Source organism: Jaculus jaculus, chromosome 2 (assembly GCF_020740685.1).
Source record: "Jaculus jaculus isolate mJacJac1 chromosome 2, mJacJac1.mat.Y.cur, whole genome shotgun sequence".
Taxonomy (NCBI): Eukaryota; Metazoa; Chordata; class Mammalia; order Rodentia; family Dipodidae; genus Jaculus; species Jaculus jaculus.
The window spans coordinates 10119858-10264036 of NC_059103.1; the positions used below are offsets into that span (position 1 = coordinate 10119858).

A 144179-nucleotide genomic window follows, 5' to 3' on the forward strand; every position below is an offset into this window, starting at 1 on the left:
GCAACCCCTAACAGTTCAAGCACAGCAGACATTGTGCTACCCTCTGTGAACTCCCAAATGACAGCTGTAATGGGGGAATCGACAAATTTTCCAACCAGCTTAGGTTCAGAGCACACAGTGGGACCATCAGACAGCTCCCAGACCACAGGCCTGGGGGAGGGATCAACAGTCATGTCAGGCAGCTTGGAGCCCACATACACTCATCTTGCACCTGACAGCTCTGAAGCCCCCATCCTGACTGAAGGATATACAGCACTCCCAAGCATGTCAAGTTCGATGCAGACATCAATGGCCACAGAAAGCCTCCCAAGTACCATCATGGAAAAAGAGCCAATAAGTAGTCCCAGAAGTACAAATTCAGCATACCCAGCAGAGCCTACACAGAGCTCCCAAACCACCATCGTGGCTGAGAGATCCACAGCAATGCTACTCAGCTCTGATTCCACATATACCTCTGTTCCATCAGAGCACCCTCAAACCACAACGCAGACTGAATCACTGAGAACATCCAGTAGCAATCCAAGTCCAGGACACACAATAGCACGTTCTGAGAGCCCTCAAACCACAGTCCTGGAAAAAGGATCTACAACCAACCCAAGAAACACGTTTTCAGCTATCACAACCATAAAATCTTATAGCTCCTGGCCCACACCCCTGGAGAAAGGATCTACAAATTTCCTAAGCAGCACTGGTCCAGGACATGCAGCACTGACATCTGAGAGCTTCCAAGCCACAGTCCAGACTGAAGGATCCACCACAACCCAAAACATCACTTCTGCAAAAAGCAGGAGTCCACCTGACAGCTACCAAACCACAGTCCTGAACGAGGGACCAACCACTGTTCTGAGCACCACATCTGGGGAAAGTACAACCAAGACACCCGACAGACACCAAACCACAGTCCTGAACGAGGGACCAACCACCGTTCTGAGCACCACATCTGGGGAAAGTACAACCAAGACACCTGACAGACACCAAACCACAGTCCTGAACGAGGGACCAACCACCGTTCTGAGCACCACATCTGGGGAAAGTACAACCAAGACACCTGACAGACACCAAACCACAGTCCTGAACGAGGGATCAACCACTGTTATGAGCACCACATCTGGGGAAAGTACAACCAAGACACCTGACAGACACCAAACCACAGTCCTGAACGAGGGACCAGCCACTGTTCTGAGCACCACATCTGGGGAAAGTACAACCAAGACACCTGACAGACACCAAACCACAGTCCTGAACGAGGGACCAACCACTGTTCTGAGCATCACATCTGGGGAAAGTACAACCAAGACACCTGACAGACACCAAACCACAGTCCTGAACGAGGGACCAACCACCGTTCTGAGCACCATATCTGGGGAAAGTACAACCAGGACACCTGACAGCTACCAAACCACAGTCCTGAACGAGGGACCAACCACTGTTCTGAGCACCACATCTGGGGAAAGTACAACCAGGACACCTGACAGACACCAAACCACAGTCCTGAACGAGGGACCAACCACTGTTCTGAGCACCACATCTGGGGAAAGTACAACCAAGACACCTGACAGCTACCAAACCACAGTCCTGATTGAAGAATCAACACCCACTCCAAACATCACTACAGCAGAAAGCACAATGAGTCAATCAGACAGATATGAAGCCACTTCATTGACTGTAGAATCCTACACCACCTTGAGCATCACTTCTACAGAAAGCACGAGTCTAGCTGACAGCTCCCAAACTACAGTGTTGATCAAGGGATCAACCAGTATTCCAAGCATCACATCATTAGGAAACATGAGTCAATCAGACAGCCACCAAACCACAGTCCTTACTGAGGGATCAACCACTATTCCAAGCATCACATCTGTGGAAAGTATAACCAACACATCTGACAGCCACAAAAAGACTGTCCTAACTGAGGGATCAACCCCCACTCCAAGCCTCACTTCTGCAGAAAGAACAGTGAGTCAGTCGGACAGCTCCAAGACCACAGTATTGACTGTAGCATCCACCACCATGCCAAGCATTACTTCTGCCAAGAGCCCAGTGAGTCCAGCTGACAGCTACCAAACAACAGTCCTGTCTGAGGGATCCACCTCTACTCCAAGCACCACTTCAGAACAAGGCACAATGAGTCAATCAAACAGCTACCAAGCCTCAATATTTACAGTAGGATCCACCACCACCTCAAGCATGACTTCTAAGGAAAGCAGGACCAGGCCTTCTGAAAGCTACCAAACTACACCACTGACTGAAGGATCCACCTTGAACTCAAGTAGCACTTCTGAAGAAAGCACTAGTCCATCTGACATAGTCCTGACTGAGGGACCAACCACTATTTCAAGCACCACATCTGTGGAAAGTACAACCAAGACATATGACAGTCACCAAACCATAGTTCTGCTTGAAGAATCAACACCTGCTCCAAGCATCACTACAGCAGGAAGCACAATGAGTCAACTGGACAGATATGAAACCACTAGATTGTCTGCAGAATCCTCCACCACCTTGAGCATCAATTCTACAGAAAGTGTGAGTCTAGCTGACAGCTTCCAAACCACAGTCTTGACTGAGGGATCAGCCAGCATTTCAAGGATCACTTCATCAGAAAGCACAAGTCAGCCTGACAGTCACCAAACCACAATATTGACTGTAGGGTCCACCACCACCTCCAGCATAACTACTGCAGAAAGCACAGTCAGTCCAGCTGACAGCTACCAAACCACAGGCCTGTCTGAGGGACCAACCATTATTCCAAGTATCACTTCTCCACAAATCACAACCAGAACATTTGACAGCTATCAAAGCACAGTTCTGACAAAAGGACACACCCTCAATCCAAGCATCACTTCATCAGAAAGCACGAATCAATCAGAAAGCGACCAAATCACAGTATTGACTGAAGGATCCACCAATGCTTCTAACACCACTTCAGTTGAAAGCACAACAAAGACATCTGAAGGCTACCATACTACTGTCCTGAATGAAGGATCCACCACTGTTCCAAGTATCACATCTCCACACAGCACAACCAAACCAGTTGTCAGCTACGAAACCACAGTTGTGACAGAAGGATCCACTCCCACTCCAAGCAGTGCTTTTGCAGAAAGTACGACCAAGCCATCTGACAGCCTCCAAACCACATTCCTGTCAGAAGGATCAACCTCTACTTCAAGCATCACTTCAGGAGAAGGCACAAGGGCCCAATCAAACAGCTACCAAACCTCAGTGTTTGCTGCAGGATCCACCACCACTTCTAACTCCACTTCACCAGAAGGCAAGACTCACCCATATGAAAACTATGATACCACAGTCATGAGTGAAGGATCCACCACTGCTCCAAGAATCACTTCTTCACAAAGCCCAATGAAACCATTTGAAAGCTACCAAACCTCACTTGTGACTAGAGGAAACAGCACGACCACAAGCATCATTTCATCAGAAAGCATGATGAGTCAAACAGACAGCCATCAAACCACAGAATTGACAGTAGGATCGAACACCACCCCAAGCATCTTTCCTGAAGAAAGAACCAGTTCACCTGACAACTACCAAAACACCATCCTGAGTGTAGGATTCACCACCACCTCAAACATAACTTCTGGAGAAAGCATGAGTCCATCCAACAGCTATCAAACTACAGTTCTGACTGAGGGACCAAACACCATTCCAAGCATCACATCTGTGGAAAGCACAACCAGGACACCTGACAGCCACAAAATGACTGTCCTGGCTGAAGGATCCACAATCACTCCAAGTATCACATCTGCAGAAAGCACAGTGAGTCAATCAGACATTCCACAGACCACAGTATTGACTGTAGAAAACACGTCCACATCAAGCATCACTTCCGCCAAAAGCACAATGAGTCCAGCGGACAGCTACTACACCACCGCTGTGTCTGAGGGATCAACCACTATTATAAGCACCAATTCAGCAGAAAGCATGATGATGACATCTGAAAGCTTTCATACTACAGTCCTGAGTGAAGGATCCACCACTGATCCAAGTATCACGTCGCCACAAAGCACAATGAATCCATTTGTCACCTATGAAACCACAGTTCTGACAGAAGGATCAAACTCTCCTCCAAGCACCACTTCAGCACAAGGCACAATGAGCCAATCCAACAGCTATGAGACCTCAGTGTTTTCTGTAGGGTCCACCACCACCGCAAGCATGACTTCTGAAGAAGGTTTGACCAGGCCTTCTGAAAGCTACCAAAGTACACCACGGAGGGAAGGCTCCACCACTGTTCCAAGCATCACTTATCCACCAAGCACAACCAAGCAGCTTGACAGCTACCAGACTAGACACCAGGCTGAAGGATCCAGCCACACTCCAAACGTGTCTTCTACAGAAAACATGACCAATCCACCTGAGAGCTACCAAACAACACCCCTGACAGAAGGATCCACCATGACCCCAGGTAGCACTTCCAAAGAAAGCCTGCATGTATCTGACAGCTTCCAAACTACAGTCCTGACTGAGGGATCAACCACTGTTTCAGGCATCACATATAAAAGCCAACACACGACCGTCCTGATTGAAGAATCAACACCCACTCCAAGCATCACTACTGCAGAAAGCACAAAGAGTCAATCGGACATGTATGAACCCACTGGTTTGACAGTAGAATCCTCCAGCACGTCAAGCATTGCTCCTGCAAAAAGCACAACTCCAACTGACATCTCCCAAACCACAGTTGTGACTGAGGGATCAACCAGTGCTCCAAGCACCACTTCTCTAGAAAGCACGAGTCAGCCAGACAGTCACCAAACCACAATATTGAAGGTAGGGTCCACCACCCTGAGCATCACCTCTACAGAAAGCACAGTGAGTCTGGCTGACAGCTACCAAACCACAGTCCTGTCTGAGGGATCAGCCATCATCCCGAGTACCACTTCTCCACCGATCACAAGCAAAGGGTTTGAGAGCTACCAAAGCACAGTTCTAACAGAAGGATACACAGCCACGCCAAGCACCACTTCTCCAGAAAGCACGAACAAACCATCTGACAGCTACCAAACCACAGTCCTGACTGAAGTATCAACCACCACCCCAACCACCACTTCCAAAGAAAGCACCAGTCACTCTGCAAGCAACCCAATGGCAGTCCTGACTGCAGGATCCACCACCAACTCCCGCACCACTTCCACAGAAACCACGAGTCCCTCCGACAGCTATCAAACTGTGCTCCTTACTGAGGGATCAACCCGTGTTCCAAGCATCACATCGGTGGAAAGTACAACCAACACATCCGACAGCCACCAAGCAACTCTCCTAACTGAGGGGTCAACCCACACTCCAAGCCTCACTTCAGCTGAAAGTACTTCTAGTCAATCAGACAGCTCCCAGACCACAGTGCTGACTGTAGCATACACCACTACATCAGACATCACTTCTGCCCAAAGTACAATGAGTCCAGGTGACAGCTCTCAAGCCACTGTCCTGCCTGAGGGATCAACCTCTACTCCAAGCACCACTTCAGCAGAAGGCATGACGAAGCCATATGAAATCTCCCACACAACAGCCCTGAATGGAGGATCCACTACTGTTCCAGGTGCTATGTCACCACAAAGCACAACCAAACCATTTGTCAGCTATGAAGCCACAGTTCTGACAGAAGGATCCACCCCCACTGTAAGCATCACTTCAGCAGGAAGCATGACTGAACCATCTGAAAGCCACCAAACACCACTACTGACAGAAGGACCTACCACTACCCCAAGCATCACTCCTGAAGAAAGCGCAACCAAGCTAACTGAAAAGCACCACACTACACTCCTGATGGAAGAGTCCACCCTGACCTCAAGCATCCCTTCCAAAGAAAGCAGCAGTCCACCAATTAGCTACCAACCTACAGTTCTGACTGAAGGATCAACCACTTTTCCAAGTATCACATCTGTGGAAAGTACAACCAAGACATATGACAGCCACAAAACCACTGTCCTGACTGAAGAATCAACACGCACTCCAAGCATCACTATAGCAGAAAGCACAATGAGTCAATCAGACAGATATGAAAATACCGGATTGACTGTAGAATCTGCCAACACCTTGAGTATCACTTCATTAGGATATATGAGTCAATCAGAGAGCCACCATTCCACAGTCCTTCCTGAGGCATCAACCAGTATTCCAGGCATCACTGTATCAGAAGGAACTTCTAGACCTTCAGACAGCTCTCAGACCTCAGTATTGGATGGAACACCTACCTCCTCATCAAGTATCACTTCTGCCAAAAACACAATGAGTCCAGCTGACAGCTACTACACCACCGCTGTGTCTGAGGGACCAACCACTATTCTAAGCACCAATTCAGCAGTAAGTCTGACCAAGCCATCTGAAAGCTACCACACTACAGCTTTGAATGAAAGATCCAACAGTGTTCCAAGTACCATGTCACCACAAAGCATAACCAAACCATTTATGAGCTCTGAAACCACAGTTCTCACAGAAGGACCCACCTCCACTCCAAGCATCACGTTAGCAGAAACTACGAAAAAGCCATCTGACAGCCTCCAAACCACAGTCCTGTCAGAAGGATCAGCCTCCACTCCAAGCACCACTTCAGCACAAGGCACAATGAGTCAATTCAACAGCTATGAAACCTCAGTGTTTGCTGTACAACCCACCACCACCTCAAGCATGACTTCTGAAGAAAGTAGGACCAGGCCCTCTGAAAGCTACCAAACTAAACCACTGACTGAAGGATCCACCACTGTTCCAAGCATCACTTCTCCACGGAGTACAACCAAGCAGCTTGACGTCTACCATACCACACTCCAAGGTGAAGTATCCAGCCCTCCTCCAAACCTGTCTTCTACAGAAAGCATGACCAAGCCACCTGAGAGATACCAAACATCACCCCTGACAGAAGGATCCACCAGGACCCCAGGTAGCACTTCCAAAGAAAGCCTGCATGTATCTGACAGCTTGCACACTACATTCCTGACTGAGGGATCAACCACTGTTTCAGGCATCACATCTGGGGAAAGTACAACGAAGACATATGAAAGCCAACACACGACCGTCCTGATTGAAGAATCAACACCCACTCCAAGCATCGCTGCAGCAGAAAGCACAAAGAGTCAATCGGACGTGTATGAACCCACTGGATTGACAGTAGAATCCTCCACCTCTTCAAGCTCCACTTCTCCAGAAAGCACAAACAAACCATCTGATAGGTACCAAACCACAGTCCTGACTGAAGTACCAACCACCACACCAACCACCGCTTCCAAAGAAAGCACCAGTCACTCTGCAAGCAACCCAACAACAGTCCTGACTGTAGTGTCCACTACCAACTCCTTCATCACTTCCATAGAAAGCATGAGTCCCTCCGACAGCTATCAACCTGTGCTCCTTACTGAGGGATCAACCCGTGTTCCAAGCATCACATCGGTGGAAAGTACAAACAACACATCTGACAGCCACCAAGCGACTTTCCTAAGTGAGGGATCAGCCCGCACTCCAAGCCTCACTTCAGCTGAAAGTACTTCTAGTCCATCAGACAGCTCCCAGACTACAGTTTTGACTGTAGTATCCACCACTATATCAGGCATCACTTCTGCCAAAAGCACAATGAGCCCAGGTGACAGCTCTCAAACCACAGTCCCGCCTGAGGGATCAACCTCTACTCCAAGCACCACTTCAGCAGAAGGCATGACAAAGCCATATGAAATCTCCCATACAACAGCCCTGAGTGAAGGATCCACTACTGTTCCAAGTATCACATCAGCACAAAGTACAACCAAACCATTTGTCAGCTATGAAACCACAGTTCTGACAGAACAACACACCTCCACTCCAAGCATCACTTCAGCAGAAAGCACGATCAAGCCATATGAAAGTCACCAAACACCTCTACTGACAGAAGGACCTACCACTACCCCAAGCCTCACTCCTGAAGAAAGAACAACCAAGCTATCTGAAAACTACTACACTACACTCCTGCCTGAAGGATCCACCCTGACCCCAAGCATCACTCCAGAAGAAAGCCAAAGTTCACCTCACAGCTATAAAACTACAGTCCTGATTGAGGGATCAACCACTCTTCCAAGTATCACATCTATGGAAATTACAACTAAGACATATGAAAGCCAGAAAACCACTGTCCTGATTGAAGAATCAACACCCACTCTAAGCATCACTACAGCAGAAAGCACAAGTCCATCAGACATATATGAAACCACTGGATTGACTGTACAATCATCCGCCACCTTGAGCATCACTTCCACAGAACACACAAGTCCAACTGATAGCTCTGAAACCACAGTCTTGACTGAAGGATCAACCGGTATACCAAGCATCACTTCATCAGAAAGCACAAGTCAGTCAGACATTCATCAAGCCACAGTATCGACTTTAGGGTCCACCACCCCGAGCATCACTTCTACAGAAAGCACAGTGAGTCTGGCTGACAGCTACCAAACCACTGTCCTGCCTGGGAGTTCAACTATCATTCTCAGTACCACTTCTCCACAAATCACAACCAAACCATTTTTCAGCTATGAAACTCTGACAGAAAAATCAACCTCCACTCCAATCATCACTTCATCAGAAAGCATGACCATGCCATCTGAAAGCCATCAAACACCACTACTGACAGAAGGACCTACCGTGACCAAGGAAAGCACTAGTCCAGCCAACAGCTACCAAACCACAGTCCTGACTGAAGGATCAACCACTGTTCTGACCATCACATCTGTGGAAAGTACAACCAAGACATCTGACAGACACCAAACCACTGTCCTGACTGAAGAAACAACACCCACTCCAAGCATCACTACAACAGAAAGCACAATGAGTCAATCAGACAGATACGAAACCACTGGATTGAATGTAGAACCCTCCACCACCTTGAGCATCAATTCTACTGAAACCACAATGAATGTAGCTCACAACTCCCAAACCATAGTCCTGACTGAGGGATTAACCACTATTCCAACTGTGGAAAGTACAACCAAGACAGCTGACAGCCTCCAAACGACTGCCTGGTCTGTAGGATCAATCCCTACTCCAAGCATCCCTTCTGCAGAAAGCACAATGAGTCGATCAGACAGATATGAAACCACTTCATTGACTGTAGAATTATCTACCACCTTGAGCATCAACTCTAAAGAAAGCACGAATGTAGCTGATAGCACCCAAACTACAGTGTTTACTGAGGGATCCACCAGCATTCCAAGCATCACTTCATCAGAAAACATGAGTCAATCAGACCACTCCCCGACCACAGTACTGACTGTGGCATCCACCACCACTCCAAGCATCACTTCTGCCAAAAGCACAATGATTCCAGCTGACAGTTCTCAAACTACAGTCCTGTTTGAGGGCACAACCATTATCCCAAGCACCACTTCAGCAGGAAGCTTTATGAACACATCTGAAAGATACCATACTACAGTCACATCTCCACAAAGCACAATGAATCCATTTTTCAGCTATGAAACCACAGTCCTGTCTGAAGGATCAGCCTCTGCTCCAAGAACCACTTCAGCACAAGGCACAATGAGTCAACAGAACAGCTATGAAACCTCAGCGTTTGCTGTAGGATCCCTCACCACTGCAAGCATGACTTCTGAAGAAAGTAGGACCAGGACTTCTGAAAGCTACCAAACTACACCACTGACTGCAGGATTCACCACTGTTCCAAGTGTCACTTCTCCACAGAGTACTACCAAGCAGTTTGACAGCTATGATACCACACTCCAGGGTGAAGAATCCAGCCCCACCCCAAACATGTCTTCTGCAGAAAGCACGACCCAGCCACCTGAGAGCCAACAAAGCACAGTCCTGGTTGAAGAATCAACACCCACTCCAAACATCACTACAGCAGAAAGCACAAGTCAATCGGACAGATACAAAACCACTGGATTGACTGTAGAATCTTCCACCACCCTAAGCATTGCTTCTGCAGAAAACACAAGCCCAACTGACAGCTCCAAAACCACAGTCCTGACTGAGGGATCAACCACTATTCTAAGCACCTCTTCTGTGAAAAGTACAACCAAGACATCTGATAGCCACCAAAAAACTGTCTTGACTGTAGCATCCACCACTACATCAGATGTCACTCCTGCCAAAAGCACAATGAGTCCAGATGATAGCTCTCAAACAACAGTCCTGTCTGAGGGATCCACCTCTACTCCAAGCACCACTGAAGCAGGAGGCTTGACCAAGCCATCGGAACACTCCCACGCTACAGACCTGAATGAAGGATCCACTACTGTTCCAAGTATCACATCAGCACAAAGCACAACCAGACCATTAGTCAGCTATGAAACCACAGTTCTGACAGAACAAGCCAACAACACTACAAGCATCACCTCATCAGAAAGCATGATCAAGCCATCTGAAAGCCACCAAACACCACTATTGACAGAACACACCACTACCCAAAGCCTCGCTCTTGAACAAAGCACAACCAAACCAACAGACAGCTACCAAGGCATGCTGCTGACTGAAGGGCTGACTACAACCAAAATCGACATTTCTGCAGGAAGCATGAGTTCACCCACCAGCTACCAAACCGCATTCCTCTCTGAGGGATCAACAATACCAAGCACCAGTACTAAACAAGTGACAACCAAACCATCAGACAGCTACCAAACCACAGTCCTGTCTGAGGGATCAACCACAATTCCAACCACCAGTTCTCTACAAAGCACAAAACAACCATCTCAGAGCTCCCAAACAACAGTCCTGTCTGAGGGGTCAACCACCATTCCAAGAACCAGTTCACTACAAACCACAACCAAACAATCTGACAGCTCCCAAAACACAGTGATATTGGAGGGATCAAACACCATTCCAAGCACCAGTTCTCTACAAGTCACAACCAAACCATCTGACAGCTCCGAAACCACAGACATATCTGAAGAATCAACCACCACTCCAAGCACCAGTTCTGTACAGATCACAACCAAACCATCTGATAGCTCCCAAACAAGAGTACTTACTGAGGGGTCAACTACCATACCAAGCACCAGTTCTCTACAAATCACAACCAAATCATCTGACAACTCCCAAACCACACTCCTGTCTGAGGGATCAACCACCATTCCAAACACCAGTTCTCTACAAAGCACAACCAAACAATCGGAAAGCTCCCAAATAACAGTTCTGTCTGAGGGATCAACCAACACTCCAAGCACCAGTTCTCTACAAAGCACAACCAAACCATCTGACAGCTCCCAAACAACAGTCCTGTCTGAGGGATCAACCACCATTCCAAGCACCAGTCCTCTACAAAGCACAACCAAACCATTTGACATTTCCAGAACCACAGTCCTGTCTGAGGGATCAACCACCACACGAAGCAACATTTCTCTACAAGTCACCACCAAACCATCTGAGAGATCCCAAACCACAGTCCTGTCTGAGGGATCAACAATCAGTACAAGCACCAGTTTTCTACAAACCACAACCAAGCCACCAGAAAGCTCCCAAACCACACTCCTGTCTGAGGGATCAACCTCCATTCCAAGCACCAGTTCTCTACAAACCGCAATCAAACCATCTGAAAGCTCCCAAACCACACTCCTGTCTGAGGGATCAACCACCATTCCAAGCACCAGTCCTCTACAAAGCACAACCAAACCATTTGACATTTCCAGAAGCACAGTCCTGTCTGAGGGATCAACCTCCATTCCAAGCACCAGTTCTTTACAAACTGCAACCAAACTATCTGAAAGCTCCCAAACCAAGGTCCTGTATGAGGGATCAACCACAACTCCAAGCACCAGTTCTCTACAAAACAAAACAAAACCATCTGACAGCTCCCAAACCACAATCCTGTCTGAGGGATCAACCACCACTCCAAGCACCAGTTCTCTACAAGTCACAACCAAACAATCTGACAGCTCTCATACCACAGTTCTGTCTGATGGATCAACTACCCCTCCAAGCACCAGTTCTCTACAAACTCCAATCAAACCATCTGAAAGCTCCCAAACCACGGTCCTGTCTCAGGGATCATCCACCATTCCAAGCACCAGTTCTCTACATGCTACAACCAAACCATCTGACAGCTCCCAAACTACAGTCCTGTCTGAGGGATCAACCTCCATTCCAAGCACCAGTTCTTTACAAACCGCAACCAAACCATCTGACAGCTCCCAAACCACACTCCTGTCTGAGGGATCACCCACCATTCCAGGCACCAGTTCTCTACAAATCACAACCAAATCATCTGACAACTCCCAAACCACAGTCCTGTCTGAGGGATCAACCACCATTCAAAGCACCAGTTCTCTACAAATCACAACCAAACCACCTGACAGCATCAAAACCACAGTCCTGTCTGAGGGATCAACCACCATTCCAAACACCAGTTCTCTACAAAGCACAACCAAACAATCGGAAAGCTCCCAAATAACAGTTCTGTCTGAGGGATCAACCACCACTGAAAGCACCAGTTCTTCTCATATCACAACCAAACCATCTGACAGCTCCCAAACCACAGTCCTGTCTGAGGGATCAACCAACACTCCAAGCACCAGTTCTCTACAAAGCACAACCAAACCATCTGACAGCTCCCAAACAACAGTAATGTCTGAGGGATCAACCACCATTCCAAGCACCAGTCCTCGACAAAGCACAACCAAACCATTTGACATTTCCAGAACCACAGTCCTGTCTGAGGGATCAACAACCACACGAAGCACCATTTCTCTAAAAGTCACCACCAAACCATCTGAGAGCTCCCAAACCACAGTCCTGTCTGAGGGATCAACAATCAGTACAAGCACCAGTTTTCTACAAACCACAACCAAGCCATCTGAAAGCTCCCAAACCACACTCCTGTCTGAGGGATCAACCACCATTCCAAGCACCAGTCCTCTACAAAGCCGAACCAAACCATATGACATTTCCAGGAGCACAGTCCTCTCTGAGGGATCAACCACCACTCCAAGCACCAGTTCTCTACAAGTCACAACCAAACCATATGACAGCTCTCATACCACAGTTCTGTCTGATGGATCAACCACCCCACCAAGCACCAGTTTTCCACAACTCACAACCAAACCATCTGAAAGCTACCAAACCACAGTCCTGTCTGAGGGATCAACCACCATTCCAAGCACCAGTTCTCTACAAACCGCAATCAAACCATCTGAAAGCTCCCAAACCACGGTCCTGTCTCAGGGATCATCCACCATTCCAAGCACCACTTCTCTACATGTCACAACCAAACCATCTGACAGCTCCCAAACCACAGTCCTGTCTGAGGGATCAACCTCCATTCCAAGCACCAGCTCTTTACAAACTGCAACCAAACTATCTGAAAGCTCCCAAACCAAGGTCCTGTATGAGGGATCAACCAAAACTCCAAGCACCAGTTCTCTACAAAACAAAACAAAACCATCTGACAGCTCCCAAACCACAGTCCTGTCTGAGGGATCAACCACCACTCCAAGCACCAACTCTATACAAGTCACATTGAAACCATCGGACAGCCCCCTTACCACAATCCTGTCTGAGGGATCAACCACCACTACAAGCACCAGTTCTATACAAGTCACAACCAAACAATCTGACAGCTCTCATACCACAGTTCTGTCTGATGGATCAACTACCCCTCCAAGCACCAGTTCTCCACAACTCACAACCAAACCATCTGAAAGCTACCAAACCACATTCCTGTATGAGGGATCAACCACAACTCCAAGCACCAGTTCTCTACAAACTCCAATCAAACCATCTAAAAGCTCCCAAACCACGGTCCTGTCTCAGGGATCATCCACCATTCCAAGCACCAGTTCTCTACATGTCACAACCAAACCATCTGACAGCTCCCAAACCACAGTCCTGTCTGAGGGATCAACCTCCATTCCAAGCACCAGTTCTTTACAAACCGCAACCAAACCATCTGAAAGCTCCCAAACCACACTCCTGTCTGAGGGATCAACCACCATTCCAAGCACCAGTTCTCTACAAATCACAACCAAATCATCTGACAACTCCCAAATCACAGTCCTGTCTGAGGGACCAACCACCATTCAAAGCACCAGTTCTCTACAAATCACAACCAAACCATCTGACAGCTCCCAAACCACAGTCCTGTCTGAGGGATCAACCACCACTGAAAGCACCAGTTCTTTTCATATCACAACCAAACCATCTGACAGCTCCCAAACCACAGTCCTGTCTGAGGGATCAACCACCACTGAAAGCACCAGTTCTTCTCATATCACAACCAAACCATCTGACAGCTCCCAAACCACAGTCCTGTCTGAGGGATCAACCACCATTCCAAGCACCAGTCCTCTACAAAGCACAACCAAACCATTTGACATTTCCAGAACCACAGTCCTGTCTGAGGGATCAACCACCACACGAAGCACCATTTCTCTACAAGTCACCACCAAACCATCTGAGAGCTCCCAAACCACAGTCCTGTCTGAGGGATCAACAATCAGTACAAGCACCAGTTTTCTACAAATCACAACCAAGCCACCAGAAAGCTCCCAAACCACACTCCTGTCTGAGGGATCAACCACCACTCCAAGCACCAGTTCTCTACAAACCGCAATCAAACCATCTGAAAGCTCACAAACCACGGTCCTGTCTCAGGGATCATCCACCATTCCAAGCACCAGTTCTCTACATGTCACAACCAAACCATCTGACAGCTCCCAAACCACAGTCCTGTCTGAGGGATCAACCTCCATTCCAAGCACCAGTTCTTTACAAACCGCAACCAAACCATCTGAAAGCTCCCAAACCACACTCCTGTCTGAGGGATCAACCACCATTCCAAGCAGCAGTTCTCTACAAATCACAACCAAATCATCTGACAACTCCCAAATCACAGTCCTGTCTGAGGGACCAACCACCATTCAAAGCACCAGTTCTCTACAAATCACAACCAAACCATCTGACAGCTTCAAAACCACAGTCCTGTCTGAGGGATCAACCACCACTGAAAGCACCAGTTCTTCTCATATCACAACCAAACCATCTGACAGCTCCCAAACCACAGTCCTGTCTGAGGGATCAACCACCACTGAAAGCACCAGTTCTTCTCATATCACAACCAAACCATCTGACAGCTCCCAAACCACAGTCCTGTCTGAGGGATCAACCAACACTCCAAGCACCAGTTCTTCTCATATCACAACCAAACCATCTGACAGCTCCCAAACCACAGTCCTGTCTGAGGGATCAACCACCATTCCAAGCACCAGTCCTCTACAAAGCACAACCAAACCATTTGACATTTCCAGAACCACAGTCCTGTCTGAGGGATCAACCACCACACGAAGCACCATTTCTCTACAAGTCACCACCAAACCATCTGAGAGATCCCAAACCACAGTCCTGTCTGAGGGATCAACAATCAGTACAAGCACCAGTTTTCTACAAATCACAACCAAGCCACCAGAAAGCTCCCAAACCACACTCCTGTCTGAGGGATCAACCACCACTCCAAGCACCAGTTCTCCACAAACCGCAATCAAACCATCTGAAAGCTCACAAACCACGGTCCTGTCTCAGGGATCATCCACCATTCCAAGCACCACTTCTCTACAAAGCATAACCAAACCATCTGACAGCTCCCAAACCACAGTCCGGTCTGAGGTATCAAACACCACTCCAAGCACCAGTTCTATACAAGTCACATTGAAACCATCGGACAGCCCCCTTACCACAATCCTGTCTGAGGGTTCAACCACCACTCCAAGCACCAGTTCTCCACATATCACAACCAAACCATCTGAAAGCTCTCAAACCACAGTCCTGTCTGAGAGATCAACCATCACTCCAATCAACAGTTCTCTACAAGTCACAACCCTACCACCAGACAGCTCCCCAACCACAGTCCTGTCTGCGGGATCAACCACCACTCCAAGCACCAGTTTTCTACAAGTCACAACCAAACCATCTGACAGCTCCCAAACCACAGTCCTGTCTGAGGGATCAAGCAACACTCAAAGCACCAGTTTTCTACATGTCACAACCAAAATGTCTGACAGCTCCCAAACAACAGTCCTGTCTGAGGGATCAACCACCATTCCAAGCACCAGTCCTCTACAAAGCACAACCAAACCATTTGAAATTTCCCAAACCACAGTCCTGTCTGAGGTATCAACCACCACTCGAAGCACCAGTTCTCAACAAGTCACCAACAAATCAGCTGACAGCTCCCAAACCACAGTCCTCTCTGAGGGATCAACAATCACTACAATCACCAGTTCTCTACAAACCACAACCAAGCCATCTGAAAGCTCCCAAATCACAGTCCGGACTGAGGGATCAACCACCACTCCAAGCACCAGTTCTCTACAAGTCACAACCAAACCATCTGACAGCTCTCATACCACAGTTCTGTCTTATGGATCCACAACCCCACCAAGCACCAGTTTTCCACAGCTCACAACCAAACCATCTGAAAGCTACCAAACCACAGTCCTGTCTAAGGGATCAACCACCATTCCAAGCACCAGTTCTCTACAAACTCCAATCAAACCATCTGAAAGCTCCCAAACCACGGTCCTGTCTCAGGGATCATCCACCATTCCAAGAACCAGTTCTCTATATGTCACAACCAAACCATCTGACAGCTCCCAAACCACAGTACAATCTGAGGAATCAACCTCCAATCCAAGCACCAGTTCTTTACAAACTGCAACCAAACCATCTGAAAGCTCCCAAACCACAGTCCTGTATGAGGGATCAACCACAACTCCAAGCACCAGTTCTCTACAAAACACAACCAAACCATCTGAAAGCTCCCAAATCACAGTCCAGACTGAGGGATCAACCACCACTCGAAGCACCAGTTCTCTACAAAGCACAACCAAACCATCTGACAGCTCCCAAACCACAGTCCAGTCTGAGGGATCAACCTCCATTCCAAGCACCAGTTCTTTACAAACTGCAACCAAACTATCTGAAAGCTCCCAAACCACAGTCCTGTATGAGGGATCAACCACAACTCCAAGCACCAGTTCTCTACAAAACACAACCAAACCATCTGACAGCTTCCAGACCACAGTCCTGTCTGAGGGATCAACCACCACTCCAAGCACCAGTTCTCCGCAACACACAACCAAACCATCTGACAGCAACCAAACCACAGTCCTGTCTGAGAGATCAACCACCACTCCAAGCACCAGTTCTCTACGAAGCACAACGAAACCATCTGACAGTTCCCAAACCACCGTCCTGTCTGAGGGATCAACCACCACTCCAAGCAACAGTTCTCTACCAACCACAACCAAACAACCTGACAGCTCCCAAACAACAGTCCTGTCTGAGGGGTCAACCACCATTCCAAGCTCCAGTTCTCTACAAACCACAACCAAACAATCTGACAGCTCCCAAACCACAGTCCTGTCTGAGGTATCAAACACCACTCCAAGCACCAGTTCTGTACAAGTCACAACCCTACCACCTGACAGCTTCCTAACGACAGTCCTGTCTGAGGGATCAACCACCACTCCAAGCACCAGTTCTCTACATAGCACAATGAAACCATCAGACAGCTCCCAAACCACAGTTGTGTCTGAGGGATCAACCACCACACCAAGCATCAGTTCTCTACAAGTCACAACCAAACAATCTGACAGCTTCCAAACCACAGTCCTGTCTGATGGATCAACCACCACTCCAAGCACCAGTTCTCCACAAATCACAACCAAACCATCTGAAAGCTACCAAACCACAGTCCTGTCTGAGGGATCATCCACCATTCCAAGCACCAGTTCTCTATATGTCACAACCAAACCATCTGACAGCTCCCAAACCACAGTCCTGTCTGAGGGATCAACCACCACTCCAAGCACCAGTTCTCTACAAACCACAACCAAACAATCTGACAGCTCCCAAACTACAGTTCTGTCTGAGGGGTCAACCACCATTCCAAACTCCAGTTCTCTACAAACCACAACCAAACCATCTGACAGCTCCCAAACCACAGTCCTGTCTGAGGGATCAACCACCATTCCAAAAACCAGTTCTCAACAAACCACAAAAAATCCTTCTGACAGCTCCAAATCCACAGTCCTGTCTGAGAGATTAACCACCACTCCAAGCAACAGTTCTCTACAAACCACAACCAAACAATCTGACAGCTCCCAAACAACAGTCCTGTCTGAGGGGTCAACCACCATTCCAAGCGCCAGTTCTCTACAAACCACAACCAAACAATCTGACAGCTCCCAAACCACAGTCCTGTCTGAAGTATCAACCACCACTCCAAGCACCAGTTCTCTACAAGTCACAACCAAACCATCTGACAGCTCCCAAACCACAGTCCTGTCTGAGGGATCAAGCAACACTCAAAGCACCAGTTTTCTACATGTCACAACCAAAATGTCTGACAGCTCCCAAACAACAGTCCTGTCTGAGGGATCAACCACCATTCAAAGCACCAGTTCTCTACAAATTACAACCAAACCACCTGACAGCTTCAGAACCACAGTCCTGTCTGAGGGATCAACCACCATTCCATACACCAGTTCTCTACAAAGCACAACCAAACAATCTGAAAGCTCTGAAATCACAGTTCTGTCTGAGGGATCAACCACCACTCAAAGCACCAGTTCTTCTCAAATCACAACCAAACCATCTGACAGCTCCCAAACCACAGTCCTGTCTGAGGGATCAACCAACACTCCAAGCACCAGTTCTCTACAAAGCACAACCAAACCTTCTGACAGCTCCCAAACCACAGTCCTGTCTGAGGGATCAACCACCATTCCAAGCACCAGTTCTCTACAAACCACAAAAAATCCATCTGACAGCTCCAAATCCACAGTCCTGTCTGAGGGATCAACCACCCCTCCAAGCACCAGTTCTCTACAAACCACAACCAAAACATCTGACAGCTCACAAACCACAGTCCTGTCTGAGGGATCAACCAACACTCCAAGCACCAGTTCTCTACCAACCACAACCAAACAATCTGACAGCTCCCAAACCACAGTCCTCTCTGAGGGATCACACACCACTCCAAGCTCCAGTTCTCTACGGAGCACAACGAAACCATCTGACAGTTCCCAAACCACAGTCCTGTCTGAGGGATCAACCACCACTCCAAGCAACAGTTCTCTACCAACCACAACCAAACAATCTGACAGCTCCCAAACCACAGTCCTGTCTGAGGTATCAACCACCACTCCAAGCACCAGTTCTCTACAAACCACAACCAAACCATCTGACAGCTCCCAAACCACAGTCCTGTCTGAGGGATCAACCACCATTCCAAGCACCAGTTCTCAACAAACCACAAAAAATCCATCTGACAGCTCCAAATCCACAGTCCTGTCTGAGGGATCAACCACCCCTCCAAGCACTAGTTCTCTACAAACCACAACCAAAACATCTGACAGCTCACAAACCACAGTCTTTTCTGAGGTATCAAACACCACTCCAAGCACCAGTTCTCTACAAGTCACAACCCAACCATCTGACAGCTCCCAAACCACAGTCCTCTCTGAGGGATCACACACCACTCCAAGCACCAGTTCTCAACAAACCACAAAAAAACCATCTGACAGCTCCCAATCCACAGTCCTGTCTGAGGGATCAACCACCACTCCAAGCACCAGTTCTCAACAAACCACAACCAAACCTTCTGACAGCTACCAAACCTCAGTCCTGTCTGAGGGATCAACCAACATTCCAAGCACCAGTTCTCTACAAACCACAACCAATCCATCTGACAGCTACAAAACCACAGTCCCGACTGAAGTATCAACCCCCACCGCAACCCCTACTTCCAAGGAAATCTCCAGTCACTCTGCAAGCCACCTAACGGCAGTCCTGACTGTAGGATCCACCACCAAATCCCACATCACTTCTCCGGAAAGCATGAGTCCCTCCCACACCTATCAAACTCTGCTCCTTACTGAGGGATCAACCTGTGTTCCAAGCATCACACCGGTGGAAAGTACAACCAACACATCTGACAGCCACCAAACGACTTTCCTAACTGAGCGATCAACCCCCACTCCAAGCCTCACTTCAGCTGAAAGTACTTCTAGTCAACCAGACAGCTCCCAGACCACAGTGCTGACTGTAGCATCCACCACTCTGCCAATCATCACTTCTGCAGAAATCACAATGAGTCCAGCGAACAGCTACCAAGCCACAGTCTTCTTCAAGGGATCAACCAGTATCCCAAGCACCACCTCAGCAGGAAGCGCAACGAGTCAATCATACAGCTCCCAGACCAGAGTATTGACTGTAGGATCCACCACCACTCCAGGCATCACTTCTGCCAAAAGCACAATGACCCCAGCTGACAGCCACCAAACCACAGTTGTGTCTGAGGGATCAAGCACTACTTCAAGAACCACTTCTGCTGGAAGCTTGATGAAGACATCTGAAAGGTACCATACTGCAGTCCTGAATGAAGGATCCACCACTGATCCAAGTATCCCTTCTACACAGAGCCCAACAAAAACATTTGAGAGCTACCAAACCACAGATCTGACTGGAGGATCCACCGCTACCCCAAGCACCACTTCTGCAGAAGGCACAACCAAGCCATCTGACAGCCACCAACCTACACTCCTGCCTGAAGGACACACCAGCAGCCAAAGCAGAACTTCTGAAGAAATCACTGGTCCATCTGACAGTCAACAAACCACATTTCTGACTGAAGGGTCCATCACCACCTCAAGCAAAACTTCTGGAGAAAGCACAGGTCCATCTGACAGCTATCAAACTCTAGTCCTGACTGAGGCATCAACCACTATTCCAAGTATCACATCCATGGAAAGCAAAACCAAGACATCTGACAGCCACCAAACGATTGTCCTGGCTGAAGGATCAACCCCCACTCCAAGCATCACTTCTGTAGAAAGCACAATGAGTCAGTCAGACAGCTCCCAGACCACAGGATTGACTGGAGCATCCACCACCACCTCCAGCATCACTTCTGCATTAAGTTCAACCCATCCATTGGACAGCCACCAGACCAGAGTACTGGCTGAAGGCTCCACTGCCCTTTCTAGTGCCACTTCAGCAGAAAGCGCAACAACGCCATCCAAGAGCTACCATGCTACAGTTCTGACTGAAACACCTTCCACTGTTCCAAGCATGACTTCTCTACGAAGCACAACCAAACCATTTGACCTCCACAATACCACAGTTCTGATGGAAGGATCCACCAGCACCCCAAGGCTCACTTCTGAAGAAAGAATCACCAAACCATCTGACAGCCACCAAACTACAGTCCTGACTGAGGGATCAGCCACTATTCCTGGAATAACTTCTGCAGAAAACACACCAAGTCCTTCTGACAGCCAACACACCTCAGCATTGAGTGAGAGAACTGTCTCCACCCCAAGGGTCACTTCCCTGGAGAGCACATCTAAGATAGCTGATAGTTATCAAACCATGGTCCCAACTGAACCCACAACCCCGAACACCAACATCCCATCTGCAGAAAGCGCAGTCAGTCCTTCCGATACTTTCATCACCACAGTCCCAGCGGATGGAGCCACCACCACTACTGCAAACATCACTCGGGACACAAGCACATTCATCCCTCCTGACAGCTTCCAAACCACCAGCCTGCCTGAAGGATCTACAGTCTCGCCCACCAGCTCAGGGTCAGCACCTACATCCATGCCTTCTGACAGCTCACCAGCCACAGAACTGCTCCACCAGTTCACCACAGACTCAAGGAACCCACTTGTGGAACCCACAAGTCCTGCTTCTTCCCAATCCAACACCCCAGTTCTGGCTGAGCTCTCTACCACCTTATCCATGAGCTCAGGTTCTCCATACACAGCTGTTTCACCCAGCAGCTCCCAAACTCCATACCTGATTGAACAATCTACATCCTTCCCCAGCAGCTCAAGTTCAGTCCACCACACATTGTTGACCAGCCTGGTTGGACAATCAACAACCCACCCAAGAAGTTCAAGTTCACTTTACGCATCATTACTCCCCACGGACACCCAAAGTACATTTGCTACCGGGGGAGGGACCGCCGTCACAGGTCAGCTAGGTATAGCAAGCACAACTATGTCTTCTGCTAGCTTCCAAACCACTCCCTGGACTGAAGTAGCTACAACCTTCCCAACAAGTGCCGGTTTAGAACACACAATAGTCCCATCTGGCAGCTCTTCTACCACTGCCCTGGCTGGAGAAGTACCAACCACCTTGCCAACCAGCTCTGGTTCCACATATTCAACTCCTCCATCTGTCACCTCTCAATCTACCGTGATGACACAAGAATCTACAGTCCTGCCAAGCACTCTGAGCTCAGCCCACACATCCGTGCCCCCTGAAAGCTCCCGTGCCACAGTCCTGGAGAAAGGCTCCACAAACAACCCTGGTAGCCGAAGTTTGGCATATACAACGGTAACCATGGACAGCTCCCAAACGGCAGTCCTAGTTGAGGGGTCAACAACGCGCCCAAGCAGTGCAGCTTCATCAAGCCCAGCCACGTCCCTTGAGCGCTCCCAAGGCCCTGTGGTACCTACAAGCTTGCCAAGCAGCCCTGGGGCAGCGCACAGTACATTGTTACCAGGCAACTCCCCAACCATGGTTCTCACCCAAGGTCTGACAAGCCAGCCTGGCTCAGTGCCCACCACAGCACCCTCAGACACCTCTGAATCTACAGTCCTGTCTCAGGGATCTAGAACCTTCCCAAGCAGCTCCATCTCACCCCACACAAGCATGACCACCGAAAGATACCAATCCACAGCGCTGGCTGGATTGTCCACACTCTTGCCCAGCAGCCGGGCTCCCGCATACACCACAACATCATCAGACAGCCCCACACCTTCAGCGTCGACGGGAGAATCCACACACTTCCCAAGCAATCCAAGTTCACCACCCACGACAGCGTCATCTCACAGCTCCCGAACCACGGTCACATCTCCTGCATCTCCCGCTTCTTCCAGAAGCCCAGGCTCGGCCCAGGCGACAGTGCCACAGGACAGTTTCGAAACCACAGCCCCTGACGCCTCCTCAACTTCTTCCACTCCCGGCTTCTCCTCCCCGCCGGTCTATGACTCATCTTTAGCCACTACAGAGTCATCTAGTTTTCCTTCTCTCTCCTCCACTTCACTTCTGTCTACCTCTTCTCTCCACTACCCAGCGTTCAGTAGCAGTTCTACGGTCCAGCCCCCGTCCCCAGACACGGGTACCACTTTCACACCGACTCAGTACATGTCTTTGCCACCAGCAAGTAAGTTCCGTGCATGTTACTCTGTTCTCCTCAGTCCAGTCTCATTCATTGGTTCTTAATTGTTTTTTTTTCCTGTGTGTTTCATATTCCATGTTTCTAGTTCTTTTCAATCATTGATGTATGTCATACACATTGAGAAGGGTTGTCCTTTTCAGTGGGGGATGTTGATACGGCATCTCATAATGTAGTTCAGGCTGACCTCAAATTTGTGATCTCTTGGTCTCAGCGTGCCCAGTGCTGGGTTGTAAGGGTGTGCTGTCATCCCTGGTGTGATGTTGGCCTCTTTTGATTCATGAGGCTCTTTTCCTTATTTGTTCTCTTGTGGTTCTTATTTCCTTATTCCTCATTTGCTTCCTGCTTTGGAGAAAGCTAACAGCTGGAAACAGGATGGGAGTGGAGAGTTCTCAGATAATGCGCCGTCACCGGGTCCTATCCCCTTGTCAAGTGCAATGCCTCACCACCAGTGTTCCCGTCTCTCAAACCTCCTTGATGACCTCAGTTTATTTTGTCCTTTCCCAGTGGATTGTCAGAACGGGGGAACATGGAATGGAAGACAGTGTGACTGTGCCTTGGGCTTCACCGGCCAGCTCTGCGATTCCCTGATATACTCCTTCCCCGTAGGTAATGACTCCTCTGAGAACCGCAGCCTTCCTCGCACGCCTTGGCACATGAAGTGACATGGTTGTGTTGGAAAGACTCACCATTCCCACTGCTTCACTGTGCAGGGAGAGGAGACAATGGGATCTTCTCTTGTCCAGCCCAACTCTCAGGGAGCCCACGGTCCTTCTGCCTCCACCTTCGAGGTCCCTTCCCCTCCCCTCCCTTCCCTGCCCCTTTCCTAAAGAAGTTCTTGTTCCAACCCTTCCTGAAGTCCAGCTCTTCCTGGGTCTCCGTTTTGGTGTCCAGCTTGGTTTCCAAAGACAAGGGGCAGCGGCTGGGGAGGTTGCCCAGTGGTTATAAGTGCTTGTTGCACAAACCCGACAGGCTGTGGCAATGAGCAGCAGAGTCAGGATAACCTCAAAGCCCATGGGCCAGCTAGTGTGGGGTTCACAGTAGCAAAACCAGAGACCCTGCCTCAAATGACATGAAAAGCAAGGAGCAACTCGCCAACATTGTCTTTGGATCTCCACATGCATGTTGTGGGATGTACCCTTACACATGTACACACACAACAGGAGTCAGGAGCTGGGGAGATGGCTCAGTCTGCAAACTGCTTGCCTTGCAAGCAGGAGGCCCCGAGTTTGATACCGAGAATCCATATTAAAAAATCAAGCATGGACTGGAAAGATGGCTCAGTGGTTAAGGTGCTTGCCTGAGAAGCCTAAGGACCCATGTTCAACTCTCTAGATCCCACATAAGCCATATGCACAAAGGTGAAGCCAGCGCAAGGTTTCACAAGCCCACTGGGTGGTGCAAGTGTCTGGAGTTTGATTTCAGTGGCTGAGGCCCTGGTGCGCCAACTCTCTCTGTCTGTCTCTCTAAAATAAAAAAAAAATTTTTTAAAAGTGAAGTATGGTGGGACACACTTGTAATTCAGGTACCAGTGAGGCACAGATCTCAGGAACTTACTGGCCAAGCAACCAGTCTAGCCTACACGGTGAGATATGGGCCAATGAGAGACTTTGTCACAAAAAAAGTGGAAGAGTCCCCCCCAAAAAGACTTCAGAGGTTTTCTACTGGCCTACACACACACACACACACACACACACACACACACACACACACACACTATCTACTGCCCTTCCCTCCAGGAGACCCACGGGCAGAGAACTTACTGAGCGCTCAGGACATTCCCGGGGGTTCCTATCTCACGCTCCCTGTTGCCCGTTCCCACAGATATCCCAGATGTTATCAACGCAACAGTGACTGTGATAGTCAAAGTGATTCACAGGAACTTCACGCAGGACCTGAATAACATGTCGTCCGAGGCGTATAAGAATTTCACCGCGCTCTTCCTGAGCCAGGTAACTGCAGGAGGTGCCCCGTCCAGGGACGGGGGCAGGCGCTCATCTGAGCTTCACAGCTCAACAGACCCTTCTGCCCCTCCCAGAGTCCCGAGCAGAAGCCCTCTCAGAGCTCACACCCTTACCTGCGTCTTGGCAGAGGGATCTTCCTGTCCCAAAGGCAGCCTGGCACTATCGTAAGACAGAGCATGCCTCAGCCCTGTGTGATACCTGTGGTTTCTTTCAGATGAACAAAGTTTACAAGGGTGACGACCTTCCTCAGTACAAAGATGTGATCATTAAGAAACTGCGGTGAGTCCGTGAGGGGACCCCATTCTGTCTCCCTGCTGTCTTGGTTTCTCTTGCCCGGAATGGTTAGAGGATCAACACCAGGCTGAGCCAGAGGAACTGCAGCCTGAGGGCCCTGAAATAACACATTCAATAACTCACTCACTTATTCATTCACAATGTTTATTCAGTTATTTGTTTGTTCATTCATTAAGCCGTGCTTTTGTCTTCATTCATTCTTTTTTTTTTTTTCCGAGGTAGGTGGCTCAGGCTGACCTGGAATTCACTATGTAGTCTCAGGGTGGCCTCGAACTCACAGTGATCCTCCTACCTCTGCCTCCCGAGTGCTGGGATTAAAGGCGTGCACCACCACACCCGGCTTCATTCATTCTTTATCATTCATTCACTCAACAAACTTTTCTTAGAAGCCAGCCCTAATGGGGTTGTTGGAATACACTTGTAATCCTAGCATTTGGGAAGCTGAGGCGGGAGGATGAGGAATGAAAAGCCAGTCTTTGTGTCTGGCTAATGTGGGATCTGGAGAGTCCAAAATCGGCCCTTAGGCTTCACAGGCAAGAGCCTTCACTGCTAAACCATCTCTCCAGCTCTTCTTCCAGTTGGTTGAGACAAGTTTATGTAGCCCAGGCTGGTCTTGAACTTGTGATTCTCCTGTCTTAGCACACGCTGCAGGGCCCCTATTATGTCTTCTCCATTTCTCCCCTTGCTGCTTGGGTCCTGCTTGCTGGGTGGGTGAGGAAGGTGGATGAAATGATGAAACAACTCTGCTTCCAGCAATGGCAGCATTGTGGTGGAGAGCGATGTTGTCCTGGAGACAAAATACACTCCGGAGTACAAGGCACTGTTTGATGACCTCAAGGCGATTGTGAAGGACAAGATCGTGTCTGAAACCCAGACTGATGGCAATGGTGATATTTCCCAGTGCCAAGGTAGGCTCACCCGAACCTCTGTGACCTTGGAGGGAGAGCAGGTCTGGGACTCTCCCTCCTCTTTCCTCTCCTTCCTATCTCTTGGATCACCAGAGCCTGCACCACAGGAATCCAGAAACCAGCCAGGCAGTGCGGGTGTGGTAGCTCACGCCTGCAATTCCAGCACTCAGGAAACTGACTGAGGATTGCCATGAGCTCAGAGCCAGCCTGGGTGGGCTACATAGTGAGTTCAAGGCCAATCTGAGCTATCACATGAGATATTGTCTCAAAAAGAAAACAGTGGGGCTGGAGAGATGGCTTAGCGGTTGAGGCACTTGCCTGCAAAGCCTAAGGACCCACCTTCCACTCTCCAGATCCCACATAAGCCAGATGCACAAAGGTAAGGCAAGTGCAAGGTCGCACATGCCCACTAGGTGTCGCAAATATCTGTGGTTTGCTTTCAGTGGCTGCGGCCCTGGTGTGCCAATTCTCTCTGTCTCTCTGTCTCTCTCTCTCTCTCTCTCTCTCTCTCTCTCTCTCTCTCTCTCTCTAAACAACAAAAAAGAAAGCAATGATTCAGAAACTCCCCTGTGTTCCCCCCACGCTATTCTGCTCCTGCCAGCCTTGCCCCCAGTCCCGGGCTGAAGTTGTTATTCTCCCCATGTCATCCCATCATGCTCCGTGTCAGCCTGCTCACAGGCATGGCGGCACATCTGCGGATCTAGCAGTGAATCACTATGGAAGGCTGGCATAAAAGAGGAAGAGGAGGAGTGGAGAGGAAGAAGAGGAGGATTGAGAGAGGGAGGAGGAGAGAAGGGGGAGGAGAGGGGGAAATGGGAGGAAAAGGAGAAGGGGGACGAAGGATAGAGGATAGTAGGAGGAAGGAGAAGAGAGGATGAGGGAGAGGAAGGAGGAGGCAGGAGAAGAGAAAGAAAAGGAGGAGGAAGAAGAGAAGGAGGATGAGGAGGAGAGTAGGAGGAAGGAGGAGGTGAAGGGGAGAAAGAGGAGGAGGAAGAGGAGGTGGGGGGAGGAGAAGAGTGGGCAAGAGGAGGGGTAAGAAAAGAAGGAGACATACGAGATAGAAGAGGAGGAGAGGAAAGGTGTGCGGCCTGGCCATACCCAGCAAGGCAGAAGGAAGCTCCCCCACCCCCTCACCCAGCCTCCTCTGTCCTTGGCAGACGCCATCCTGTGTTACAACGCTAACGTCACCACCGTGAACACTCCAAGGCTTAGCTTTGACCCCAAGGGTGAGTCGCTGTGTTGAGCCGTGGACCGAAGGGGGTGGAGCGCGGGGTGGTCATCGGGGCTCCAGGGTGGGCTCCCGCCAGGCTGACGCGCGCGCTGGCATCCCTCACTCTAGAGCAATGCGCCCAGAAGGCTGCCCCGGGCTTCGGCCAGCACTACTACCCCGACGAGCTGCAAGGGAGGCTGACCTGCGTGAACAGATGCACCCCGGGGACAAAGTCACAACTGCAGTGCAACCTGGGCCAATGCCAACTGCAGCGCACGGGCCCCCGCTGCGTGTGAGCGCCCCAGCCCTTAAGCCTCCCTCCTGCCCTCCTCCCAGGGGACGGTCCTGCCAGCCCCAGCGTCCGCCAGGGGGCTGGGATCGCAGGCCTGCACCACCATGCCTTGAAGGATGGCTTTCCTACCTGTGGGTCTTTCTCCAACCCCGTGGGTCTCTTCTGTCCCTGCGTGGTCCCCCGCGCCCGGCCCCTTGCGAGGTGGGCGAGTGTGACGTGGGTACATGACGAGTCCCTCCTGCAGCGGCCGTCCGTCTCGCGCATCCCTCTTTCCTCTAGCCCGCTCTCCCGTCGCCCTCCAGCCCCATGAGAGTGATGGGCTGACGCATCCCGGGTAACAGGCATTCTAGGGCCTGGCCAGCCCTTTCCTGAGAAACGTCAAGCCATCCGTCCCATGGGGCTTATCACTTTCTGTATTTCCTCTCCCCACCCTTCCTTTCATGGGTGCCCCTGGAAGCCTGGTAGCCAGGATTTAGTGCTTTGCTCACCCTCCTTCCTGCTTTCCTTCTCTCTCTCTCTCTCTTTTCCTCCTTCCTTCCTTCTCTCCTTCCTCCCTCCCTTCCTCACTTCTTCCTTTCCTTTCTCCCTCCTTTCCTTCCTTGTCCCTTCCTTCTTTCTTCCCTCCTTCCCTTTCTTTTCTTCCTTCTTTTCTCTCTTTCGTTTCTTTCCTTGCCCCTTCTTTTTTTTTTTTTTTTTGCTTGTTTATTTATTTGAGAGCGACAGACAGAGAGAAAGAGGGAGGGAGGGAGAGAGAAAGACAGAGAGAGAGAGCATGGGCACACCAGGGCCTCCAGCCACTGCAGACAAACTCCAGATGCATGTGCACCCTTGTGCATCTGGCTAACGGGGGTCCTGAGGAGTCGACCCTTAAACCGGGGTCCTTAGGCTTCACAGGCAAGCGCTTAACTGCAAAGCCATCTCTCCAGCCCCCTTCCTTCTTTAAAAAAAAATTTTTTTTTGTTTATTTATTTATTTAGTTTTCCAAGGTAGAATCTTACTTTGGCTCAGGCTGACCTGGAATTCACTATGTAGTCTCAGGGTGGCCTTGAACTAATGGTGATCCTCCTATCTCTGCCTCCCAAGTACTGGGATTAAATAAAGGATTACGCCTGGATATTTTTTATTTATTTATTTGACAGAGAAAGAGGGGGGGAGGGAGAGAATGAGCACACCAGGGCCTCCAGCCACTGCAGATGAACTCCAGATACGTGTGTCCCCTTGTGCATCTGGCTTATGTGGGTCCTGGGGAATCAAACCTGGGTCCTTTGGCTTTGCAGGCAAATGCCTTAACTGCTAAGCCATCCCTCCAGCTCTCTCCTTCTTTCTTCTCTCTCTTTCTTTCCTTCCTTCCTCTCTCCCTCCCTCCTTCCCCTTTCTTTCTTTCTTCCTTTTATGACATTTATTTTTAGAGACAGGGTCTCAAAGAATAGTGAGTTCTAGGCCCAGGCTGCCCCTCAGACTTGAAGCAATGGTCCCTGTCTTTACTCCCCAGAGCTCGATTACAGGCCTAAGCCACCTCCTAGCTTTATCAGTAATTCCCCTCATCCCATCTCAGCCATTAGCACGTCTTGCTGTGGCAGGAGGGTCACATTCCTAAGATCATAAACTAAACTACAGGACATAAAACACGATAAGAATCCCAGCCGGGTGCCAGCTGATGGGCAAACATGTGGTTGGGATGTGGCACCCAGCTCCCTGGATCCTGCTGAGCTCTGATCTTTCTTTTCTGAGTCTTCCCCACCTTATAGAGTCAGGGACCCAGGCTTCCTGGACACCCAGCATTGACATTCAGGAGAAGGGATATCTAGGCTCCTGGGCTTTAAGGCCTCAAAATTCCCTTCGGGAACTGGAAGGCCCAGAAGAGTGACCTGAGGCTCTGTGTCTCCCCAGATGCCCAAACACGGACACCCACTGGTACTGGGGCGAGGCCTGTGAGTGGAGAACCAGCAAGAGGCTGGCACACGGGCTGGTGGGCGCCATGCTCGCTGCGCTGCTGCTGTTCGTGGTCCTCCTAACTGTCTTTGTCGGCAGGTCGCAGAGAAAACGGCGCAGGTGAGCTTGTGGGGCCAGGGGCCCTGAGCACAGGCAGAGGGGACGGGATGCGGAGCAAGGACCTGGAGCAGCCCCGGCTGAATATCCCAAGGTGCTGTTTGTCACCTGCCTGGCTGTCAGAGGCCAGCCGAGGACTAACAGGATGGCCTGCCCCTCCCATCCCCTTCCGCATTGCCACAGAGGCCTTGTGATAGGAGGAGATAAGTCTGTTGGGCTGAGAAATAGAAACAGAAACTTAAGCACCAAAACTACAGGATGACATTACCTGCCTTTTTTTTTTTTTTAATTCCTTGGGCGGCCTCAGAGCAGCACCCCTACCACTAGAAAGCGGGGTCCTCCGGGGCTCCCCCTGCCTAGCTGTAGCTGGGCTTAGATACACCCAGCTTAAGACCTGGCTGGAAGTGGGCTGTTCAAGGGACTACTGCACTATAACAATGTCCCTATTTCATTATTTGTTTAGATTTTGTTTTAAATATTTTGTTAATTTTGGACAGAGAGAGAGAGAGAGAGAGAAGGAGAGAGAACAGATGCATCAGGGCCTCCACCCACTGCAAAGGAACTCCAGACTCATGTACCCCCTTGTGCACCTGGCTCACATGGGTCCTGGGGAATCGAATCTGGGTCCTTTGGCTTCCCTTACCCGCTAAGCCACCTCTCCAGTCCTTGTTTAGTTTTTGAGACACTGTGTTGGTGACCTTTCTCATTGCTGAGACACAATGACGGACAAAAGCAACCTAAGGAAGGGTTTATAGTTCAAAGTTACGGTCCATCAAGGTGGGGAAGGCAGGGCGGCGGCAGGAGCGTGAAACAGCTGGTCACGCTGCGTCCATGGTCAGGAAGCAGAGAGATGAACCCCTGTGCCCAGTTAGCTTTCTGTTTTGCATTCAGTCTGGGACCCCAGCCTGTGAAATGGTGTAGCCCACAGACAAGGCTGGTCTTCCCACCTCAATTAACCCAACCTAGAACATCCCCCACTGGCATACCCAGAGGCGAGTTTCCAGGTGATTCTAGGTCCTGTCGAGTTGACAATCTATATACACCACCACAGTGTTTCATGTAACCCTAGCTGGCCTTGAACTCACTAAACAGCTGAGGCTGGCCTTGAACTCCTGATCCTCGGGTCTCTACCTCCTGAGTGCTGGGATTATGGGCATGTGCCTATAATAGGTTTATGTGGTTCTGGGGCTGGAACCCAAGGCCTCATACATGCTAGGCAAGCACTCTATCCACTGAGCTACGTCCCCAGCCCCACAATGCCCCCAATCCACACCTGAACAACGAGGCCCATGAGGGTACTGACGGGCATCTGGGAAAACAGGCCACTGCCCTGAAAAGTGAAGTCTTCATTTCCCACTTCCACTACTTTGAAGGACAGGGCTGACAGTGTCCTGGGAAGAGCTCAGGGTCAGGGTGCGCTGGGGCCCCTTATAGACGCCCCCACTCTCTGGCTACTCACACCACTGCTGTTTGCAGGCAAAAGTACGATTTCTCTCAAGAATGGCCGAAAGAAAGCTTTCTTGGGACCTTCCAGAGCACTGGTGTCTGGGAAGGTAACTGTCCTTGGGACATGGGTGGGGAGCAGGGAGGTGCTCGCGGCTATGGGTGGCGGGGTCACAGGTATCTTTCCTGCCTTGCGTGGCCCTGGTGACAGTCCACCCTCCATCCGTCACTTCTTCCTGGTGCACACAGCACTGCTGACCTGTGGTCCCCCTTACCGACCCCCTCAATTTCCCACTGACCCTCTGTCCTTTCTTGGCTTCACCATCCCTCTCTCTTTCTTTCTCCCTCTCTTTCGCCTTTGTAAACACTGCACTGCTATCTGGAAGGCTCTGCTCCTTATCTCTGCAAGCTCCAGAACCCCAGTTTAGACCCCATCCCCTCCAGGGAGGCCCCCTCTTGCCCTTCAGTCTCCACTGGCTCCAGAGCTCAGGGACTCCTGGTGCTGTGTCTGCACCAGTTTACACCCATACTGGTATTTTTACAAAATTAAATTAAAATTTTTTTAATATTTTATTTTTATTTATTTATTTGACAGAGAAACGGGGGAGGAGAGAGAGAGAGAGAACTGGCACACCAGGGCCTCCAGCCACTGCGACTGAACTCCAGATGCGTGTGCCTCCTAGTGGGCATGTGCAATCTGGCTTATGTGGGATCTGGAGAGTCGAACAGGGGTCCTTAGGCTTCCCAGGCAAGCGCCGTAATCGCTAAGCCATCCCTCCAACCTTAGTCATCCCCCCCGCACCCCCCACAAATCTTTCCCCCAGCAGCATGGTGGCCTTTACCAGGCCCTGTCCTGAGAAAGCCCAGGCTTCCTGCTTTCCCAGTTCTGGCTTTTTGTTTATTTGTTTTGTTTGGTTGGTTTTTGGTTTTTCAATGGAAGGTCCCGCTGTAGTCCAGGCTGGCCTCGAGCTCACCAGGATCCTCCTACCTCTGCCTCCCTGAGTGCTGGGATTAAAGGTGTGCGCTACCACACCCGGCTGCTTGCCTGTTTTTAATGTGTGTGTGGGCGTGTGTGCGTGTAGGTGTGCGTAAGCATGTGTGTGTAGGTCAGAGGACAACCTTGAGGAGCTCACCAATTACACTACAGGGTGGCGGGCCGGCGGGCCAGCGAGTCCCGCTTGTCCTTCTGTCTCCGTCTCCCCTGTCCTGGGTTCACAAACACATGTGCGCCACCATGTCCGGCATTTTTACATGGGTTCTGGGGATTGAACTCAGGTCCTCATGCTTTCAAGACAAGCACTTTGCCAGTTGAGCTGTGTCCCCAGCTCTGTTTGCTTGCTTGTTTGGACCAGGGTATTATTATACAGCCCAGGCTAGCTGGGAGCTTGTGACCCTCTTGCCTCAGCTTCCCAAGTAGCTGGGATGACAAGCTTGTGTCACCGTGCCTGGCTTGGTTGCGTTTCAGAATCGGAATAAGGGTGGCTGAGGGGGTCAACGTGGCAGCTGGGGGCTAGGTAATAGGACAAGGAGGCTCAGGGGACAGGAGGTGAGCAGGAGCCAGGAGAGGCAGTTTGGAGGGAAGCCAGGTTGCTGGCAGGCTGGACAGGGAACCAAGAAGGGGGCCAGAGGGATGGCTTAGTGGTTAAGGCACTCGTCTGCAAAGTCAAAGGACACAGGTTCGATTCCTCAGGACCCATGTAAGCCACAAGGCGCACAAGGTGGTGCACACATCTGGAGTTTGTTTGCAGTGGCCAGAGGCCCTGGTGTGACATTTTTTCTGTCTCTGTCTCTCTCTGTGTCTCAAATAAATTAATTAAAATATTTTTTTTAGAAGTTAAGAAAAGGAATCTAGGAAGAGTCTCAGAGCGTTTGAGCCAGGCCCAGCAGGATGGTGGCCAACCTCTGCCTGAGTTGCATAGCCACAGGAGAAGCAGATGTTGGGGCATAAGGAGCTGCGGGCTTGTTGAGGTGCTGAGGGTGGATGAGTCTACAACCTAAGGGTGACATCAGGGGACAGAGTGGGGGAAGGTAAGAGTGGAAATTGAGTCAGGCGTGGTGGCACATGCCTTTAATTCCGGCGCTCAGGAGGCAGAGATAGGAGGATTGATGTGAGTCTGAGGCCAGCCTGAGACTACGTAGTGAATTCCAGGTCAGCCTGAGCTAGAGTGAGACCCTACCTTAAAACCCATCTCCCACCAAAAAAAAAAAAAAAAAAAAGAGTGGGCATTGAGGAGAGTGAGGGACAGGCCTTCTAGAACCATCTAGAAGTGCAGGCATTACAGGAAGTACTCTAAGAAGGCAGCTGAGAAATGGCTGAGACGGGCAGACAATACCAGGCCTGGGCCTGGAGTTCAGGAGTTCAGGAGGATGTGTGAGACTCAGGAAGTGAGCGGGGCACGCCAGGGACGGGATGGGGATGGAGGGCAGGTTCCCAGCACAGCTGGGCTCTGTCTGTTATGGTTACTGTTGCCGTGGGGCTGGGAGGGCAGGGGCCACCTGTGACTCAAGTGCCTATTACACGCTCCACCCCAAAGAGGTACCTCTCACTGTGGCAGTAACCCCAACCTCTCCGTGGCTGTGACCTTTGACTATCACATAGCTCTGGGAATTGCGCCTCTGCCTCCCCCTGTCACCAGGTGCCACCTCCCAGACACACGTCAGATCCACCCACATCCTGTCAAGAATTCTCTGCATTTTCATGAACCCCCTCCTTCACTTGTCCCCGTATAGCTCCCAGATTCCCGTGGGGCTGCTCACAACCCATCGCCTCTCCCCTACAGGCCAGAATCTGAAAGGGGGCAAATTTGGCCTTGAGAAAGGATACAGCCACTTCCGCCCCTCCCTGCAGAACGTGGACCCCAGCACTGAGGTGACTAGGCGAAGAGCTTCCCCTACATTTGGGGTTTCCACAGCCCCACACCTGCCATGTCCCCACCTTCATCCTCTGCCTTCATCTGTCTCTCCCACCCCGCCAGGTCCACTTTCAGAGGCCCAAGGTGGTGACAGCGGCTCCCTGAGAGGGACAGTGGCGTCCCCCTCACCTGCAGTCCAGATGGGGACAAGAAAGTAACCACAGAGGGTACCACAGGTGTCCGCGGCTGGTCAAGAGGCGGCGGGCGTCAGGCCCTGGAGCCCAGCACTCTTCCCTGAGGTCTACAGGGAACAGATTTGGCCTTTGCTTGCCTGCCAGGACCCATGAAAGAGAGGGCCCTGGCTGTGAGCTGGGCCCCGGCCCCTCCTCCCCCGTGACCCACCCTTCCAGGAACCTAGGCTCCTGGACACCCTGCCATCCTTACTTACTGACTCCCAGTGCTGGCCTACTCTAGAATTTTCCTGTCAATAAAAGAAACTCGTCAATGCACAGTGGTGTGAGAGGTTTTCTTCCTTCCTCTGAAAGGGACTGGCCAGCAGCTTGAGGGCAGGGAGAAGGTGTGGGGGAGGGAAGCAAGGGAGGCCAGATGGGCCCGAGAAAGACGTCCTTCCCGGAAAAGGTAAGCCTCCACCAGAGTTGAATTCCCTTTCCTGCCCCTTCTCATGAGTCCTTTGTCTGCTCCAGCTACAGGGGCAGGGCTGCGCGCACCTCTCCTGCACAGGCGCGGTAGGTGATCTTCTGATCTGAGTTGGGGAGGGAGGAAGGAGTAGAAAGAAAGAGGGAGAAAGGGTAGAAAGAGGTGATGGCAGGTGCTCACAGGGGGCCATATGCCTACCTCTGAACCTACAAATTCAAGAACTCTGAACTGGGGCTGGAGAGATGGCTTAGCAGTGGAGCCGCTGGCCTACAAAACCTAAGGACACAGGTTCGATTCCCCGGGACCCATGTCAACCAGATGCACAAGGTGGCGCATTCATCTGGAGTTTGTTTGCAACGGTTGGAGGTCCTGGTGCGCCCATTCTCTGTCTATCTGCCTCTTTTTTTTTTTCTCTCTTTTAAATAAATAAATATTAAAAAAAAAAAGAACTCTGAATTATCCCAAGGTTGGGCCCTAGGCCAAGTGTAGTCATAAGTTGTCTTGCTGCAGTACCTACAGCGCAGAGAGAGGGGCGTGAGGAGGGGGTGTCCCTCAGGCACTGGAGTCAACCCCGGGGTGTCCCCCTCTCCTGCTTAGGTCCCATCTTCTTGACCATCTCCTCCCTTCCACCTAGCTGCTGCGGGTCCCCGCGCTGCCTCTCTGTTGGGGTGAAACGTGTGGCGACACGGCACAGCCATGTGCAGTCTGCCCAGGGAAGACAACCCCTCCCTCTGCCCTTTGGCCCGGAGTGGCCCGCACCCCTCGTCGTAAGAGAAGCTCCCGGGTTGTCTCCAGTTCGCATTGGCCCCTCTGGTCCTCAATAGCTCCCGGGAGGGGGTGGGTGGGAGGGCAAAGGTCTCCTGGCCCTTTTTATTTCTGGGGATCCCTGGCTGCGCATTCATTTTGCCCGCGAAGGGGCCGCGGCGCTATGTCGGGGCGCACGACCCTGGCGCTCTGCGCGCTGGCGCTCCTCCTGCAGTCCCTGCCCCGCCGCGCGGCTGCCCGGGAGGGTGAGTGTCCCCTGCGCTGTCCTCCACGCCCCTCTCCCCGCGAGCCCGCATCCCTGACCTGCCGAGCTTCAGGGTAGAGCTGCCTCCTGGGAGGGGGGGGGGAGGTCCTTCCACCTGGAGCTCAGCATTCGTGCCCCCTGCCCCTTCCCCCTAGTAGACGGTGGGGAAAGAGCAAGTCTTCCGAGCCACCTCCAAGTTTATCTCTGCGACCTGTGACCACTTTGGGAAGTGAGCGTGAATAACACCTGTTGTTGACGCAGCTACAGCCAGGGTGAAACCAACTCTTCCAGACGGGAAGACGGGCAGGGGGTTAGACGTCCAACCCATGTTGCCAGTCCGCGTCTACCTGCTGGATTTCTGCATCGAATTCTCCCCTAGCTCCCAATTCCGCCCTAAGTCCCCTCCCCCCAGAATCTTTACTTGAGTGGGGGTGGTGGGAGGCAAGGGGACGGAAGTGCTAAAGCAGGGTTTTGCTAAGTAGCCCAGGCTGAACTTTTTTTTTTTAATTGTTTTCAAGGTAGGGTCTCATTCTAGTCCAGGCTGACCTGGAATTCACTATGTAGTCTCAGGGTGGCCTCGAACTAGCGGTGATCATCCTACCTCTGCCTCCCCAGTGCTGGGATGAAAGGCATGCGCCACCACACCGGGCTTGACCTGAAACTTTATATGTAGCCCAGGCTGCCCTTGGGTTCCCAATCATCCTACCTCAGCCTCCCGAAGTCTGAGATTATGGACATGTGCTACAGGGTCTGGCCCCTAGGGATTTCTTTATGTACTACAAGACATTTGCCTCTTGATTCTGAGGTGGGTTTCATTGAGTTGCCCAGGCTGCCTACTCTAACTTTTGTCCTGGTACGTCTGCACCCCACCCCTGCCCTGTTGCCCTGCATCCTGACGATGTCACAGACCTGTAGCCACGATATTTCAGCACTGCAGGTTCTAATCCTGTTACAAACCAGCTGTGTGTCATGAGGCTACTTCATACTCGCTGGCCTCAGTTTCTCCCCTGAGAAGACAAGGGTGGGGTTGCCTATGGTGAGGCAGGCCTGTCACATCAGTCACTCAGGAGGTTGAGGCAGGAAGATTGAGAATTTAAACCTGCCTTCCCAACTTAGTGAGATCCTACCTCAAAAAGTAAAAAGAGGACTGAGTATGTAGCTCAGTGGTGGAGCTCCAGCCTAGAATCCCCAGTGAGGGTCTGGGGTGTGGCTCAGTGGTAGAGCTCCTGCCTAGAATCCCCCAGTGAGGGTCTGGGGTGTGGCTCAGTGGTAGAGCTCCTGCCTAGATCCCCCAGTGAGGGGCTGGGGGCGTGACTCAGTGGTAGAACTTCTGCCTAGAATCCCCCAGTGAGGGGCTGGGGTGTGGCTCAGTGGTAGAGCCCCTGCCTAGAATCCCCCAGTGGGGGGCTGGGGGCGTGACTCAGTGGTAGAACTTCTGCCTAGAATCCCCCAGTGAGGGGCTGGGGTGTGGCTCAGTGGTAGAGCTCCTGCCTAGAATCCCCAGTGAGGGTCTGGGGTGTGGCTCAGTGGTAGAGCTCCTGCCTAGAATCCCCCAGTGAGGGGCTGGGGGCGTGGCTCAGTGGTGGAGCTCCTGCCTAGAATCCCCCAGTGAGGGGCTGGGGGCGTGGCTCAGTGGTAGAGCTCCTGCCTAGAATCCCCCAGTGAGGGGCTGGGGGCGTGGCTCAGTGGTAGAGCTCCTGCCTAGAATCCCCCAGTGAGGGGCTGGGGGCGTGGCTCAGTGGTGGAGCTCCTGCCTAGATCCCCCAGTGAGGGGCTGGGGGCGTGACTCAGTGGTAGAACTTCTGCCTAGAATCCCCCAGTGAGGGGCTGGGGTGTGGCTCAGTGGTAGAGCCCCTGCCTAGAATCCCCCAGTGGGGGGCTGGGGGCGTGACTCAGTGGTAGAACTTCTGCCTAGAATCCCCCAGTGAGGGGCTGGGGCAGTGGCTCAGTGGTAGAGCTCCTGCCTAGAATCCCCCAGGGAGGGGCTGGGGGGCATGGCTCAGTGGTAGAGCTCCTGCCTAGATCCCCCAGTTGGGGACTGGGGTGTGGCTCAGTGGTAGAGCCCCTGCCTAGAATCCCCCAGTGGGGGACTGGGGTGTGGCTCAGTGGTAGAGCCCCTGCCTAGAATCCCCCAGTGGGGGACTGGGGTGTGGCTCAGTGGTAGAGCTCCTGCCTAGATCCCCCAGTGAGGGGCTGGGGTGTGGCTCAGTGGTAGAGCTCCTGCCTAGAATCCCCCAGTGAGGGGCTGGTGGGGATGTGGCTCAGTGGTAGAGCCCTTGCTTGGGATGTGTGAGGCCTCAGGTTGAATTCCTAAAACAAATAATACACCCAAAAAGTTTGGGATCTCTTTGTACACGGTGGCGTACATTTCAGTCAAGAAATAACCCCAAGTTCCTTGGATATGGCTGGCCAGTGAGTTCCAGGGTTTCACCTGTCTCTGCCTCCCCAGCACCGGGATTGGGAACTCACACGTTGGGCTGCCACGTTGGGCTTTCTTCATGTGCATTCTCAGGGTGGACGCTCGGGTCTTCGCGCTCCTAAGGAAGGTGCTTTACTGACTGAGCAGCTGGAATCTCTGAGGATCCTCTTAACTGAACTGCTTTGGGCTCCGTGGCCCTGCGAGTGTCCACAAATAGAATCCTGAGGGGCTGACTGGGACAGTGGGTCCCGTTCAGACCCTCAGGAGCTCCCTCTGCCCTCCCCACGCTGGCCTGCCCTCAGGGAAGGAGTGGAGGGAAACCAGCCTCTTCAGATGTCACTTTGGGAAGGAAGGGGACTTGGGGCCAGAGTGCAGTTGTCTTGGGGCCCTGGGTGCCCTCGATCTCATTTTGTCTGGGCTGGTGGACGCTAGGCCACAGTCCCTGCCAGGTTTTCTTTAAGGAAGACCTAGAGTGGGACACAGGAAAGAGATGTTCGAGCTCTTACAGGGCTGGCAGAACTTCCTAGTCCCCACTCAGTCTTCCACTCCCCTCTGCCTTGCCGTTTTCCCTTTCCCTTTTTCCACGTCTCCTTTATCTAACTTTATCTTTTCTCGATGCTTCCTCTTGGTCTCTCCTCTATGCTGTAACCCGTTGATCTCTAGCCTCAGTCTGTCCCCCTGCAAAATGGGAGCTTTCAGACCTTCCGTTCCTGCTCTCCGGGATTCTAGAACTCTCCCCACTCCGAGCCTGGCATCAGCTGGTCTCTAGGGCCCTGGTCAGCTTTGAATAGCATCTGATGTGCCCATGACCCTTCTCCCGGGACACAGCACCACACCTGCCCAAGGCCACTGAACTTGGTGATGCCAGGTTAGGGTGTGGCCTGCAGAGAGAATTTAGTGACCTCTGGCCCAGCCTACCCTGGAAGGCTGCTTGTCATCTTTCCCTCTATCTGGATATATGGCAATCAATGAAACACAGTGTCCTTTTCACTGGTCCAGCCCTCTTTTGCCTTAGCAATTACCCCCTCACCCCCCACACCCAGCATGAAGGTAAGGTCTGGAGTCCAGTCACCTGTCCCCAACATGTGTCCCTCTTCCCTCTTCACCTTTTACCTGTCCCTGGCACTTCACCCGTCCCTTGATTGCTGTCACCACCCCTCTCCGGTCATCACGACAACTCACAATCCAGATGCCTAAGAGCAGCGGACGTTTATTATCTCACTTCTGCTTTGTTTTCGAGGTAGGGTCTCTCTCTAGTCCAGCCTGACCTGGACTTCACTATGGAGTCTCAGGGTGACCTCGAACTCACGGCGCTCCTCCTACCTCTGCCTCCTGAGTGCTGGGATTAAGGCGTGCGCCACCACCCCCGACTGTCTCAGTTTTGTCCAGAAAGCGTCAGCGGGGTCCCCTGATTCGGGTCTGTCGTCTTCCTATCTCCCAGCCTATGGTGAATGCCGGCAGTGTCTGGCATTCTTTGACGTGTGATGTTATCACCTCCGTCGCTGCCTTTCTTGTCCCGCAATGTCCTTCCTGTGTATGTGTTTGTATCTGTAGCCGCATTTTCCCCCATTTATGTGGATACTGGTGATGTTGGATCAGAGCCCCCGTTCATGGCTTCAGTTTAATGAGATAACATACAAAGGCTACATCTTCAAATAGGGTTGCCTGAGGTGCTGGGGACTAGGGCTTTAATTCAGATAACAGGGCAAAGAAAAAGGAGCTTGCTTCTCCCTTCCCCCTCTCTCCCCTTCCCTTTCTCAATTCTGTGTGTCCTTCTCTCTCCCTCCATCTCTCCTTTTTTTTTTTTTTCCTCAAAATAGTTTATTTATTTGTAAGAAGAGAGAGAAGACAGACAGACAGAGAGGATGAGCATGCCGGGCCTTCTAGCTAGCCACTACAAGTGAACTCCAGATGCATGTGTCTCTTTGTGCACCAGGCTTTACGTGGGTACTGGGGAATTGAACCCGGGTTGTCAGGCTTTGTAGGCAAGTGCCTTAACTGCTGAGCCATCTCTCCAGCCCCATCTCCTTCATATGGTACTGGGATTGAATGGAGGCCCTCATACAAGATAAGACACATAGTCTCTCACTGAATTACACTTCCAGCTCAGACCTTTTTTAAAAAAATTAAATTTTTTAAAATTTTGTTTGTGAGAAAGAGAGAACAAGTACACCAGGGCCTCCAGCCACTGCAAACGAACTCCAGACACACGCACCACCTGGTGCATCTCGCTTACGTGGGTTCTGGGGAATCGAGCCTGGGTCCTTTGGCTTTGCAGCAAGCGCCTTATCCACTAAGCCATCTCTCCAGCGCTCCTTTCTTGGTGTGTGTTTACACTGTGTGTGCATGCGTGTGCATGTTCCTGCGTGTGGTAGGAGTCTGTGTGCCACGGCCCGTGTGTGGAGGTTGGAGGACAACCGTATTTAGGTGTTGCTCCTGGCTCCTCACCTCGCTCGAGGCCTGGCCTCTCATTCATCATTCCATTTGCCAGGCTGGCTGCTCCCTGGGACTTCTGGGCAACTGTCCTGTCTCTGCCTCCCGTCTTGTTGTAGTCTTGCTGGGATTGCAGAAGCCTCCAGTTTGTATGTGGGGTCTGGGGATCCAAACTCAGATACTCATGCTGCTAGGGGGTCCAGTGTCGCACAAGTAAGGTCATCGACTCACGGAATATGAGGCAAAGTTTTATTGGGTAAAAAGAGAGAAAACGAAAAAGCTGGTGCGCCAGGTCTACATCCAGAGGTCAGGATCTCAGGATGCAGCCCTGAGCTGTTCAGAGTCAGCTTTTACTGGACATAACCACATGATGTTTATAGTAAAAACAGGATCAGGAGTTAAACCACAAAATCACATACTGTTAAACAATTGGGGGGGGGGCTATTACAAGACATCACAAGGTGACATAGATCACATAGGTGGAACTGAGGCAAGAAACATTCTATGCTATGTAATCACAAAGATATTTAGCAACAAAGAGATACAGGGAGCTCATGGTACATTGCACAGAGAGATCATGCCATTCCTTAGGTAAGAGTGAACACCTGAATTGCACGGAGGGAGCATCCCATTCCTTTCACATTCCACGTTCCAATGCTTGTGTGGCAAATACTTTATATCTACTGAGCCATCTCTCCAGCACCCCCCCCTTACTTTGTGTGTGAGAGACAGAGAGTGGAGGGGGACCACCTCAGGTGTCATCCCTCCGCCTTGTTTGAGGCAGGCAGGGTCTTTGGCAGTTCACTACTCAGTTTGCCAGGCCAGCTGATCCACAGACTTCTGGAGAGTGTTGTCTTGCGTTAGGAGGGGTTGGGGTTCCCGGCACTCACGACTCTGTTGTCCTGCTTGTACATGGGTCCTGAGGATCCAAACTTGGGTCATCGTGGTTATGCAGCAGGTGCTTTTACCGACTGGGCTAGATGCACCTGCCCTCAGGGGCTTGCTTGCTTGCTTGCTTGCTTGCTTTCTTTCTTCCTTTCTTTCTTTCTTTCTTTCTTTCTTTCTTTCTTTCTTTCTTTTTTTTTTTTTTAAAGATAAGGCATATGCCTGCATCTTTTTTTTTAAATTTTTATTTATTTATTTGAGAGCGACAGACACAGAGAGAAAGACAGATAGGGGGAGAGAGAGAATGGGCGCGCCAGGGCTTCCAGCCTCTGCAAACGAACTCCAGACGCGTGTGCCCCCTTGTGCATGTGGCTAACATGGGACCTGGGGAACCGAGCCTCGAACTGGCGTCCTTAGGCTTCACAGGCAAGCGCTTAACCACTAAGCCATCTCTCCAGCCCGCCCAGGGGCTTTCTTGATGCCCTGGGCCAAACAGTGATGGAAGCAAGCCAGTGGGAACGCACCGTGGGTAATGTCACCAACTCCCATCTCCTCTCCCCCCAGGGCCCTTCCATGGGCAGGCAGCTGCCTTGTCTATATTTGCCCCTCACATTCCAAACTCTACTCCCAAAAATCTGTTTCTTTTTAATTGGTCAAAATGCAGGGTCTATTTTTAAAAAAAATCATAAAAACAGAATCAAAGGCTGGAGAAATTGTTCAATACTTAAGGTTTTTGCCTGTAAAGCCAAATGGTCCAGATTGGATTCCCCAGTACCCACATAAAGCCAGATGCCCAAGATGGCACATGCATCTGAACTTAGTTTGCAGTGGCTGGAGGCCCTGGAGTGCCCATTCACTCTCTCCTTATAAATAAATAATATATTATTTAAAACAAAACAAAACAGAATCTAGCCTGGCATGGTGATTCATACCTTTAATCCCAATACTTGGGAGGCTGAGGTAGGAGTATTGCCATGAGTTTGAGGTGAGCATGCGATTACAGAGTTGAGTTCCAGGTCAGCCTGGGCTAGAGTGAGACCCTACCTCAAAAAAGAGGGGTTGCTAGAGAGATTTGGCTTAGCAGTTAAGTTGCTTGCCTGCAAAGCCTGAGAACCCAGGTTCAATTTCCCAGTACCCACATAGCCAGATACACAAGGTGGTGCATGTGTCTGGAGATTGTTTTCAATGGCTAAAGGCTCTGGTGAGTCCATTCTCCCTCTCTCTCTCTCAAATAAATAACTTTTTTATAGCCCACCAAAAATCAGAGTCAGCTGTCCTGTAACCTCAGCCTCGTGGAGCCTAAGAGGGGAGGATCATAAGTCAAAATCCAGCTTGGGCTACATAGTGGGACCTGGAAAGGCTGGGTGTGGCAGCGTCTGTAATCCCGTCCTTGGGGGAAGTGGAGATGGGGAATCCCTGGGATTCGTTGGCCAAATCAGTGAGCTCCAGGTTCAGTGAGAGACACTGACTCAAACAAAACAAGGTGGGAGCCGGGCGTGGTGGCACACACTTTAATGCCAGCACTCGGGAGGTAAAGGAAGGAGGATTGCTGTGAGTTCAAGGCCAGTTTGGGACCACAGAGTATGTTCCAGGTCATCTTAGGCTAGAATGAGACCCTACCTCAAGAACATCAATTAAAGAAATAGGGTGGAAAGGGCTGGGGAAATGGTTTGGCAGTTAACAGTGCTTGCCTGCAAAGCCTAAGGACCCAGATTCAATTCCCCGGTTCCCACATAAAGCCAGATGCACAGCAGTGAATGCATCTGGAGGTTCGTCTACAGTGGCTGGAGGCCCTGGCAGGCCCATTCTCTCTCTCTCTTTCTCCTATGCGTCTCTGCTTGCAAATAAATGAATAAAAATATTTTTAAAATAAAAAATAAGGTGGAGAGAGATTGAAGAAGACACATGACATTGACCTCTGCCTTCCACATTCACACATGTGCACATATATGCCTGCACATATATGGTGCCCAGACACATGAAAGCACGTGTACATACACACGTGTATGCAATACACATATACAGATATATGTGCCAACAGAAAGAAGGAACAACAACAAAAAACAACTAACATGAAAATCTCTAGAGAAGTGATCACACGGTGGAGACCAACACGGACAACTTGGTGTCCCTGGTGCCTTCAGTCCCCAATCTTTTTTATTTAATTTAATTTATTTATTTAAGAAAGAGGCAGAGAGAAAGAGAGAGAGAGAATGGGCACTCCTGGTCTCCAGCCACTGCAAACAAACTCCAGGTGCGTGCGCCCCCTTGTGCATCTGGCTTACGTGGGTCCTGGGGAATTGAACCAGGATCCTTTGGTTTTGCAGGCATTTGCCTTAACGGCTAAGCATCTCTCCAGCCCCACTCCCCAGTCTTATCTAAGACCCAATCCTTCCTCTCCTCTCAACCCCTTAACCTCTGCAGATCTAGAACGCCCTTGTGCAGCACCTCTTTCCACTCCTTGGGAGTCAGCGGGGTCAGAAGTGCTGGGAAGGGTGGAGGAAGACATTGACAATGAACCCTTGGACTCCCTGTGAATGCCAGGCAGAGGTGGGTTGGGCTGGTTCCAGGAACCTGTGCTGTGAGCCTGGACCTTTGCTCCATCTCTACTATAAAACAGCTGGTTCTGGGAGACACTGGGCCTTCTTAGTCACCAATCAATACTCTGCTTCCTTATCCTGACCTGCCCCCCAGTGTCCCCGAGCTGAGTGACTTCACTCAGTTCACAGTCCTGAGATGATGGGTCTGGGCCCTCTCACCTGGCACTAGGTGGTGTGTGCCCGTAATCCCAGCAATGGGGAAGTGGAGGCAGGAGGATGAGAGTATAAGGTCATCCTACCTACTGAGTTCCAGGTAAACAAACAAACGAAATGTACAGAGTTCAGATGCAACATGGATCTGCAGGGCCATCTCCCCAGGCTACGAAGGACTTCAGGACGAGTGTGGTGCGTGCACCTGCAAACCCAGCACTCAGGAGGCAGGAGGCTTGTAAATTCAAGGCCAGCCTGGGTGACAGAGTGAGGCTGTCTCTAAGCACAACAAAAGAAAACAGTTTCAATGCCAGGGCTGCCTTTTGTGAAACTAAGTTAGGAGCCCTTCTAAGTGCAAGGTCAGCTGTAAAGCTTCCAAGGGCCACTGCTGGCTACAATCATTGATCTATTGCTTTTTTATTTATTTTTTGTTCATTTTTATTTATTTATTTGAGAGTGACAGAGACAGAAAGAGGCAGATATATATATATATATATATATAAAATGTATGTATATATGTATATATGTATATATGTGGAGAGAGAGAGAGAGAATGGGCATACCAGGGCTTCCAGCCACTGCAGACGAACTCCAGACGCGTGCACCCCCTTGTGCATCTGGCTAACGTGGGTCCTGGAGAATCGAGCCTTGAACCGGGTCCTTAGGCTTCACAGGCAAGTGCTTAACTGTTAAGCCATCTCTCCAGCCCCTATTCCTTTTTTAAAGAAAATATTTATTTATTTATTTATTAGAGAGGCAGATAGAGAGAGAGAATGGGCACATCAGTGGCCTGCAGCCACTGAAAATGACCTCCAGACACATGTACCAACTTGTGCATCTGGCTTATGTGGGTGCTAGGGAATTGAACTTGGATCCTTAGGCTGCACAGGCAGGTGCCTTAATCATTAAGCCATCTTTCCATCAGTGATCTTTTTCTTTTTCTTTTTTTTAAAAAATTTTTGTTTCATTTTTATTTATTTATTTGAGTGTAACAGAGAGAGAGAGAGAGAGAGAGAGAATGGGCGTGCCAGGGCCTCCAGCCACTGCTAACGAACTCCAGATGCGTGCGCCCCCTGGCTAATGTGGGTCCTGGGGAATCAAGCCTTGAACCGGGGTCCTTAGGCTTCATAGGCAAGTGCTTAATGGCTAAGCCATCTTTCCATAAGTGATCTATTTCTTTATTTTATCTTTATTTTATTTTATTTTTGTCATTTTTATTGACAACTTCCGGACTTACAGATAATAAACTATGATAATTCCCTCCCCTCTCTCACTTTCCCCTTCACAAATCCACACCCCATCATATCCCCTCCCTCCCTCCATTAGTCTCTCTTTTATTTTGATGTCATCATCTTTTCCTTCTATTATGAGAGTCTTTTGAAGGTGCTGCTAGGCACTGTGAGGTCATGGATATTGAGGCCAGTTTCTGTCTGGACAGTTGCATTGTAAGGAGTGGTACCCTTCCTTTGGCTCTTACATTCTTTCTGTCACTTCTTATGCAATGGACCCCGAGCCTTGGAGGGTGTGATAGAGATGTTTCAGTGCTGGACACTCCTTCGTCACATCTTCTCAGCACTATGCTGCCTTTGGGGTCATCCCAGTGGTCACCACCATCTGAAAAGAGAAGTTTCTCTAACCAAAAGTGAGCAGCATTAATATATGAATATGAACATTAAGTGTAGTGCTTACAGGGCAGTTTGGTGAGCATAATTATGCATTTAGCCAGACAAGAGCAGGCTTTATACCCCTAATGCTCATGACCTCCCCCACCATAGGCTTTTGATTAGGTTTTAAGTATCAGGGATGTATTCCCTCCCATAGAGCAGGACTCTAGTCCAATCAGAGAACAGTTGGTTTCCCCCACAACAAACATGCCATTATTTCATGTTTTTGGTCATTTGGTTCTGGAAGGCCAAACTTGAGGCTTACAGTGTCCACACTTTTCACCGCTGATGACTTCTGTCTCCCATAGGGCTGCATGCAGCGCAGCTTTTTCCAGCTTTCTGTCAGCCACTCTACAAGGAGGAGGTTTTCAGCTCAGTTCTGCTTGATTTCTCAGTGAAGTTGCCACCCAGGCATGTGGAGTCTTCAGCAATAGGGTCTTACCATCTGTTTCTGGTGTGAAACCAAGAGCCTTGGCAATAGCCTGTAATGGTTTGGGGCATCAGGGGCCTCCCTGGCCAACAACTCACTGGAAAGTATCCTATCCCTGGCACTGAAAATTTTCTAGTAACAGTCTATGGCTTCTGGGTGTGCCATTATCCAAAAAACAAAAAAAGAAAAAAAAAAAGTCTGTTTTCATGTGGCTTATTCACAGTATCTTAAATTTTGATTAACCCTCCACCCACCCTTCTTTTACTCAATTTCTTCCCTAACCTCACTTACACTGTTTCATTCCCTATCAAATGTTCTTCTACTTACATAAATACAATACCACCCCCTTAAATCCTCCCCTGTCCTCCATCCCTTATAGCCCTTTCCTAGCTTATTGGTCTCTGCTACCAATTTTTTATTCCAATTCACACACAAGTCTACACATTTGTAGCTAGGATCCATGTGTGAGAGATAACATGCAGTGTTTGGCTTTCTGGGCGTGGGTTACCTCGCTTAGCATAATCCTTTCAGGATCCATCCATTTCCCTGAAAATTTCATAATTTCATTTTTCTTTACTGCTGAATAGAGCTTCATTGTGTAAATGTACTGATGAACCAGTCTGACTCCATCTTAGAGTTAGGAGTCATTTTTATTATTAAATCAAGATAAGTTTCATTTTTGCTTGCTATGAAATTTAAGTTTCTGTTAGGTCTAATTGTATCTTGATTGCCTGCCCGGAACGCCCCACCCCTGGGCCTTCCTGGACAATGCCTTACCTCATACTCTCCCAAGATGTCAGGTCAAGTAATTGTGAACTGCTATTTGCTTCTGTATTTTGCTTGCCAAGTTCCCTATTGGAAATCTCTCAACCTCACAGTTTGTGAATTACAAAAACCTACCTTCTCTTTTGTTCAGGGCTGCTCTCTTAAGCCCTGCCTTTGGGTGAGACAGCCAGCTGGCCAGCTTCTGGGTGCACAATACAGCTTGCTTCAATTTGACCAAATAGTTGAGTTGGTGGTCTCTTCTTTACATCATGGGTTTAACAGTACCACATCTTCATTATCCACTCATCAGTTGAGGGACATCTAGGCTGGTTCCATTTCTTAGCTACTGTGAATAGAGCAGCAACAAATATGGTTGAGAAAATATCTCTAAGGTAGTGAGAAGAGTCCTTAGGATATATGCATAGGAGTGCTATAGCTGGGTCATATGGTAGATCTATTTTTAGCTGTCTCAGGAACCTCCACATGGGTTTCCACAATGGCTGTGCCAGATTACATTCCCACCAACAGTGTTGAAGGGTTCTTTTTCTGCATCCTCACCAGCATTTGTCATTTGTTTTCTTCATGATAGCCATTTTGATAGGAGTGAGATGGAATCTCAAAGTAGTTTTAATTTGCATTTTCCTGATGGCTAAGGATGTAGAACATTTTTCTAGATGTTTATAGGCCATCCATATTTCTTCTTTTGAGAACTCTCTATTTAGTTCCATAGCTCATTGTTTAATTGGGTTGTTTGATTTCTTATTAGTTTTTTGAGTTATTTGTGTATCTTGGATATTAATCCTGTCAGGTGTATAACTGGCAAAGATTTTCTCCCATTCTGCAGGTTGCCTCTTTGCTCTCTTCACAGTGTCCTTTGCTGTACAAAAGCTTTGTAATTTCATAAGGTCCCAGTGGTTGGTTCATGGTTTTATTTCCTGAGCAACTGGGGTTATATTCACAAAGTCATTGCCTATGCCAATAATTTGAAGGGTTCCTCCTACTTTTTCCTATAGCAGTTTCAGAGTTTCAGGTCTGATATTAAGGTTCCTGATCCACTTGGACTTGATTCTTGTGCATGGAGAGAGATAAGGATCTATTTTCATCCTTCTACATATAGATACCCAGTTTTCCTGCCAGCATTTGTTAAAGAGGCTGTCTTTTCTCCAATGAGCATTTTTGGTGTTTTAAAATATATATTTTATTTATTTATTTATTTATTTGGGAGAGAGAGTACAGGCATACCAGAGCCTCCAGCCACTGCAAACAAACTCCAGATGCATGTGCCCCCTTGTGCATCTAGCTTATATGGGACCTGGGGAATTGAACTGGGGTCCTTTGGCTTCGCAGGCAAATGCCTTAACCACTAAACCATCTCCTCCAGCCCCATTTTTGACATTTTTGTCAAAAAACATATGGCTGGGGATGGGAAGATGGCTTAGCAATTAAGGCACTTGCCTGTAAAGCCAAAGGACCCATGTTCATTTCCCCAGGATCCATGTAAGCCAGATGCACAAGGGGGCACATGCATCTGGAGTTCATTTGCAGTGGCTGGGGGCCCTGGTGCACCCATTCTCTCTCTCTCTCTCCTTGTTTCTGTTATTCTTTCTCTCTCAAATAAATAAATCAAAATATAAATTAAAAAACCACAGATGACTGTAGCTGCCTGGAGTTACATCTGGGTCCTCTATTCTGTTCCATTGATCTACATGTCTGTCTTTGTGCCAGTACCATATGCTTTTGTTACTGTGGCTTTGTAATATAGCTTAAAATTGGGTATAGTGATACTTCCAGCCTTATTTTTGTTGCTCAAAATTGTTTTGGGTATTTGAGGCTTTTTGTATTTCCAAATGAGATTGGTTTTTCTATTTCTGTGAAGAATGCCACTGGAATTTTAATGGGGACTGCATTAAATGTATAGCTTGTTTTTGGTAAGATTGACATTTTCACAATATTGATTCTTCCAATCCAAGAACATGGAATGTTTTTCTATTTCTAGTGTCTTCTGTAATCTCTTGCTTGAGTGTTTAAAATTTTTCTTTTCTTTTTTTTGGTTTTGTTTTGTTTTTTCAATGTAGAGTCTCACTGTAACCCAGGCTGACCTGGAATTCACTATGTAGTCTCAGGATGGCCTTGAACTCATGGCAATCCTCCTACCTCCCAAGTGCTGGGATTAAAGGCATGTGCCACCACACCCGGCCTTGTTTTAAAATTTTCATTGTAGAGATCCTTCACATCCTAGGTTGGGTTTATTCCAAGGTACTTTATTTACTTATTTATTTTTGAGGAAATTGTGAACAGGAGATATTCCTTGATTTCATCCTCTACATGTTTGTTGTTAGTATATAGAAAAACTACTGATTTCTGTGTGTTTATTTGTATCCTGCTATGTTACTAAAAGTGTTTGTCAGCTCTAACAGTTTGCTGGTAGAGTCTTTAGAGTCCTTTATGTATTGAGTCATATCACCTGCAAATAATAATAATTTGATCTTTTCCATTCCAATTTGTATCCCTTTCATGAGTGTCTCTTGTCTTATTGCTATGGCTAAGACTTCTAGTACTATATTAAATAAAAGTGGGGACAGTGGACACCCTTGTCTTGTTCCTAAATTTAGTGGAAAATGTTTCCAGTTTTTCCCCATTTAGTATTATGTTGGCTATAGGCTTGTCATAAAAGCCTTTATTATGTTGAGATATGTTCCTTCTATTCCCAGTTTCTGTAGGACTTTTACCATGAAGGGATGTTGTATTTTGTCAAATACCTTTTCTGCATCTAATGAGATGATCATGTGATTTTTGTCCTTCAGTCCATTTATATAACGTGTTACTTTTATCAATTTTGTGTATGTTGAGCCATCCCTGCATCTCTGGGATAAAGCCTACTTAGTTGGGGTGAATGATCTTTCTGATATATTCTTGTATTCTGTTTGCCAATATTTTGTTGAGAACTTTTGCGTCTATGTCCATGAGGGAGATTGGTCTATAATTTTTGTTTTTTGCTCTGTCTTTGGTTTTGGTATCAGGGTAATGCTGGCTTCATAGAAGGAGTTTGGTAGAATTCTTTCCTTTTATAGTTTATGGAAAAGTTTGAGAAGCATTGGTGATCTTCCATGAAGGTCTGGTAAAATTCACCAGTGAATCCAGCTGGGCCTGGACTTTTTTTAATTGGGAGATATTTTATATATATATAACTTCTTGGATCACAATACTTGTTATAGGTCTGTTTAAATGGTTTATCTGACCTTGATTTAATTTTAGTAGGGTCATATAAGTCCAGGAAATCATCCATTCCTTTCAGATTTTCAAACTTAGAGGAGTATACATTTTTAAAATATGTCCTTATAATTTTCTGAATTTCTGTGGTATCTGCTATAATGGTACCTTTTTCATCTCTAATTTTATTAATTTATGTCTCTTCTCTCTTCTGGTCAGATTTGCTAAGAGTTTATCAATATTGTCTATCCTTTCAAAGAATGAACTCTTTATTCATTGATTCTTTGTATTATTTTTTTGGTTTCTATTTCATTAATTTCTGCCCTAATCTTTATTATTTCTCCCCATCTACTGATTCTTGGTTTGCCTTGTTCTTCTTTTTCCAAGGCCTTAAGATGAAGCATTAAGTTGTTTACTTGCAACTTTTCTAATTTCTTAACACGGACACTTAAAGCTATAATTTCCCTCTTAGGACTGCCTTCATTGTGTCCCACAGCTTCTTGTATCTGCATTGGCATATCTTTCCCAATTTTGAGGAAATTTTCTTCTATGATTTTGTTGAAAGCACCTACTATGCCTTTGGAATGAAATTCTTCTCCTTCAACTATACTCTGAATTAGTTTTTTTGTGTGTTTTATTTTGTTCAAGGTAGGGTTTCACTCTAGCCCTGGTTGACCTGGAATTCACTCAATATTCTCAGGTGGCTTCAAACTCACAGCACTCCTCCTTCCTCTGCCTCCTGAGTGCTATATAGCCTGAATTCTTATGTTTGATCTCTTCATAGTGTCCCGGATATCTTGAAATCCACATTCATACCCTCCTATTAGCTTTGTTGGACTGTATTAGATCTGCCATCTGGTCTTCTAGATTAGATATTCTGTCCTCTCTGTCATCCATTCTATTGAAAAGACTTTCTACAAAGTTTTTTATTTGACTTACTGTGTTTTCATTGCTAGTATTTCTGATAGGTTTTTCTTCAGTATTTCTATTTCCTTACTCATGTCTTGTATTGACTATCTTATTTCATTAAATTGGTTTCCTGTGTCTTCTTTGATTCCTTTGATTTCTTCTTTGATTTCTCTGGACATAGTTGTAATCATTCTTTTGAAATCTTTCTCAGGCATTTCATCTAAATCAGTCTCACTGGAGGTCATTTCTGATTATACTTTTTTGTGGATTTCCACAGCCTTGATTTTTTGTGTTTCTTGTATTATAATGTAGAGATTTTTGCATCTTGGATTAATTGATGCTTGGGCTTTCTAATTATCTGAAGTATTCTGAGATGTATAAATCTGACATTATATATCTTCCAGGTAGGAGCTTAGGGTGCCAGGTGTGGCTCTTAAGTGCTTCTCAGGGTAATAGCAAAAGTGACCCTAGGTGTTGGGTTTGCCTGCAATGTGAGTATCTAGTAGGCTGGGTGGAACAAAACACAGGCAAATTCTAAAATTCAACTGATATACACATTCAATCAAAACCAGCATGGAGCTGTAAGAGTGGGTATTAAAACAAACAGATCCTCTAACAATGTCAAAGTCCCTAAGGATGTGTGTTCCCCCCACCCCCAATCCTGTCAACTGGGAAACTAAGACTTCTAGTCTGTAAAGGGTTTCAAGTTCAGTTTGTGGTCAAGTGGGGATCCTGCCTCCATGAATGACAGAAAAGACAAAGGCACTATAAATCAGGAAGCAACAAATGACAACCCCAAAATATATCTTATTTAAGAATGGCAAATCTGACCATCCATCAGATTTAACACATAATCTACCCTGGTATGGAAGGGGCTATTAGCATATACAATGCAGGTCTATATGCCAGATTTTTTGTCAGAGAATGGTTGGTTTCCCCCATAACAGACATGCCACTGTTGCACCCATTGGCACATTTGGCCTGGCTGGACAGCCCTAAGGCTCACGGGGTCCACTGCTGTTTAACACTGTTGATGACTTCTCTCCCAAAAGGCTGCATGTGGCATAGCTCTTTCCAGCTTTCTGATAGCTAGTCAACAGGGAAGAGGTTTCTGGACATAATTTTTGGTTCCCCCTTTTCTCTTCTTGTCTTTTAGTTATCAATGTATTAGGCTATTTAAAGTGGCTCCAAAGCTAACTAATATATACATATATGTGTGGTTCTGGGGGATTGAACCCAGGGCCTTGCACATGCTAGGCAAGCATTCAATAGCTGAGCCACACGCCCAACCCTTCTCTGAGGATTCTAGGTAAGTAGCTTTACCTCTGAGCCATGTACCCAAGCTCCTCACAGACCAATTCTACACAAATGCTCTACCATTGAGCCACGCCCCCAGCCCCTCACTGGGGGAATCTAGGCAGGGGCTCTACTACTGAGCCACGCCCCCAGCCCCTCACTGGGGGATTCTAGGCAGGGGCTCTACTACTGAGCCATGCCCCCAGCCCCTCAGTGGGGGATTCTAGGCAGGGGCTCTACTACTGAGCCACGCCCCCAGCCCCTCACTGGGGGATTCTAGGCAGGGGCTCTACTACTGAGCCATGCCCCCAGCCCCTCAGTGGGGGATTCTAGGCAGGGGCTCTACTACTGAGCCATGCCCCCAGCCCCTCACTGGGGGATTCTAGGTGAATGCTCTATTGCTGAGCATCACCCTTCCCCCATTTTACTTTTATTTTCACACAGAGTTTGGTTAAGTTGCCCAGGTTGGCCTTGAACTCCCTCTGTAGCCCAAAGCAGAACATGAACTTGTGATACTCCTGCCTCAGTCTCTTAAATAGCTTGGATTTGAGGTGAATGTTACCCTTCCCATCTAATGTTTTCCATTACTGAAGCAAGGTTGTCCTGATGTTGTGTGATCTATAGGTTTCTCCAATTTGGCTAGCAGGTATAGCACCGTTCCCAGTCCTGTGTGATAGCAGCATCCAATGCCTTCCCATCTCTTCCAATGCTGTCTCTCTGGCCTCAAGCATTTTTCTCAGAAGCATGCACTAATTGGGACGATGAATACTTGATACTCAGGGAGAACGTGCTGTTGGTGTACAGGAATCTCTGTGCCCATCACTCTGCTCTAGTAATTCAACATCATGAGCTCTAGCTGCCTCTGTCAAATAAATAAAAATTTAAAAAAAAAAAAGAAAAATCACTATCAGCTGGTTATGGTGGCACATGCCTTTAATTTCCCACACTTGGGAGTCTGAGGTAGGAGGATTGCTGTGACTTTGAGAGTTTGAGGCCAGTTTGGGCTAAAGTGAGGTGGGAAGGGCTGGAAAGATGTATTAACAGTTAAGGTGCCTGCCTGTGACACCTAATGACCCAGGTTCAATTCCCCAAGTACCCACGTACAGCCAGATGCACAAGATGGCGCCTGCATTTTGGATTTGTTTGCAATGGCTGGAGGCCCTGGCATGCCAGTTCTCTACCTCTCTCTAACAAATAAGTAAAAGTAAAATATTTGGGGCTGGAGAGATGGCTTGGTGATTAAGGCACTTGCCTCTGAAGCCTAAGGACCTAGGTTTGACTCGACTCCCCAGAGCCCACATAAACCAGATGCACAAGGCGGTGTGTACATCTAGAGTTCATGTCCAGTGGCTTGAGGCCCTGGGGCACCCATTCTCTCTCTCCCTCTAATAAACAAATAAAAATAAAAATCTAAAAAATATTTTAGAAAAGAAAAAAGAGCTTCCTCTCTCTGTGTGTGGGTGTGTGTGAGTGTGCACGTGCGTGTGTGCGTGTACACGCACAAGCATATGGAGGCCAGAGGTCAACCTTAGGTGCCACCACCCACCTCCTTTGAGACAGAGTCTCTGATTGGCCAGGAGCTCACCGAGCAGGCTGTTCTGCTAGCCAGTGAGCCCCAAGTATCTCCTGTCTCTGACTCCTCAGCACTGGGGTTACAGGCAAACACCACACCTGACTTTCTTGCACATGGGTTCTGGGATTAAACTCAGGTCTTCATGCACTTTGCTGACTGAGCTATCTCCCCAGCCCACGTTTATGCGTTTTGTGTGAGAGGGTGAATTCAATCATATTACCCCATCATGGCTAGCAGAAGAAAGACAATGGCTTTTTATGAGGGCTTCATGTTTAAACTATTTTCTATACTTTGTTAATTAGATTCCTTTAAACATTTTCAGTGGAATTTATAAAATTAATATATTGTATTTTCTTCTTTTTTTTTTTTTCTTTGAGGCAGGGTCTCACTCTAGCCCGGCTGACCTGGCATTCACTATGTAGTCTCAGGGTGGCCTCCAACTCACAGCGATCCTCCTACCTCTGCCTCCCAAGTGCTGGGATTAAAGGTGTGGGCCACCATGCCTGGCAATATCTTGTATTTTCTATCTAAGGACTTCAATTGTCTGATTAATGAACAAAATATTAATACTTGATTGTTCAGGTATTCTAGCAGAGGCCTCTAATCTCAGCATTTAGGAGGCATATTCCAGGCCAGCCTGGGCTATACAGTAAGATTGCCTCAGAAAACAGAAAAAAAAAAAAAAAAAACCAAAAAACAAAAAAAAAAACAAGGCAGGAGAGATGGCTCCATGGTTAAAGGTGCTTGCTTGCAAAGCCTGATGGCCTGAGTTTGATTCCCCAGTACTCACATAAAGCCAGATGAACAAAGTGAGACAGGTACCTGGAGTTCATTTGAAGCTGCAGGAGGCCTTAGTATGCCATGTCATGCCATTCCTCCCCCCCCCCCCGTTTGCTTGTGAGTATAATTAAATAAAAAAAAAATTAGGGGGCTGGAGAGATGGCTCAGAGGTTAAAGATGCTTGCTTGGAAACCCAACAGCCCAGGTCTAATTCCCCAGTACTGACTTAAAGCCAGATGCACAAAGGCATCTGGAGTTCATTTGCAGGAGCAAGGGGCCCTGGCACACATTCCCTCATTCTCTGCTTGTAAATAAATAATAAATAAAATAATCTTTTAAAAAATTTAACACAAACAAAAATACAAACAAGCTACCAGGGCTGGGGCCATGACTCAGTGGGTAAAATGGTTGGTACATCAACACGAGGGCCCAACGGCTATGCAAAAGCCTCCCCAGTGGCGGGATTACCGGGGCACGCCATCACACCCAGCTTTTTTTTACTTTCCTCCCTGAGGTTGGGTCTTGCTCTAGCCCAGGCTGGCCTTGAACTCACTATGTAGTCTCAGGCTGGCCTTGAACTCATAGTGATTCTCCTACCTCTGCCTTCCAAGTACTGGGATTAAAGGTGTGCACTACCATGACCAGCCACCTTATTTTTTTGTGACAGAAGTTTTGCAAGAAAGGACTTGGCATAAAAAAGAAAGATGTCCAGGTGTGATGGCGCACACCTTTAATCCCAGCACTGGGGAGGCAGAGGTAGGAGGATCGCCGTGAGTTTGAGGCCACCCTGAGACTACATAGTGAATTCCAGGTCAGCCTGGGCTACAGTGAGACTCTAGCTTGAAACACCAAAAATAAATAAATATAGTTTTAAAGATTTTGTTTTTATGCATTTATTACAGTCAGAGGAGAGAGAGAGGGAGAGAATGGGTGTGCCAGGGACTCCAGCCACTGCAGACGAACTCCAGGCACATGTGCCACCATGTGCGTATGGTTTACGTGGGTCCTGGAGAAAATCAAACCTGGGTCCTTAGGCTTCATAGGCAAGCGCCTTAACTGCTAAGCCATCTCTCCAGTCCATAAATAATTTTTTACAAAAGGAAGATGGTGGCTATATTGGTAAGTTTACTTGTTAACTATGACCAGACACCTGACCAGAAGTGTCTTAAGGAAGGAAAGGACGGATTTCATCTCAAAGTTCCAGGAGTAGGGTCCATCATGTCAGGGAAGGCCAGGCATCAATCAGGAGCAGTAGGCTGGCTGGTCACCGGGCAGCTGTAATCAGGAAGCAGAGCACTCACAGGCAGCGGGGAAAGGCTGTAAGACCCCAAGGTCCGCACCCTATCACCAATTCCACGAGCAAGCCTCCACCTCCTAAGAGATCCGCTGTCTTCCCCAACAGCGCCGCCAGCTGGGGACTAAGTGTTCAAACACCCGAGCCTATGGGGAGGACCTTTTACATTCAAACCAAGACAGTGGCTCTGGGAGACCAACGGCTGTCACTCTTTTCAGAGCTCACGGAGAGTGGAGCCGTGTGGGATGGAGGAGGGTGTGACTCCCAACAGAACACCCAGGGGACCCAGTGCGTGAAGATGTTGAGGTCCAACTACACAGGTGAGGCGCTTGGGACGCTTTGGGAAGGAGTATCCTTGTGTAAATGCAGGGAATGGCCTGGCTAGGCTGGCAGAGGTACCAGCTGTTATACAGTCTGCCTGCTGGCACTGTGGCACCAAGAAGAGTTGTCAAGAACAGAGGAGCGGCGGCTGGACAAGTGGCTAGTAGCTAAGAATGCTTCCTGTGCGAGCAATGGGCCTGAGAGAGGGCTCCACTATGACCCCCAGAACCCACGCTAACAGCTGTGGTCTTATCCCCTAGGGGAGCAGAAACCCGGATATTGTGGGGGGGGGGGGTTGCACGCCTTTAATCCCAGCACTCGGGAGGCAGAGGTAGGAGGATCGCTGTGAGTTCAAGGTCACCCTGAGAATATAGAGTGAATTCCAGGTCAGCCTGTGCTACAGCAAGACCCTAACTTAAAAAACAAACAAAAAACAAAAAAAAAGAGAGAGAGAGAGAGAGAGAGAGAGAAAGAAAGAAATGATTTCAGCCGTGGTGGCGCAGGCCTTTAATCCCAGCACTTGGGAGGCAGAACTAGAAGGATCACTAAGAGTTCAAGGCCAGCCTGGAACTACATAGTAAATTCCAGGTCACCGAGGGCTACAGCGAGACCCTACCTTGAAAATGAATTCTCAGGGGAGATGATGGAGAAATTTACAATAAGCTGAATCCAGAAGTTCTACTAAGAGCCCAGGCCACATGTAGTAGCTCAAGGGTTCAATCCCAGCCGTAAGGAGTCAGAGGTAGGAGGACTGATATGAGGTTGAGGCCACCCTGAGACTACATATTGAATTAAAGGTCAGCCTAGGCTAGAGAGACACCCTACCTCAAAAAACAAAACAAAACAAAACAAATTTTAAAAAAAATAAATAAATAAGAGCCTAGCTCTAGGGAAAACCCCCATATAAGATGCAAGTAAATGGAAGTTAAATGTTTTTATAAATGTTTTTTTAAATATATGAATGATTGCAGGTGGGAAGAGACAAAGAAGAGATGCAACAAATCCAGACACAAGTGGGTGGAGTAGCATCAATTACTCAGATCTTACAGCCTCAAATAATCCTAACAGAAGCTCAAGCACAGGTATATCAAATGCTACTGTGAGCAACCCACACTCCAACATTCCTATGACCTTGACTGACCCCATCACTACTGGAAGCAACACTGAAGCAACCAATAGTGTGATGACCCCACAATCCATCACACCTATGTCCTCGAATAAATCCACCATTCCAGTGAGCTCCCCTGAAACCACCTTTCCTGTGACCTCCACTGAATCCACCACTCCTGTGAGCACCCCTGAAACCACCACTCCTGTGACCTCGACTGAATCCACCACTCCAGTGAGCACCCCTGAAACCACCACTCCTGTAACCTCCACTGAATCCTCCACTCCTGTGAGCACCCCTGAAACCACCACTCCTATGACCTCGACAGAATCCACCTCTCTTGTGAGCACCCCTGAAACCACCACTCCTGTGACCTCCCATGAATCCACCACTCCTGTGAGCACCCCTGAAACCACCACTCCTGTGACCTCCACTGAATCCAGCACTCCTGTGAGCACCCCTGAAACCACCACTCCTGTGACCTCGACTGAATCCACCACTCCTGTGAGCACCCGTGAAACCACCAATCCTGTGACCTCCACTGAATCCACCACTCCTGTGAGCACCCCTGAAAACAACACTCCTGTGACCTCCACCGAATCCACCACTCCTGTGAGCACCCCTGAAACCACTACTCCTGTGACCTCAACTGAAACCACCAGTCCTGTGAGCACCCCTGAAACCACCACTCCTGTGACCTCGACTGAATCCACCTCTCCTGTGAGCACCCCTGAAACCACCACTCCTGTGACCTCGACTGAATCCACCACTCCTGTGAGCACCCCTGAAACCACCACACCTGTGACCTCCACTCAATCCACCACTCCTGTGAGCACCCCTGAAACCACTACTCCTGTGACCTCAACTGAATCCACCAATCCTGTGAGCACCACTGAAACCACGACTCCTGTGACCTCCACTGAATTCACCACTCCTGTGAGTACCCCTGAAACCACCACTCCTGTGACCTCGACTGAATCCTCCACTCCTGTGAGCACCCCTGAAACCACCACTCCTGTGACTTCGACTGAATCCACCACTCCTGTGAGCACCCCTGAAACCACCACTCCTGTGACCTCGACTGAATCCAGCACTCCTGTGAGCACCCCTGAAACCACCACTCCTGTGACCACCCCTGAATCCACCACTCCTGTGAGCACCCCTGAAACCACCACTCCTGTGACCTCGACTGAATCCACCTCTCCTGTGAGCACCCCTGAAACCACCACTCCTGTGACCTCGACTGAATCCACCTCTCCTGTGAGCACCCCTGAAACCACCACTCCTGTGACCTCCACTGAATCCACCTCTCCTGTGAGCACCTCTGAAACAACCACTCCTGTGACCTCGACTGAATCCACCAATCCAGTGAGCACCCCTGAAACCACCACTCCTGTGACCTCGACTGAATCCACCTCTCTTGTGAGCACCCCTGAAACCACCACTCCTGTGACCTCGAATGAATCCACCACTCCTGTGAGCACCCCTGAAACCACCACTCCTGTGACCTCGACTGAATCCACCACTCCTGTGAGCACTCCTGAAACCACCACTTCTCTGATCTCGACTGAATCCTCCACTCCTGTGAGCACCCCTGAAACCACCACTCCTGTGACCTCGACGGAATCCACCACCCCTGTGAGCACCCCTGAAACCACCACTCCTGTGACCTTGACTGAATTCTCCACTCCTGTGAGCACCCCTGAAACCACCACTCCTGTGAGCACTCCTGAAACCACCACTCCTGTGACCTCGATGGAATCCACCACTCCTGTGAGCACCCCTAAAACCACCACTCCTGTGACCTCCACTGAATCCACCACTCCTGTGAGCACCCATGAAACCACCACTCCTGTGACCTCGACTGAATCCAGCACTCCTGTGAGCACCCCTGAAACCACCACTCCTGTGACCTCGACTGAATCCACCTCTCCTGTGAGCACCACTGAAACGACCACTCCTGTGAGAACCCCTGAAACCGCCACTCCTGTGACCTCGACTGAATCCACCACTCCTGTGAGCACCCCTGAAACCACCACTCCTGTGACCTCGACTGAATCCACCATTCCTGTGAGCACCCCTGAAACCACCACTCCTGTGACCTCGACTGAATCCACCTCTCCTGTGAGCACCCCTGAAACCACCACTCCTGTGACCTCCACTGAATCCACCACTCCTGTGAGCACCCCTGAGACCACCACTCCTGTGACCTCCACAGAATCCACCACTCCTGTGAGCACCCCTGAAACCACCACTCCTGTGACCTCGACTGAATCCACCTCTCCTGTGAGCACCCCTGAAACCACCACTCCTGTGACCTCCACTGAATCCACCACTCCTGTGAGCACCCCTGAGACCACCAGTCCTGTGACCGCCACTGAATCCACCTCTCCTGTGAGCACCCCTGAAACCACCACTCCTGTGACCTCGACTGAATCCACCACTCCTGTGAGCACCCCTGAAACCACCACTGCTGTGGCCTCCACTGAATTCACCACTCCTGAGAACACCCCTGAAACCACCACTCCTGTGACCTCGACTGAATCCACCATTCCTGTGAGCACCCATGAATCCACCACTCCTGTGACCTCGACTGAATCCACCACTCCTGTGAGCACCCCTGAAACCACCACTCCTGTGACCTCCACTGAATCCACCACTCCTGTGAGCACCCCTGAAACCATGACTCCTGTGACCTCCACTGAATCCACCACTCCTGTGAGCACCCCTGAAACCACCAATCCTGTGACCTCCACTGAATCCACCACTCCTGTGAGCACCCCTGAAACCACCACTCCTGTGACCTCGACTGAATCCACCACTCCTGTGAGCACCCCTGAAACCACCACTCCTGTGAGCACACCTGAAACCACCACTCCTGTGAGCACCCCTGAAACCACCACTCCTGTGAGCACCCCTGAAACCACCACTCCGGTGACCTCCACTGAATCCACTACCCCTGTGAACACCCCTGAACCCACCACTCCTGTGACCTCCACAGAATCCACCACTCCTGTGAGCACCCCTGAAACTACCACTTCTGTGACCTCCACTGAATCCACCACTCCTCTGAGCACCCCTGAAACCACCACTCCTGTGACCTCCACAGAATCCACCACTCCTGTGAGCACCCCTGAAACCACCACTCCTGTGACCTCGACTGAATCCACCTCTCTTGTGAGCACCCCTGAAACCACCACTCCTGTGACCTCGACTGAATCCACCACTCCTGTGAGCACCCCTGAAACCACCACTCCTGTGACCTCGACTAAATTCACCGCTCCTGTGAGCACTCCGGAAACCACCACTTCTCTGACCTCGACTGAATCCACCACTCCTGTGAGCACCCCTGAAACCACCACTCCTGTGACCTCGACGGAATCCACCACCCCTGTGAGCACACCTGAAACCACCACTCCTGTGACCTTGACTGAATCCTCCACTCCTGTGAGCACCCCTAAAACCACCACTCCTGTGACCTCGAATGAATCCACCACTCCTGTGAGCACTCCTGAAACCACCACTCCTGTGACCTCGGCGGAATCCACCACTCCTGTGAGCACCCCTAAAACCACCACTCCTGTGACCTCGAATGAATCCACCACTCCTGTGAGCACTCCTGAAACCACCACTCCTGTGACCTCGACTGAATCCACCTCTCCTGTGAGCACCCCTGAAACCACCACTCCTGTGACCTCGACTGAATCCACCTCTCCTGTGAGCACCCCTGAAACCACCACTCCTGTGACCTCCACTGAATCCACCACTCCTGTGAGCACCCCTGAGACCACCACTCCTGTGACCTCCACAAAATCCACCACTCCTGTGAGCACCCCTGAAACCATCACTCCTGTGACCTCGACTGAATCCACCTCTCCTGTGAGCTCCCCTGAAACCACCACTCCTGTGACCTCCACTGAATCCACCACTCCTGTGAGCACCCCTGAGACCACCACTCCTGTGACCTCCACAGAATCCACCACTCCTGTGAGCACCCCTGAAACCACCACTCCTGTGACCTCAACTGAATCCACCTCTCCTGTGAGCACCCCTGAAACCACCACTCCTGTGACCTCGACTGAATCCACCTCTCCTGTGAGCACCCCTGAAACCACCACTCCTGTGACCTCGACTGAATCCACCTCTCCTGTGAGCACCCCTGAAACCACCACTCCTGTGACCTCGACTGAATCCACCACTCCTGTGAGCACCGCCGAAACCACCACTCCTGTCACCTCCACAGAATCCACCACTCCTGTGAGCACCCCTGAAACCACCACTCCTGTGACCTCGACTGAATCCTCCACTCCTGTGAGCACCCCTGAAACCACCACTCCTGTGACCTCAACTGAATCCACCACTCCTGTGAGCACCCCTGAAACCACCACTCCTGTGACCTCGACGGAATCCACCTCTCCTGTGAGCACCCCTGAAACCACCACTCCTGTGAGCACCCCTGAAACCACCACTCCTGTGACCTCCACTGAATCCACCCCTCCTGTGAGCACCCCTGAAACCACCACTCCTGTGTACTCGACTGAATCCTCCACTTCTGTGAGCACCCCTGAAACCACCACTCCTGTGACATCGACTGAAACCACCAGTTCTGTGAGCACCCCTGAAACCACCACTCCTGTGAGCACCCCTGAAACCACCACTCCTGTGACCTCAACTGAATCCACCTCTCCTGTGAGCACCCCTGAAACCACCACTCCTGTGACCTCGACTGAATCCACCTCTCCTGTGAGCACCCCTGAAACCACCACTCCTGTGACCTCGACTGAATCCACCTCTCCTGTGAGCACCCCTGAAACCACCACTCCTGTGACCTCGACTGAATCCACCACTCCTGTGAGCACCGCCGAAACCACCACTCCTGTCACCTCCACAGAATCCACCACTCATGTGAGCACCCCTGAAACCACCACTCCTGTGACCTCGACTGAATCCTCCACTCCTGTGAGCACCCCTGAAACCACCACTCCTGTGACCTCAACTGAATCCACCACTCCTGTGAGCACCCCTGAAACCACCACTCCTGTGACCTCGACTGAATCCACCTCTCCTGTGAGCACCCCTGAAACCACCACTCCTGTGAGCACCCCTGAAACCACCACTCCTGTGACCTCCACTGAATCCACCCCTCCTGTGAACACCCCTGAAACCACCACTCCTGTGTACTCGACTGAATCCTCCACTTCTGTGAGCACCCCTGAAACCACCACTCCTGTGACATCGACTGAAACCACCAGTTCTGTGAGCACCCCTGAAACCACCACTCCTGTGACCTCGACTGAATCCACCACTCCTGTGAGCACCCCTGAAACCACCACTCCTGTGACCTCGACGGATTCCTCCACTCCTGTGAGCACCCCCGAAACCACCACTCCTGTGACCTCGACTGAATACACCACCCCTGTCAGCACCCTTGAAACCACCACTCCTGTGACCTCGACTGGATCCACCACTCCTGTTAGAACCCCTAAAACCACCACTCCTATGACCTCGACTGAATCCACCTCTCCTGTGAGCACCCCTGAAACCACCACTCCTGTGACCTCGACTGAATCCACCACTCCTGTGAGCACCCCTGAAACCTCCACTCCTGTGATCTTGACTGAATCCACCACTCCTGTGAGCACCTCTGAAACCACCACTCCTGTGACCTCGACTGAATCCACCACTCCTCTGAGCACCTCTGAAACCACCACTGCTGTAACCTCCACTGAATCCTCCACTCCTGTGAGCACCCCTGAAACCACCACTCCTGTGACCTCGACTGAATCCACCTCTCCTGTGAGCACCCCTGAAACCACCACTCCTGTGACCTCGACTGAATCCACCTCTCCTGTGAGCACCCCTGAAACCACCACTCCTGTGACCTCCACTGAATCCACCTCTCCTGTGAGCACCCCTGAAACCACCACTCCTGTGACCTCCACTGAATCCACCCCTCCTGTGAGCACCCCTGAAACCACCACTCCTGTGACCTCGACTGAAACCAACAGTCCTGTGAGCACCCCTGAAACCACCACTCCTGTGACCTCGACTGAATCCACCACTCCTGTGAGCAGCCCTGAAACCACCACTCCTGTGACCTCGACTGAATCCACCATTCCTGTGAGCACCCCTGAAACCACCACTCCTGTGACCTCGACTGAATCCACCATTCCTGTGAGCACCCCTGAAACCACCACTCCAGTGACCTTGACTGAATCCACCACTCCTGTGAGCACCCCTGAAACCACCAGTCCTGTGACCTCCACTGAAACCATCTCTCCTGTGAGCACCCCTGAAACCACCACTTCTGTGAGCACCCCTGAAACCACCACTCCTGTGGCCTCCACTGAATCCACCACTCATGTGAGCACCCCTGAAACCACCACTCCTGTGACCTCCCCTGAATCCTCCACTCCTGTGAGCACCCCTGAAACCACCACTCCTGTGACCTCTACTGAATCCAGCTCACCTGTGAGCACCCCTGAAACCACCACTCCTGTGACCTCCACTGAATCCACCACTCCTGTGAGCACCCCTGAAACCACCACTCCTGTGACCTCCCCTGAATCCTCCACTCCTGTGAGCACCCCTGAAACCACCACTCCTGTGACCTCGACGGAATCCAGCTCTCCTGTGAGCACCCCTGAAACCACCACTCCTGTGACCTCCACTGAATCCACCACTCCTGTGAGCACCCCTGAAACCACCACTCCTGTGACCTCCACTGAATCCACCACTCCTGTGAGCACCCCTGAAACCAGCACTCCTGTGACCTCGACTCAATCCACCACTCCTGTGAGCACCCCTGAAACCACCACTCCTGTGACCTCGACTGAATCCACCACTCCTGTGAGCACCCTTGAAACCACCACTCGTGTGACCTCGACTGAAACCACCAGTCCTGTGAGCACCCCTGAAACCACCACTCCTGTGACCTCGACTGAATCCTCCACTCCTGTGAGCACCCCTGAAACCACCACTCCTGTGACCTCGACTGAATCCACCACTTCTGTGAGCACCCCTGAAACCACCACTCCTGTGACCTCGACTGAATCCACCTCTCCTGTTAGCACCCCTGAAACCACCACTCCTGTGACCTCCACTGAATCCACCACTCCTGTGAGCACCCCTGAAACCACCACTCCTGTGATCTCGACTGAATCCACCACTCCTGTGAGCACCCCTGAAACCACCACTCCTGTGACCTCGACTGAATCCTCCACTCCTGTGAGCACCCCTGAAACCACCACTCCTGTCACCTCGACTGAATCCTCCACTCCTGTGAGCACCCCTGAAACCACCACTCCTGTGACCTCCACTGAATCCTCCACTCCTGTGAGCACCCCTGAAACCTCCACTCCTGTGACCTCCACTGAATCCACCTCTCCTGTGAGCACCCCTGAAACCACCACTCCTGTGACCTCGACTGAATCCACCACTCCTGTGATCACCCCTGAAACCACCACTCCTGTCAGCACCCCTGAAACCACCACTCCTGTGGCCTCCACTGAATCCACCAGTCCTGTGAGCACCCCTGAAACCACCACTCCTGTGACCTCCACTGAATCCACCACTCCTGTGAGCACCCCTGAAACCACCACTCCTGTGACCTCCTCTGAATCCTCCACTCCTGTGAGCACCCCTGAAACCACCACTCCTGTGACCTCGACGGAATCCAGCTCTCCTGTGAGCACCCCTGAAACCACCACTCCTGTGACCTCGACTGAATCCACCACTCCTGTGAGCACCCCTGAAACCACGACTCCTGTGTCCTCCACTGAATCCACCACTCCTGTGAGCACCCCTGAAACCACCACTCCTGTGAGCTCGACTGAATCCACCAGTCCTGTGAGCACCCCGGAAACCACCACTCCTGTGACCTCGACTGAATCCTCCACTCCTGTGAGCACCCCTGAAACCACCACTCCTGTGACTTCGACGGAATCCTCCACTCCTGTCAGCACCCCTGAAACCACCACTCCTGTGACCTCGACTGAATCCACCACTTCTGTGAGCACCCCTGAAACCACCACTCCTGTGACCTCGACTGAATCCACCACTCCTCTGAGTACCCCTGAAACCACCACTCCTGTAACCTCGACGGATTTCTCCACTCCTGTGAGCACCCCTGAAACCACCACTCCTGTGACCTCGACTGAATCCACCACTCCTGTGAGCCCCCCTGAAACTTCCACTCCTGTGACCTCGACTGAATCCACCACTCCTGTGAGCACCCCTGAAACCACCACTCCTGTGACCTCGACTGAATCCACCACTTCTGTGAGCACCCCTGAAACCACCACTCCTGTAACCTCGACGGATTCCTCCACTCCTGTGAGCACCCCTGGAACCACCACTCCTGTGACCTCGACTGAATCCACCAATCCAGTGAGCACCCCTGAAACCACCACTCCTGTGACCTCGACTGAATCCACCACTCCTGTGAGCACCCCTGAAACCACCACTCCTGTGACCTCGACTGAATCCACCTCTCCGGTGAGCACCCCTGAAACCACCACTCCTGTGAGCACCCTTGAAACCACCACTCCTGTGACCTCCACTGAATCCACCACTCCTGTGAGCACCCCTGAAACCACCACTCCTGTGACCTCGACTGAATTCACCACTCCTGTGAGCACCCCTGAAACCACGACTCCTGTGTCCTCCACTGAATCCACCACTACTGTGAGCACCCCTGAAACCACCACTCCTGTGACCTTGACTGAATCCACCACTTCTGTGAGCACACCTGAAACCACCACTCCTGTGAGCACCCCTGAAACCACCACTCCTGTAAGCACCCCTGAAACCACCACTCCTGTGACCTCCACTGAATCCACCACTCCTGTGAGCACCCCTGAAACCACCACTCCTGTGACCTCGACTGAATCCTGCACACCTGTGAGCACCCTTGAAACCACCACTCCAGTGACCTCGACGGAATCCACCACTCCTGTGAGCACCCCTGAAACCACCACTCCTGTGACCTCCACTGAATCCACCACTCCTGTGAGCACCCCTGAAACCACCACTCCTGTGACCTCCACTGAATCCTCCACTCCTGTGAGCACCCCTGAAACCACCACTCCTGTCATCTCGACTGAATCCTCCACTCCTGTGAGCACCCCTGAAACCACCACTCCTGTGACCTCGACTGAATCCTCCACTCCTGTGAGCACCCCTGAAACCACCACTCCTTTGACCTCCACTCAATCCACCACTCCTGTGAGCACCCCTGAAACCACCACTCCTGTGACCTCGACTGAATCCACCTCTCCTGTGAGCACCCCTGAATCCACCACTCCTGTGAGCACCCTTGAAACCACCACTCCTGTGACCTCCACTGAATCCACCACTCCTGTGAGCACCCCTGAAACCACCACTCCTGTGACCTCGACTGAATCCACCACTCCTGTGAGCACCCCTGAAACCACGACTCCTGTGTCCTCCACTGAATCCACCACTCCTGTGAGCACCCCTGAAATCACCACTCCTGTGACCTCGACTGAATCCACCACTCCTGTGAGCACCCCTGAAACCACCACTCCTGTAAGCACCCCTGAAACCACCACTCCTGTGACCTCCACTGAATCCACCACTCCTGTGAGCACCCCTGAAACCACCACTCCGGTGACCTCGACTGAATCCACCACACCTGTGAGCACCCCTGAAACCACCACTCCTGTGACCTTGACTGAATCCAGCACTCCTGTGAGCACCCTTGAAACCACCACTCCAGTGACCTCGACGGAATCCACCACTCCTGTGAGCACCCCTGAAACCACCACTCCTGTGACCTCCACTGAATCCACCACTCCTGTGAGCACCCCTGAAACCACCACTCCTGTGACCTCCACTGAATCCTCCACTTCTGTGAGCACCCCTGAAACCACCACTCCTGTCATCTCGACTGAATCCTCCACTCCTGTGAGCACCCCTGAAACCACCACTCCTGTGACCTCGACTGAATCCTCCACTCCTGTGAGCACCCCTGAAACCACCACTCCTGTGACCTCCACTCAATCCACCACTCCTGTGAGCACCCCTGAAACCACCACTCCTGTGACCTCCACTGAATCCAGCACACCTGTGAGCACCGCTGAAACCACCACTCCTGTGACCTCCACTGAATCCAGCACTCCTGTGAGCACCCCTGAAACCACCACTCCAGTGGACACGACGGAATCCACCACTCCTGTGAGCACCCCTGAAACCACCACTCCTGTGACCTCCACTGAATCCACCACTCCTGTGAGCACCCCTGAAACCACCACTCCTGTGACCTCCACTGAATCCTCCCCTCCTGTGAGCACCCCTGAAACCACCACTCCTGTGACCTCGACTGAATCCTCCACTCCTGTGAGCACCCCTGAGACCACCACTCCTGTGACCTCGACTGAATCCAGCACACCTGTGAGCACCCCTGATACCACCACTCCTGTGAGCACCCCTGAAACCACCACTCCTGTGACCTCGACTGAATCCAGCACACCTGTGAGCACCCCTGATACCACCACTCCTGTGAGCACCCCTGAAACCACCACTCCTGTGACCTCGACTGAATCCAGCACACCTGTGAGCACCCCTGAAACCATCACTCCAGTGACCTCGACTGAATCCTCCACTCCTGTGAGCACCCCTGAAACCACCACTCCTGTGACCTCGACTGAATCCAGCACTCCTGTGAGCACCCCTGAAACCACCACTCCAGTGACCTCGACGGAATCCACCACTCCTCTGAGCACCCCTGAAACCACCACTCCTGTGACCTCCACTGAATCCACCACTCCTGTGACCTCGACTGAATCCACCTCTCCTGTGAGCACCCCTGAAACCACCACTCCTGTGAGCACCCTTGAAACCACCACTCCTGTGACCTCCACTGAATCCACCACTCCTGTGAGCACCCCTGAAACCACCACTCCTGTGACCTCGACTGAATCCACCACTCCTGTGAGCACCCCTGAAACCACGACTCCTGTGTCCTCCACTGAATCCACCACTCCTGTGAGCACCCCTGAAACCACCACTCCTGTGACCTCGACTGAATCCACCACTCCTGTGAGCACACCTGAAACCACCACTCCTGTGAGCACCCCTGAAACCACCACTCCTGTAAGCACCCCTGAAACCACCACTCCTGTGACCTCGACTGAATCCAGCACTCCTGTGAGCACCCCTGAAACCACCACTCCAGTGACCTCGACTGAATCCAGCACTCCTGTGAGCACCCCTGAAACCACCACTCCTGTGACCTCGACTGAATCCAGCACACCTGTGAGCACCCCTGAAACCACCACTCCTGTGACCTCGACTGAATCCTCCACTCCTGTGAGCACCCCTGAAACCACCACTCCTGTGACCTCCACTCAATCCACCACTCCTGTGAGCACCCCTGAAACCACCACTCCTGTGACCTCGACTGAATCCAGCACACCTGTGAGCACCCCTGAAACCACCACTCCAGTGACCTCGACTGAATCCAGCACTCCTGTGAGCACCCCTGAAACCACCACTCCTGTGACCTCGACTGAATCCAGCACACCTGTGAGCACCCCTGAAACCACCACTCTTGTGACCTCGACTGAATCCTCCACTCCTGTGAGCACCCCTGAAACCACCACTCCTGTGACCTCGACTGAATCCACCACTCCTGTGAGCACCCCTGAAACCACCACTCCTGTGACCTCGACTGAATCCAGTACACCTGTGAGCACCCCTGAAACCACCACTCCTGTGACCTCGACTGAATCCAGTACACCTGTGAGCACCCCTGAAACCACCACTCCTGTGACCTCGACTGAATCCAGCACTCCTGTGAGCACCCCTGAAACCACCACTCCAGTGACCTCGACGGAATCCACCACTCCTCTGAGCACCCCTGAAACCACCACTCCTGTGACCTCGACTGAATCCACCACTCCTGTGAGCACCCCTGAAACCACGACTCCTGTGTCCTCCACTGAATCCACCACTCCTGTGAGCACCCCTGAAACCACCAGTCCTGTGACCTCCACTGAATCCACCTCTACTGTGAGCACCCCTGAAACCACCACTCCAGTGACCTCGACGGAATCCTCCACTCCTGTGAGCACCCCTGAAACCACCACTCCTGTGACCTCGACTGAATCCAGCACTCCTGTGAGCACCCCTGAAACCACCACTCCTGTGACCTCGACGGAATCCTCCACTCCTGTGAGCACCCCTGAGACCACCACTCCTGTGACCTCGACTGAATCCAGCACACCTGTGAGCACCCCTGAAACCACCACTCCTGTGACCTCGACTGAATCCAGCACACCTGTGAGCACCCCTGATACCACCACTCCTGTGAGCACCCCTGAAACCACCACTCCTGTGACCTCGACTGAATCCAGCACTCCTGTGAGCACCCCTGAAACCACCACTCCAGTGACCTCGACGGAATCCACCACTCCTCTGAGCACCCCTGAAACCACCACTCCTGTGACCTCCACTGAATCCACCACTCCTGTGACCTCGACTGAATCCACCTCTCCTGTGAGCACCCCTGAAACCACCACTCCTGTGAGCACCCTTGAAACCACCACTCCTGTGACCTCCACTGAATCCACCACTCCTGTGAGCACCCCTGAAACCACCACTCCTGTGACCTCGACTGAATCCACCACTCCTGTGAGCACCCCTGAAACCACGACTCCTGTGTCCTCCACTGAATCCACCACTCCTGTGAGCACCCCTGAAACCACCACTCCTGTGACCTCGACTGAATCCACCACTCCTGTGAGCACACCTGAAACCACCACTCCTGTGAGCACCCCTGAAACCACCACTCCTGTAAGCACCCCTGAAACCACCACTCCTGTGACCTCGACTGAATCCAGCTCACCTGTGAGCACCCCTGAAACCACCACTCCAGTGACCTCGACTGAATCCAGCACTCCTGTGAGCACCCCTGAAACCACCACTCCTGTGACCTCGACTGAATCCAGCACACCTGTGAGCACCCCTGAAACCACCACTCCTGTGACCTCGACTGAATCCTCCACTCCTGTGAGCACCCCTGAAACCACCACTCCTGTGACCTCCACTCAATCCACCACTCCTGTGAGCACCCCTGAAACCACCCCTCCTGTGACCTCGACTGAATCCAGCACACCTGTGAGCACCCCTGAAACCACCACTCCAGTGACCTCGACTGAATCCAGCACTCCTGTGAGCACCCCTGAAACCACAACTCCTGTGACCTCGACTGAATCCAGCACACCTGTGAGCACCCCTGAAACCACCACTCTTGTGACCTCGACTGAATCCTCCACTCCTGTGAGCACCCCTGAAACCACCACTCCTGTGACCTCGACTGAATCCACCACTCCTGTGAGCACCCCTGAAACCACCACTCCTGTGACCTCGACTGAATCCAGTACACCTGTGAGCACCCCTGAAACCACCACTCCTGTGACCTCGACTGAATCCAGTACACCTGTGAGCACCCCTGAAACCACCACTCCTGTGACCTCGACTGAATCCAGCACTCCTGTGAGCACCCCTGAAACCACCACTCCAGTGACCTCGACGGAATCCACCACTCCTCTGAGCACCCCTGAAACCACCACTCCTGTGACCTCGACTGAATCCACCACTCCTGTTAGCACCCCTGAAACCACGACTCCTGTGTCCTCCACTGAATCCACCACTCCTGTGAGCACCCCTGAAACCACCAGTCCTGTGACCTCCACTGAATCCACCTCTACTGTGAGCACCCCTGAAACCACCACTCCAGTGACCTCGACGGAATCCTCCACTCCTGTGAGCACACCTGAAACCACCACTCCTGTGAGCACCCCTGAAACCACCACTCCTGTGAGCACCCCTGAAACCACCACTCCTGTGACCTCGACGGAATCCACCACTCCTGTGAGCACCCCTGAAACCACCACTCCTGTGACCTCGACTGAATCCAGCACACCTGTGAGCACCCCTGAAACCACCACTCCTGTGACCTCGACTGAATCCACCACTCCTGTGAGCACCCCTGAAACAACCACTCCTGTGACCTCGACTGAATCCACCACTCCTGTGAGCACCCCTGAAACCACCACTCCTGTGACCTCGACTGAATCCAGCACACCTGTGAGCACCCCTGAAACCACCACTCCTGTGACCTCGACGGAATCCACCACTCCTGTGAGCACCCCTGAAACCACCACTCCAGTGACCTCGACGGAATCCACCACTCCTGTGAGCACCCCTGAAACCACCACTCCTGTGACCTCGACTGAATCCAGCACACCTGTGAGCACCCCTGAAACCACCACTCCTGTGACCTCGACTGAATCCTCCACTCCTGTGAGCACCCCTGAAACCACCACTCCTGTGACCTCCACTCAATCCACCACTCCTGTGAGCACCCCTGAAACCACCACTCCTGTGACCTCGACTGAATCCAGTACACCTGTGAGCACCCCTGAAACCACCACTCCTGTGACCTCCACTCAATCCACCACTCCTGTGAGCACCCCTGAAACCACCACTCCTGTGACCTCGACTGAATCCAGTACACCTGTGAGCACCCCTGAAACCACCACTCCTGTGACCTCGACTGAATCCAGCACTCCTGTGAGCACCCCTGAAACCACCACTCCTGTGACCTCCACTGAATCCACCTCTCCTGTGAGCACCCCTGAAACCACCACTCCTGTGACCTCGACTGAATCCACCTCTCCTGTGAGCACCCCTGAAACCACCACTCCTGTGACCTCGACTGAATCCACCACTCCTGTGAGCACCCCTGAAACCACCACTCCTGTGACCTCGACTGAATCCACCACTCCTGTGAGCACACCTGAAACCACCACTCCTGTGACCTCGACTGAATCCTCCACTCCTGTGAGCACCCCTGAAACCACCACTCCTGTAAGCACCCCTGAAACCACCACTCCTGTGACCTCGACTGAATCCAGCACTCCTGTGAGCTCCCCTGAAACCACCACTCCTGTGAGCACACCTGAAACCACCACTCCTGTGAGCACCCCTGAAACCACCACTCCTGTGAGCACCCCTGAAACCACCACTCCTGTAAGCACCCCTGAAACCACCACTCCTGTGACCTCGACTGAATCCACCACTCTTGTGAGCACACTTGAAACCACCACTCCTGTGAGCACCCCTGAAACCACCACTCCTGTAAGCACCCCTGAAACCACCACTCCTGTGACCTCGACTGAATCCTCCACTCCTGTGAGCACACCTGAAACCACCACTCCTGTGAGCACCTCTGAAACCACCACTCCTGTAAGCACCCCTGAAACCACCACTCCTGTGACCTCTACTGAATCCAGCACTCCTGTGAGCACCCCTGAAACCACCACTCCAGTGACCTCGACGGAATCCACCACTCATGTGAGCACCCCTGAAACCACCACTCCTGTGACCTCCACTGAATCCAGTACACCTGTGAGCACCCCTGAAACCACCACTCCTGTGACCTCGACTGAATCCAGCACTCCTGTGAGCACCCCTGAAACCACCACTCCTGTGACCTCCACTGAATCCACCTCTCCTGTGAGCACCCCTGAAACCACCACTCCTGTGACCTCGACTGAATCCACCTCTCCTGTGAGCACCCCTGAAACCACCACTCCTGTGACCTCGACTGAATCCACCACTCCTGTGAGCACCCCTGAAACCACCACTCCTGTGACCTCGACTGAATCCACCACTCCTGTGAGCACCCCTGAAACCACGACTCCTGTGATCTCGACTGAATCCTCCACTCCTGTGAGCACCCCTGAAACCACCACTCCTGTGACCTCGACTGAATCCTCCACTCCTGTGAGCACCCCTGAAACCACCACTCCTGTGAGCACCCCTGAAACCACCACTCCTGTGACCTCGACTGAATCCAGCACACCTGTGAGCACCCCTGAAACCACCACTCCTGTGACCTCGACTGAATCCTCCACTCCTGTGAGCACCCCTGAAACCACCACTCCTGTGAGCACCCCTGATACCACCACTCTTGTGACCTCCACTGAATCCACCTCTCCTGTGAGCACCCCTGAAACCACCACTCCTACCAGTACCTCTACAGCCTGGAGCACTCTTCTCACCACCACTCCCAGGTTCACCTCCACCGCAGCCACTACTGTCACCTCAACATCACTGAAGACCTCTTCAGCTCCCACAGTTCCAGCAACTACACCAAGTAATCAATTATTCTCTTCCCCTCTCTCACTCTCCATTTGTGTGTCTGTCTCCTGTCCTTCTCTGTGTCTTTGGCTGTCAGTTTTTATGTCTTTCTCCACTCCTGCTTTCTTTTATGTTTGAATTGAATCTTGAGCCTTTGCTTGGCAGACAAGTACTATGATTCAGCTAAGTCCTCAGATCTATTTATATGTATTTCACAAAAATGTATATAACTTGGTGTGGTGGTGCACACCTTTAATCCCAACACCCAGGAGACAGAGGTATGTCGATATCTGTGAGTTCGAGACCAACCTCAAACTACAGTCAATTCCTCGTCAGCCTCGATGAGAGTTAGACCTTACCTCAAAAACACCAAAGAAAGGCTGGGGGATGGCTTAGCGGTTAAGGTGTTTGTCTGCAAAACCAAAGGACCCAGGTTTGATTCCCCAGGACTCACGTTAGCCAGATGCACAAGGGGGCACACACATCTGGAGTTTGTTTGCAGTGTTTGGAGGCTTTGGCGCACCCATTCTCAATCTTTCTCTCTCTGTCTTTCCCTCTTTTCTTTCTCCCCCTCCCTGTTTCTCTGTCAAATAAGTAAATAATAAAAATCAATCAATAAATAAGAAATCTCCATAAGTTAAAAAAAAATCCAAAGAAATAAATTATATATTTGCAAGGAGAGAGCGAGGAGGAAGAAGAAGAATAAAAGAAAGGAAGTGAAGAAGTGAGGAACAAAGGAAGATGGGTAGAAGGAAAAGAAAGAAAAGGAAGAGAAAAACTGGTGTTTTGGGGCGCGCATGTCACGCTGTAGCATGCTATGCAAATATATGTTTGACCTTGGCCTGTCTTTTTCAGAGAAGTGCCTCAATGGAGGGGTGTGGACAGGAAATGCCTGTCAGTGCCCCACTGGCTTCACAGGAGAGCTGTGTGAGAAGGCCGTGATCCGCTGTCAGAATGGAGGCACCTGGGATGGGGTCAAATGTATATGCCCCAGCCTCTACTATGGGCCAAGGTGTGAGACCGTGGTTGAAAGCCTTGAGATCGGTGAGTGAAAAATGAAATAAAACAACAGGGGCTGGAGAGTGGTACTGCAGGTAAAAGCCCTTGTCACAGATGCATGCGTGTCTGAGCTCAGATCCCCACTACCACATAAAAGCCCTTGTCACAGATGCATGCGTGTCTGAGCTCAGACCCCCACTACCACATAAAAGCCCTTGTCACAGATGCATGGGTGTCTGAGCTCAGATCCCCACTACCACATAAAAGCCCTTGTCACAGATGCATGCGTGTCTGAGCTCAGATCCCCACTACCACATAAAAGCTCTTGTCACAGATGCATGCGTGTCTGAGCTCAGACCCCCACTACCACATAAAAGCCCTTGTCACAGATGCATGGGTGTCTGAGCTCAGATCCCCACTACCACATAAAAGCCCTTGTCACAGATGCATGCGTGTCTGAGCTCAGATCCCCACTACCACATAAAAGCTCTTGTCACAGATGCATGCGTGTCTGAGCTCAGACCGCCACTACCACATAAAAGCTTGAAGTCATGGCAAGACAGAGACAGGAGAGTGTCCTAGAAGCTCGTGGACCAGCTCTTCTGAGAGATCTTACCTCAAACGAGGTCAAAGGCAAGGGCCCCTGGGAGTTGTGCTCTGACCTCCACATGTGCACTGTGACTCATGCACCCAAATTCACACTCACATACCAAATTAAAAAAAAAACAAAAAGGAAAAACCCAGTGCACACCTTTAATCCCAGCACTTGGGAGACAGAGGTAGGAGTATCGCCATGAGTTTGAGGCCAACGTGGGACTACAAAGTGAATTCCAGGTCAGCCTGGGCTAGAGGGCAACCCTACCTTAGAAAAATAAATAAATAAATAAGAAAAGAGATAGACATTAGTGATCAGAAGTGAGGTACAATTCCCCACCCCGCTGCCCGCAAGAGCTAAGCAGGATCTTCCAGTAAGTTGAAGGGAGCTCTGCCCTAACTCGTGGATTGTGAAGAATGAACTGCTGTTGGGTCTGATTGACTGTCGATGGATTGTGGTGTGGCGTATCTGGAGGCTATTGAATGCAACTTACAATGCTTAATAAAAATCTTTATTAATTAATTAATTAATTTATTTTTGGTTTTTTTTTTTCCTTTTTTTTTTAATTTTTATTTATTTATTTGAGAGCGACAGGCACAGAGAGAAAGACAGATAGAGGGAGAGAGAGAGAATGGGCGCGCCAGGGCTTCCAGCCTCTGCAAACGAACTCCAGACGCGTGCGCCCCCTTGTGCATCTGGCTAACGTGGGACCTGGGGAACCGAGCCTCGAACCGGGGTCCTTAGGCTTCACAGGCAAGCGCTTAACCGCTAAGCCATCTCTCCAGCCCTATTTTTGGTTTTTTGAGGTAGGGTCTCACTCTGGCTCAGGCTGACCTGGAATTCACTATGGAGTCTCAGGGTGGCCTCGAACTCTCGGCGATCCTCCTACCTCTGCCTCCCGAGTGCTGGGATTAAAGGCGTGCGCCACCACGCCCGGCCTAAAAATCTTTATTCTTAAAAAGAAAAGAAAAGAGATAGGCAAGTGAAGTGAGAACTCCAAGTTCTCTCCCCCAGCACCAAGCCCGCAAGTCCTCACCGGGCTGGTAACCCTCCCCACGTCTTTTCTAGGCTAGATTTTGTTTTTACATAGTAATGCAGTTTAAAACATTTTAAAATGAATAATAGTAATTAAAAAAAAAACACACCTTTGGCTGGGGAGATAGCACAGTGTGCCCACATCCCAATGTACCTATAGCTGTGGGAGGCAGAATCAAGAAAACGCCAGAACGCACAGGCCCGCCAGTCTGGCCTTCCCAAAAGAGACCCTGTCTTGAACCAGATTGGAGAACCAACACACCAAGGTCGCCCTCTCACTTCCACAGGCACACCCTGCGGCACACTTTACCACAAAATGCACTTAAGTGGACTACAAGGCTAGGCGTGGTGGCCCACACCTGTAACCCTGAAAGGCCTAGGCAGGGGTTGGCAGATCAGGAGTTCGAGGTCAGTCTGTGCTGCATAGCAAACCCCTGTCTCCAAAGGTGGGGGGGGGAGTATAGATGGTCTCCAACTTCTCATGTTTGACTTAAAATTTTTTTCAGCTTTACCATGGGGCAAAAGTGCTGTGCATTCAGTGCAAAGCAGACTTTGAATTCTGGTGTGAGAGTGTTTTCCTGGGCTAGTGTTATGTGGAACTGTGCTTTCTCACAGTGAGCTGTAGAGCTCCCGTGCTCAGCAACATGATCATGGAATGTAGCCACTGGCCCATCGACTGCAGTGGACTGTGCTTCTGAACAAGGGTGGAGAAAATGCATCTTGTTATTTATTTTATTGATTCTAAGGATCAAACCCCGAGCCTCGTGCACACTAGGCAAGCCCTCTACTAAATACATCCCCCCCAAACCGCCCTGGCCAGATAAAACACACTTTTAGTGACTGAGGAAATGGCCCCATGGATGAAGCACTCACCACACAAAGACCCGAGTTCAGATCCCAAGTACTTATGTATTATTTATTTATTTATTGAGAGAGAGAGAGAGAGAGAGAGAGAGAGGATGAGTACACCAGGGCCTCCAGCCACTGCAAACAAACTGCAGACGCATGTACCACCTTGTGCATCTGCCTTATGTGAGTACTGGAGAATCGAACCTGGATCCTTAGGCTTTGCAGCCAAGCACCTTAACTGCTAAGCCATCTCTCCAGCCCCCAAGTACTTAGGCAAAAGCTGAGTGTGGTGGTGTGAATGAGCTTTAGGTTCTGTGTGCGAACCTGTCTCAAAGATAAGGTAGAATCAAAATAAAAGAGACACTGAGTGAGGGGGGAGGGGATGTGATGGAGAGCGGAGTTTCAAAGGGGGAAATGAGGGGGAGGGAGGGCATTACCATGGGATATGGCTTACAATCACCAAAGTTGTTAATAAAAACTAATAATTAAGCTTTTTAAGTATAAGGTAGAGAGCAAGTGGAGAAGACACCCAATGTTGGCCTCTGGTCTCCACACACATGTACACAGTCATGTGCGCCCATACACACACGAGTACACATACAGACACATGCATACCCCACACACATCACCAAATATATTTTAGATTGCGACATGTTCAGTGTATAATGGACTCAATCAGGAAGTAAAGCCATTTTAATCCCAGGGGCGCTTTCCTGTGATAAGAACAGAAAGCAATAGTGTGGAATTGCCTAAGAAAATTAAGGACCCATTGGACGCCATCTGTAAGCCTGAGAAACCCAGTAGGCTGTCTCCTTCCTGCGGAGGACACAGCATCCAGGGTGGGGCGGTTGCTGGGGGTGCAGATCTCCTTGCTAAGGGTCTCATGCACTGGGCGGTGCTTCTGTCTGTCCCCTTTAGAGCAGACAGTCTCCGCCTCTGTTGAAGTGAGTGTGACGGTCACCAGTGAGGAATACAGCAATGACCTACAGGACCGGGATTCCGAGAAATTCAAGAATTTCAGTAGAATATTCACAGAGCAGGTAGACCTGGGAAAGCCTGAGAGCGGGTGGTTCTCTCCCAGGGAGGAGTCTAGAGGGGTCAACAAAGCAGCTGGGGCTGGGCGTGGTGGCTTTTAATCCCAGCACTCAGGAGGCAGACGTAGGGTGATCGCCGAGTGTTCCAGGCCACCCTAAGACTACATAGTGAGTTAATGGTCAGCCTGGGCTACAGTGAGACCCTACCTCTAAATCCCCTCCCCCCCCAAAAAAAAGAAAGAAATAAAAAAGGAATGCAGCTGGGGCTCATTTGATATATTGGACTGTGGGTTTCTCAACTCCCCCACATTCTCAAGGTTTCCTGGGGGAAATGAAAGGATGAGGCATGCTGGGCGTGGTGGCGCACACCTTCAATCCCAGCACTCGGGAGGCAGAGGTAGGAGGGTCTCCATAAATTCGAGACCACCCTGAGACTCCATAGTGAATTACAGGTCAGCCTTGGCTTGAGTGAAACCCTACCTTGAAAACTTAAAAAAAAACAAAAAAAAAAAAAAAACAAGATGAGGCTGCAAGGTCTGCTTGGGGGTTTCTGGCCGCACAAGGTGAGGCTGGTCTCTGAGGAGGGGCTTTTCTGTTGGGTCTCAGTGTCACTAGGAGATGGGGACAGGGACTGGGGTGACACAATGGCCCCTTGCCTTTCAGATGAACAAGATTTACGCTGGTATCCCTGAATATGAGGGAGTTATCATCAGAAAGTTGAGGTAAGTATTTGGGGTTTGTCAGAAGAGAGCCTTTGTGTATGGGGGTGCTGGAGAGATGGCTTAGCGGTTAAGGCATTTGCCTGCAAAGCCAAAGGACCCCGGTTCAATTCCCCAGGACCCACATAAGCCAGATGCACAAGGGCATGCGTCTGGAGTTTGTTTGCAGTGGCTGGAGGCCCTGGTGCGCGCATTCTCTCCCTCCCTCTCTCTCACTCTGCCTCTTTCTCTCTCAAATATATATGTATGTGTATTAAGAGAGCATTTGGAGTGGGAGGAAGTCATAAGTAGGAAGGCTGTTATCACTGGGCTGCGTAGGGGAGCTATGCAGGAGCACCAAGGCTGGTGCGATGCAGTCTGAACTCCAGAAAGCTGTTATAAGCTCACAGTTACGGCGCCTGGATAATGGAGATTAAGGATGGTGTCTTTTTTTGCTGTATCCTCAAGTGGCGTTTTTTCCTGTGTGCGTATCTTAGCTGTCCCTCCGTCCAAATCTCTTCCTTTCCCTTCCTCCCTCCCTCCCTCGCCATCCTCCCTCCCGTCCTTGATCTGTATTCCAGGCTGGCCTCAAACATTCCCACTGAGAACCCTTCCCAGGTGTGCAGGTGGCAGTCTGCGTACACATGGGTGGTAAAGATGGGTGTACCAGAGAGGACCGTACATTGATGCTCATCCCTCTTCCTCCAGCCGTGGCAGCATAGTGGTGGATTATGAAGTCATCCTGAAGGCCAACTACACCCCAGGATATGAAGACACATTTCAAAATGTCAGTACCAAGTTGAAGGAAAAAATCGAGAATGCAACCCAACAGCAAATAGGCAACGTTGGCAACTGTTCAGGTAAATTACAATGGGAGAGGCGGTACCGGTGGGTTCAGGGGGGTCTCTCATCTCCCCCTTCCCACTGCATTTTGTCCTTGGGGTGAAGGAGGGGAGACTGTGAGAAACTGCGATCCAGATACCAGTCCTGGCACTTGTCAGTCATTCTGGCACCTTCCAAGACAGCCTTAGATGGATGGGAGCTGGCAAAAGCAGGTAGAGAGGTAGGGGAAGTCCTGCAGAGCTCCTGTACTGAGAGATTCAGGGCAGGCTGGCAAGCCAGAATTAACCTGAGCTATTACAGGATTTTCTTCTTTTTTATTTTTTAAATTTAATTTAATTATTTTTATTTTTATTTTTTTGTTTTTTTTATTTTATTTTATTTTTGGTTTTTCAAGGTAGGGTCTCACTCTGGTCCAGGCTGACCTGGAATTAACTCTGTAGTCTCAGGGTGGCCTTGAACTCACGGCGATCCTCCTACCTCTGCCTCCCGAGTGCTGGGATTAAAGGCGTGCGCCACCACGCCCGGCTTTTTATTTTTTTGTTTTTTTGCGGTAGGGTCCCGCTCTAGCTCAGGCTGACCTGGAATTCACTATGTAGTCTCAGGGTGGCCTCGAACTCACGGTGATCCTCCTACCTCTGCCTCCCGAGTGCTGGGATGAAAGGCGTGTACCACCATGCCTGGCTCCCCTCCCCCCTTTTTTGTTTCCTTTTAAAAAATACTATTTATTTATTTGCAAACACAAAGAGAAAGATAGAAAGGGAAGGCAGAAGAGAGAGAGAGAGAGAGAGAGAGAGAGAGAGTGGGTCACCAGGGCCTCTAGCCACTGCAAACAAACTGCAGATGCACAAATCACCTTGTGCATCGGGCTTACGTGGGTACTGGGAATCGAACCTGGGGTATCAGGCATTGCAAGCTAGCGCCTTAACCACTGAGCAATCTCCCCAGCCCTATTACAGGCTCTTGTGAAGGGAGTGATGGTGGCAGAGGGTGGGGGGACAGAATGCAAGGGGTCCCGTGACCTTTAGAAGGTGCAGAGGAGGGCTGACGAACCAGTCTCCTACTTCTGCATCCGTATTGCTTATTCTTCCGCCACTGTGAAGGATTTACCTTGGCTCACACACATCTGGGCACAGCGACATGGCTGCAGAGAGCCTTGCGCACCAGCTGCTGGTCATGCGGCATTGGTTGACCCACCACAGAAAGCTCAGGCAGTGGAGTTGCCTCAAACCCTCAAGACCCACCCCTGTATCCGCTCTCTGGGGCCCAAGTCCAAAGGGTTCCGCAACCTCCCAAAACAGCGCCACCAAGTGGAAACCACGTGTGCAGACATATGAGCCTGTCGGGGACATTTCAAAAAAAATTTTTTTTTTTAAATTTTAGGTTTTTCGTGGTAGGGTCTCTCTCTAGCCCAGGCTGACCTGGAATTCACTCTGCAGTCTCAGGGTGGCCTTGAACTCACGGCGATCCCTCTTGCCGAATGCTGGGATTAAAGGCGTGTGCCACCAGGACCAGCCTTCATTTCAATTTTTTTGGGGGGAGGGGTGGGGAGGAGAGAAAGAGAGAAGGGGCCCACCAGGGCCTCTAGCCACTGCAAACAAACTGCAGATGCACGAACCACCTTGTGTAGTGGGCTTATGTGGGTCTTGGGGAATCAAACCTGGTTCCTTTGACTTTGTAGGCAAGTGCCTTAACCGCTAAGCCATCTCTCCCGCCCTCATTTTTTTCTTTTTAATGCATAGTCTCACTTTAGCCCAGGCTGACCTGGAACTCACTCTGTAGCCCAGGGTGGCCTCATACTGCGATCCTCCTACCTCAGCCTTCTTGAGTGCTGGGATTACAGGCGTGCACCACCACGCCCAGCTGGACTTGGGTTTTCTGACCCTTAGGCTTGGAGTGAAGGCTGTACAATTTCCATTTCTTTTTCTTCCGTTCCTGGGGAATCAAGCCTGGTTCCTCGGGCTTTGTAAGGCACGTTCCTTCCCCACCGAGCCACCTCTCCAGCCCGGACCTCTCACACCTGCCTCAGCCGCCTGAAGACGCTAAGTGAGTTTTGTGTGTCTCCCTCACAGAGCTGTTGTGCTTCAACTCGACTGCCACCAAGGTGGAACCCATTTCAATCACCAGCTATGACCCTAACGGTAAGAGATGCCAAGCGGCTCTGGGGCGAGGCGGGGGGAGACGGAGGGACGGAGCACAGGGAGATCAGGCGGGGGCCTTAGCCTCGGGGTCACCGGAGCGGTCGTGTGTCCCCTCAGAGGAGTGCCGGAAGGCGGGAGGAGAGTACGCAGACTTCTTCACCGTGGAGTACAAGGACGGCAAATACAACTGTGTCTCACCTTGTAAGGCCGGCTTCAAGGCCTCCAAGAACTGCCACTACGGCACATGTGAGCTGAGGCAAAGTGGCCCCCGGTGCCTGTGAGTGTCTCCCTTTGCCCCCAGCCCGGCCCCTGTCCTTTAAGATGTCACCCAAATGATTACCTGGAGGACAAGGCCATGGTCTCTCAAAAGCATGGAGCCTTGAGGGAATGGGTTTGAAGGTGGAGGGACCTAAAAGCAAGGGTAGAGGATGGGCAGATGGAAAGACCAGCTTTGGGGGCCGCCCAGGGAAGTCTCAGGAATGAGCCAGCTATCCTAAGCCTTGGGTTACTATTGGAAGCAAACATCTAAGCCCAAAGCAGCAGGGCACGCCTTCAATCCTAGCACTGGAGAGGCAGAGGTAAGAGGGTTGCTGTGAGTTCGAGGCCAGCCTGGGACTACAGAGTGAGTTCCAGGTCAGTCTGGGCTAGAATGCGATCCTACCTCGAAAACCAAACAAACACATACCCCCTAAGGCCCACAGTTGGCATTGGGCTCATGGTAGGACCAAGCTAAGGTCCGGGGGTGGAGGGGGGTGCTTTCCCTTCTCCTTAGATACCTGTGCGCCCAGGGCTCAGCTGCCGGTTCTGTCCCCTCTGTCCCCTCTCAGCTGCCTGTCCACAGACACTCACTGGTACAGCGGGGAATCCTGTAACCGGGGCATCCAGAAGAGCCTGGTTTATGGGCTCGGGGGAGCCGGAATCGCCCTGCTGCTTGTAATCCTTGTTATCTTCCTGGTCCTCTCCATCCACTACCGGAGAGAGGTAGAAAGGTAAGTCGCTGGCTCTGTCTCCTCTTGCTTTCCTCCAATGCCTCCTTTTCCCCCAAATCCTTCCCTCCATCTCCACCCTCTCCACCCTTGAGGCGGGTTGCTGGAAACAGAGATCATAGCTCATCATCCTGTGTTCTTGTCACTGTTCTTTGACCTCAACGGGGTCTCCCCGGTGTTTCCTGTTAACAGGCAAAAGGCCAGAGTGTCTCACCTGTACAATTGGCATGAAGAGGAAGGCAGAGCAACCCCTGGAACCTTCCGCAACGTCGGCTTTGATGTTCGTGAAGGTACTGGCAATCCCTGCTGGGCTCAGAATGTCTCACGGGGATTTGGGGGTTGGGGTGGGAAACACGGGAGACCCACGAGAAAACGCTGGTGCTCAGAGCGGGAAAGGGAGCTGGGGAGGTGGCTTGGGGGTAAGAGCATTCGCTGACACACGTGAGGACACGATCCCCTACACGCATGTCAAAAGCCAACCACAGACACACATGCCTGGAAGCCCAGTGCTGAGGTGGGGTGTGAGAGTGGAGACGGTATGGGGGGATCACTGGGGCTCCCTGGTCAGCCAGCCTTACTGGAAAACAAAATCTCCAGGTTCAGTGAGAGACTCTGTGTCAGGGACGCAGAATGGAAGGACAGAGAAGGAGAAGGCCCGGTGTCTTCCCCTGACCTCTGCGTGTGTGCATACATTTGCACACACACACACGTGCACACGGCCACACATCCACACACGAAAAACATTCAGGGCACACCGGGCGTGGTGGCGCACGCCTTTAATCCCAGCACTCGGGAGGCAGAGGTAGGAGGATCGCCGTGAGTTCGAGGCCACCCTGAGACTACATAGTTAATTCCAGGTCAGCCTGAGCTAGAGTGAGACCCTACCTCGAAAAAACAAAACAAACAAACAAACAAAAAACATGCAAGGAAGTAAGTAGTCCCCATCTCCAAACCCTTGGGTATGGCATTCAGAACTTTCCTTCTACCTCTGGCTCCTGTGGCATCCTGAGAGGGCATAATGTGGGCATCACATCTGCGTCTGATTCCCCAGGACCCACATAAAGAGCTGGGCACAGCCACATACATTTGTAACCCCAGTCCTGTGTGGAGCAGAGACTGGAGAATTGCTGGGACTCATAAAAACCTCAGCTCCCCATTCAGAGAGACTCTGTCTCAAGAAATTGCCTGGTATGGTGGTACATGCCTTTAATCCCAGCACTCAGGAGGCAGAGGTAGGAGGATCGTAGAGAGTTCAAGGCCACCCTGAGCCTACAGAGTTAATTCCAGGTCAGCCAAAGTGAGACCCTACGTCAAAAAACAAAAAAAAGAAAAAAATTACGTGGATGAGCAATTGAGGAAGGATACCTGACATTCTCCTCTGACTTCATCCATGTGCACACAACGTGCGCGCGCGCGCACACACACACACACACACACACACACACACACACACACGTTGAGATTCTCTGTAAGTTCTCAAAAGCGTATTTAAATCAGACTAGATTACCCAGCCACAGAGTGAATAAATTAAATATCAAGAACAGAAATAGGTGAGATATGTCAGAAAAATGTAAGCAAAAAAAAAAAATCCTGTATCTTTGAGGAAAAGGCTTCTTAAATTTCTAAAGAACTTAGGACTCAAGTAAGAAAATCAAAATGGGGCCTGGCATGGTGGCGCACACCTTTAATCCCAGCACTCCGGAGGCAGAGGTAGGAGGATTGTCTTGAGGGGCAGACCATCCTGAGACTATACAGTGAATTCCAGATCAGCCTGGGCTAGAGTGAGCCTCTACCTGGAAAAAACACAAAAAAGAAAGAGAGAGAGAGAGAGAAGAAAAGAAAATCAAATTGGGCTGAGGAGATTGCTCAATTGTTAAGGGCACTTGCTTGTAAAGCCTACCAGCCCAGGCTCAATTCCCTAGGACCCATATAAAGCCAGAAAGCTTGGGGTTGGACTCATTTGGGCTCTCTGCTATTCCTTCCATGATTTTTGTTTTTCTGTTTTTGTTTTTTCAAGGTAGGGTTTCACTCTAGCCCAGTGTTGCCGTCAGGTTCACATAGCTGGTAGAAATCACCCAACCAAGAGCAGCTTGTGAGAAAAAGAGGTTTATTTGGGCTTACGGGCTCAAGGGGAAGCTCCACGATGGCAGAGGAAAACGATAGCATGAGCAGAGGGTGGACATCACCCCCTGGCCAACATCAGGTGGACACAGCAACAGGAGAGTGCGCCAAACACTGGCAAGGGGAAACTGGCTATAACACCCATAAGCCCGCCCCCAACAATACACTGCCTCCAGGAGGCGTTAATTCCCAAATCTCTATCAGCTGGGAACCTAGCATTCAGAACACCTAAGTTTATGAGGGACACCTGAATCAAACCACCACATTCTGCCCCTGGTCCCCATAAACTGATAACCATACATGACATAAAATGCAATGCATTCATCCAACTTTAAAAGTCCCCATAGTTTTTACCAAGTCCAATGATGTTCATACTTCCCCATAGTCCAAGATCTTCTAACTGAGCCATAATATCAAAAAGTCCCCCCCCCAAACTCATAATGGCACAGAAATAACATTCACGCTGCAAAAGATGGCATTGGACATAGCAAAGAAACATTCATCCAATACAAGATTTAAACAGGGCAAACATCAAACTCTGTAACTCCAAGTCCAACAACTAGCCAATGACAAATCTCCAAGTCCACTAATTCTAACCAGCAACAAGTCTCTGGAGTTTCAATTCCACCCCTCAGCTAGGCTACTCACAGTCCTGGAAAACTTCATCAGGGCCGGCAGCTTTCCTTGGCAGCCATCTCATGGTCCCGGCATCTCCACTGGGTCTTCACTGTAACCCACGGTTCATCCTCATGGCCCCATGGGGTCTCCATGCAGGCATCCAGCAAACCTGCTTCACACTCCCCATGGCCATTTCCAAATCACAAGACCATGTTGCAAACTCAATGACCTTCTCTATCCTTCATTTCTTATACTCCACTAACCAGGTAGGGTGCCAATTTATTAATCCAGGAGGGAATAAGGCAGACTTTGAAGAACAGGACACTCCTTGAGCACTCAGGCCCCTTCAAAAGAGTCTACATTCTTCCTGTTGCCCAGTGCAGGTCAGCTGACCCAATCTCAAAGGTTGTAATCTATCAATTGCAGCTAAATGGGCAAAAGTTCACCCAAAGATTTTTCTTTCTGTGCCATATCCCTCTGCTCATACCAGTTCATTTCTATGCAAAGCAATTCTGCACAAGTTCTCAGGACACAGGCAAAACAGAAAGCTTCTCACATAAACTGCTAGCCCAGTCCAGGTAAAGCTTTTTCTCACCCTCATAATCCAAACTCACAGTTCGTAGTTTTTACTGCATTCAGACCTTTCACAGAATAGTCCATCAAGCTGTACTTACAGCACTGCAAGGCATCTCTTAGGCCAAGGTTTCAAATCCTTTCACATTCCTCTTGAAAATCAGCTCCAAAAGGCCAAAGCCACATAGTCAGGTGTCTAGCAGCAACCCCACTCCTCAGTACCACTTTACTGTTGCAGTCAGGTTCACATTGCTGGTAGAAATCACCCAACCAAGAGCAGCTTCTGGGAAAAAGAGGTTTATTTTGGCTTACAGGCTTGAGGGGGAAGCTGCACGATGGCAGGGGAAAACGATGGCATGAGCAGAGGGTGGACATCACCCCCTGGCCAACATAAGGTGGACAGTAGCAACAGGAGTTGTGCCAAACACTGGCAAGGGGACACTGGCTATAATGCCCATAAGCCTGCCCCCAACAATACACTCCCTCCAGGAGGAATTAATTGCCAAATCTCCATCAGCTGGGAACCTAACATTCAGAAGACCTAAGTTTATGAAGGACACCTGACTCAAACCACCACACCCAGGCTATCCTGGAAATTAGCCTTGAAGTCACAGCAATCCTCCTACCTCTGCCTCGCAAGTGCTGGGATTAAAGACGTGCGCCACCACACCCGGCTACTTTCCATGGTTTTCACGGGAGTGGGATGGGCCTCCGCTGTACTGGTGAGGCTGGAGAGATTGACAAAGCTTCCCTTCCTCACCACCTGTTCTCTTTAGAACGAGAGGACTACGTCCACCTGGGTTCTGTGTACAGCAACTTCCAGCCCTCCCTGAGGCACATAGACCCTGAGAGAAAGGTAAGAAGGGCCCGGATGTGTTACTCACCTCCTGCTCCCCTCCGTCTTCCATCCTCCTCCTGCATGGTAGGACTTTTGGGCAAGCACAGCCACGTTAATGGGCTTTGGGTTCAGGCAGTGGTCACTGGACTGCGCTGGGGGAAATGGGCATACCTCAGGAGGACAAGAGTCAAAGGAGAGGGGGCAGGTGGAAACTTCCTTCTATGAACTCATAAGGGTCTGCTGCTTCTTTCTGCACTTTAAATATTTTATTATTTGTTTGTTTGTGAGAAAGAGGCAGAGAGAGAGAGAGAGAGAGAGAGAGAGAGAGAGAGAATGGGCACGCCCGGGCCTCCAGTCATTGCAAATGAACTCCAGATGGATGTGCCACCTTGTGCATCTGGCTTTATGAGGGTACTGGGGAATCGAACCTAGGTCCTTTGGCCTTACAAGCAAGCACCTTAACCGCTAAGCCATCTCTCCAGCCCCTGTTTCTACACTTTAGGTATGCCCTTGATACCCAACTTATTTAGTGACTTCAATTTTCTGTGTGTGTGTGTGTGTGTGTGTGTGTGTGCGCGCGCGCATGTGCATGCATACACCTGAACACGCATGTGCGGAGACCAGAGGTGGATGTTGGTGTCCACCTCCATTGCTCTTCCACTTGTCTCCCAGGCAGGGCCTCTCACTGAGCCTGGAGCTCACAGTACTTCAGCCAGACTGGCTGCCATGAGTCCCAGTGACCCTCCTGTCTCCCCCTACCCCACCCCACCCAGTAAGCACTGGGGTTATAGTCATGTGTAGCCATGCCTGGCTTTTTCTTTTGTAGGTGAGTGCTGGGGATCTAAACTCGGGTTTTCATGTTTGTATAAAAAGCTTTCTTTTTTTGTTTGTTTGGTTTTTGTTGTTGTTTTTCCAGGTAGGCTGACCTGGAATTCATTATGTAGTCTCCTACCTCTGCCTCCCGAGTACTGGGATTAAAGGTGTATGCCACCACACCCAGCTTGTATAGCAAGTTTTCTTACCCACTGAGTCATCTCCCCAGCACTAATTTTTTTTTTAATTGTTGTTTTTGTCTCAAGGTAGTGTCTTGTTCTAGCCCAGGATAACCTGGAATTCACTATGTAGTCTTAGGCTGTCCTCAAACTCACAGCGATCCTTCTACCTGAGCCTCCTGAGCGCTGGGATTAAAAGTGTGTACCCATACACTCAGCTCCTGGTGTATTTTGAAACAGAGTCTCACTATTTAACCCAGGCTGGCCTCAAGCTAGTGATCCTCCTGCTTCAGCCTCCCAAGTACTGGGGTTACAGTGCGCAATACCAAGTTCTTAAAATTGTTGACATCAGAGTTCCTTGCTGGGGTTGTAGCTCAGTTGGTAAAGGGCTTGGCTAGCCTGCATGAAGCCCTAGGTTTCATCCTCAACACAGCATAACCAGACATAGTGGTAGACACCTAAAACCCCAGCACTTGAGAGGTGAAGGCAGGAGGATCAGGAGTTCAAGGTCAGCCTATGTAGTTTGAGGCTAACCTGGGCTACACAAGATTCTGTCTTAAAAAAAAAAAAGAAGGGGGGTAGAGAGATGGCTTAGCAGTTAAGGTGCTTGTCAGCAAAGCCAAAAGACCTAGGTTCAATTCCCCAGTACCCACATAAAGCCAGATGCACAAGGTGATGCATGCGTCTGGAGTTTGTTTGCAGTGGCTGGACGCCTGGTGTGTCCATTGTTTCTCTCTCTCTATATCTACTTCTGTCTGTCTCACCTCAAATGAATAAATAAAATATTTTCAAAATAAAAAAACAAAAGAAGGGATTGAAGAGATGGATTAATGGTTAAAGGCCCTTTCTTGCAAAGCCTAATGGCCCGGGCTTGATTCCCCAGAACTCACGTAAAGCCAGATGCACAGTGATGCATGCATCTGGGGTTGGTTTGCAGTGGCTGGAGGCCCTGGTACCCCTGTTCTCTCTCTGCTTGTCTGTCTGTCTCTGCTTGTAAATAAATAAATAAATAAAAATTTTTTAAAAAGAAAGAAAGAGTCTTGTGGCAAATATGCCCTAGACAGGCTGACTACAAACCTATTTGGCTGGTAAGGGAGATATGATTGGACTCCAGCAAGTTCCAGCTGAAAGTCTCCCTAAGCCAGCACGGACCTTGACCTAACCCTCCCCCATTCTCTCTTTTCAGATCCAAATTCAGAGACCCCAAGTGGTCATGACAGCGTTGTAAATCTTGACACAGAGACAGACTCACATGGACTGTGGACTTAGGGGTGTTAGGAGAAGCCAGCTGGGCCAAGCTTGATGGAACATTTCCCTATGGAGAGCTCTCCCTAGAGACTTGCTGAGAAAGAAGACGCATGCTCCCCACGGAAGAAGAGACAGCATGCTGGGGGTGCGTGCAGAAACACGCTGGAAACTCCAATGGGCGTGTCATGATGTTAGGCGAGGTCCTGGGAGGCTTCCGTCAGAGGTGCTGCCAACCGACGGTCAGCACCGAGGACAGCACCCCGCTGGCCGCTTTGTGGCCATCGATGATCGCTTCCACACGAGACTGCATTTCACCGTCTGACAACAGTTGCACCCCATCTTCATGGAAAGTCTCCATTTTTAACCATACTATTTATCTTTGTAATGTTATGCTTATCTAAGGTTATTAAAGTTCTTATTTTTGTGGGTTCTGATTTGTTTTTCCTGAGGAAGTATGATCATAAATGTTTGTAAGTACTAAAAACAACCAGAGCAACTTTGTTACAATTTTCATGGGTTCCAGACATTTGTTTCTTCAGTCACTGCATCCTACAGCCTTCTGGGTCACATATGCCAAACCCTCACTCCTCTTCCCTCCAGCACTGAGGTCCTGAGGGGTCTGGGTGTCAAGACAATGAGAAGAAAATCTGTACCCCAAAAGGGTACCATCTCTGACCATCACCTGCTGGTCCCACTCAACACGAGGCAGGAAGAGAGCCAAGTTCCTTACTTGATCTTGCAAAGCTCGTGTTTGCGGCTGGAGAGATAGCTCCGTGGTTAAGGCGCTTGCCTGCAAAGCCTGATGACCCAAGTTTGATTCCTCAGTACCCATGTAAAGCCAGATGCACAGTGGTACATGCATCTGGAGTTCATTTGCAGTGGTTAGAGACCCTGGTGCTCTCTGTCTCTCTCACATGGTGGCACACTTTAATCCCAGCACTCGGGAGGCTGAGGTAGGAGGATCAATCACTGTCAGTTCAAGGCCAGCCTAAGACTAATTCCAGGTCAGCCTGGGTTAGAGCAAGACCCCACCTCCAAAAAAAAAAACAAAACAAAAAGAGACTTGCGTTTTCTTTTTATCTCTCTTTTTCTCTCTCTCTTGCACACATGCATGTGTGTGGTTATGCACATGTGTGTGCAGTTGCAAATCCAAGGGGAGTTGAGAGGAAGACATCAAATGTCCTCTCTTGATCTTCTGCCTTAGTTCCCTGATGTAGAGTCTCTCACTGAACCTGGAGCCCCCCATTTTTCAGTTAGGCTGGCTGACCAGTGAGCCCCAGTGGTCTTTCCAACCCCCCTTCACTTTGCTGGGGTTATAGGCATTTTTTTTTTTGTCTTTTGTTTGTTCCAGGCTGACCTAGAACTCATTCTAGTCCAGGATGGCCTCTTGAGCGCTTGTATTAAAGTTGTGTGTCACCCACCAGCTCTGCTCACACCTGGATATTTAAGCGGGTGCTGGGGATTGAACTCAGGTCTGAACACTTGCATAACAAGTGCTCCTACATGTGGAACCATCTCCCCGGGCTCATGTTTCTTTCCAAAGTTGAAAAAGACAGAAGCCTTAGGTTCTATTTCCATCTTTTTCTCATTAGCTCTGTGGGTTAAGTTTAGCGGGGAAAAAAAAAAAAATCATGCGACCATTTAGATTCAGACTGACTTTCCACTAGAACTAGTTTGTTTTTTTTAAAAAAATATTTTTTTACTTATTTGAGAGAGAGAATGGGCACACCAGGACCTACAGCCGCTGCAAATGAACTCCAGACGCATGCGCCCCCTTGTGTGCACGTGTGACATTGCATGCTTGCATAACCGTCTGGCTTTTGGGGGACCTGGAGAATTGAACATGAGTCCTTAGGCTTTGCAGGCAAGCTCCTTAACCACTAAGTCATCTCTCCAGCCCTAAAAAAAAAAAAAAAAAAAAAAAGGTTCTTTTTTTAAAATTTATTTGCAAGCAGAGAGAGAGAGAAGAGAAACAGAAAGAATGGGCATACCAGGGCCTTCAGCCTCTGCAAATGAACTCTGGATGCATGCACCACTTTGTGCATCTGGCTTTATGTGGGTCCCAGGGAACAGAACTTGGGGCGTTAGACTTTCTTGGAAAACGCCTTAGCCACTAAGCCAACTCTCCAGTCCACTAGGTAGTTTTTTAAATCCCCTTTGTTGACATCCTTCTTAACATTTTGGGGATGATTTATTTTGCTTCTGGACACGCGGAATGTAGGATGAATTTGTTCTAGAAGGAAGGCCTTCCTCTTCCAGCCATTTGGCTTAGGAGACAATCTAAGACAGAGCCTGGACTCTGCTGCCCTCTGGTGGGCATTCTGAGCATATGCAGGTACCGGTCAGCTTGTCAATTTATTCCCATGAAAAATCTACTGTAGTTTACACGTGGCTCAGTCTCCTACTTACCACCCCAATCCTCAGTCCATACAACTGGGTTGAATCCAGATGTTTTCATTTTAAGACCTGCTTCATATGGGCCTGGCCCTCCATCCGAGGCCATGTGAGGGGGACGTGCTATTCTTGTTCTTTTCTTTCTTTTTGGACAGGGTCTCATGCAACTCAGTCTGGTCTCAAACTCACTATGTAGCCAAGGATGCCCTTGAACTCCCGACCCTCCTGCTTCCACCTTCCAAATGCTGGGGTTACAGGTGTGAACAACCACACTTAATTTATTTATGCACTGCTGGGAATGGAACCCAAGATCTCCTGCATGCTAGGCAAGTACTCCACCAACTTAGCCACATCTTCAGCCCAGGAGGGAGACGTTTAACAGGGCTGGAGATACGGCTCCGCAGTTAAGGTGCTTTTCCACAAAGCCTAACTACCCAGGTTCTATTCCCTAGTACCCACCTGAAGACAGATGCACAAAGTGGTACATACATCTGGAGTTTGTCTGCACTGGCTGGAGGTGTGTCAGTCACACGTCCCTTTATTCACTGCAACATCCTCCTGTTTTCTCCCTTCTGCAAGCAGAGAGAGAGAGAGAGAGAGAGAGAGAGAGAATGAGTATGCCACAGCCTCCAGCCACTGCAGATGAACTCTAGATGTATGTGCCGCTTTGTGCACCTGGCTTTATGTGGGAACTGAGGAATCGAACCTGGGCCGTTCGGCTTTGTAGTCAAGCACCTTAACTGCTGAGCCATCTCCCGCAGTCCCCTTCACCACCTTATTTTTATAAGACATGGAGACATGGTCTCTCACTGTACCTAGACTTCACTGATTTGGCTAGGCTAGCTAGCCACCAAGCCCACGAGATCCTCCTGTCTCTACCTCCCCAGTGCAGTGTTTGTGCAGAAAGTACTTTGTCTGCCAAGCTAGTTCCCACCCCCACCACCCAACACACACACCTTTTCTTCCAGACCTGGGGATGGAGCCCGGGGTCTCGTGCATGCCAGACAAGGGCTCTGCTAACTGAAGTCCCCAGCGCCCCTCTCTGGAGTTCCTTCTCCCCACTCCTCCAGCATCCACAGAAGCACAGAGGGCTGGGCCAGGGCTTAGACAAAAGGAAGACACCATCACTTTGCAGACACAGGAAAAGTAAAAAATAAAATTTTTTTTAAAAAAATGGTGGGGGCTGGAGAGATGACTTAGTGGTTTACTCACTTGCTTGAGAAGCCTAAGGACCCATATTCAACCAACCAGGTCCCACGTAAGCCAGACGCACAAGGTGACGCAAGTGCACAAGGTCGTACGTGCACGCAAGGTGGTGCAGGCATCTGCAGTTCAGTTACGGTGGCTGAAGGCCCTGGTGCACAAAGTCTCCCTCTCTCTCTCTCTCTCTCTCTCTCTCTCTCTCTCTCTCTCTCTCTCTCTGTGTGTGTGTGTGTGTGTCTCACACACTCTTGCTCTCTTGCATTGCATTAAAAAAAAGTCTGCTGGGCTTGCCTCAAAAAAAAAAAAAAGAAAAGAAAGAAAAAAGAGAGGGCTGGAGAGATACCTGTGAAGCCTAAGGACCCTGGTTCGAGGCTCGATTCCCCGGAACCCACGAAAGCCAGATGCACAGGGGGCACATGCATCTGCAGTTCATTTGCAGTGGTTGGAGGCCCTGGCATGCCCATTCTGTATCCGCCTCTTTCTGTCTGTCTGTCTGTTGCTCTCAAATAAATAAATAAAAATAAATAAAACAAAAGAAAAAGAAAAAAGAGAGATGGTGGGAAGCAGACACACCAAGGTACAAAGAGGAGAGTCTAATAGGGACTTAAAAGGCACAGAGAGCTGGGCGTGGTGGTGCATGCCTTTAATCCCAGCACGCGGGAGGAAGAGGTAGGAGGATCGCCATGAGTTCGAAGCCAGCCTGAGAGACTACACAGTGAATTCCAGGTCAGCCTAAGTTAGATTGAAACCCTACCTTGAAAAACAAAAACAAAAACAAAAGAAATTAAGAAATTTAGTCAACCTGAACATCTAAACTCCCAACATCAGAGTTTACATGAGGTAGGAGGATCACCATGAGTTCAAAGCCAGACTGCGCTACAGAGTGAGTTTTGGATCAACTGGGCTAGAGTAAGATCTTACCCCAAAACAAAACAAAACCAAAAAAGAAAGAAATAAAGAAATAGAGGATGTTAGGAGCTTACTTGTGAACGCCTGCCCCTTACAATGCTCTTGTTGCCCAGATCCGAGGGTCGATTCTTAGCCACCCCCTTGGGCTCAGCCCGTTGCATGCAGGGCTCTGCAGGCCTTCTCCACGGCCTGCCCTTCACCTCCTTCCCCCTCTCATCCCCAGCCCACCGCTCTTCTCCCATGATGCCACTGGCCTATGGAAGCAGGGATGCCCCCACTCTCTTGCTAAAGCAAATTTCACACCCTCAAGGTTTTCAAGGTCCCTGGAATTGGGTGAACATCTTTCCCTCCACCCTGCCACATGGACAGCCAAACGCCCTCAGCATCTCCCCTGTCACCTTCCCACATCCTCTGCTTGAGACCCCAACTCAGTTCTGCCTCCTCCAGGAAGCCCTCTGAGATGCGACCCTTCCCAAATCACTCTCACCTATGGCTCCTTCCATTCGCCACGCCCCTTCCACAGTTGAGGATGGAATTTTTCCTCCCTTCTGTGGCCCACAACACCTCACACAGATCCTTGTGGATGGCAGACACAGAGATTTGGGCTTGTTAAAGCTTTAATTGAATCAAAACATCTCCGCACAGTTCTCTGCTTCCCTCTCAGGGCCAGACCTCCCCCTGGCCTGGAAGGGATCAAGCCGAAAGGAACAACAGTCAAACAGAGCTTGTTTCCCCATCCCAGGGGACCTGGGATTTGAGAACCCTGCTTCTCTTTCTTTGGGTCTTTTTGGGTCACACTCCATTACCAAAGACCCTGGGGGTGGAGGGGGGAGGGGGGAGCATGGGAGAAGTAGAAAATGAAGCTGCCAGGCCTAGGATTGTTTCCTGATGCGCAAAGGACAACTAATGCCACTTGTGTACCCGGCGCGCGTGCAGACGCAGGGGATTATCTTCGAATTCATCAGGTCTCTGACAACCATTTCTAATGCAGTGTTTCAGGCACGGGGGCGCTGGGGCGGGGTGGGGGGGAGACATGACCAATAGCGTTTTGTTGCTGATGGTGGTGTGGCTTTATGGATGGCATTTAAATGACGCCCCTCATGCCGGGAGGGTCTGATTCGTCCACGAGGATGCTGGAGCGGCTGGGGGAGGGGTGGCGTTGGCAACTCCGGAAGCCGAGCTGTCTGACAAGAGGCTCACAGGGGAGCCGAGCCTCGGAGGAAATTTACTGCATCAGCCCCGGAGCCAAGGAAAAGTGGAATTGAACTTGGGCGATAATCAGTCTGATTAGCTCGCTGCCTCCTGGAGGGAGCCAAGGGGTGGGAGGCCGAGCCAGGGAGGGGGGGGGGGGTGCGGGGAGGCCAGGCCAGCCAGGGTGGAGGAGGTGGACGTCCCAGAGCTGGGGTTCGCTGAGGTCAAGAGCGATCAGAGGGCTGGGGATGATGGTGCACCCCAGTAACCTCAGCGCTAAGGCAGGAGGATGGCTGCAAGTTTGAGGCTAGCCTTGGCTACATAGCGAGTTGCAAGCTAGCCAGGGCTACAGAGAAACAGCCTTCTTTCAAACTCCATCTCCCTCCCTCCCAACCCCCCACTTAAAAACAAAAACAAAAACCAGCAACTGGGGCTGTTTGTATGGATTGGGGAAATCAGAGAAAATAAGTCCAAAAAACAGGGAGTGAGACTGGGTTCAGAGAAGTGACCAAACTACTCAGCAGTCCGAGCACACACAGGCAAAGGCACAAAGGGCAGGGAAGCCGGGTGCCAGGACACCAACTGCGGGCAGAGCTGCGGCGCCTGCAGCACGGGCCTCCAAGTGCCCACTTTCCAGGCACATGGGGGCCTGATGAAAGGCCTGGAGGCCAAGGAGCACTCTGTCATCCTTGCTACTTGGGAGGCCCAGGCAAGAGGACCAAAAGTTCCAGGCCTTCCTGGGCTACAGAGGGAGTTCAAGGTTATCCTTGGCCACTTAGTGAGATCTTTTCTCTAAAAAAAAAACAAACAAACCTAAACCGGTAGTGGTGGTGCACGCCTTTAATCCCAGCATTTAGGAGGTACAGGTAGGAGGATCGCAGTGAGTTCGAGGCCACCCTGAGACTCCGTAGTGAATTCCAGGTCAGCCTGGGCTAGAGTGAAACCCTACCTTGAAAAACTAAACAAACAAAAAAAGAAAGAGCCGGGTGTGGTGGCGCACACCTTTAATCCCAGCACTCGGGAGGCAGAGGTAGGAGGATCGCTGTGAGTTCAAGGCCACCCTGAGACTACAGAGTTAATTCCAAATCAGCCTGGACCAGAGTGAGACCCTACCTCGAAAAACAAAAACAAAAAAAAGAAAGAAAAAATATACCTATATCTTACTTTATACTTTAAAAATATTTTTCTCTCTTTCTTTTCTTTCTTTCTTTTTTTTTTGGGGGGGGGGTTTCAAGGTAGGGTTTCACCCTAGCTCAGGCTGACCTGGAATTCATTATGTAGTCTCAGGGTGGCCTCCAACTCACTGCAATCCTCCTACCTCTGGCTCCCGAGTGCTGGGACTAAAGGCGTGCGCCACCACGCTTGACTTATATTTTTATTTCTTTGAGAGAGAGAATGGGCACACCAGGGCCTCTGGCTACTGCAAATGAACTCCAGATTCATGGACCAGTTTGTGCATCTGGCTTACATGAGCACTAGGGAATCAAACCTGGGTCCTTAGGCTTCGAGGCAAGCGCCTCAACCACTAAGCCATCTCTCCAGCCCTATATATATATATATATATATATATATATATATATTTTTTTTTTTTTTTACATGTATTCTAATACTCTCTGTTGTAGTTACCTTCTCATTGCTAGGACAGTGCCCAACCAAAAGCAGCTGATGGGAGGAAAATTTGTTTCTAATAGTTTTTTTAAAAAATATATTATTTATTCATTTGAGAGCGACAGACAGAGAGAGTAAGAGAAAGAATGGGCACGCCAGGCCCTGCAGCCATTGCAAATGAACTCCAGATGCATGAGCCCCTGCCCCCTTGTGCATCTGGCTAACATGGGTCCTGGGGAATCGAGCCTTGAACCAGGGTCCTTAGGCTTCACAGGCAAGTGCTTAACCACTAAGCCATCTCTCCACCCTCTAGTAGTTTTTTTAAAAAATGTTTCGCCAGTAAGTTAAAAAGGAGACCTAAAGGGAAGAGAAAGGAAGGGAGGAGGATACTTAATAGGTTGATATTGTATATATGTAAGTACACTGATTGTAATGGGGAGGTAATATGATGGAGAATGGAATTTCAAAGGGGAAAGTGTGGGGGTGGGGAGGGAGGGAATTACCATGGGATATTTTTTTATAATCATGGAAAATGTTAATAAAAATTTAAAAATTAAGAAAAAAAAACGTTTTATTGAAGCCGGGCGTGGTAATCCCAACACTTGGGAGGCAGAGGTAAGAGGATCACCGAGAGTTTGAGGCCACCCTGAGACTATATAGTGAATTCCAGGTCAGCCTGGACTAGAGCAAGACCCTACCTCAAAGAAACAAATAATTGATTTATTTATTTGAGAGAGGGGTGATGCAGATAGAGAATGTGTACACCAGGGTCTCCAGCCACTGCAAACGAACTCCAGATGCATATACCACCTTGTGCATCTGGCTTATGCGGTACCGGGGGAATTGAACTTGGGTCCTTAGGCTTTGCAGGCAAGCATCTTAACTGCCAACCCATCTCTCCAGCCCTGTAATAGTTTTATTTATTTATTTGCAAGGGGAGAGAGAGATGAAGGGAAAGAAAGAAGGAAAGAAAGAAAGAGAATGAGAGTGAGCATTTCAGGGCCTCTTGCTGTTACAAAGAAACTCCAGACACAAGCTCCACTTTGTGCATCTGGCTTTACACGGGCACTGGGGAATAGAACCCAGGCCGTTAGGCTTTGCAAGCAAGTGCCTTAACCACTGAGCCATCTCTCCGGCCCAGAAATTTTTACTTTGTCTTTCAGCCTCAAGGAGAAGCTCCATGATGGCAGGGGAAGGCTGACATGAGCAGAGGCTGGACATCGCCTCTGCCACAGCAGGTGGAAAACAACAGCAGGAGAGTGAGCTGAACTCTGGCAAGGGGGGAGCTGGCTATAACACCCCTAAACTAGGATATGTTCATTACTAACATAACTGTATTAATTACTTTGTTTCCTTTTTATTCATTCTGGGACACCCCCCCCCCCAGTACATGGGATAACGTCACCCACATTCAGAGTAGGTCTTCCCACCAAGGAGAACCCTCTGGAAACTCCTTCATGTGTCTCCTAGGTGATTCTAAATCCTGTCACTTGACAACCCAAATGAGTTACCACCAGAGCCATTAACACGATCATTCATGACTGCAATGTGAGGCTGGCTTTTGGCTTGTAACCTGAGACCCTTGTGGGAACAGCAGTTGGAGGAGGAAGTGGAATCTTTGGGGAAGACTTCCAGCATAAAGGGAGCTAGAGGGTGGAGCTGTGGGTCTGGCAGCCTAGAAAGACCTCTGATGACCTGCAGAAGCAACCCACGGGCTGACAGCTCACTTTTGGCTTAAACATTGTCCCTATCTCAACCCAGCTCCCTTGGGTTGTTGAATATGGAGGGGTCAAAGGGGGGGGGGTTCTTGCATGACTTGCTTGTTTGTTTGTTTGTTTTGAGGCAGGGTCTCACTCTCTAGCCCTGGTTGGCTCAAGCTCACTAATGTAATCCAGGATGGTCTCAAACTCACAGGCATCCTCCTGCCTCAGCCTCTTTAATGCTGGGATTAGAAGCATGAGCCTTTCAAAGCCTTGTCTTGGAATCTTTATTTTTTTTTAAGTTATTATTTATTTACTTGACAGAGAAAGAGGGAGAGAGAGAATGGGCCCACCAGGACCTCCAGCCACTGCAAACAACTCCAGACACCTGCGCCCCTTGTGCATCTGGCTAACGTGGGCCCTGGGGAATCGAACCAGGGGCCTTTGGCTTTGCAGGCAAACGCCTTAGCCGCTAAGCCGTCCCTCCAGCCCATAGGAATCTTTAAAAAAGTATTTTTATTTGTTTAATAGAGCGAGTGAGCGAGCGAGAGAGAATATGGGCACATCAGAGTCTCTTGCCATTGCACACAAACTCCAGATGCATGGGCCACTTTGTGCAGCTGGCTTTACGTGGGTACTGGAGAATAGAACCCGGATCAGCCCAGGCCTGCAGGGTTTTGCAAGCAGGCGCCTTTAACCGTGAACCATCTTCCCAAGCCCCGCACTCTTTTAAGAGCCATCTGGGGTGGAGGCACGGCGCTGGAGAGAGTGGCCGCGCAGGGGCCTCCACGATTGTGGAGAGTGACATCCCATCAGGAAGGACCCAATCGGCTAAGGAGGAAAAGACAGGAAGGCAACAGTTACCGCGGCAACGTCATGGTTTGCTGGAGGAAAGGCTGCCATTCACGGAGAAGAGGCAGAGATGGGGACCCTTTGAGGTTTAGAAAGGAGGCGGGGTGGTTTTTATGGAGGATGGGGTACGGGTCATTCCTCAGAGTGGGGGGTCAGCTTTGGCAGGGAGTACGGCGCCCTCTAGTGGGCGACGGTGGCAAAGACAGCTCTGAAGCTGATGGGATTCTAGGCGGGCAGATGTGTCTGTCGTGGAATTGGGCAGTTGGCAGACAGAGAGAAGTCAAGGGGTAGAGGAGAGCTGTCAGAGGACAGCTTCGTCCCGGGGGAGATGAATTTTGGTGTCGTTGTTCCTTTGCTTTGGGGGTGTGTGCGTGTTCACGTGGGCGTGCACTTGTGGGCATGTGTGTATGGAGGCCAGAGGACAATCCCCATTGCTATTCTCACAAGCGCTGATACCCCTCAGTCGATCGGGGTGTCTCGTTGACCTAGAGCTCACCAAGCAGGTTAGCTGATGGGCCAGGGAGCCCCAGAGATCTTCCTGTCTCCGCCTCCCCAGCACTGGGATTGCAAGTGTGTGCCCTCTGGTCGGGGCTTTTTTACGTGGGTTCTGAGGACTGAATCCAAAATCTTCATGTTTACAAGGGAAGTACTTTCCAACTGAGCTATCTCCACAAAGCTGCTTTTTTTTTTTTTTTTTTCCTGGTTACTTATTTGAGGGGGTTAAGGAGAGAGAATCAGGCAGGGAGAGAGAGAGAGAGAATGGGTGCACCAGGGCCTCCAGCCGCTACAAACTCCAGACACATGTGCCCCCTTGTACATCTGGCTTATGTGGGTTCTTGGGAGTCAAACATGGGTCCTTGAAAGTGCCTTAACTGCTAAGCCATCTCTCCAGCCCTGTATTTGTGTGTGTGTGTGTGTGTGTGTGTGTGTGTGTGTTTCGAGGCAAGCCCAACAGAGTGGCCCTTTTCTTCTTCTTTTTTTTAATGCGAGAGAGAGAGATTGAGAGTTGATATGCCAGGGCCTCAGCCACTACACTAGAACTCCACATGTGTGCACCCACCCCTTTGTGCACACGTGCGGCCTTGCACACTTGTGTCACTTTGTGCATCTGGCTTATGTGGGACCTGGAGAGTTGAACCAGGGTCCTTAGGCTTCGCAGACAAGCGCCTTATCCACTAAGCCATCTCTCTGGCCCCCTTTTTGGTTTTGAGACAGGCTATCTCTATGCAGTCCAGGCTCGTCTTGCACTGGACATGCTCCTGCCTCGGTCTTGTCCGTGCTGGGATTACAAACTTGCGCCCCTGTGCCCAGCTTCCATCACACTTTTGTTAGCTTCACTTCCTATTATATGGAGTGGGCGTGTGTGTATGCACATGGGTGTGTGGCACGTGTGCAAAGGTCAGACGACTGTCTCTGGGCATCAGTCGTCTCCTTCCACCTTGTTTGAGACAGGGTAGATCTTGGTTTTGCCCCTGGGAAGGCCAGACTAGCTGAGCACCAAGCTTCAGATTCTCCCGGCTCTGCCTCCCATAGTCATAGGCACGCTGGGATCATAGGTGCGTGTGCCACTGTGCATCTGGCTTTATGTGGGTGCTGGGGATCCAAATTCTGGTCCACAGGCTAGCAGAGCAAGTATTGTTAACCACTGAGCCATCTCTCCACCTCCAATTGCACGTGTGTGTGTGTGTGTGTGTAGTGTAGTGTATGCACATGTATGTCTGGATGTGCCCTGAGACATGGTGAGGCCAAAGGAGAATGGTGGGTGTGTTCCTTCCTCTATCATTCATCCAGATTTCCTTGAGACAATCTCTTTCAGAGCTCTGGTTTTCAGCTGGGCACGGTGGCTCACACCTTTAATCCCAGCACTTGGGGGTGGGTGAGGGAAGAGGATCACTGTGAATTCAAGGCCAGCCTGGGCTCGAGTGTGACCCTGCTTCAAAAAAATGGGGTGCTAGAAAGGTGCCTTAGTGGTTAAAACACTTATCTACAAAACCTAACGACCTGAGATTGATTCCCCAGGACTCATGTAAGCCAGATGCACAGGGGCACATGCATCTGGAGTTTGTTTGCAGTGACTGAGGGTCCTGGTGCACCCCTTCTCTCTCCTTCCCTCCCCCAACTCTCTCTTCTTTTTATCTAGTTTCTCTCTCTGCTTATAAATGAATTTTAAAATTAAGAAAAAGAATCTGCAGGGCTGGAGAGATGGCTTAGAGGTTAAAGCACTCACTTGTGAAGAAACCTAAATACCCAGGTTCGATTCCCCAGTACCCACGTAAGCCAGATGCACAAGGTGGCGCACGCATCTGAAGTTCATTTGCTTGCCGTGGCTGGAGGTCCTGGTGCGCCCATTCTCTCTATCTGCCTCCCTTTCTTTCTCACCCACTCACACACAAATAAACAAACAACTAACTAAATAAAATTTTTTTAAGAGCTGCAAGAGTCACAAAGCTGCCGTGATTTTCTGGTACCCACTTCCCACAGGACTGGGTTTACAGTCATGCATGGCCACATCCAGCCGTTTCACACTCCGGCAGCCCAAGGCCCTCTTGCTCGCAGTAAGGGCAACTACCTGCCAGGCCATCTCCCCAGGCCCGGTTGTGACATTCAATGACCAGTGTGAGGTCATTTCATTCTGAACTATTCTTTCAACACAATCCAGAACGCAATGTTTTTAATTTTTTTAACAAAAAGTCTTGTTTGGTGTGTATATGTGTGCGTGGTGTGATCACGTGTGAGTGCAAGTACGCGCAGGCGTGCGTGTACACGTGTGCATATGGAGGCCATAGACTGACGCTGCGTGTCTTTGATCACTGCCCACCTTATGTACTGAGGGTCTCTCGCTTGAACTCGGAGCTTGCCGACTGGCCTAGTCTAGCGAGCCCGTTTGCCCCCGGGGATTCCACATCTCTGCCTCTGGTACGCTGGCAACCCAGGTGGGTGGCCATGCCCGCCTGGCATTCACGTGGACACTGGGGAGCTCAGCTCTGGTCTGTATGTTTGATCGGCAAGCACTTTATCCACTGAGCCATCTCCCCAGCCTCGGTAATGCCTGTTTTTATTTTATTATTATTTATTTATTTGAGAGAGTGAGAGAAAGAGGTAGAGAATGGGCACGCCGGGGCCTCTAGCCACTGCAAATGAACACCAGCTGCATGCGCCATGTGCATCTGGCTTACATGGGTACTGGGGAGTTGAACCAGGGTCTGTAGACTTCACAGGCAAGTGCCTTAACCACTAAGCCATCTCTCCAGCCCTGTAATAGTTGTTTTTAAATGTGTGTTTGGAATGCAATATTCCTAAGCACCCTCTTAGGTCTGCATGTGCCAGCCAGGGAAGTCAAAAAAAGTAAAGGAGTTGGGTGTGGTGGGTGGTGCACACTTTAATCCCAGCACTCGACAGGCAGGGGTAGGAGAATTGCCATGAGTTTGAGGCCACCCTGAGACTACATAGTGAATTCTAGGTCAGCTTGGGCTGGAGTGAGATCCTGCCTTGTGGGAAAAAAAAAAAAAAAAAAGTGCCAAGCATGGTAGTACATGCTTTAATTCCAGCACTTGGGAAGCTAAGGTAGGAGGATCTCTGTGAGTTCGACACCAGCCTGAGACTGATAGTAAATTCCAGGCTGGCTTGGGCTAGATAGAGCGAGACCCTACCTTAAAAAATAAAAACAAAAACGGGGGTCTGGAGAGATGGCTTAGTGGTTGAGATGCTTGCCTGTGAAGCCTAAGGACACAGGTTCATTTCTCCAGGTCCCACGTAAACCAGATGCACATGATGGCACATGCATCTGGAATTAATTTGCAGTGGCTAGAGGCCCTGGCATGACCCCCGCCCAAAAAAAAAAAAAAAAAAAAAAAACAGGCTGAAGAGATTGCCTAGCATTTAAGGCTCTTGCCTGCGATGCCTAAGGACCCATGTTCTACTCGCCAGATCCCACGTAAGCCAGACACACAAAGGTGAGGCAAGTGCAAGGTCACACATGACCACTAAGTGGTACAAGTGTCTTGATTTCAATTTTAGTGGCTGAGGCCCTAGTGTGCCAATTCTCCCTCCCGTTCTCTCTCTCTCTCTCTCTCTCTCTCTAAAAAATAAAAAAAAAAAAAGAAGGAAGGAAAGAAAGAAGGAAGGAAGGGGAAAGGAAGGAAGGAAAATAAAACTGAAGGATGTTAGCTCAGTTCTATATGTGCTCTTCAGTCCACATGCAGGTGACCTGGCAGAGGATGGGAACCTTAGGGACACCAGGTAATTGATCATAAGCCAATTATTAAGTAACATCTGAGCTATATAGACACAGGAATGATATCAAAGCCAGACCAAAAATGAAAAAAAAGAAAAAAAACTGGGGCTGGGGAGATGGGTTCAGTGGGTAAGGTGTCTTCTGGGCAGGTAGGAGGACCTGAGTTTGAATCCCCAGCACCCGCCCAAGAATCCAGCTATGGTGACATATATATAACCCTAGGGCAGAAGTTGTAGACAAGAGCATCCCTCAGGCTCCCTGGCCAGTTAGTATAGCTGAATCTGAGAGCTGTTTTCAGTGAGAAGCCTTTTGTCTCAGTAAGTCAGGTAGGGCTGGAGAGATGGCGCAGAGGTTAAGAGCACTTCCTGTGCAAGCATGAGGGCCTGAGGAGACAGAGTTCAAGCCCCAGGACCTGCATCAACAACGGGTTGTGGCCACGCATACATCTAACCCCAGTGTGGAGGGGCAAGACTAGAGAATCACTGAGGCTCAGGGGAAAAAAAAAAAACAGTAAGAGACTCTGGCTCAAGTAAAAAGCTATGATGTTTCTGGGTATGGTGGCGCATGCCTTTAATCCCAGCACTCGGGAGGCAGGGGTAGGAGGATCGCCGTGAGTTCAAGGCCACCCAGAGACTACACAGTGAATTCCAGGTCAGCCTGGGCTAGAGCGAGACCCTACCTCGAAAAAACAGAAAACAAAAACAAAAAATAAAAAAACAGCCAAGAGCCGGAGAGTTGGCTCAATGGTTAAAGGCACTTGCCTGCAAAGCCCAATGGCCTGGGTTTGATTCCTCAGTATCCACGTAAAAGCCAGATGCACTAAGAGGTGCATGCATCTGGAGTTCGTATGCAGAGGCAGGAAGCCCTGATGTGCCCATTCATTCATTCATTCATATTCTCTCTGCCAAATAAATTAATTAATTTAATTTTTAATAAAAGACCAAAGTCGGGTGTGGTGGCACATGCCTTTAATCCCAGCATTCAGGAGGCAGAAGTAGGAGGATTGCCATTAGTTCAAAGCCACCTTGAGCCTGAGACTACCTAGTGAATTCCAGGTCAGCCTGGGCTAGAGTGACACCCTACCTCAAAAAAAAAAAAAAAAAAAAAAAAAAAAGAAAAGAAAAGAAAAGAAAAGAAAAAACAAAACAAACAAACAAACAAAAAGCAGGGCCAGATGTGGCACAAGCTTTTAATTCCAGCACCTGGGAGGCAGACATAGGAGGACCGCCATGAGTTTGAGGCCACCCTGAGACTACATAGTGAATTCCAGGTGTCAGCTTGTGCTAGAGCAAGACGCTCAAAGAAACCAAAATAAATAAATAAAATAACAGCTGGGGGCTGGAGAGATGGCTTAGCAGTTAAGCGCTTGCCTGTGAAGCCTAAGGACCCCGGTTCAAGGCTCGGTTCCCCAGGTCCCACGTTAGCCAGATGCACAAGGGGGCGCACGCGTCTGGAGTTCATTTGCAGAGGCTGGAAGCCCTGGCGCGCCCATTCTCTCTATATATATCTGTCTTTCTCTCTGTGTCTGTCGCTCTCAAATAAATAAATAAATAAAATTTTAAAAAAATAAAAATAAAAATAACAGCTGGACATAGTGGCACACGTCTGTAATCCCAGCACTCAGAAGGCTGAGACAGGGAGACTGAGTTTGAGGCCAGGAATAGGCTACATCATGAGACTCTGCCTCAAGAAAGAAAAATAAAACAATAGAATCAATTCAATAAGTTTATCATATGACATGCACAGAACTAGGACATTGTGTCCCACTACCAGAGGAAAAAAATAGTATTAGAGACTGGAACGTGGAATGTGAAAGGAATGGGATGATTCCTCTGTGCAATTCAGGTGTTCACTGTTACCTAAGGAATGGCATGATCCCTCTGTGGAATGTACCATGAGCTCCCTATATCTTGTTGTTTCTAAATATCTTTGTGATTACATAGCATAGAACGTTTCTTGCTTCAGTTCCCCCTATGTGACCTAGGCAACTGTTGCAGTCAGGTTCACATTGCTGGTAAAAATCACCCAACCAAGAGCAGCTTCTGGGAAAACAAGGTTTATTTTGGCTTACAGACTCGAGGGGAAACTCCACGATGGCAGGGGGAAATGATGGCATGAACGGAGGGTGGACATCACCCCATGGCCTACATAAGGTGGACAATAGCAACAGGAGAGTGTGCCAAACACTGACAAGGGGACACTGGCTATAACACCTATAAGTCCACCCCTAACAATACACTCCCTCCAGGAAGGGTTAATTCCCAAATCTCCATCAACTGGGAACCTACCATTCAGAACACCTACGTTTATGGGAAACACCTGAATCAGACCACCACAGTAAGCTTGTGACTTCTTGTGATCGCACCCCCTTGCCTAACAGTATGTAACTTTGAGGTGTCACTCCTGCCCTGTTTTTTTTTTTTTTGTTTGTTTGTTTGTTTGTTTGGTTTTTCGGGGTAGGGTCTCACTCTGGCTCAGGCTGACCTGGAATTCACTACGTAGTCTCAGGCTGGCCTCGAACTCACGGCGATCCTCCTACCTCTGCCTCCCGAGTGCTGGGATTAAAGGCGTGCACCACCACGCCCGGCTCTATTTTTACTATAAACATCATGTGGTTATTTCCAATAAAAGCTGACACTCCAAACAGTTCGGGGCTGCATCCTGAGATCCTGACCTCTGGGATGCAGGCCTGATGCACCGGCTTTCTACTTTTTCTTTCTTTTTTACCCAATAAAGCTTTGCCTCACATTCCATGAGTCCACAGTCATGCTTGTGTGACACCAGCCCCCATAACAGAAACCAACCCATGGGCTGGGGAGAATGCTCAGTGGTTAAAGGCACTTGCTTGCAAAGCTTGCCATCCCAGGTTCAATCTTAATTTCCCAGTACCCATGTAAATCCAAATGCACAAAATAGCACATGCATCTGGAGATTGCAGTGGCAGGAAGCCCTGGCACACCCGTATTCACCATCCCAACCCTGGCAAATAAGCAAATAAATAAAATTAAAGGGGCTGCAGAGATGGCTTAGTGGTTAAGCACTTGCCTGTGAAGTCTAAGGACCCCAGTTTAAGGCTCAATTCCCCGGGACCCACATAAGCCAGATGCATAAGGTGGCACATGTATCTGGAGTTCATTTGCAGTGGCTGGAGGCCCTGGCATGACCATTCTCTCTCTCTCTCTCTCTCTCTCTCTCTCTATCTGTCCCTCTTTCTCTCTTTGTCTTTCACTCTCAAATAAATGAATAAAAATAAATAAATTAAATTAAGATATTTTAATTTAAAATATTTAATAAAAAATCAGAAGGGAGCAATAGCAAATTAGAGATGACAGAAGAAAGAATCAATGAAATTAAAGACCAATGAAAATTATCCAGCCAGAAGTGGTGGTGCACACTTTTAATCCCAGCACTTGGGAGGCTGAGGTAGGAAGATTGCTGTGAGTTCAAGGCCACCCTGGGACTACTGAGTGAATTCCAGGACAGCATGGGCTAGAAGGAGACCCTACCTTGTTAAAAAAAAAGAAAGAAAGAAAGAAAGAAAGAAAGAAAGAAAGAAAGAAAGAAAGAAGGAAGGAAGGAAGGAAGGAAGGAAGGAAGGAAGGAAGGAAGGAAGGAAAGAAAGAAAAAGAAAAAGAAAAAGGAAAATGGAAGGAGTCTGGTGTAACAGTGCAAGCCTGTAATTTCAGAGAATTTGCGGGGGGGGGGGGGAGGTGGAGATAAGAGGCTCAGTAAGGAGTTCAAGGTCAGCCTTGACTAAAAGCCTGACACCTTAGTGGAAAGGAAGGAAGGGGAAGGAGGGAAAGAGAAGGGGAGAGGAAAAAAGGGAAGGGATAGGAAGGAAAGGGAGGAGAGAAGAGAAGAGGGGAGGGAGGAGAGGATGGTGCTGGAGAGGATGAGGAAGAAGGAAGGAAGGGGGAGGGGAGGGGAAGGAATGAGGAATTAAAAATGAAAAGAGTCCAGACACCCACAGGACAAAGTCAAGAACAACTCGGGAGCAAAGGGGAATCCCAGAGGAGCAGGTGAGGGAGGAAACAGCTAATGCAGACCTGCCATGAAAGAGCCTGGGAGGCGTGTGCCAAGGAAAGCCCGCTTTGGAATGGCAGCGTTATCAGCGAGGTTCCATCTCATGGGCGACATCAATGAAACAGACCCACGGTACTGTTGGAACCAAAGGGCAAAGAGGCAGTGATGTGCTCCTGGAGTATAAAGTGCTTGCTACAAAGAGATCCTGGCGCCTTATCCAGAACTCTGTCATGTCCACAGTCCAAGAATACTTTCTCCGTGAGAAAACTGCAGTGGGCGTCTACCTCGTTCTGATGTAAAGAAATGGGTGCATGGGGCTCAGTGGTTAAGTTGCTTGTCTGCAGTCCTAATGATCCGAGTTTGATTCCCCCGTACCTATATAAAGCCAGAAGCACAAAGACTGCACATGCATCTGGATTTGTTTACAGTGGCTAGAGGCTGTGGCATTCCCCATTTTCTCTCTCTCTCACTCTCTCTCAAATCATGCGTGTGTGTGTACATATATGTCGAGGTAGGGTGTCACTAGCCCAGGCTGACCTGGAATTCACTATGGAGTCCTAGGCTGGCCTTGAACTCAAAGTGATCCTCCTACCTCTGTCTCCCAAGTGCTGAGATTAAAGGTGTGCGGCACCACACCTGGCTCCAAATAAAATACTTAAGAAAGAAAGAGGGCTGGAGAGATGGCTTAGTGGTTAAAGCGCTTGCCTGTGAAACCTAAGGACACAGGTTTGATTCCCCAGTACCCATGTAAAACTAGATGCACATAGTGAGGCATCCGTTTGCAGTGGCTAGAGGGCCCTAGCACTCTTGGTCTCAAATAAATACACTGCTTTTCTTTTTGAATGGGAGCATAAGCACAAGTCCCTTAGTCTTAAGTATTTTATTTGGAGCCAGGTGTGGTGAGAGAGGGAGAGAGAGAGGCAGGTAGAAAAAAACAGAGAGACATGCCAGGACCTTCAGCCACTGCAAACAAACTCCAGACTCATGAGCCACCTTGTGCATCTGGCTTACATGGGTCCTGGGGAATCGAATCTGGGTCCTTGGGCTTTGCAGGCAAGCACTTCGCCCACTATGGCTTGCTTCTCATTTATTTCTTTTTCTGGTGTGTGTGGTATGTACAGTGTGTGTGCATGAATGTTTACGCATGTATGTGTGCACAGATGTATGCGCCTATGTGGATTCATGTGGAATCCCGAGGAAGACAGCAGGTGTCTTCCTCTCTCACTTTTCCATCTTTTTTTTTTCCCTCAGACAGAGTCGCTCACGGAATCTGGGGCTCCCTGATTTTCAGTTAGACTGGCTGACCAGGGAGCCCTAACAGTCCTCCTGTCTCTGCCTCTGCTCAGTGCTGGGGTTTTAGGCATGTGCAGCTGTGCCTAGCTTTCTGTGTGGGTTCTGGGGATTGAACTCAGGTCCTCATACTTTCGCAACAAACACCTTACCCACCGAGCCAGCTCCGAAGCCCCTTGTTTTTAAATGAAATGTTAAATAATGGGCTGGGGAGCTGGCTCCATGGGTAAAAAGTTCTTGCTTGCAAAGCCTGCTGGCCTGCGTTCAATTCCCCAGGACCCACATAAAGCCAGATGCACAAAGTGACACACGCATCTGGAGTTTGTTTGCAGCAGCAAAAGGTCTTGGTGTGCACATGTTCTGTCTGTCTGCCTCCCTTTCTCTCACACACAAGTAAATAAATAAACAAATTCTTTAAGGGGCTGGAGAGATGGCTCAGAGGTTAAGGTGCTTGCCTGTGAAGCCTAAGGACCCAGGTTCAACTCCCCAGAACCCATGTAAGCCAGATGCACAAAGTGACACGTGTGCACAAGTTGTGTAGGCATACAAGGTGTATAAATATATATATATATATAATATATATATATATATATTTATACACACACACACATACACATTCTTTCAAATGTTCCATGTTATGTTTTGTTTTGTTATGTTTTCATCATCATCAAGTGGAACTAGAGTAGGGAAAATGAAAATGCATCCTTCTCCATGAGATACATGTTTTCACATGTGTATGGCATGTGTACATGTGTCTTCATGTGTGGGCACACATGTACATGTGGAGATCAGAGGTCAACATCAAGCTATCCAGCAAGTCATGGGGACGCCCTGTCTCTGCCTCCCCAGTGCTGAGAGCAAGCCACCGTGTCTGGTAGTTTACATGGGTGCTGGGGACTGACCTCAGGTCCCCATGCTCGTGTGGCCAGCCCTTCACCCACTGAGGAACAATGACAAAGTTGGACATGGTGACGCACGCCTGTCATCCCAACACTTGGGAGTTGGGGGTGGCAAAAACCAGGAGCTCAGAGCCAGCCTCCTCTACACAGTGAGTTTTGGGCCAGCCTTGGCTACTTGAGACCCTGTCTCAACAACAACAAAGAGTTACTCTCCGGTAACAGCAAAACTAAATTAGAGATCTATAACAGAAAGAAACATGCAGGGTCACCAAACAGTTGGAAACTCAACAATATACTTCTATATAACCAGTGGGGGCTGGAGAGACAGCTCGGTGGTTAAGGGATGTGTCTGCAAAGCCTAACAAGCGGGTTCAGTTCCCCAGTACCCACCTAAAGCCAGATGCACAACATGGCACATGCATCTGGAATTTGTTTGCAGCAGCTACAGCTAGGGGTCCTGGTGTGTCCATTCTCTCTCTCTCTCTCTGTCTCTCTGTTTCTCTCTCCCTCTCTATCTGCTTACAAATAAAGAAATAAAAATACTAAGTAACCCATGGAGCAAAGAAAAAAACCCACAATGTCAATAGAAAATAACCTGAAATTAATAAAAATACAAATATGATCATGATTGACGGTCCACAGTCAGTGATGTGTTGGAGCCAAATTTTACTGGCTCATGTGCCAGCTGACTGAGTCTCTTCCCAACTTCCTTCCTTCATTGATGGTAGGATTATTTTTTTTTTTAAGGGTATTATTTTTTCTTAATTTTTATTAGCATTTTCCGTGATTATAAAAAAAATCCCATGTTAATTCCCTTCCTCCCCTCCCACACTTTCTCCTTTGAAATTCCATTCTCCATCATATTACCTCCCCCTAACAATCATTATACTTACATATATACAATATCAACCTATTAAGTATCCTCCTCCCTTCCTTTCTCTTCCCTTTATGTCTCCTTTTTAACTTACTGGCCTCTGCTACTAAGTATTTTCCTTCTCACGCAGAAGCCCAATCATCTGTAGCTAGGATCCACATATGAGAGAGAACATGTGGTGCTTGGCTTTCTGGGCCTGGGTTACCTCACTTAGTATAATCCTTTCCAGGTCCATCCATTTTTCTGCAAATTTCATAACTTCGTTTTTCTTTATGATGGTAGGATTATTTAAACCACAGAAATTGTTAATTGACACTGGGCGTGGTGGCTCATGCCTTTAATCCCAGCATTTAGGGAAGCAGAGGTAGGAGGATCGCTATGAGTTCGAGGCTATCCTGAGACTACATACTGAATTCCAGGTCAGCCTGAGCTAGAGTGAGACCCTACCTCGAAAAAAAGAAAAGAAAAGAAAAGAAAGAGATTGGTAAATGAAGGCAGGCATGGTGGAGCACGCTTGTAAATCCAGCACTAAGGAGGCAGAGGCAAGAGGATCAGGAGCTCAGGCACTCAGCTTCTGCTACACAGGAAGATTTTAAAGGTCTAGTCTGAGCTAGATGGGACTCTGTCTCCAAAAAAAAAAAAAAAAATTGAGGGGGGAAGGGGAGAGATGGCTCAGTGGGTAACACACTTGCTCCATAAGCACAAGGGCCTGAGTTCGAATCTCCAGGACCCACAGATGCTGCTGGGTGTGAAGATGTGCGCATTTAATCCCAGCTGAGGAGGTGGAGACAAGAAGATCCCTGGGGTCTACTGACTAGTTAGCCTAACAGAATCAATGAGTTCCAGTTTCAGTGAGACCTTGTCTCAGAAAAATAAGGTGGAAGTCGGGCGTGGTGGTGCAGGCCTTTAATCCCAGCACTCGGGAGGCAGAGGTAGGAGGATCGCCGTGAGTTCGAGGCCACCCTGAGAATACAGAGTGAATTCCAGGTCAGTATGGGCTAGAGTGAGACCCTACCTGGCAAAACAAAAATTGATGTGTCTCTCACTGTACATGGGCTTTCTTGTGAGATTCCTGATAGAGTGACAGCTAGAAAAAGTGAAAGGTCATATTCCAAGGTCACACTCACTCCCTGCTATTTTAACATTCTCACTGGACCCAGCTCTAAATAAAAGGGGTACTGTCTCTATGTAGGCAAACTTCCTAGGAAGTGTGATTTGTAATGGAAATCTGTGCCTTTTTGTGTTCCTGAGTGTGTGTGTGTGTGTGTGTGTGTGTGTGTGGTGTGCATGTCTGTTCATGTGTGGGAGGGGTGCATATTATGTGTGAAGGACAGAGGTCGATGTTGGGGTTCCTCCTCAGTTTCTCTCTACCTTACTGTTCTACACAGGGTCTAGCACGGAACCCAGAGCGCACCAAATCGAGCTAGACAAGCTAGCCCGCCGCTCCCAGGGCCCCTCCCATCTCCACCTCCCCATGGCTGGGATCCCAGGCACACCTGGTATTTTACATGGGTGCTGGGGATCTGAACTCACATCCTCCTCATGCCTGGGTGGCAGGTACTTTACCCACTGGGCCATCTCCCCAGCCCCTGAGCCCTTGATGTTCAGCTGCCAGAGACTTCAACTCCGTGGGGAGGACTTTCCATGCCGTATCCCCATAACTTCCCCTTTCCAGCCTGCCTCACTTCCTCACACCTTCACAAGATTAAAATTCAAACTCCAAAGGTTTTTTTTTTGTTTTTTAAACACCTGTAATCCCAGCACTCAGGGAAATGAGGCAGGAGGATCACCTGGGCTACATAGTCTCTTTTGAGACCCTATCTAAGAAAGAAAGAAAGAAAGAAAGAAAGAAAGAAAGAAAGAAAGAAAGAAAGAAAGAAAGAAAGAAAGAAAGAAAGAAAGAAAGAAAACAGGGCTGAAGAGATGGCTTAGTAGTTAAGGCGCTTTCCTGCAAAGCCCAAGGCCCCAGGTTCAGTTCCCCCAGGGCCTACTTAAGCCAGATGTGCAAGGGGGCACACGCATCTGGAGTTTGTTTGCAGTGGCTGGAGGCCCTGGTGCACCCATTATCTTTCTCTCTGTCTGTCTTCCTCTCTCTCTCTCTGCTTGCCTCTCACTCAAATAAATAAATACCTTTAAAAAAGAGAGAAAGAAGACAAGAAATAAAATTAAATATGTCCCAACACTCAGCAGAACTAGGCAGAAGGCCAGACTGGGCCGCACAGTGGGGACCCTATCTCAACAAAGAAGAAAATGAGAAATAAAATTAAAGTTCAAAGTACAGTCTCGACCCACGTGTGTTGCCTTTACACCATCATAAAGTGGGTTGCGACGTCGAATTAAGTATATTTTGGTGGATTATATGTCTGTGTCATCCAACAATATGAGCAGTAGTTCCTCCCTCTATAACCTCACCTGCGGTGGCTCACAACGCCCCCTTGGCACAAATCTTTCTCTCTTTCCTTCCTTGGTCCCACACGCTTGGTGGTCCTGATTCTCCGAACACCCTTCCCCATGCCCCGCACGCCCCCCCCCCCCAATCCCGAGCTCCATCACCTCGGAGAAAGCCTCCTCCAGGAAGCCCGTGCCAAGCCCTCCAAAAGTAAGCTCTTCAGCTGGTGCCCGCAACTCCCGCAGCTGGCAAAGACTTACAGGCTGTGATGGGGAGGGCTCTGCAGGGCTGGCGGGAGGGACTTAAGTTGTCCCACTTGCTGAATCACCATCGCCCAACAAACCTCCTGACCCCTAAGTACAGCCAGCCCTTTCGGGGGGGGGGGGGGGTGGTCAGGGTCTTGTTGGTGGACCACACTCCTCCGCCAAGCCGGCTAGCTGGGCAGCGTGAGGCTGGACCCTGGCGGACTGACTGACCCCCGGCTGTGGACTCCTGCCCCTCACCCCACCGCACCCCCGGGGAGCTTCCCGCTGGAAGGGGGCCAAGGCCTGCTGGGCTCGGGGGGTGGGGAGGGGGGGACGGGACTGGGAGGGAAGTTCCAGGCTGGGGTGGGGAGGAAGGCGGGGCCTGAGCCTGGGCAAGTCGGTGTCCCGGGCAGGGGACGGAAGTTGCACCGTAAATCCAGCCGCTTTCAGTTTTGCTTCTCTTTTAGGTGCCCAGCAGGAGCCGCGGCGGCGTCCGGAGCCGGGGAAGCCCCTGCGCGGCCGAGGGTCCAAGGTCAGCTCTGCCTGGGTGAGGGAGTGCTGGGGTGCGGTTGGGGGGTGAAGAGCAGCGAAAGGGCCGGAGGGGACCGGCTGGGGGGAGGGGAGAGAGACTGCCTGGGAGAGGAAGAGGAAGGGAGGGGAGAGAGGGAGAGAGAGATCTGGAAGGCCTTAGGGGACTGGTCAGGGGACAGCCTCTGCTCTCCAAGTCTCCCATCAGGTGTGTTCAGATGTTCTTCCTGAGAAAAGAACCCCATATTCTGAACTCCCCTTCCCAGACCCAGGAAAGAGGAAATTCTACCAACTTCTTTTTCTTTTCTTTCTTCCTCCTCCCTTCTTTTTCTTTCTTTTCTTTTTCTAGGATACTGGATCTCATTCTGTAGCTGAGGCAGGCCTAGAAATTCCCTGCCTAGCCAGGCTGGTCTGGAACTCACTATGTCGCTTAGGCTGGGCTCGAACTTGCAGCAATCCTCCTGCCTCAGCCTCCTGAATACTAGGATTCCACCAACTCTCTTTATCAGGGATTTCTCTGCCACTGTGCTGGGGCTTACAACTCCTACCCTTCAGAAGTTTCTGGAATGCCTTCAGCAGGAAAGGCTAAAGTTAGAGAGGATTCCAGGAGCTGAGGCAGAGGCCACCTGACCCCCGGTTCCTGCTGAAGGAAGCAGACAAGTGCTTTTTGAGCCTCTCCCTGCCCCAGAATCCGTTATCAGGAAAAGGTGGGGCAGGAAATGGGGGCCCCCACCCTCTCAGGATGCTTCCCCTAGGTCTGAAAGACAACTTTGAGAACCGAGGTATCCCTGTCCACCTGACCTTCTGTGTGTCCTCACTGGATACTCACCCCAGCATCGACCCCAGAACGAAGAGTGTGCATGCCTGTTATCTATCCCAGTTCTCAGGAGGTTGAGGCACCTAGGGTCTCAAGCTCCACTCCAGCGTAGACCCCATTGTGAAGCCCTGGTATAAGCCCGGGTGAGGGGGCTAGGGCTGGAGAGAGGGTTCAGCGGCTAAGGCACTTGCCAGATGCATAAAGTGCCGCATTCATCTGGAGCCCATTTGCAGCTGCTAATGACTCTGGAGTGCCCATTCCTTCTCTCTCTCTCTGTCTCTCCCTCCTTCCTTGCAAATAAATAAAATACATGTTTTTTAAGCCAGGCGTGGTGACACACACTGTTAATCCCAGCACTTGGGAGGCAGAGGTAGGAGGATCGCCGTGAGTTCAAGGCCACCCTGAGACTACATAGTGAATTCCAGGTCAGCCTGGGCTAGAGGAAGACCCTACTTTGAAAAACAAAATATAGGGCTGGAGAAATGGCCTAGCGGTTAAGGCACTTGCCTGTGAAGCCTAAGGACCCAAGTTTGATTCTCCAGGTCCCACGTAAGCCAGATGGACATGGTGGTGCATGCAACTAGAGTTTGTTTGCAATGGCTAGAGGCCCTAGCGACCCATTCTCACTCTCTCTCTCTCCCCCTCCCACCCCTTTCTGTCTTTACTATATATATATATATATCAGGTGAGGAGCTGGCAGGGTGGTGCACACCTTTAGTCCCAGCACACAGCAAGCTGAGGCAGGAGGATCACCATGAGTTGAGGCCACCCTGGTCAGAAACAGAAAACAAAACAAAAACCAGATATGGGCCAGCCTGGGGTGCAGAGTAAGTTCCAAGTCAGCTTGGACTAGAGTGAGACTGACTGAAAAAAAATGAGGTGGGGGGCTGTTGAGATGGTTCAGTGGTTAAGGCATTTGTCTGCAAAGGCTAACAACTGGGGTTCAGTTCCCCAGTATCCACGTAAAGCTGGATGCACAAAGTGGCGCATGCATCCGGAGTTCATTTGCAGTTGCACTGTGCCCTGGCACGCCCATTTTCTATCTCTCTCTCTCTCTGTCTCTCTGTCCTTACAAATAAATGAATAAAATTATTTTAAAAAAAGGGGGGGGGGGCAGAGGGCTGGGGAAATGGCACAGTGGTTAAAGACACTTACAAGCAAAGCCTGCTGGCCCAGGGTTCAATTTCCCAGTACCCATGTACAGTTAGATGCACAACATACCACATGCTTTTGGAGTTTGTAGAGGCAAGAGGTCCTAGCATACTCATTCTGTCTCTCTCCCAAATAAGTAAATAAAAAGTACATATATACATACATATATATATATATATATATATATATATATATATATACACACACATACATACATACACACACATACATACATACATACATACATACATACATATCAGGGCTGGGGAGTTAGCTCAGCAGTTAAAGGCACTTGTTTGCAAAGCCTGCCAGCCTGGGCTTAATTCCCCAGTGCCCACTTGAAGCCAGACACACAAAGTGTTGCAGGCATCTGGAGCTGGTTTGCAGTAGCAAGAGGTAGCATGCCCATACTTTCTTCCTTTCTTTCTCCCACTCTCTGCTGGCAAATAAATAACAAAAACTTTTAAGTCACATAAATAAACAAATACAGCATCAGTAGCAGCACATATCTGTAATTTCAGTACTGGGGAGGCTGAGGTAGAGTGACTGTGAGTTCAAGGCCAGGCTGGGCTACAGAGTGAGTTCCAGTTCAGCCTGGGATAGAATGAGACTCTGCCTCAAAAACACAGGGAGACCAAAAATAAAAAATAATAATAATATAATTTTAAAAAGCCAAGCTTGGTGGCACATGCCTTTAATCCCAACACTTGGGAGGCAGAGGTAAGAGGATCACTGTGAGTCTGAGGCCACCCTGAAACTACATAGTGAATTCCAGGTCAGCCTGGGCTAGAATAAGACCCTACATCAAAAATAAATAAATAAATAAATAAAAATTTAAAACTGGGAAAAAAGGGGGGGGGGCTGGAGAGATGGCTTAGCAGTTAAGGTACCTGCCTGCGATGTCAAAGGACCCAGGTTCAATCTCCCCAGGATCCACATAAGCCAGATACACAAGGTTGTTCGTGTGTCTGGAGTTTGTGTGCAGTGGCTGAAGTCCCTGGTGTGCCCATTCTCTGTATCTTCTCTCCCTCCCTCCTTCTCTCTCTCTCTCTCAAATAATTAAAATACAAATTTAAAATACTGGAGAAAAAAAAGACCTTTGAGGGCTGATGATGAAACTTAGTTGGTAGCATGCATTCTTAACATTTTTATTTATTTCTTATGAAAGAGAGAGAATTGGCACACCAGGGCCTCCAGCCATTATAATCAAACTCTAGACGCATGCATCACCTTGTGCGCATGTGCAGCCTTCATGCGTCACCTTGTGCATCTGGTTTATGTGGGATCTGGGTAGTCGAACATGGGTCCTTAGGCTTCACAGGCAAGAGCCTTAACCGCTGAGCCATCTCTCTAGCCCCACCGTAATTATTTGTTGTTGTTGTTTTTGTGAGGTAGGGTCCCAGGAGGCCAGGCTGACCTGGAAATTCACTATATAATCTTAGGGTGGTTTTGAACTCATGGTGATCCACCTACCTCTGCCTCCCGAGTGCTGGGATTAAAGGCGTGCACCACCACGCCTGGTTTGATGTACTTTCTTTTGTGTGTGTGTGTTTATTTTTATTTATTTATTTGAGAGTGACACAGAGAGAGGCAGAGACAGAGAGAGAGAGAAAAAATGGGCACGCCGGGGCTTCCAGCCACTGCAAATGAACTCCAGATGCGTGCGTCCCCTTGTGCATTTGGCTAACATGGGTCCTGGGGAATCGAGCCTCGAACCGGGGTCCTTAGACTTCACAGGCAAGTGCTTAACCACTAAGCCATCTCTCCAGCCCTGATGTACTTTCTTAACATGCACAAAACCCTTGGGTTCCCTTCAGTCCTCAGCACCACACAAAAGCAGTAGCATGGCCATGCGTGGTGGCACATACACGCCCTTAATCCCAGCACTCGGGAGGCAGAAGTAGGAGGATCGCTGTGAGTTCGAGGCCACCCTGAGACTCCATAGTGAATTCCAGGTCAGTTTGAGCCAGAGTGAGACCCTACTACCTCGGAAAACCAAAACAAACAAACAAACAGAAGACTCTAGTGTCTTACTCACCAGAATTCCTGCGGAGGGCCTGTTCCCTAATCTGGTGCTCACTGCATTGCTCCACCTCTAAGGCCCGGGGCTTCTCTGGTCTTTGTCACCTGCAGCTTCCACACGTTTACGTTTGCCCAATGTCCTTAAAGAACAGAGGAAGACTGCCGGAAGACCGCGGTCCCTAGCTGGAGAGCTGGTAGCCAGCGCTTTTAGGAAGCTTCGGGAAACTGCAAGCTTCCAGCCTTTCAGGTGAGTGTCTGGATCACCGGAAAGAGTGAGGAGTCGGGCCGCGGGGAGAGCTGGCACCTCCGACCTCTGACCCTGCCCCTCCCCTCGCAGCATGGTTTCCCAGGGCACCTCGCCATCCTTGCTGGAGACCTTGAGCAGTGACTTCCTAGCCTGTAAAATCTGCCTGGAACAGCTGCGCGCGCCCAAGACGCTGCCGTGCCTGCACACCTACTGCCAGGACTGCCTGTCCCAGCTGGCCGACCGTGGCCAGGTGCGCTGTCCGGAGTGCCGGGAGGTCGTCCCCATACCGCCAGGGGGTGTCACCGCCTTCAAGACCAACTTCTTTGTCAACGGGCTCCTGGACCTCGTGAAGGCCCGGGGCTGTGGAGAGCTGCGTGCGGGAAAGCCGGCCTGCACCCTGTGTCCCCTGGTGGGTGGCAACAGCGGCTCCGGGGGACCTGCCACGGCCCGCTGCCTGGATTGCGCTGATGACCTGTGCCAGGCCTGTGCCGACGGGCATCGCTGCTCACGCCAGACCCACGCCCACCGAGTGGTCGACTTGGCGGGTTACAGAGCCGGCTGGTACGACAAAGAGGCTCGGGAGCGCCAGGCGGCCCAGTGCCCCCAGCACCCGGGCGAAGCTCTCCGCTTCCTCTGCCAAGCCTGCTCCCAGCTCCTCTGCAGAGAGTGTCGCCTGGGTCCCCACCTGGACCACCCCTGCCTGCCCTTGGCCGAAGCAGTGCGTGCCCGGAAGCCGGGCCTCGAGGAGCTGTTGGCGGGTGTGGACAGCCGCCTGGTGGAATTTGAGGCCACCCGGATGATGGAGAAGGAAGCGCTGGTCCAGCTGCGAGAGCAGGCGGCGAAGGTGGGGTCGCAGGTGGAGGAGGCAGCCGAGGGCCTGGCCAGGACCCTCCTGGCCCAGAAGCAGGAGGTGCTGGGCCAGCTGCGGGCCCATGTGGAAGCCGTGGAGGAAGCGACCCGGGAGAGGCTGGCCAAGATCGAGAGCCAGGAGCAGGTGGCCAAGGCCGCAGCCGCCTTCGCCCGGCGGGTGCTCAGCCTGGGTCTCGAGGCCGAGATCCTGTCGCTGGAGGGAGCCATCACCAAGAGGCTCCAACAGCTACAAGGCTGCCCCTGGACCCCCGCCTTGGCCCCCTGCTTGCTCCCCCAGCTGGAGCTCCAGCCTGCCCTCCTAGACAAGGACTGCCGCCTGCTGTGGCTCTCCTTTGAGGAGCCGCAGTCCCAGGATGACGGCGGGACCCTTGAAGCCGGGGTCCAAGGAAGAGACGAAGCCCAAAGCCGTAGTGGAGAGGATAGCGCCGAGACGGAGAGGCTGAACGGAGTCCGGCCCCCGTGTAAGGACGGGGCCTCAATGTCCAAAGAAAACAAAACCCAGATGCCCCAAGAAGCTGAAGCCCATACCCCAAAAGGGAGCAGAGCCCAGACACCCCAAGAAGATGGAGACCCTCCGATGGAAAGGGGAAGCAGGTCTAACAAGAAGAAAAAGTTCAAAGGTAGGAGCAAGTCCATTTCTCGTGAGCCTAGTCCCATCCTGAGGCCAAATCTAGAAGGTTCTGGCCTCCTCCCCAGGCCTGTCTTCTCCTGGAGCTTTCCCATCCGGATGCCTGGGGAGAGGTGGTCTCCCCGGATCACTGGGCTCTGTCCTTTCGGCCCCAGGGAGATCCTGGTAGCAGACGAGCAGAACAGGGCCCTGAAACGCTTCTCCCTCAATGGCGACTACAAGGGTACCGTGCCAGTGCCCGAAGGCTGCGCCCCATGCAGCGTGGCCGCTCTGCAAGATGCGGTGGCCTTCTCAGCAAACGCCCGGCTGTATCTGATAAATCCCAAAGGCGAAGTGCAGTGGCGCCGGGCCCTGAGCCTCACCCAGTCCAGCCACGCTGTGGCTGCGATGCCAAGCGGAGACCGGGTGGCCGTCAGCGTGGCGGGCCACGTGGAGGTGTACAAGAAGGAAGGCAGCCTAGCCACCAGGTTCATCCCCGGAGGCAAGGCCAGCCGGGGCCAGCGGGCGATAGTGTTCCTGACCACCAGCCCCCAGGGCAATTTTGTGGGGTCAGATTGGCAGCAAAACAGCTTGGTCATCTGTGACGGGTTGGGCCAGGTGATTGGGGAGTACAAGGGGTCAGGTTTGCACGGCTGCCAGCCAGGCTCTGTGTCGGTGGATAAGATGGGCTACATCTTCCTGACCCTTCGAGAGGTCAACAAGGTGGTGATCCTGGACCCCAGTGGGTCACTCCTTGGTGACTTTCTCACAGCCTACCATGGTCTGGAAAAGCCCCGGGTGACCACCATGGTGGATGGCAGGTACCTGGTGGTGTCTCTCAGCAACGGGACCATTCATGTTTTTCGGGTCCGTTCTCCTGACACTTAGAGGGGTCAGCGGGCAAGGGTTGGGGGAAGGGGGAGGGCAGGAGGGGAGCAAAGCCATGAGGGGACGAGGTGGCCAAGTGCTGACCCCACTTCTAATATTTCGGGACAGGGACCAAGGATGGTGGTGTCAACCATAACTCTCAGCAGCAGGTTGCGCCATGCTAGAAGCCACCCAGCCTCTTGCTTTTTTTCTGTGCGTGATTCCCTCAGGTGCGGCTGCTGCTCTGTAGTTTAGGTGTCAGAATTAGAAGGGTGCCTTTAATTAACATTCCTCAAAACCATTCCTTGGGGGCGGGGTAGAGAGTGACCAGGGAAATGGTTCAGTGGGTAAGAAGGCTTGCAGCCTGTGCAAGCATGAGAACCTAGGTTTGGTGCCCAGATACCACGTAAAAAGCTGGGCATGGCCACACATGCCAGTATCCCCGGCCCCGAGCAGGGGACAAAGATAAAGTGAATCACTGAGGACTTGCTGGTCAGCCATTCTAACCGACAGACAGCAAGCTCCAGGGTCAGTGAGAGACTCTGTCTCAGAGAGATGTGGCAGAAGGAAGATAGAGGACGGCAGACGTCCTCTGCACATGCACATGCACACACACATCTACATGTATGTGTGTACACTGCATACACACACATACAACACACACAAACATTCCTGGGTTGGGGGGGTATGGCTCAACTAAAGTGCTTTTCTAGAATTCCCCCAGTGGCTCGGTGGTAGAGCACTTATCTAGAATCCCCCAGTGAGGGGCTGGGGATATGGCTCAGTGGTAGAGCTCCTGCCTAGAATCCTCCAGTGAGGGGCTGGGGCGTGGCTCAGTGGTAGAGCTCCTGCCTAGAATCCCCCAGTGAGGGGCTGGGGGCGTGGCTCAGTGGTAGAGCTCCTGCCTAGAATCCCCCATTGAGGGGCTAGGGTGTGGCTCAGTGGCAGAGCTCCTGCCTAGAATCTCCCATTGAGGGGCTGGGGTGTGGCTCAGTGGTAAAACACCTGCCTAGAATCCCCTAGTGAGGGGCTGAGGGTGTGGCTCAGTGGTAGAGCTATGCTTATAATGCATCTTTGAGAGCCACTTTTAGTCCCAGCACTTGGGAGGCAGAGATAGGAGCATGGCCGTGAATTGGAGGTGACCCTGAGGACTACATAGTGAATACCAGGTCAGCCTGGGCTAAAGTGAGACCCAACCTTGAAAACCCAAAAGAAAGAAGGAAGGAGGAAGGGAAGGGAGGGGAGAGAGAAAGAAAGAGAGGCAAAGAAAAAGAAAGAACGAACCAGTGAGGGCCTGGGGTATGACTTAGAAGTGTAACATGGGTATGGTCCTGAGTCCACTTCCCAATATCTCCTCCCCTCACCTAAATTCCTGACAGAGTCACAGAGACAAAGTCCTGAGGAAGTGGGCACATGCTGTCCTCTAAGCCAAGGAAAACTGGGGGTGGACTGGACGTGGGTGCTTAGGGTAGAAGGGAGCTGGGAACTGGCCACTCTTACCACTGGAGAATGTGGGGTCACCAGATGCTAAGATCTCACGGTGGCAATGATACTGACATGTTCTGGCAGTCACCATCTGGAGGGGAGGGATAGACTCCCTCAGAGAAGTAGGGGATGGGTTCCCCAGGCCCCCCCCCCCCGTGCAGAGCAGACACCACAGGTGTGGAATTAAAGCCAGGCGTTGCGCCACACGTGAAGCCCTTGCACTCTGGAGGCTGAGGCAGGAGAAGCACAAGTTTGAGCCTAGCCTGGGTTATGTAGCGAGACCCTGTCTCAAAATTAATAATATTAATAAGTAAACAAGTAGATCCAGGGTCCGAGAAGCCAAGTTCTCCTATCAGAGAAGGGAAATTATGTTGCCTCCATCTCCTAGGCAACCTGAAGTAACATCTATGTAAGATACAAAAATCTCCACTTCTTCCGGTATGTTTCGTGTAGATTTCCTGGAGTTGTTTCACACTTCATGTCTTCAGTTGCTGGTCTTTGGTTGAACTAAGGTGAAGGAACCCGTCTTTCTGTGATTCACTGTGACAGGGGCAAAATGACTGAACCCAGGAGACCGGTGTAAGCATAGGGTGCCAAGCCAGCGGGAGAACTTGAGAAGCCAGCAGAGGGCCTCAGCTGGAGGGAGATAGAAAAGGAGAGGAGATAGCCCACCTAGGTAGTGCGCTAGACTGGAGGCAGCGGGGCGCTGCAGCTGTTGTGGAGGAAAACATGAGTTCTGTTCCTGCCAAGGGGCGGGCATCTTTTGGTTTCTCTCTTGGGGCTCCTGGCCTTCGCTGCAAGTGCCCCACCATCCTTTGGAAGGGTACTAATAGCTTTTGGAAGCCGAGGCTGTGGGGTGTGGAGCCAGGGGCTGTCTAGAGATGATGTGGAAGAGAATCTTAATGTAGGGATGGGTCACAGAGGACCAAGTGTCCGTGGGCACCAGAGGGATTTGGGATGCCTCCAGAGGGAAGGTATAGGGTCTAGGGAAAAGGAAACCTTTTTCTAGGGAAGTTGTTTCTTGTTTATGGGGCCAATAGGGGCAATCACCAATGTCCAAGTGGACAACTTCTATTATATAAAAATTAACATAGCCGGATGTTAATCCAGCTCTTGGGAGGTGGGGGCAGATCACGAGTTCAAGGTCAGCCTGGGCTATGTAGTAAGACCCTGCCTGGAAAACCAAAACAAGAAAATAAATAAGGATAAAAATATATGCACAACAAAAGATAATGGAGAGAAAGAAGAAGAAAAGCAGTAAGATAATAAAACCATGCTGAAACTTGATTAGATAAGAAGCTAAATTGCCATTTACACTGTGACAAAGTCCTATTTGGACAAAGGACAAAAATTGCTGTTGTATCCAGCCGAGTACATACAAACAAAGACCAATGAAATGGAAAAAAAAAAAAATTGCATGTGTCCAAAAGGCACTATAAAATGATGCCTCCCAGGGAGTCATTTGACAATATTTGGCCAAAAAAAAAAAAAAATTAAGGTAGGGTCTCGCTCTAGCCAAGGCTAACCTGGAATTCACTATGTAGTCTCAGGTTGGACTTGAACTCACGGCGATCCTCCTACCTCTGTCTCTGCCTCCCGTGTGCTGGGATTAAAGCCGTGTGCCACCACACCCAGCCTGGCAAAAAGTTTTACGAGACATTACATGAAGCTCAGTGGTGGAGCGCCTGCCTAGAACCCTCCCCACGGGGAGTCTGGGGGCGAGGGTCTACCGTAAAGTATTTGCCTAAAATGCAGGAAGCCCAGGGTTCCATTCCCAGCATTGGGAGAGAATAAAAAAAGAGTTCGGTCACTTTGGGAAATATATTCTGGGAAAATAGTTCATTTTTTAAAAAATTGCAAAAAAAAAAAGTTGCAGGGGAACATTTGTGGCTGCCTTACAGGTGACAGTCGCTCTCAGGAGACTGCTCTGTGGTGGGGTGGTGGCTTAGTCAACTGTGGTCTGTAGGGCAATGAACTACTGTTTGCAAGCGTGATGGGTAAGAAGGCTATCTGGAGGAAATAGTATTTGATTCAATCACAAGAAGAAGAAAAAAGGCGGGGAATTTGGAATTATGGTCACATGGTGCCATTAACAAGGGAGAAGTATATCTGAACAGTAACCGAGATAAATAGATTCCTAGTCTGCAGATAGTGATGTTGGGAGGTTCCTTTTGAGATATTTTGTGCTGTTACTCACATATGCATATTTCTATTTCAGTTACTATTATAACATATGCCTGGATATACATCAAGATAATGTATACTTCTATAAATAGCATTCAAGAATAACTACTGGGCCGTGTCTGTGAGCCCAGCGCTTGGGGTGAGGCAGGAGGATTGCGCGTTTGAGGCCGGATGCTCCCCACAGATAAAATGGTTGTGGGGTACTCAGCATGCAGGGGAGGTCTTGTCGAGTTGCCCAGCCAACTCAGACCAGAAAGGTTGGGTCTACAGGATTAGCTGTTACAGGATGAGTTGTATGCAGACCCCAACAGTGGCTTTGTTGCGTGTCTGTGGAGCCGGCGTGTGACAGCCCCTCAGAGGAGCTCAGTAAGTACCTGTGAAGTGAATTAACACGTGAAAAGGGATCACGCAGCAAGCACTCTGACGCCACATACTTTCCAACCCAACTATACAAAAACCTTGTTTGGTGAGGAGTCTCCAGTAGGGGGCACTCTTGTGCCTCCAAAGGCCAGACTTCATAGAAAACTGATAAAGAGGTATCCAGTTTCTGTGCTAGTTAATGGAGGGAGGACCAGAGGTTATTATGACTGAAGGGGCTGGTGCAGCATTCAGTGGTAACAGCAGCTCTCCAGAGAGGCAGAGGAAGCAGGGGCCCAGGTCTTGGCTGGCGAAAGGGTTCCAGCCAAGCAGCCCTGTCAGGTGGTCAAGTTCAAGCGTAGAGACCTTCAGCAACGAAGCCCGGCCTGCTGACGCTGGCCTCCTATCCCAGCTGCTTTTTAAGTTGCTGAGGCAGGAGGGTCCCAAGTTCAAGGCCGGCCTGGGCAATTTAATGGGATTCTCAAAAAAAAAAAAAAAGAAAGAAAGAAAGCATGCATGCATGCATGCAAGCTGGGGTGTGACTCGGCAGTAGAGAACGTGCCTGGAATCTTAACCGTGAAGACCTGGGTTCAATACCCTGTGTGTGTGAGAGAGAGAGAGAGAGCTGTGACCTGGGACTCAATAAATACCCCAATCCCACACTGGGGCAGTCAACTTGATCAGTTATTATTTTCCTGATTGGGACTGTCCAGGTTGCCATAGACTGGAAGCAGATGAATGCTCTTTGAGCTGTAAGAGGAGGACACGGAAAACCACCTTCATATTTCTTAAGACTAAAAAGGGGAAGAGAATGATGGATCAGGACCTGGGTTGATTGCTGCCTCTTCCACTGTGTGATCCTGTTCGAGTTCCTTAACATCTCTGATCCTCAGTTTGTGCTCCAGTGAAATGGGCTTGGATCATCCACCATGCCCTCCTCACAAAACAGCAGCGAGGATGAGAAGAGAAGCACAGGAAAGGCGGGCGTGGTGGCGCACGCCTTTAATCCCAGCACTCGGGAGGCAGAGGTAGGAGGATGGCCGTGTGTTCGAGGCAGCCTGAGAAACTGTGAATTCCAGGTCAGCCTGGGCTACAGTGAAACCCTACTTCAAAAAACCATAGGAAGTACTTTTTATACCATCCAAGGTAAGGAAGAAGGTCAATGGACTTGTTTTGATCCCACGGTCACACTCCAGTTTGAGTGGGCACGTTGAATTCATGTAATCCTAGCTCTTGGGAGACTTAGGCAAGAGAATCATGAGTTCGAGGCCTGGGCTACATGGCAAGACCTAGTCTCAGGAAGAAAAAAAAAGGACTCACCAGCATAGTGGCACACACCTTTAATCTCCACACTTGGGAGGCAAAAGTAGGACTGCTGTGAGTTCAAGGCCAGCCTGGGACTACAGAGTGATTTCCAGGTCAATCCTGGGCTCCAGCGAAACCCTGCCTGAAAAACTCAAAGAGGGAAAAAAAAAAAAAAAAGCAACAATAAACATCTGGATAAAGTTGCAATTTTTGGACCATCTTCTCCTTAGGAGGAGACTATTGTGCATTCCAGAAGTTACATGAAAAAGGCATATGCCAAGACCCAGGAGTGAATGAAGCCGAAGGGACCAGTGTGGCTAAGACCCCCGCCCTCCAGTGCCAGCTAAGAATCAATAGCACTAAAGGACTGATCACTCCCAACGTTGCATAAAAGTTAAGCCAGTCACGGTGGCGCACACCTCTAATCCCAGCACTTGGGAGGCAGAGGTAGGAGGATTGCCCTGAGTTGGAGGCCACCCTGAGACTACATAGTGAATTCCAGAACACCCTGGGCTAGAGAGAAAATATAATGGTGGGGTGTGGGACTAACTCTTTCACTGTATATCTATCATTACTGTATCTGTAAAGCATTGTCATTTTTTGTCTAGATCTCCAGAGGTAGAATTCCAAAGATACAGAGGTTCCAGGAGAAATGGAAGAAACTGATGATATTGGTGTCTGAGCTGGACGGGCTTTGGTTAATAGGTGCCAAGTTCAAAGTGTCTGACCATCTCTCCTTGGCAGGGAAGCTGAGAACTTGAGCTATCCTCTTAGGGAAGTAGGAGGTGAAAAGGGGGGTGCAGACTTATGAATTGGGGAGGAGTTGGCCTGGCACCAGCTGGGATTGATGGGCTGAAAGGCGGTTCTCAGCAGGAGAGACACCAAATTCAAACGTAGGCTTGGGAAAGTAGGTAATCTGATGAGAGAGAGTGGGATCGACTCATCCACCTGGCTTGTGGACTGAATTGAATTAAATGCATCAAGGAAGGCAAAAAAAGATCGGTCTTTCTGGGACTGCAGAGAAAGTACGATGACCTCATCCATCGCTGGCTGAGGCATCGTGGGGACCAAGTTGGGAAGATGGGGTTGTGTAGAAAGAGGACCATGGGAAGTAGGTGTGGGAAGCTTTGGGAAGACAACACAAGGTGTCTCCAGAGAAAGATGGAGTGAGTTCATTTTGTGGCCAAGAGAGGCTGTGAGGGAGATGAGGAGCCAGGGTCTTAGCGCTTCTCCGTAGTGTCAGCCCCTCCCGCTTCTCTTCATTGCCGTGGGACCAAGTATCTGCACCTGAAATCTTTCCTGTCACTGTGTATTTTGTACCTGTCTTCAGTTTCTTAATAAAGTTCTGTTGAAACATTTAACCGTTTCTCTTGTTAATTTTTTTTTTTAAGGTAAGTTCTCACTCTAGCCCAAGTGGGTGTTTTTATTTTTATTTTTTAACACTTTATTTATTTGAGAGAGAGAACAGGCATGCCAGGGCCTCCAGCCACTGCCAACAAACTCCACATGCATGTGCCACCTTGTATATCTGGCCTACCTGGGTACTGTGGAACCAAACCTGGGTCCTTAGGCTTTGCAGGCAAGCACCTTAACTACTTAGCCATCTCTCCACCCACCCACCCCCCTACCCCCAGTATATTGCTTTTTTTTTTTCAAGTTAGAGTCTCACTCTAGCCCAGACTGTCCTGCAGCTCACTTTGTCATTCCGGTCTGGCCTTGAGTTTACAGTGATCCGCCTCCCTCTGCCTCCCGAGTGCTGGGATTCAAGGCATGCGCCACCACGCACTGCTTGTGTTAAAATACTTTTGCTTTGCTATGACTCAAACAGTGTGACAACTTAAAGGGAGGAAAGGTGCATTTTTGGCTCACCATTTCAAAGGGTCTCAGTAGCCTGAAGTGATGGCACACATCTTTACCCCCTAAATTCAGGAGGCAGAGGTAGGAGGGTCACTGTGAATCCAGCCTGAGACTGCAGAGTGAGTTCCAGGTCAGCCTGGGCTAAAGTGAGACCCTACCTCAAAAAACCAAAACAAATCAAAGGGTCTCAGTCTATCATGGAGTTTGGAAAGATATGGGCAATTTCGTGGTAGGGGAGTGTGTGGAGGAAGCAGGAAAAGGAGGCCGGAACCAAGGGCAAGAAGAACGTTCAAAAGGTCTGTGTCCAGCGATGACTTCCCCCAGCCAGGCTCCACCCTTAAGGGCATCACGCCCTTCAAACGAGCGCCACCCCCTGGGGGCTGAGCATTCAAAGCCAGAGTTTGAGAGTATGCTGAGATGGCTCTCTGGGTCCAAGAGTTCACGTCTCCAGCACCCAAGCAAACGCTGAACCTGGGGGCGCCTATCTGAAATCCCAATGCTGGGCTGGAGGGATGGCTCCGAGGCTAAGACACTCAGCCTGAAATTCCAGTGGTGGGGAGGCAGAGACGGGGGACTCCTTGGCTAGCTAGTGTAGCTGAGTTGGTGAGCTCCAGGCTCAGTGAGAGACCCTACCTCAAAGAGTAAGGCGGGGAGGGGCTCGGAAGATGGCTCAGTGGTTAGGCGCTCCCCTACCGCAAGCATGAGGGTCTGAGGTCCACGGCAAAAGCTGGGCATAAGCCGGGTGCGGTGGCGTACACCTTGAATCCCAGCACTCTGGAGGCTGAGGTAGAGGGATCGCTGTGCATTCGAGGCCAACCTGAGCTACAGAGTGAGTTCCAAGTCAGCCTGGACAAGAGTGAGATCCTGCTTCCAACAAGCAAAAAAAAAAAAAAAAAAAATGTGGATGTGGCCATGTATGTCCATCACCCCAGTCGTGTGGAGAGGAGAGCTAGGAATCACTGGGGTTGGGATGGGGAAATGGTTTAGCGGTTAAGGCGCTTTCCTGTGAAGCCTAAGAACCTAGGTTCGATTCCCAAGGACCCACCACATAAGCTAGATGCACAGGATGAGGGTGGCCCGTGCATCTGGAGTTCATTTGCAGTGGCTAGAGGCCCCAGGGTGCCCATTCTCTCTCCACCCCCACCTTTTTCTCTCTCAAATAGATGAACAAATAAAATGCTTGGAAAAAAAAAAAAAAAACTTAACATGAGCAGGGTGGGGGAGCATTTCAGATTCCAACTATAACAGATGGATTCATGAGGAACAGTAAAGAGATTGCTTAGAATCCTGAGGGCGGGGAGCATGGCTCAACCTTCAACACCCAAGGGAGTCCTCTGGTCTCCACATGCATGCACATATACATACATGCATGTGCAAACACACACACACACAGCTAGGCAATGGTGATGCACACCTTTAATCCCAGCACTCCGGAGGCAGAGGTAGGAGGATTGTTGTGAGTTCGAGGCCAGCCTACGGCTACAGAGTACACAAACACACACACAGTAGAGTGAACAGAACGAGAGGTACTGCCCTGTAATCCCAGCATTCAGGGGACTGAGGCAGGAGGATTGTGAGTTCAATGTCTGGGCTGCATTGTGAGTTCAAGGCCATCTTAGATTACATAGCAAGAACCTGTCATAAAACAAACAGAAAACCCAGACAGCAGACAGATACAGTGAACAAAAGAGAATGGAGGCTGTCCCTATGCTAACAGGCCAGGCCTTGTCCCTCTCTGAAGATGTCTGGAATGGTGCAGTAAGAAAGTTCCAAGAGGGGCTGGAGATATGGCTTAGTGGTTAAGGCATCTGCCCATGAAGCCAAAGGACCCAGGTTCAATTCCCCAGGACCCATGTAAACCACATGCACAAGGTGGCGCATGTGTCTGGAGTTCATTCACAGTGGCTAAAGGTCCTGGCATGCCCATTCTCTCTCTCTCTCTCTCTCTCTCTCTCTCTCTCTGCCTCTTTCTGTCTGTCTGTCTGTCTGTCTCTCTCCTGCCTTTTTCTGTCTCTTTCTTCCTCTTTCTGTCTGTCTCTCTCTCAAATAAATAAAATACATTTAAATTTAAAAATAAAAACAGGGGCTGGAGAGATGGTTTCGTGGTTAAGGCACATGCCTGCAAAGCCTAAGGACCCAGGTTCAATTCTCCAGGTCCCATGTAAGCCAGATGCACATGGTGGCACATGCGTCTGGAGTTCATTTGCAGTGGCTGGAGGCCCTGACGTGCCCATTTTCTCTCTCCCTCTCTCTGTCTCTAAATAAATAAAACCTAAAAAATAAAAACACTAAAAGAAAGCTCCAAGACACCACCCAGGCCTCCCTCCTTCACTTGTCAGATCCCCTAACATGGGCCAGGGCCGGAGAGCCGGGGGGGGTTTGGGGGAGGAATGCTCTGAATGGCTTGGCCGGGGTGCAGGGGCCTGGTCACTGTGGTGACAGTCTTCCTAAGAATTCTGGCAATTCATCCTCCGATGACTCAGCCCGGCTCTGCTCTGGACCCAGGCGCCTGGGCGAACCCCGGGGAGGGACATGACTCAGCAGCCAGATGAGGTTGGGGAGATGCGGGGGGGGGGGGGGTTGCTGGTGACAGGAGACTGCCTGGGTCCATGTGAGCCAAGACTGTGGAGAGGACAGCCTGTTCCCAGCTCGCAAACCCCAAGGCGGGGAGGCTGCCTCTGTGGTCAGACCCACGCGGGTCTCACACTCCCAGCCACGTGGCTGAGCCTCTGCTCCCTCAAACCCAGCCTCCTGTGCTCTCGGGGGCCTTGGAGAAGTCATGACTAGCTCTGATGAGCAGACTGTCACAGCGAGAGGCTGTGGGCACCCCTGCTCAGCTCGCTCCTCTCTCTTCCCTGCTTGCCTTGCTTGATGGAATCCCAAAGGGAACAAGAGAAGCCGCCCTCAGCGACGGGGGTGCAGGGGCCCCAGGCCGTCTCCCCACGACATCCCAGACAGATGGTCACAGCTTCTCTCCCTGCTTTGAAGGGCCGGGAACTGGACTTTGATTTGGCTCAAGGGCCAACTCTGGAAAAGCGAAATAACAGCGTCGATTTTTTTTTTTTTCTTCCCTGCTACTAGGTTAGTGATGGTTTGTCATCTAACATCATCAGTAACTAAAATAAATAAATAAATAAAATAGCCCTAGCCAGGCACAGTGGCTCACTGTGGAAGCAAGAGGATCGGGAGTTCAAGGCCAGTCTAGGCTACATACCAAAACCCTATCTTAAAAAAAAAAAAAATCAATAACAAAACATGAAAATAGAAAAGTAGAAAGGGGGCTGAAGAGATGGCTTAGCGGTTAAGGCACTTGCCTACAAAGCCAAAGGACCCCGTTATAGTTCCCCAGGACCCACATAAGCCAGATGCATGCACCACCTCGTGCATCTGGCTTACGTGGGTCCTAGGGAATCAAACTGAGGCCCTTTGGCTTTGCAGGCAAGTGCCTTAACCGCTAAGTCATCTCTCCAGCCGCTAAACTTTTTGTTTTTTAAAGCAGAAAAGGAAGGCTGGAGAAACAGCTTAGTGGTTAAGATGCTTGCCAGCAAAGCCAAAGGACCTAGGTTTGACTCCCCAGTACCCATGTAAGCCAGATGCACATGTACCTGGAGTTTGTTTACAGTGGCTGGAGGCCCTGGAACACACATTCATTCTCTCTCTCTCTCTCTCTCTCTCTCTCTCTCTCTCAAATAAATAAATATTTTTTAAATAATTTTTTTTGAGGTAGGGTCTTGCTCTAGCGCAGGCTGACCTGTCACTATGTCTCAAGCTGGCCTTAAACTCACAGCAATCCTCCTACCTCTGCCTCCCGAGTGCTGGGATCAAAGGTGTGCACTGCCACGCCCGGCTTAAATTAAAAAAAAAAAAAATTAAAGCAGGAAAGGAGGGCTAGAGAGGTGGCTTAGCAGTTAAGGTGCTTGTCTGCAAAGCCAAAGGACTAAGGTTCAATTCCCCAGGACCCACTTAAGCCAGATGCACAAGGAGGCACATACATCTGGAGTTCAATTGCAGCTGCTGGAGACCCTGCCATGCTCATTCTCTATCTGCGTCGCTCTCTCTCTCTCTCTCTCTCTGTGTCTCTGTCCCTTTCTCTGCCTCTTTCTCTCTCAAATAAATAAATAAATAAAATATTTTTTTCTTTATTTTTTTAAATTTTTTATTTATTTTATTTGAGAGCGACAGACACAGAGAGAAAGACAGGTAGAGGGAGAGAGAGAGAATGGGCGCGCCAGGGCTTCCAGCCTCTGCAAACGAACTCCAGACGCGTGCGCCCCCTTGTGCATCTGGCTAACGTGGGACCTGGGGAACCGAGCCTCGAACCGGGGTCCTTAGGCTTCACAAGCAAGCGCTTAACCGCTAAGCCATCTCTCCAGCCCAAATAAAACATTAAAAAAAAAAAAAAAAGCAGAAAAGGGGCCAGGCATGGTGGCACATATTAATCCCAATACTCAGGAGGCAGAGGTACAAGGATCACCGTGAGTTTGAGGCCAGCCTGGGCTAGAGTGAAAGAACAAGTGGAGAAGAGGGAAGAAGAAAAGGAGAGAGGAGGGAGGAATGAAAAAAGAAGGGACTGGATGGGAAGAAGGGGAGGAACAACATTTTCTTTCTCCTCCGAATCCAAAGTAAAGTCCTAGCATCTGCCCACGTGAATGAAGGTCACACGCAGGCTCGCTCCCCCAAGCCTGCTGGTGGAGTGGCTGCTGTCCCCGTCGCCATGTGGCACAGATTTCTCATGCGCAAAACCCTTCAGGATAAGGATTCTGATTCACACCAGGTATTTTGTAAAAGATCTCTTGGCTGAGACAACAGATGAGTGAGTTTATGCTAAACCGAGTCACCTCCATTCAAGTACCCTTGGGAGTTACAGACAACTCCGTGGACAGGGCGAGGCCCTGAGGCCAGTGACATTGACTCCTTATCCTTAGAAGGGAGGCATGAATAAGAGTGAGTTATTCAAAGTCTGGGGAGAAAAGATAATCTCACCCTAGAAGAACTTTCTCTTTAATCTCCCACTGCACGGTATCATTCTATGATTCCGATGTTTTTGCAGGCACGTGCATATTCTTTTTTTTCTCAATTTTTATTAACATCTTCCATAATTATAAAAAATATCCCATGATAACGCCCTCCCTCCCTTCACTTTCCCCTTTGAAACTCCATTCCCCATCATATTTCCTCCCCATCTCAATGAGTCTCTCTTTTATTTTGATGTCATGATCTTTTCCTCCTCTTATGCTGGTCTTGTGTAGGTAGTGTCAGGCACTGTGAGGTCATGGATATCCAGGCCATTTTGTGTCTGGAGGAGCACGTTGTAAGGAGTCCTACCCTTCCTTTGGCTCTTACATTCTTTCCATCACCTCTTCCACATTAGACCCTGAGCCTTGGAAGGTGTGATTGAGATGTTACTGAGTATTCCAGCCACTTCTTTGTTTTTTTTAAAAAATTATTTATTTATTTATTTGAGAGCGACAGACACAGAGAGAAAGACAGATAGAGGGAGAGAGAGAATGGGCGCGCCAGGGCTTCCAGCCTCTGCAAACGAACTCCAGATGCATGCGCCCCCTTGTGCATCTGGCTAACGTGGGGCCTGGGGAACCGAGCCTCGAACCGGGGTCCTTAGGCTTCATAGGTAAGCGCTTAACTGCTAAGCCATCTCTCCAGCCCATCCAGCCACTTCTTTCTGGCACCATGATACCTTCTGATCGTCTCAAGGTCACTGTCATCTGAAAAGAGAAGATTCTCTACCCAAAGTGAGAGTAGCGTTAATATAAGGGTATAAATATTAAGATAAGTGCTTACTGGGCAGTTTGATAAGCATAGTATATACATTTATCCAGACATCAGCAGACATTACAACCCTAGGGCTCATGACTACCCCTGTTGTAGGTTTTCCGTATCAGGGATGTATTCCCTCCCATGGAGTGGGCCTCCAGTCCAATTAGAGGCAGTTGGTTTCCACCATGACAGATGTGCCACTATATGCACGTGCACATTCTTATGGCAGGGTGTGCGCATGTGTGCATATGGGTAGAGGCCACAGGACAACCTCAGTTGTCATTCCCCAGGGATGCAATACAGTTTTTTTTGTTGTTGTTGTTTTTTTTTTTTTAGTCTTCTGAGGTAGGGTCTCGCTATAGCCCAGGCTGACCTGGAATTCACTATGTAGTCTCAGGGTGGCTTCGATCTCACGGTGATCCTCCTACCTCTGCCTCCCAAGTGCTGGGATTAAAGCTGTGTGCCACCACGCCTGGTATCCACCGATTTTTTGAGACAGGCTCTCTTGCTTCCTGGAACTCACCAACTGATCTATACTGGTTGGCCAGTGAACCCCAGGGACCCTCCTGTTTCCACATCCCCCGTGGTAAGTTTGCAGGTACGTACCATTCTCCTTCTTTCTTTCTTTTCTGTATTTATTTATGTATTAGAGTGAGAGAGAAAGAGGCAGACAGAGAGACAGAGAAAGAGAGAGAGAGAGAATGGGAACCCCAGGGCTTCCAGCCACTGCAAACAAACTCCAGACGTATGTGCCACCTTGTGCATCTGGCTTACATGGGGAATCAAACCAAGGTCCTTTGGCTTTGCAGGCAAGTGCCTTAACCACTAAGCCATCTCTCCAGCCCCTGTTTTGTTTTGTTTTGTTTTGTTTGTTTTTCTTTTCATGTGGCTTCTGAGGATCAAACTCAGGTCCTCATATTTGCAAGGCAAGCATTTTCCAACTGCTGTCTCCCCAGCCGACATCACCGTCTTAAAGCAGAGCGGTGTGATGGTGCTGCGAGACTCTCGAGCTCAGGATATCAACACTTCCTCATGGAGGGAGAAGGCGGGGGTTCAAAGCTCATGAGGGACGGGAGACCGTCACAAGACTCCTCCCTCCTGCTCCTGGAGATTCCAAAGCCCACTACATAAGTAACAAACAATAAACAGGACTGCCTGTAACTCACTCAGGGGACTTTCCAGAGGTGTAGCTGCCTGTGAGTCACCCACGCTCCTGGAAGTAGCCACAACAAATCCATTGGTTCACCAGGTTGGACTTGGAAGGAATATCCTTTCTTTGGTCTGTGGAGTGAGTTCGTGGACATTTCGTACGCCTCCCCAGAGAAAGTCATGCCACTGCTGTTTTCTGTTGCTATCACAAAATACTTGAGACTGTACTTTATAACGAGTGGCTCTGGCCAAGGGTTGCGGCTCACGGCTGTGATCTCAGCGCTTGGGAGGCAGAGGCGGAAGAGTTACAAGGAGTTTTTGAGAAAAATCTGGGCCACACAGTGAGCTATAAACCAGTGAAATCACATCTCAAAAAGGGGGGCGGACAGGCACCTGCGTCTGGAGTTCATTTGCAGTGGCTGGAGGCCCTGGTGCACCCATTCTCTTTCTCTCTCTCTATTTCCCTTTCCCCTTCTTTGTCAAATAAATAAATAAAATACTTTTTTAAAAGAAAAGAAAAAGGGGGGATCTGGAGAGATGCTTTAGTGGTTAAGGCACTTACCTGCAAAGCCAAAGGACCCACATAAGCCAGATGCACATGGTGGCACATGCATCTGGAACTAGTTTCCCTGGTGTGTCCATTCCCTCTCTCTCTCTGAACTAAGTAAATAAAGGAATAATAAAAATGGGGGCCGTGGAGATGGCTCTGTCAGTCCATGTTGGCCAGTGGCCTGAGTCTGCATTTCCAGCACCACATACAATTCTGGGCCTGGTGGCATATGCGTGTAATTGCAGAACTGGAGAGGCAGAGACAGGAGGGTGCCTGGAGCTTGCTATCTTGCTAATCTAGCCAGATTGTGCACACACATCTGCAGATTCATGTGCCTGCACACTCACAGGCACATGTGCACATGCACCACGCACACACGCACACACGCGCGCACACACACACACACACACACACACACACACAATGAGTTTGTTTGGCTCACTAGTTTGGAGGCTGAGAAGTCCAAGGACATGGTGCCAGTATGTGACAAGGCCTTGCTGCATCCTAACATGGCAGGGGACACCGTGTGATGAGACAGGGAGCCTGTGCCGGTTCAGATCTCTTTTCCTCTTTTTAAAAAATTTTTTTGCCGGGCATGGTGGCGCACACCTTTAATCCCAGCACTAGGGAGGCAGAGGTAAGAGGATCGCCGTGAGTTCAAGGCCACCCTGAAACTCCATAGTGAATTCCAGGTAAGCCTGGGCTAGAGTGAGACCCTACCTCAAAAAAACAAAAAAAATTTTTTTTTTTATTTATTAAGTAGAAACCTGATATGGACGCATCATGTGTTGGCGCCATCATTTTCCTCCTGCCTGCCCCCATTCTACGGAGGGCCCTCCTCAGCGGGGTGGCTGGTGTTCACCATGGGGTTGTGGGTTAAGAGATGGGAGAGCAGCAGTCAGACGTTGTGGGGGTGGGGGCAGTGCCTCCTGATATTCCCCCCGACTCTGTGGCTCTTACAATGTTGCGACCCCTTCTTCCGCAAAATTCCCCGAGCCCTGGTGGGTATGTTTTAAGTTGACTTTAGTGTTGAGCTCTCAGAAGCTTCTGGATTTCTGCTTTGGTGCGTTTCAAGTATCCTCAGTGTCTGTCTCCATCACCCTCGCACAGGTGGTCAGGCTCGCCATGGAAGCAGCGCTCTTGCTTGCCTTGCCAATTCCTCTGTGGTCTCACCTGGGCTCTAGCTGCTGGGCGAGAGGTGGTTCATCTGCCAGGGCATCAGCTGTCTAGTCTTGTCTTGTTGGGAGAATTTGGTTGTTCTCAGTTCTTGCTGCCTTCTGATTTCAACCTCGGAGCTCTAGTGTAGTTACAAGACTGCCATCTTGACCAGAAGAAGTCTCTTCCTCTTCTTCTTCTTTTTCTCTTTTTCAAGAGGGAGAGAGAACGGGCATGCCGGGACCTGCAGCCTGCTGCGAGTGACCTCCAGATGCGTGTGCCCCTTGTGTGAGTGTGCAACATTGCACACTTGCATCTCTGTGCATCTGGCTATGTGGGACCTGGAGATTCGAACACGAGTTCTTAGGCTTTGCAGGCAGGTGCCTTAACTGCTAAGCCATCTCTCCAGACCTTTTCCTTTTTTGTTGTTGTTTTTCGAGGTAAGGTCTCACTCTAGCCCAGGCTGACCTGGAATTCACTCTGTAGTCTCAGGGTGACCTCGAACTCATGGTGATCCTCCTACCTCTGCCTCCTAAGTGCTGGGATGAAAGGAATGCACCACCACGCCCAGCTCCACCAACTTTTATGACCCACAAAAACCTTTGCAGTCAAGGCGAAGTTGCCCATCATGGCACAGAGATATTTTAGCAGGTAACTTGAGGATTATGTGGGAAGTTTATTGGGAAGGTGAGAGAGAAAATTATTGATCAACCAAGTGTGATAGCACAGGCTGGTAATCCTACCACTTAGGAGACGGAGGCAGGGAAATCACCACAAGTAGTAAGATCCCCTCTCAAAAGCAAAACAGAAAGAAAAAAAATTGCTGGGCACGGTACACACTTTTAATCCCAGCATTCAGGAGGCTGAGGTAGGAGGGTCCCCATGAGTTGGAGGCCTACTGATAGCCTGGGCTACAGAATGAGTTCCAGGTCCGCCTGAACTAGAGTGAGAACATGCCTCAGAAAAAAGAAAAAGAGAAGAGATGGCTTAACACTTAAGGCACTTGTCTGCTAAGCCTAAGGACCCACATTCTACTCTCTGGATCCCGTGTAAGCCACATGTGCAAGATGATGCAAGTGCACAAGGTTGCACATGCGCACGAGATGGCGCACGCGTCTGGAGTTCAGCTGCAATGGCTGGAGGCCCTGGCGTGCCAATTCTGTGTCTCTCCCTTTCTCACAAGTAAATAAATAAAATATATTTAAAAATTGAAAAAAATAAAGAAAAGAAAGAAGTAAGAAGAGAAAGAGGGAGGTAAGAAAGGCGGGGGAGAGGAAAATATTGAATAGAAAGATTATGTGGGCTCTCAACAGGGCGTGGGAAAGGTTGAACTAACTTGACCATGACTGACAATGGCCTCTTGCCAAACTGCTCCTGTTTGATCCCTAGAGAAAAGAATGAGAACATCAGCAAATGTGGAGGATGCACAGCCTATGGCCAGGGAAACATGGGGCCTTGAGTCTTTACCCAAGGAGAACCCGTGTCCAAATGTTGGAGAAAACACTATGGTACCCCACGTCTGGGCCCCTACCTTTGGCCAGGGTAGACCGTATGTTGATGGTAGACAGGATGTATCTTTTTATTGTTGTTGTTTATTTTTTATTTATTTGAGAGTGACAGACAGAGAAAGAGGCAGAGAGAGAGAGAGAATGGCACGCCAGGGCCTTCAGCCACTGCCAACGAACTCCAGATGCGTGCGCCCCCTTGTGCATCTGGCTAACGTGGGTCCTGGGGAATCGAGCCTCGCACAGGGGTCCTTAGGCTTCACAGGCAAGTGCTTAACCACTAAGCCATCTCTCCAGCCCGGGATGTTATCGGGTTTTTTTTTTTGTTTTTTGGCTTTTTTTGGCGGGGAGGGGGTTTCAAGGTAGGGTCCCACTCTAGCTCAGCTGACCTGGAATTCACTAGGTAGTCTCAGGGTGGCCTTGAACTCATGGTGATCCTCCTACCTCTGCCTCCCAAGTGCTGGGATTAAAGGCGTGCCCCACCACGCCTGGCCTAGGGGTATCTTTGTGATCTGCCAGGGTATTCCGGAGCAGGGCACCCTGCCAGATCTTGCCTCCTCACACAAGCATAGCTGGAAATTCCCCAAGGCTCATTTCCTTCCATTTCATCCTCAGCTGAGGACCGCAGCTGCCAAGTCTATCTACCAAGGGCGAATATTGGGTGTGGAGGAAGGGCAGGGACTCTTACAAGCACCTCTAAGCCCTTCCTATCCCTCCATCCAGCATAGAAGCTACATCCTCCTCCTCTTGGGTCTTGCCCCTTGTGATGGTTTAAATCTGAACCGTCTACCTGGCTTCCCTGCCTGGGGCTCATATTTTGAATGCTCGTTCTCTAGGAGGTGGTCGGTGCTGCAGAAATTCTTTGGAGAGATCCCTCCAACAACGTCAGCATGACTGAAAGCAGAGGCGTTTATTTACCCAGGGGCCAAAGAGCTTGCAATAGCTCCCCACAGAAGCTCTGACCCCCGAGCTGAGATTTTATTTCCATTTTATAGTTTCCATAGCCAAGGGGAGGGAAAAGTGAATAAACAAGACCTGGAAATTTGCATATCAATCATTTCTGTAGTCAGGCCGCCCTAACAATGAACTCCATCAGTTTTAGCCTAAACTGTCTTTCCTTCTTAGCGTCCCTCTTGGCCCTTTCTGGATGGTTCTCTCTTTGGGATGTTTTTCTTCTTTTTTTTCCAGCTGCTGACAAAAATGAGTTTGGCTCTTCAGCAGTTAACTCTTACAGTAACTCAGTGGATCAGTTCAACTTGCAGCTTCTCTTCTACCACAGTGGGGGCAACCTTAGGAAGCTGTGGCACCACTGGAGGAAGTAAGTCGCTGCTTCCTTTGAAGACTATACCCACTTCCTGTCCTAGTTCCTGGTCCGCCATGATGTGAGGAGCCCTGCCTTCCCCACCGCGGAAATATCTCTGAAGCCTTGCCTCAGAGGCTAGGAGACGGCACCCTGAACAGAGGCGCCTTCTGCACAAGCATGAGTTCATATCCCCACCAGCCATGTCAGTACAGGCGGATTGGCCGGTGCCTGTAATCCCAGCTCTGGGGAGCTGGAGACAGGGACTCCCCCGGGGCTCCCTGGCTCGCTACACTAACTGAATCAGTAGCTCTAGGTTCAGCGAGACACCTGCCTTAATAAATAACGTGGAGACCCCAGCACTCAGGAGGCAGAGGTAGGAGGATGGCCGAGAGTTCAAGGCCACCCTGAGACTACATAGTGAATTCCAGGTCAGCCTGGGCTAGAGCAAGACCCTACCTGGAAACAAACAAACAAACAAACAACAACAACAAAAAATCAGAGGTGTAGTTGGGAAGGGACAGATGAATCAGATGGAGGCATCTGCTAATGGATGTTTCTGGCTTCCAGCTTTCATCATATTGGCCACATTGAGCCTCCCAGATTGATGTGTTGGGTTTATCAAGAAACTCAACATAGGACTGGGGATATAGCTCAGCATTTAAATGCTGGCCTAAGAAGCCCCAGTAGCCTGATGGATAAGGCATTGGCCTAAAATGCTGGCCTGGAATCCCCCAGTGAGGGGCTGGTTTAATGGGAGAGTGCTTGCCTAACGTCATGAGACCCTAGGTTTAATTCAATTGCCAGTACCTAATAATAATCAATGTTATTTTGTGTGTGGCGGGGCAGGGGGGGTAATGGGGAGATGGCTCAGGAGTTAAGGGCACTTGCTTACAAAGCCTGGAAGCACATGTTCAGTTCCTCAGTCCCCAGGTAAAGCCAGATGCAAAAGGAGTGAATGTGTGTGAAGTACGTTTGTAGTAGCAAGAGGTCCTCCTCACACACAATTAGTTAATTAAATTAAAATGATAATTTTTTTTCTCAATTTTTATTAACATTTTCCATGATTATAAAAAGTATCCCATGATAATACCCTCCCTCCCCACCCAAGTTCCCCTTTGAAACTCCATTCCCCATCATATCCCCTCCCCATCTCAATGAGTCTCTCTTTTATTTTGATGTCATGATCTTTTCTTCCTCTTATGATGGTCTTGGGTAGGTAGTGTCAGGCACTGTGAGGTCATGGATATCCAGGCCACTTTGTGTCTGGAGGAACACGTTGTAAGGAGTCCTACCCTTCCTTTGGCTCTTACATTCTTTCTGCCACCTCTTCCGCGTTAGACCCTGAGCCTTGGAAGGTGTGACCGAGATGTTACTCAGTACTCCAGTCACTTCTTTCCAGCACTATGATTTTTTATTTATTTATTTATTTTATTTTATTTATTTTTTTATTTATTTTGAGGCAGGGTTTCACTCTTGCCCAGGCTGAACTGGAACTCAGTGTATAGTCCCAGGCTGACCTGGAACTCAGTGTATAGTCCCAGGCTGACCTGGAACTCATAGTAATCCTCCTACCCTGTGCCTCCCTGGGTGTTGGGATTAAAGGCATGCACCACCATGCCCAGCTAATAATAATAATTTTTTTAGAGAGAGAGAATTGACATGCCAAGACCTCAGCCACTGAAATCAAACTCCAGTCTCTTGTGCCACCTAGTGGGCATATGCAACATTGAGCTTGCCTCACCTTTGTGTGTCTGGCTTACATGGGATCTGGAGAGTCAAACATGTGTCCTTAGGCTTTGTAGGCAAGTGCCTTAACAGCTAAGCCATCTCTCCAGCCCTAAAAATAGTTATATTTTATTTTATTTTATTTGAGAGAGACAGGGAGAGAGAGAGAATGGGCACACCAGGGCCTCCAGCCACCGCAAATGAACTCCAGATGCATGCACCCCCTTGTGCATCTGGCATACGTGGGTCCTGGGGAATTGAACCAGGGGCCTTGGGCTTGGCAGGCAGATGGCTTAACCACTAAGCCATCTTTCTAGCTCCCAAAATAATAATTTTTAAAAAGAAACTCAGCATGTTTTTAAGGATAGCCTTGACATTAACATAGTCCCGGCTAGGCACGGTGGCACGAATCTATAATCATGTACAATCATGGTCCTTGGGAGGGTGAGGCAGGAGGATCCTGAGTTGGAGGCCAGCTTGGGCAACATAGTAAGATCCCGTCTCATAGAAACAAAACAAACAAGCAAGAACAACAACAACAAAAACAATAGTTCCTGCTTTTGTTCAAAACACACACACACACACATGTCCATCCGGTAAAAGTGTAATGTACCAGGCAGGAAAGCCTTGTCAGAGAAGTCCAGACGGCTCTTTCCAGCCAAGCAGGGACATCCCCCAGCCTTCCACCTGCTGTGAGCTGCTGGCCGGGGCTCTGAATCGACCCGGAATGGCAGCCAGGCAATTCCAGACACAACATAACCTCTCACCTGCAAAGCCCCTCGGGAATCTCAGAAAGAACCAATAACGGGAGGGGGGGATTCCCAGAATCGGGGCTTTCCATCTGAGCTCGGCCCACCTCCCACCTCTATCCTTGTTTACTTCAGCAAGTGTGGCCGGTCAGATGCGAGCAAAATAGACTTTGGCGTGCCATTTCCTGAGTAAGGCCGCGGGGGCTTAAGTCCCCTGTGGTCAGCCGCAAGAGTTTAAATATACAGAAGCAAGATAGGCCCTTGACATGCCCAAAACAGAAGTTTTCCTCGAGCAGAGATCCTGCCATAGCTACACAGTGGGGTTTTGTGAAACCATTAAGGAAAGAAAAATAAATAAATAAATAAGGAGCTGGGAGGTTAGCTCAGTGATTAGAGTGCTTGCCTAGCATGCCGGAAGCCCTGGGTTCGATCCCCAGCACTTCACAAAACAAGCTCTGTGCTACATGCCTGTAATGCCAGCGCTCTAAAGATGGAGGAGGCAAGAGAAACAAAAGTCCAAGGTCACTGTCAACTACATAGAGAGTTCAAGACCAACCTGGACTATTTGAGAGACCCTGTCTCAAAAATACAAAACGAGGGTTGGAGAGATGGCTTAGTGGATAAGCACTTGCCTGTAAAGCCTAAGGACCCTGGTTCGAGGCTCGATTTCCCCAGTACACACGTAAGCCAGATGTACAAGGTGGCACATGCATCTGGAGTTCATTTGCAGTGGCTGAAGGACCTGGTGTGCCCATCCTCTCTCTCTCTCTCTCTTTCTCTCCCTCTTTCTCTGTCTGTCTCAAATAAATAAATAAATAAAATACAAAATGAGGGCTGGAGAGATGGTTTAGGGGTTAAGGCATTTTCCTGCAAAGCCAAAGGATACAGGTTCAATTTCCCAGGACCCATGTAAGCCAGAGCACATGTGACTGGAGTCTGTTTTCAGTGGCTGGAGGCCCTGGCACACTCATTCTCTCTCTGTCTGTCTCTCTTCTATCTCTCTCTATGCTTGCAAATAAATAAATAAAATTAAAAGTAATTTTAAATACAAAATGAAGCCAGGTGTGGTGGTGCACGCTTTTTTTGTTGTTGTTTTATTTATTTATTTGAGAGTGACAGACCAATAGAGAGAGAAAGAAGAAGATAGAGAGAGAAAGAGTGGGCATGCCAGGGCCTCCAGCTACTGCAAACAAACTCCAGATGCATAAGCCCCCTTGTGCATCTGGCTAGCATGGGTCCTGGGGAATTGAGCCTCAAACCGAGGTCCTTAGGCTTCACAGGCAAGCGCTTAACCACTAAGCCATCTCTCCAGCCCTGGTGCACACTTTTAATCCCAGCACTTGGGAAGCAGAGGTAGGGAGATCACTGTGAGTTGGAGGCCAGCCTGAAACTACAGAGTTCCAAGTGAGCCTGGGCTACAGTAAGAGCCTACCTCAAAATAACAAACAAGCAAATACAAATAAATAAATAAAAAGAAAAAAATACAAACTGAAACCAAAAGGGGGGGGGGTAGGAATGAGCCAGGTGTGGTATAATCCTATACTTGGGGAGGTTGAAGGGAGAGGATGTGAATTCAAGGCCAGGGTGGGCTAAATAAGGAGATTCCTTTTTTCAAGGTGGGGCCTCACCCTAGCTCAGGTTGATCTGGAATTCACTATGTAGTCTCAGGGTGACCTCAAACTCATGGTGATCCTTCTACCTCTGCCTACCGAGTGCTGGCTTTAAATACATGTGCCACCAAGCCTGGCTCCTCTTTTTTTAAAAAAAAAAAATATTTTATTTATTTATTTGAGAGAGAGGGGCAGAGGAAGAGGCAGAGAGAAAGAGAGAATGGCCACTCCAGGGCCTGTAGCCACTGCAAATTAACTCCAGACATATGCGCCCCCTTGTGCATCTGCCTTACATGGGTTCTGGGAAATTGAGCCGAGGTCCTTTGGCTTTGCAGGCAAATGCCTTAACTAACTGTTAAGCCCATTTCCCCAGCCCCTCTCTTTTTTTAATATTTATTTTTCAGACAGACAGAGAGAGAGAGAATGGGTATGCCAGGATGTTCAGCCACTGCAAAGGAATTCAGACACATGTGTCACTCTGTGCATCTGACTTACATGGGTACTGGGGAATTGAACCTAGGTCCTTGGGTTTCACAGGCAAGCACCTTAACCACTAAGCAATCTCTCCAGCCCCTCCCCCTTTTAATGTATTTATTTGAGAGGCACAGAGAGAAAGTGTGGGCACACTGGGGCCTCTAGTTACTGCAAATAAATTTTGGAAGCGTGTGCCACTTTGAGTATCTGGCTTTATGTGGGTCCTGGGGAATCAAACCCAGGCCGTCAGGCTTTGCAAACAAGGGCCTTTAAGTGCTGAGCCACCTCTTCAGCCCCAAGATCCAGTCTTGAAACTCACTATTTGTACAGAGAGTGATGAATAGATGCTCCCCTCCCCACAAGCAAGGCTCAGGGCTGGAGAGATGGCTCAGTGGTTAAGATGCTTGCCTTCAAGACCTAACGACCCAGGTTTGAGTTCCATAGAGCCAGATGCACCAAGTGGTGCCTGATCTGGAGTTGGTTTGCAGCAGTTGGAGGCCCTGGTACATCCATTCTGTCTCTGTCTCTCTCTCCTAGCAAATAAATAAATAAAATATTTTTAAAATAAGCAATTAAAATATTTTTTAAAAGCACAGTTACAACAGGTGCAATAGTGGCATGTCTGTTATGGGGGAAATCAGCCGCTTTCTAAT

At 49.9% G+C, this 144179-nt stretch overlaps 3 protein-coding genes across 6 annotated transcripts; all 3 read left to right on the forward strand.

Annotated features, from left to right (window-relative positions):
- The first annotated feature begins 29785 nt into the window (after positions 1 to 29785).
- Muc12 (mucin 12, cell surface associated) lies at positions 29786 to 34525 on the forward strand. 2 transcript variants are annotated; one of them, XM_045142721.1, is made up of 3 exons: positions 29786 to 29890; positions 31364 to 31440; positions 34306 to 34525. In XM_045142721.1, the coding sequence occupies exons 1-3, from the start codon at positions 29817 to 29819 to the stop codon at positions 34398 to 34400; spliced, it is 246 nt and encodes an 81-aa protein (XP_044998656.1). In that variant the 5' UTR covers positions 29786 to 29816; the 3' UTR covers positions 34401 to 34525. The 2 variants fall into 2 exon arrangements, 1 of the variants encoding a protein (XP_044998656.1); XR_006635712.1 differs by lacking the exons at positions 29786 to 29890; positions 31364 to 31440 and adding an exon at positions 34133 to 34199.
- A 1242-nt stretch (positions 34526 to 35767) lies between these two features.
- On the forward strand, positions 35768 to 89402 carry Muc17 (mucin 17, cell surface associated). Its single transcript, XM_045142857.1, has 12 exons — positions 35768 to 35849; positions 56475 to 56576; positions 74711 to 74899; positions 78252 to 78373; positions 79031 to 79089; positions 79774 to 79925; positions 81978 to 82046; positions 82164 to 82323; positions 82874 to 83035; positions 83225 to 83322; positions 87121 to 87200; positions 89361 to 89402. Exons 1-12 carry the CDS (start codon positions 35768 to 35770, stop codon positions 89400 to 89402), a joined length of 1317 nt encoding a protein of 438 aa, XP_044998792.1.
- A 24233-nt stretch (positions 89403 to 113635) lies between these two features.
- Trim56 (tripartite motif containing 56) lies at positions 113636 to 120377 on the forward strand. Of its 3 annotated transcripts, none has more exons than XM_004666294.2 (3): positions 113636 to 113765; positions 117864 to 117999; positions 118090 to 120377. In XM_004666294.2, the coding sequence occupies exon 3, from the start codon at positions 118091 to 118093 to the stop codon at positions 120362 to 120364; it is 2274 nt and encodes a 757-aa protein (XP_004666351.2). In that variant the 5' UTR covers positions 113636 to 113765; positions 117864 to 117999; position 118090; the 3' UTR covers positions 120365 to 120377. The 3 variants fall into 3 exon arrangements, with proteins under 3 accessions (XP_004666351.2, XP_044998893.1, XP_044998894.1); XM_045142958.1 differs by having other exon boundaries at positions 113640 to 113780; XM_045142959.1 differs by having other exon boundaries at positions 113640 to 113765; positions 117900 to 117999.
- Positions 120378 to 144179: the final 23802 nt, after the last annotated feature.

Bases quoted from the DNA above. Each gene is read 5' to 3' on its own strand.
- Muc12 (XM_045142721.1), top strand. From the start codon at position 29,817: ATGCTCGCTGCGCTGCTGCTGTTCGTGGTCCTCCTAACTGTCTTTGTC. The intron at 29,891-31,363 runs GTGAGCTTGTGG...TGCTGTTTGCAG, and splicing joins TCGCAGAGAAAACGGCGCAG to GCAAAAGTACGATTTCTCTC. The intron at 31,441-34,305 runs GTAACTGTCCTT...CCACCCCGCCAG, and splicing joins GAGCACTGGTGTCTGGGAAG to GTCCACTTTCAGAGGCCCAA.
- Trim56 (XM_004666294.2), top strand. From the start codon at position 118,091: ATGGTTTCCCAGGGCACCTCGCCATCCTTGCTGGAGACCTTGAGCAGT.
- Muc17 (XM_045142857.1), top strand. From the start codon at position 35,768: ATGTCGGGGCGCACGACCCTGGCGCTCTGCGCGCTGGCGCTCCTCCTG. The intron at 74,900-78,251 runs GTGAGTGAAAAA...TGTCCCCTTTAG, and splicing joins GGTTGAAAGCCTTGAGATCG to AGCAGACAGTCTCCGCCTCT. The intron at 78,374-79,030 runs GTAGACCTGGGA...CTTGCCTTTCAG, and splicing joins GTAGAATATTCACAGAGCAG to ATGAACAAGATTTACGCTGG.